The 144,179-nt window shown below is 41.4% G+C and overlaps 2 protein-coding genes and 1 pseudogene across 5 annotated transcripts; 1 reads left to right on the top strand and 2 right to left on the bottom strand.

The window, feature by feature from the left end:
- The first annotated feature begins 17,216 nt into the window (after positions 1–17,216).
- Cers4 (ceramide synthase 4) lies at positions 17,217–52,974 on the top strand. 4 transcript variants are annotated; one of them, XM_048429017.3, is made up of 12 exons: positions 18,159–18,522; positions 28,759–28,824; positions 42,920–43,093; positions 45,443–45,560; positions 47,499–47,617; positions 47,916–47,973; positions 48,811–48,861; positions 49,161–49,253; positions 49,498–49,626; positions 50,141–50,247; positions 52,258–52,414; positions 52,508–52,974. In XM_048429017.3, exons 3-12 carry the CDS (start codon positions 42,921–42,923, stop codon positions 52,682–52,684), a joined length of 1,182 nt encoding a protein of 393 aa, XP_048284974.3. In that variant the 5' UTR covers positions 18,159–18,522; positions 28,759–28,824; position 42,920; the 3' UTR covers positions 52,685–52,974. The 4 variants fall into 4 exon arrangements, with proteins under 4 accessions (XP_048284977.3, XP_048284974.3, XP_048284976.3 ...); XM_048429020.3 differs by lacking the exons at positions 18,159–18,522; positions 28,759–28,824 and adding an exon at positions 17,217–17,241; XM_048429019.3 differs by lacking the exon at positions 28,759–28,824 and having other exon boundaries at positions 18,159–18,420.
- A 14,159-nt stretch (positions 52,975–67,133) lies between these two features.
- On the bottom strand, positions 67,134–139,773 carry LOC125396952 (vomeronasal type-2 receptor 116-like). The gene is made up of 6 exons (XM_087898037.1): positions 139,571–139,773; positions 100,307–100,595; positions 98,823–99,629; positions 87,053–87,280; positions 84,674–84,797; positions 67,134–68,050 (listed from the first exon to the last, which is right to left on the bottom strand). The coding sequence occupies exons 1-6, from the start codon at positions 139,771–139,773 to the stop codon at positions 67,134–67,136; spliced, it is 2,568 nt and encodes an 855-aa protein (XP_087754163.1).
- Positions 124,896–125,302, bottom strand: LOC125396953 (large ribosomal subunit protein eL34 pseudogene; annotated as a pseudogene).
- Positions 139,774–144,179: the final 4,406 nt, after the last annotated feature.

Here is a 144,179-nt window from a genome sequence, read left to right as displayed (position 1 = left end):
CTCTCATTAGATCCGTCCCCTTGTATCAGTGGGTGATCACATCCCTCGCAGTCCTGTTTTCCTTTTTCCTTTTCTTCCTCCTTCTGCTCCTCATTTGGACCTTGGGGGGCTCAGTCCAGTGCTTCAATGTGGGTCTCCAACTGTATCGCCATCCATCGTGGGATGAAGGTTCTCTCTGATCTTGCCGTCTTTGCTCACGTTCTCTTTCCTTCTGCTTCTCGTTTGGACCTAGGGAGTTAAGTCCAGTGTTACGATGTGGGTCTCTGTCTCTATCTCCATCCATCGCCAGATGAAGGTTCTATGGTGATAAGCAAAATATTCATCAGTATGGTTATGGGCCTAGGCCGTTTCAGGCACCCTCTCTTCTGTCCAGAGAACAATCTGGGGATTTCCTTAGACCTATGATCCCATTTATAATCAAGTCTCCTGTAAACCCTAAGATGACTCCCTTAGTTGAAATATATTCTTCCCTGATCTCATATCCATCCTTCCTCCCTCCCCCTATCCCAGTCCACCTAGCTTTCCCCATTCTTCCCCTACTCCCTTCTCTCTAACCCTCTCCCCTTCCAACAACCATCCCACCCCCCCCCCGCCCCCCAGCACCCGAGGTTACCTGGGACTCTTGTCTATTTCCAATCTCCAGGCAGATAGCTGCATGATTTTCATCAGGTTCACCTTCGTATTTAGCTTCTCTAGGATCACGAATAATAGGCTCATAGACCTTTAATTATGGTTAGAATCCACATATGAGTGAATACATACCATATTCCTCTTTTTGGGTCTGGCTTACCTCACTCAGTAAAGCGTTTTCTATTTCCATCCATTTGCATGCAAAATTCAAGATGTCATTGTTTTTTACCGCTGAGTAGAACTCTAATGTGTATATGTTCCACACCTTTATTAACCATTCTTCTATAGAGGGGCACCTAGGTTGTTTCCAGGTTCTGGCTATTACAAATAGTGCTGCTATGAACATAGTTGAACAAATGCTTTTATAGTATGATAGGGCATCTCTTGGGTATATTCCCAAGAGAGGAATTGCTGGGTCCTGAGGGAGGTTGACTCCCAGTTTCCTGAGAAACCGCCACACTGATTTCCACAGTGGCTGCACAAGTTTGCATTCCCAACAACAATGGATGAGTGTTCCCCTCATTCCACATCCTCTCCAGCATAGGCTATCATTGGTGTTTTTGAGTTTGGCTATTCTGACAGGTGTAAGATGATATCTCAAAGTTGTTTTGATTTGCATTTCCCTGATCGCTAAGGAGGTTGAGCATGACCTTAAGTGCCTTTTGGCCATTCGGAGTTCATCTGTTGTGAATTCTCTGTTCAGTTCAGTACCCCATTTTTTAATTGGGTTAATTAGAGTTTTAGTGTCTAGTTTCTTGAGTTCTTTGTATATTTTGGAGATCAGACCTTTATCTGATGAGGGATTTGTGAAGATCTTCTCCCAGTTGGAAGGTAGCCTTTTTGTCTTACTGACAGTGTCCTTTGCTTTACAGAAGCTTCTCAGTTTCAGTAGGTCCCATTTATTCATTGTTTCTCTTATTGTCTGCGCTCCTGGGGTTCTGCTTAGGAACTGGTCTCCTGTGCCTATATCTTGTAGACTACTTCCCACTTTCTCTTCTATCAGGTTCAAAGTGGTCAGATAAATGTTGATGTCTTTAATCCATTTGGACCTGAGTTTTGTGCATGGTGATAGATATGGATCTATTTTCATTCTTCTACAGGTTGACATCCAGTTATGCCATCACAATTTGTTAAAGATGCTTTCCTTCTTCCAGTGTATGCCTTTAGCTCCCTTGTCAAATATCAGGTGTTCATACGTTTGTGGGTTAATACCCGGGTCTTCTATTCGATTCCATAGGTCGACTTCTCTGTTCTTATGCCAATACCAAGCTGTTTTCAATACTGTTGCTCTATAATAGAGTTTGAAGTCAGGGATGGTAATGCCTCCAGAAGTTCCTTTATTGTATAAGATTGTTTTGGCTATCCTGGGTTTTTTGTTTTTCCATATAAACTTGATTATTGTTCTCTCAAGGTCTGTGAAGAAGTTTGATGGAATTTTGATGGGAATTGCGTTGAATCTATAGATTACTTTTGGTAGAATTGCCATTTTTACTATGTTGATTCTCCCTATCCAAGAACAGGGGAGGTCTTTCCATTTTCTGGTATCCTCCTCAATTTCTTTCTTCAAGGACTTAAAGTTCTTGTCAAATAGGTCTTTCACTTCCTTGGTTAGAGTTACCCCAAGATATTTTATGCTATTTGTGGCTATCATGAAAGGTGATGTTTCTCTGATTTCCCTCTCTGCTTCTTTATCCTTTGTGTATAGGAGGGCAACCGATTTTTTGGAGTTGATCTTGTATCCTGCCACATTACTAAAGGTGTTTATCAATTGTAGAAGTTCTTTGGTAGAGTTTTTGGGGTCGCTTATGTACCCTATCATATCGTCAGCAAATAACGAAAGTTTAACTTCATCCTTTCCAATTCGAATCCCCTTGATCCCCTTATGTTGTCGTATTGCTATTGCTAGAACTTCAAGCACTATATTGAAGAGGTATGGGGAGAGTGGACAGCCTTGTCGTGTTCCTGATTTTAGTGAAATGGCTTTGAGTTTCTCTCCGTTCAATTTGATGTTAGCTGTCGGCTTGCTATATATTGCTTTTATTATATTTAGGTATGATCCTCATATACCCAATCTCTCCAACACCTTTATCATAAAGGGGTGTTGAATTTTGTCAAATGCTTTTTCAGCATCCAATGAAATGATCATATGGTTTTTTTCTTTCAGTTTATTTATATGATGGATTACATTGATAGATTTGCGTATGTTGAACCAGCCTCTCATCTCTGGGATGAAGCCCACTTGATCATAATGGATAATTTTTCTAATGTATTCTTGGATTCGGTTTGCCAGTATTTTATTGAGTATTTTAGCGTCAATGTTCATGAGTGATATTGGTCTATAATTCTCTTTCTTGGTTGTGTCTTTGTGTGGTTTTGGTATCAGGGTAACTCTAGCTTCTTAAAAAGAGTTTGGCAATGATTCTTCTGTTTCTATATTGTGGAATACATTAAGGTGTATAGGTATTAGCTCTTCCTGGAAGTTCTGGTAGAATTCTGCATTGAAACCATCTGATCCTGAGCTTTTTTTGGTGGGGAGGTTTTTGATAACAGCTTCTAATTCTTCACGACTAACAGGTCTATTTAGATTGTTCACTTGCTCTTGATTTAACTTTGGTAAATGGTATTTATCTAAAAACCAATCCATTTCTTGTACATTTTCCAACTTTGTGGCATATAAACTCTCGTAGTAACATCTAATGATTCTCTGAATTTCCACTGTGTCTGTTGTTATGTCCCCCTTTTCATTTCTGATCTTATTAATTTGAGAGTTCTCTCTCTGCCGTTTGATTAGTTTGGCTAGGGGTTTGTCAATCTTGTTGATTTTCTCCAAGAACCAACTTTTTGTTTTGTTGATTTTTTGGATTGTTTTCTGTGTTTCTATTTTGTTGATTTCAGCCCTCAGTTTGATTATTTCCAATCTTCTACTTCTCCTGGGAGAGTCTGCTTCTTTTTTTTCCAGAGCTTTTAGGTGTGCTGTTAAGTCTCCAATATATGCTTCCTCCGTTTTCTTTAATTGGGCACTTAGTGCTATGAACTTTCCTCTTAGAACTGCTTTCATTGTGTCCCATAGGTTTGAGTATGTTGTGTCTTTATTTTCATTAAATTCAAGGAAGACTTTAATTTCTTTCTTTATTTCTTCCTTGACCCAAGGATGATTCAGTAGTTGACTGTTCAACTTCCACGCATTTGTAGGCTTTCTGGAATTCCAATTGTTATTGAATTCTAACTTTATTCCGTGGTGATCCGACAAGACACAGGTGATTACTAATTTTTTTGTATCTGTGTAAGTTTGCTTTGTTACCGAGTATGTGGTCAATTTTCAAGAAGGTTCCATGAGCTGCAGAGAAGAAGGTATATTCTTTCCTTTTTGGGTAGAATGTTCTATAGATATCTGTTAAGTCCTTTTGATTCATTACCTCTTGCAATTCTCTTATTTCTCTGTTGAGTTTCTGTTTGATTGATCTGTCCATTGGTGAGAGAGGTGTGTTGAAGTCTCCTACTATTAGTGTATGTTTTTTGATTACTGCCTTGAGTTCTAAAAGTTTTTCTTTTATATAAGTGGGTGCTTTTATATTAGGGGCGTAGATATTCAGGATTGAGACTTCCTCCTGATTAATTGTTCCTGTTATGAGTATGAAATGTCTGTCTCCATCTCTTCTGATTGATTTTAGTTTGAAGTCAATTTTGTTAGATATTAGAATGGCCACACCCGCTTGTTTCTTAGGTCTGTTTGCTTGGAAAACCTTTTCCCAACCCTTTACTCTGAGTAGATATCTATCTCTGTGGTTGAGGTGTGTTTCTTGTAAACAGCAGAATATTGGATCCTGTTTTCTTATCCAGTCTCTAAGTCTGTGCCTTTTTATAGGTGAGTTGAGTCCATTAATATTAAGTGATATTAATGACCAGTGGTTGTTGATTCCGTTTATTATTTGTGTGTGTGTGTGTGTAGTAGAGTTTGTGTGTTTCTCTTCTTTGAGTTGTGGTTGTGAAGGGTCGCTAGATGTCTGGGTTATTGTAGGCAGTGATGGCAATGTTGGATTCCTTGGGTTGCGATTTTCCTTCTATTACTTTCTGTAGGGCTGGATTTGTGGCTAGGAATTGTTTAAATTTATTTTTATCCTGGAATATTTTGTTTTCTCCGTTGATAGTGAACGATAGCTTGGCTGGGTATAGTAGTCTGGGTTTTCATCCATGGTCTCTTAGTTTCTGCAGTACCTCTATCCAGGATCTTCTGGCTTTCATGGTTTCCATAGAGAAGACTGGTGTAAGCCTGATAGGTTTACCTTTATAAGTCACTTGACCTTTTTCCTTTGCAGCTCTTAATATCCTTTCTTTAGTCTGAATGCTTTGTGTTTTGGTTATTATATGGCGAGGGGACTTTTTTTTTTTATCCAGTCTATTCGGCGTTCTGTATACTTCTTGAACCTTCATAGGAATATTGTTCTTTAGATTGGGAAAGTTTTCTTCTATAATTTTGTTGAATATATTTTCTGGGTCTTTGATCTGCAGTTCTTCTCCTTCTTCAATCCCTATTATTCTTAGATTTGGTTTTTTTATTGTGTCCCAGATTTCCTGAATGTTTCGTGAAGAGAATTTGTTGGATTTGCCATTTTCTTTGACCAGAGCATTTATTTTCTCTATGGTATCTTCAGAATCTGAGATTCGTTCTTCTATTCTTGTATTCTATTGGTTATGCTTTATTCTGCAGTCTCCGTTCGTTTACCTAGGTTTTCCATATCCAGCCGGTTCTCGTTTTGTGTTTTCTTCATTGCCTCCATTTCAGTTTTCAATTCTTGGACTGTTTCCTTTACTTATTTGATTGTGTTTTCTTGGTTTCTCAGGGTATCATTCACAGATTTACTTATTTCTTCAAACTTTTTGTTATATTTCTCATTCATTTCTATACTCATTTCTTCAATCTTTTCGTTATACTTCTCGTCCAATTCTTTAAGGGAGTTAATCATATCCTGTTTAAGGGACTCTATTGCTTTCAAAATGGCACTTTTTTTCCACTTCTTCTGGGTTAGAGTGTTCAAGTCCTTCTGTTGTAGGGTCGTTGGGATCTGGTGTTTTCATGTTGTTTTTCAGATTGTTGGAGGAGGTCTTGCCTTGGCGTCTGCCCATCTCTTCGTTCAAATGCTCTCTATTGGAACTTCTGGTATCGGGTCGGGTTCCCTTGTTGGGCAGGGAGTTCACTGATAGAATGCCTACCTTTCCTCAGGCAGGCTATTGAAGCACAGGCACTCCCTCTTTCCGGGATGCTCCTACAGAGCAGGCCCAGTGTGCAAGGCAGCTGAGCTGGGGAAATTTTATGGCCCCAGTGGGAAGGGAGAAATATAGAAATTTGTACCTGGATGGAAGCTGGTGTGGCAGGCGGGAGAGTTTAGCAGGGTGGAACCAGCACTGCAGGTTGACCTGGGAGTCTATGGGGTCAGGGAAAATCCGAGCTCCTCCTCGCCGGCCCCTGCCGCGGGCCTGAAGCAAACTTACCCCTCCGATGGCCCTCTGGCTGGAGGCTGGGATGGCTGGCGGGGGCGCTAGCAGGGTGGAGCCAGCAGTGCAGGCTGACCTGGGAGTCTAAGAGGTCGGGGAAAGTCCTAGCTCCTCCTCACTGGGCCCCTGCCGCAGGCCCGAAGCAAACTCACCCCTCTGATGGCCCTCTGGATGGAAGCTGGGATGAACCTGCAAATTTCAAAAAATACAAGTAGTAACAATGAACTCAATCCCTGTTATAGTTAATGAGATGCAGTTATAATTGAAAGGATAAACTAATTCTCCAAATGAAAGCTATTAGCCAATTCACAGTGTGCGTGCGTGCATACACCGTGCGTGCGTGCATACACCGTGCATGTGGAGACCAGAGTCTTTGGTGGGTATCTTCATCAGTTGCTCTCCACTTAATTTTTAAGATAGGGCCACTCCATGTCTGCCAGACTGGTGTGTTTACAGGGATCCTCCTGCCTCGCCCTCTGGAGTGCTGGGATTAAAGGCTTCCCCTACCATGCCCAGTTTATAAAATGTCACTTGTATGTAAATGTTTTTAGGGTTGACTATTTAATACTGGGTGACCAATTGATGTGCTCTTCACTAAGGAAGACTATTTTTCCTGCTCTCAGCATTCCTTACTTGCTGTAGTTATTTGTGTAGGGTTGAGATCTCATGGGCTTTTTTTTTGTCCACTTTGCGATGATCAATGCCATCCTTGTTCAGCTCTTCTTTATGCAGTCACATGGGTGAGACTTTATGGGTGTAACTTCTGCTGTTACTGGGACATATGATCTCACAGGAAACTCCCTGATGCTCTGGCTTTTATAGTCTTTCTGCACCTTCTCTGCATTCCCTGAGCCTTTAATGTGGGAGTTGTATTGTAGATGTATCCAATACAACTGGGCTCTGCAACTCTGCATTTTGATTGGTTGTGGTTTTCTGTAATGTTCTCTAGCTGTTGCAAAGAGAAATTTCCTCAATAAAGAGTGAGGACTACACTTGTCTGTAAGGATGAAGATCCATCTTTAGAACGCAGTTAAGGATATATTGGCTTAGTAAAGTTGTAATTTCTCCCTGATCCATGACTTCCCTAGCCCTGGGTATTTGGTTAGGTTTCTAGTACCAGACACGGATTCCCTCTTTTTGGGTGGGCCTTAAATCGAATTAGGGAGTTGTTGATTACTGTCAAGGTATTCTTTCCACTACTATACCCTTAGGTTTTAAAAATTAAGTGTATTCTCTGACAGTTTCATAGCTATATACAATGTATTCTTATCACACTCACTTCCACCCCTCATCCCCCCTTCCACCCTAGCTGACCTTCTTTTCCTCCAAGGCCCCTCCCACTTTGATGTTTGTTTTCTCCTTTTGTTTTGTGACCAATTGAATTTATTTAATCAGGGATCCACTTTTACAGTAACACATCCAGGAGAGCAGAGTCCTCTTGGCTCTGGAAGAGTCTCATCTTTAATCTTTATTTGTTCCTGATGGGTGTGTAAACTGGTATGACCACTATGGAACTCAGTATTGGGGATACTACAAAAGCTAGAGAGTGAGCTAGTCATATGATCCAGCTATATGATTCATAGGCATGTACCCCAAGGACATGCAGAGGTATTTCACATCCATGCGCATTGCTCTGTTCACAGTAGCTAGGAAACAGAATCATCCTAGGTGGTCATCAACAGGTGGACAAGCACACAGTGGAATCTTATTCAGAAACTGAGTTACAATAATCCATCCATGAGGGCAGAGTCCTTCTGGCCAAACCACCTCTTAGAATCCCTCCTCTTAACACTACCACAATGACAATTAATAGGGCATGGCGAGTCCTGTGTGGAGTACAACCTGCGGTTCCAACTGTTCTCGGGATCTCGAGACCAGCCCAAGCACTAGAGCAGACCCTATCTGAGAAAGGGGGAAAAAAAGAAGGTGGTGTAGAAGAGGAGGGGAGGGAAGGGAAGGGGAGGGGAGGAAAAGCAAAGTAAGAGTTGAGAAGTGAAGCCATGAGAAGAAGAAAATAAAAAATAAATTTGGCATGAACATGGAAGGAGACTTGTGAGTCATAACAAATCCCTACCTCAAACTTTACCACAACACCAATTCCAGAGGAATCAAAGTTCCACAAATGAAACATAGAACTGGGCAATAAACCACACTTGGATATTTTCCTCACATAATAATTCGAAAGTGAGAAATATGTTTCTAAGGGAATAAAAGCAAAAGTCATAGAAAGTATAACTAAGTTCAACTTCATAAAAGCATAAATAGATCCATAAGCAGAAACATCATAAATTAAGTAAAGACACACAAGTGGGGTGAGGGGCACAAGGAAGATAACTCATAGAATACAAGGTCAATTCTTGGGGCTGCAGAGACAGCTCAGTGGTCAACAGCTTATACTGCTCTTGCAGAAGACTTCGGTTTCATTCTCAGCACCCACATCTGGTGACTCACAACTCACCCATGACTCCAGCTCAAGGGGATCTGATACTGTCTTCTGGCCTTTGTGGCCACTGTACTCCTCGTATAGATGTCCTCTTACCCCCAGAGACAAAAGTAGTTAAACAACAACAACAACACCCCCCTCAACAAACAGGGCTGAAATGATGGTTAAGAGCACTGGCTGCTTGCTTTTCCAGAGGACCTGGTTTCATTTCCCTTCACAGCTACCTGTAACACCCGTTTCAGGGAGTCCTATGGCCTCCTCTAGCTTCGGAGAGCACCAGTCACACACATGGTACACAGACACATACACAGGTAAAACAGACAAACAAAGCAAAGCAAAAACCCATACACATAAATTAAAACAGTAATTAGAAAAGTTAAAATACAACTATCTAATTTTACATTGAAAAAGAATCCCATTCCTTAATATTAAAAAGAGCTTTATTCGAGGAGACACCCCAGTAAACAGCTTTCAATGCAAACATGTGGGCTGAGCGTGCTCCCCAAAATCCACAGAAAAAAAGAGATGTGGTCCTTTAACTCCAGTGTGTGTGTGTGTGTGTGTGTGTGTGTGTGTAAGCAGAAATAGCCAGGTCTTTGGCTTGTGGGGCTGCTCCTTTAACCTGACTGATGAGTCCCAGGCCAGTGATAGTCCTTGTCTCACAAAAGCAAGATTGGGGACCAATGAGATGGCAAAGCAGAGAAAGGGATTTGCTACCAAGCCTGACAACCTGTAGTACTTGATCCCTGGAATCCACAGGGAGGGCAGAGAGAACTGATCCCTGCAAGTTGTCCTCTGGCCTCCACTTGTGCCCCCATGCCATGAACACACACATACGCAGATGAATTAAACAAGTAAATAGCACAATAACATATATATATATATATATATATATATATATATATATATATATATATATATATATATATATATAAACCAAACACACACACACACCCAGATTGGTAGCTCTTAGGGAATGACACCCTCTGCCCCTACCCCATGTGCACACACATGAATACACACATACAACTTGTTCTGAGGATGTAGGTGGGGCAATTAACTAGCACAGCAAAGGCCTTGGGCTCTGAGTCCAGCATGGGGCTGGACAACTCCCGTGTGTGTGTGTGTGTGTGTGTGTGTGTGTGTGTGTGTGTGTGTGTCCCCGTGTTCCTTACATAAATACGAAAAAAAGACAACAACCAAAAAATCACACAAAGTCTTCCAGGAAAAGACTACAGATTGGTTTTTTAAGCACAGAGGTGACAAAAATGAAATTGAAACAAGTTAATAAAGCCTTTGATATTAGGACTGTTTGATAACAGTGGGGACCTCTGTGGGAAATATTTGGCATACTGTTCAGAGTCATGTCTCTTCAGCCTCTCTGGAAAACTTTACTCATAAATATTTAATTCAGGAGACAAGCTCATTGGTTTGGAAACTTCTATAATAGATAATCCATTTGCTGTCGCCTGGGTTAGAAGCAACATGGGGGTCATTAAGTGAAGATCCTTTCAGGTGGGACATTTGTGATATTATGTAGCTATAAGAAAGGCAAGCCTGGTAGGAGCCTAAGGAGATGACTCAATTGGTAAAAGCTTGCCCGAGAAGATTGAGGATCTGAATTTGATACCCAGAACCTTTATCATAAAAACCAAGCACGGAGATGCATGTTTGTTGCCCTAGTTCTATAATACTGGGGACCAGGGTACAGGCAGAGCCCTGAGGCTTGTTGGCTAATTAGCTTGGCTTAATGAGCAATCCTATCTTAAAACAACAAAATGAAACCCAAGTTAGATGGCACGTGGGGAATGACAGCTGAAATTAACCTCTCTTCACAAACATGTACGTACTCATACCCACACACTCATGATCTCCCCCTTCCACGCACATACAAGACGGCCAGGTACAGTGATATCTGCCTGCAATCCCAGAAGTAGGGAGTATGAGGTAGGAAGATAGTGAGTCCAAGGCCATCCTGGGCTCCACAGCAACACTATCTTAGACAAATAAACCAAAGGACAGTAGTAAGAAGTGCCAGCCTGAGTTAGCTTAAAAACCCTGGGAGCTGATCATTTTAAATAGTCACATTAATGACTACAAGAAAGAAAGAGGAAAAGAAAGAAGAAAGGAAGGAAGAAAGAAGGAAGGAAGGAAGGACAAGAATAACAAACCAACTCAAACACTAAGAAACATTTACTTCCAAGGGTCCAAGTGTCACTTGAAATTTGGGAAGTTCTAGTGGAATCACTACACGTTGCTGGGGAAATTGAGATTCTTTCTTCAGCTTCTAGTCTTGTTAATAAAAGAATTTGAAAAGAACTCAGAAGAAAACAAAATGTCAATTTTATTACTGCCCAAAATAAGATGCAGATCTTGTCTTTCCATGTTTGGCTGATAACCCTGGAAGGCCTGCTCTTTTCTGAAAGGAAACGGGGTGGGGGGGAAGTGGAATGATGGTCAAGTCCAGAAAGAGTAAGAGAGAAAGTCATGCCAGCATGGAGGTCAGCCACACTGCAGACAAGTACCTCATGTGAGGGAGGGAGTGTTAGAGAAAGAGTAACACCCAAAGCGTTATGGAAAGCCTTCTTGGAAAAGAGATGCAAAGAAAAAAAGTTAAACTTTTTTTTTTTTTTTTTTTTTTTTTTTTTTTTTTTTTTTAGTAATTCAGAAAAGCAGACCAATTTAGGAGGCTGCAGAACCAGAGATGTGTAGACGACCTCACAGAGTGTAGGGATTCTGGGAAGACAAGCACATTCTCTCACTTAGGGACAATTAGTCCTCCTGTCTCTTTAGTATGGCGTAAGGTCGATGTACCTTTTTGAGGGGTGTCCTTAGCCAGGTGATTGATGCACCCACCTGGAATGTTGGATCTCCACTCAGGCCAGAGATTCTATTCTCTGGTCTAGAAGGAAATAGTTTCCCCATAGCTGGTTTTGAATACTATTTTAAAACTGAAGACCTGTGTAGATGGCTCATTCAGTAAAGTACTTGAGCAAGCGTGAAGACCTGAGTTCAAATCCCACAGTGATGTTCATTTTATAATCCCAGGGTTGGGAGTGGGGTTAAGGGACTCTCTGATCAATAAGCCTAGTCAAAATAGTAGGCTCCAGGTGTAGTCAGAAATTCTAAAAAGTAGAAAGCAATAAAAGAAGATAACTAATGTTTACATCCACGTTGTTGGACAATGCTCTTGTACATTGTAAAGATTTGTCATTCATATTAATTTAATAAGACACTGATTGGCCAGTAGTCAGAGAGAAAGTATAGGTGGGGGCGATCAGACTAAGAGAGTTCTGGTAGAGGAAAGGCAAAGAGTCAGTCACCAGCCAGAGCAGAGGAAGCAAGATGAGAATGCCTTACTGGGAAAAGGTACTAAGTCACATGGATAAACATAGAAAAGAATTATGGGTTAATTTAACTTGTAAGAGCTAGTTAACAGCAAGCCTGGGCTAATTAATAGGTCAAACAGTTTATAATTAATATAAAATTCTGTGTGTTTCTTCAAGACTGAACAGTTGTGAGACCAGGCAGGACAGAAATTTTCATCTATAATACAGCATTCATATGCTGATACACACAGATATACATAAACACACATACAAACATATACACATAAATATACAAGCATATACAGTCATACATATATACTCACACGCATATAAACATATACACATACACATAACACAAACATATATACACACATACAAATATATACACACATATATAAACATATACACACACATATAAACATACACACATACAAACACAAACACATTTACAAACATATATATGCATAGATACACACATATACAAATATACAAACATATATACACACATTCAAACATATATAAACACACACAAACATATATATATGTACACAGACACACACAAACATATATAAGCACACATACATACAAAAATATACATATGCACACACACAAATATATACACATGCAAACACATGTGAACATACACACATATCCATACACACACACACACACACATATATACACTTACACACATATGCAAACATACATTCACATACACTCAAACATGTATAAACACACACATACTAACATAAATACGTACATACAAACATATACACACACACACATACGAAAATAAACACACTGACACACCAACATGAGTTCCTAGAAATATTAAGCTAAAAAAGGTTCAGGGCTCTGAAAAAGTTAAAAATATAATTAATATGTGTTAATAATTTTGATCATAAATGTTCCTCCAAAGCTCATCTGTCTCATGTGGTAAAGGCTTAGGCCCCAGTGCAGCAGGCAATGAGTCATGAGGGCTTTGACTTCAATGGATTCATCCACTGATGGGCTAATAGCTTAATGGATAGGTAAGCATCTTAGAAGCATCGGAACCCCTATAACTCCCCCCCCTTTTCCTCCTCTACTCTCAACCCAGCTATAAAATGGGAATTTTTAAGGACCCTTGTTGTAGGACATGACTTGGCCATGACCCTTCCTATCTTGGGCTATGACCTCATTTAGTCATTGAATCAGTCATGGATCCTGGCCCAGCAGGAGGCCTTGCCATTATGAACTGGTTATCCAACTCTGGTTATCCAACTCTCTGGGGCCACGTGCCAGCTGCCTCTGGGAAAACTGGACAGGTTTTCCCAGAAAAGATGAAGAGAAGTCTAACACTCAGCTTTTGCTCTGGGGAATAAGTAGACTGAGGCACAGTAGGAGAGGGTATGGAGGAGGCAAGAAGGAAGAAATGAAAGCAGGCTGCAAGATCTCTAAGGTGAGTGCCAAGGCAGGATCCCATACCGCTTTCCACAGAGTGGGAGGTCCAAGTCAAATGGCTTTTCTCAGAGGTCCCCAGATGAACAGACAAGCACGTACATACATACATACAGAGATACATACATACATACATACACAGAAATACACACACCGATGGAAACACACATACACAGAAGCATATGCAGACACAAACACAGGTACACATTAATGTACACACACTTATAGAAGCACACAAATACACAGAAACAGAGACAGAAATACATAGAAACAGAAACAAAAATATACAGAAATGCAGCAGATACACAGAAATAGAGATACAGAGAAACACACATACCTATTTGAACACATGGACATACACAGACAGGCATACACACAGGAACATACACACACATGCACAGAGATAGACACACACACACACACACACACAAACAGAGAGAGAGAGAGAGAGAGAGAGAGAGAGAGAGAGAGAGAGAGAAACACTCAGACACAATAGAGCAATCCACAGAGGAAACCAACACACAAAGTTACCTACCCAGTCCTGAAGACAAATGTCCCCAGGGACAGACACACCCTCACAATTACACAAAGTAGCACACAGGATCAGGCAGCAGGCGGACAACCAGGAGGGAGTTTCCCACCATTGTTCTAGCCTGCAGCAGCTCTCTGTGCATAAGGCCCTGGTCTAGGCTGTTTGGGCACTGGGATGGATGAGGTTAGAAGTGGGCACTCTCTCGGGAGGCCAAGGATGTAGGAAAAGAGAGCCAGGAAAGAGAAGACTGTTGGGGGAGGGGACAGGCAAGGTGGGTCATTGACTAAAGTGGGTGAAAGGATCGAGAAAGGGGCAGAAGAACCTTCCAGGCATAGGAAACAGTTCACAGTCCTCCGCACTCCATTCTTCCTGTGCTGACCCCGCACTCAGGCCAAGTAGAAACAGTGGTCCCACCCCTCTAGATATCTGCAGCCCCCTCCTTCAAGAGCAGCATGGGAATCAATGGGTATAGAGAAGCTGTGTAAGCATTCAAAATCACACAACAGAAAGATAACCAGCTTATCTTTAACAGAAATCCCTCTAGGGACAAAGAACCACTCCACACCCACCCCCTGCTAGTTCCGGCAGAGAAGAGGAATCTTGCTTGGCAAAGGTCATGCCAGGGAGAACAGGTGTGGGAAAAGCTGTGTGATCAGCGTGCAGTCCTCCTGGCTGCTCTGCTGGGCGTTAGCCATACCCCTGTGCTCTGCTCCCATCCTTACAGAGGGCCTTCGGGACAGGCAGAAAGAGTGGGTGATGGAGCACGGCAGGAGCCTGGGAAGGACCTGAAGGCAAGGGCCAATCCTGCAAGCAGATCTCTGGCCAGGAGGCTCTAGTTTGTAGGATTTTCACAGTTGTTACCAGAACAAATGCTCGCAAACCTGCCAGAGTGATGGTGTGTGTTTGTAATCTCAACTGTTCCCAGACATGCATGGGGCTGAGTAGTAGAATTGACCGTTGAAGATGAGTTTATTCCTGATTATGTTTACTTACATGTGCTGTGGCACTCATGTGGGAGGTCAGAGGACAACTTGTGTAAGTCCATTTTTTTTTTCCACCGTGTGGGTCCCAGCGTTGAACTCAATTTATTAGCTGGGCAGCAATCACCTTTATCCAATGATATATCTTACTGGCCCAACTATTTTTTTATTTTTCAGATGTGGTCTCATGTGGTTAAGTCTGGTCTTGAACTCACGATGGTGCCTCGAAGATGGTCTTAAACTCCTGATCTTCCTGATTCTACCTCCTGAGTGCTATTATGGCAAGCACATGCCACTGTAACTGGCTTGAAAATGACATTTACAAAGGGTCCAGGGGTCAGGCATATGTAGTGCCTGTTATTCCAGCACTTGGAAGGTGGAGGCAGAAGACTCATGGGTTCGAGGCCAGCTTGGTCTGTATAGAGAAACTCTGTCTTGAGAAGAAGAAGGGAAAAAAAAGGAAGAGAGAAAGAAAAGAAAATGACTAGGAGGGAGCAAGAGCAAGGCTCTAGGTTCTATTCCTAGCATCTCTGGGCTCTATCTCTAGCAACACACACACAAACACAGGCACACACAGACACACACAGACACACAGGCACAAAACACCAGGTATAGTGGTGCATATCTGTAATCCTAACACAGCCTAGACTATATCGCTCCCCTCCATCAACAAAAGAAGAAAACAAAGTGATCAAAAACCTGTTGAGTAAAGTAACACATGGGTTGGGGAGATGGCCCCACGGTTAAAGCACTTGATGTACACAGAATGAGGACCCGAGTTCCAGTCTCCAGAGCCAGTATATGATGCCCACCTGCAACTCCAGTTCTGGAAGGTGGAGACAGGGGATCCTCAGAGCGAGTTAGCTAGCAAGGCTAGCCACGTTGGCCAACTCTGGGTGTTGTTAAGAGACCTTGCCTCAGTGAATAAGGTGGAAGAATGAGCAAAGTTATTCCTGACATCAACTTTGGCCTTCTACATGCACACACTCATGCACAGGCACTCACACGCAGTACAAGCCCACATATGCAAAAAGCATGTGCACACCCACATACGGACAAAAAAAAATAGAAAAATAAAACAACAGCATGCACTCTTACCGTGTTGGAGGGCAGCTTACTCACTACACTCAAGTCCAAGTATGTACAAGAAGATGCCACAGTGGGGGCTCAGAGTCTGCTCTGAGTTCCAATATTCAGCAGGCATCTCTGGAACTCAGGTTCATGTCTGCAAGCAATACCATAAGGACCCTGTGGTGACACCGGGTCCCAGATGGTACTGAGTCATCACCCTTCTCAACGTCCTTTATTTCATGCCACATGTAATCTTGTTTATCACAGGAAGCAATATAATCAGGGGCTGATGAGATGGGCCAGGTAGCAAAGCACTTGCTGCTAAGTCTGATGACCTGTGTTTCAGTCCCTGGAACTCATGTGGTGGAAGGAAGTTCTCAGAACTGACTATTGCAAGCTGTCTTATGACCCCCACATATAGACTGTGTCCCCACAAATAAATAAATATAAAAAGAAATTGTAGTATCATGGTCACAGATTTTAGAGGTCATGATAATGTCCAATTGTCCTGACCAATCTTATACCAAGCTATGGTCATCAGAGAATGGAGCTTCAGTTGAGGAAAGGCCTCTATGAGATCCAGTCCTAAAGTCCTAATTAATTTTTTTAATTAGTGGCCAATGGGGAAGGGCCCAGCCCCTTACAGGTGGAGCAATCCCTGGACTGGTTGTTCTGGGTTCTATAAGAAAGCAGACTGAGCAAGCCATGGAGAGCAAGCCAGTAAGCAGCATCTTTCCATAGACTCTACATCAGCTCCTGCCTGCTGGGTTTGAATTCCTGTCCTGTACTGGCTTCCTTAAATGATGAACTACAATGTAGAAGTATAAGTCAAATAAACCCTTTTCTCCCCACCTTGCATTTGGCCATGGTGTCTCATAGCAGCAATAGAACCCCTAAGACAGTGATCATTTTTGAATTACTACTACTACTGTGTTTTTAGCCCAGGCTTCATGGGTTCAGAGTCCAGTGTCCAATCTACAAGCCTGGCCACAATGAGCCCAAAGTCTGGAGAAGATCGATACAGGTGTCTGCTTCAGTCCCTTAGCTGGAGGCTGTAATGTTCAATCTCAGTTAACAGCTTTGGGAGAGAGACCTGTAGATCTGCCTGGGTGTCCTCATTAGATGCAAATGGGAAGACCTGTCCACTGCGGTGGCACTGCTCCGTGGCTGGGGTGTTAGAGTATTTAAAAAGGGGATGGCGAGCTAAGCACCAGCATTCATCTCTGTTTCTTGACTGCAGATGAAGTGTGATCAGACGCCCCAGGAGTGTGACCTCCTGCCACCGTGACTTCCCCTCAAGGACAGACTGCACATCTTGGAACTGTGAGCCAAAACAAATCCTTCCTTCCTAAATTGGTTTTGTCAGAGTGTTTTATTTATTGCAGTAACAGAAGAGTAATTACATAGAGGAGAAGAGGGGGAGCAGCCCAGAGTTGCTTCCTGTGTTCTGTGCTCATCGGTTCCCTTAATCAGATGAGGCTCATATGGATGGGGAGATCATAAAGGGTGTGAAAGTCTGTGAGGGTTGGGGTGGGGGTGGGGCAGTAATGGGATACAGCTCAGTAGGAGAGCGTTTTTCCAATTGTGTAAGAAGTTCAGGCCTGTGGAAGAATCCAAGCCGTTTTTCGCCGAACCTATCAGTACATCTGAAAAACAGGACGCAGGCGGAAATGCAAAGCTAGGGCATCATAAAGAGATCTAGGTCTGGGAAGCGGGAACTAGAAGTTGACCAGCTGAAGCAGTAGTCTGAGAGAGCGCCCAGCAGGCGGTGCTGGGTTAAAAGGTCAGAGATAAGGTAGTGCAGAAACCAACAGCTTGACTGGAGTAAGGCCAGGTGCCCAGAAGGGCCGGAGCTGGGGCAGGGCCTGACAAAGCCGGTCTGGGGCCAGGCGGGGGACCAGACCTTGGAAGCAAGAGGAAGAGCCTGAAAGCGGGTTAGGAGCGCAGCTAGGCTGTGCAGGGTAGACTGCCAAGGGGAGTTGGGGGCGGGTCCTGCAGGCGCCGGGGAGGGGGCTGAGGGCGGGGTTTGGGAGCTTGGGGCAGCGAGCCATAGACTGGGGCGGAGCCTGGTTTCTCAAGACAGGGCCGGCTGGAGGCGGGGTCTCAGGGTACGGGGCTAGGGGCTGAGGGCGGGGTCTGGCGGCGGCCGAGGATTGTGGGGCGGGCTTTAGGGAGGGACCTTGTGCTGTGGGGGCGAGGCCAAGACGTGGGCTGAGCAGTTTGGGGCACAGGGGTCTTAGACCCGGCGGTTTGCTCACACCAGGGGTGAGCGCTCTGGGGCAGAGCGCCCTGAAGTCACGCCCCTCCCCACCCAGACCACGCCCAAGCCCCCACCAAGCTCCTCCCCGAGGCCCCCTTGGGCTCTATTTCCTCCCCTGTGGGTGGAGGCTCTGTGGCGAGCACAATCCCTCGGTCCTGCGCCGTCAGCCGCGTGTCTACGGCATCTTCGGGTTTGCTGATTTCCACCCCGCCTGGGCCTCCACATATCCGCTTGCACCCCAGGTAAGCGAGTGCCCCTCTCCGGGGGCGCCGGCCCAGAAGCAACCCTCGCAGCGACCTCCAGTCTCGCCTCCCAGGCCAAGACCAGCCAAACTCGGCCCCAAGGTAGGGTCAATGAGCTCCCTATCATTCCGTCCACAAGGTACTTCTCAGGGTTTCCCAGCAGGTCGGGGCTCGGGCTATCTTTTCCAGAGAGTTTTGGGCCCCCGAGGGCGAAGGTGAAGGTGGATGTGACTGGAAAATGAGCGGGAGCGAAGAGGGGCTATCGTGGCCCCGTGTTGCGGGGAATCCGGATGTATGAACGGGCGCTGCGTCACAGGAGTGTCTGTCACCGGAGAATCGGTGCCGAGCGCCTGCTGGGTGCCGCGGACCGGGCGATGGCCGCAGACACAGCAGGGCATTGTCTGGGAGCCGCGTAGACCGGCCCCTGAGAAACGTCTTTAACAGGATTGCAACGTTTCAGCTGGTGCCGGGAGCGTGTAGAGCGCACATCCTAAAACTGGAGCTAGAGGATTAGAGTGTCTTGAGAGAGCCCCTGGGTGTGTGAGGGAAAGGGCCAACCGCAGCACCTGCTATGGAGTGCTCTCTGGACCCAGGCAACAACATCCCGGGGAAAGGCCCAGGTTGATGTGTTTGCAGATCAGAAAGGAGGCTGACGTATCAGAAGTGTATACAGGGAACAAAGAAGGTAGGGAATGGTTGACAAGAGATTGGAAGACAATGAGGAGCCCACAGTTCCATTCTCAGGGCTATGCATAGGAGGGATGCTTCAGCCAGCAAGCAGCAACCATCCGATTGTGTCTTGAGAGGAAGAACCTGCAGCCTATATGTGGGGGAAGGTTGAAAGGACCTGGGCAGAGGCAGCTGGCAGGACCTCTGATGGAAAGTGTGTGAAGAAATGAGAAGTTAGAAATTCTTTATTTCCTCCCAGAAGAACTTGTGTTTCATGCATGCTTGGAAGCTGGCCACGAGGGAAGGCCTGTGTGGAGACAGAGCTGGGCTGCTGAGGGAATGGAAGGGGCCTTATTATTCTTTCTTTAGGACTAGGTTGAATCTAGGGCCTTATGCGAGGGGCGCACTCCTCCACCGAAACACTTTGGTTGCTTCCTTCCTTTATATGTGTGTGTGCTCACATGTGGTGTATGTATGAGCTCAAGTGTGTGGAGGCTGGAGGTTGACTTCTTACGCATCCCTCAGTCACTCTCCCCACCTTATTTTCTGAGACAGGGTCTTTTACTGTTTGTTTTGGCAAAACAAGCCACCTGCCTGCCTCTTCCCTCCTCCCTGCTCCCCCCCCCCCCCCCCCCGAGTTACAGGCACACATCACAGTGCCCATTTTTTTCCGTGGGTGCCGGGAATCTGAACTCAGGTTCTCCTGCTTGCATAGCCAGCACTTTACCTACCGAGCAGTCATCTACCTAGCCCTTATGTTTTATTTTGAGACAAGAGTCTCACCAACTTGTTCATTCTGGCCTTGAACTCATTCTGTTGACCTGGCAGGCCTTGAACTTTAAGTCCTCAGACCTCAGTTTGTCAGATAACTGGGTTGACAGATGAACCATAGACCTGGGCATGGAGGGGCCCTTTATTTCTGGGATGTGGAGGTAAGAGGAGGCTTGTAGGACCCAGCCAGGCTTGCAAAACCCATGAACTGCCTGGGATATGGAGATACAGGGCTCCCCAAGACTGTAGCCTGAGCCCCGCCAAGGCTCTAGGCAGCGGCGTGGCCTCTGCTGGGGTGAGCTGAACCCATTGTCTGGCTGGAGCACTGGAGAAGAGGAATCCTAGACTGGGAAGTTGCCTTGGAAGCTCACTAGCCTGTACAGCTGGTCCCTCCTAGTCATAGCTGCTGTCTGGGTGGAGTTCCCAGAGCATCACTCAGCCTGCCTTGAGTCCAGCCGGGTCACAGGGAATATTGGGAATGTTTTTGGCCTCCCTTCTCACTTCACTCACTCCCAAAGGGAGTGTTTCCAGGAGTCAAGGAGCGAAGGGGCAATGGATATAAGCTGAGAGCTCGTGGCAGTGGGAAAGGGTTCCAACTTTCTGTTTGCCAATCTGGGAAATGGGTCTGCGATATCTTTTCTCTGAGAGTATTGATGAGCCCTCAGCTGCGGATAGTGCTTGACAAATCTTAGTGCCTTTACACTCTTGAGGTCCTGGGAGTGGCCTCCACGCTCCACTCTGAGATAAGAAGAACACTATCCCCTTCATACCCAAGGCCATTGGCATAGTGCCTGGGAGCCAGTGATCATTTGGCGAAGGAGCCTCTGGGCTTACGAAAGATGACAAGGAGAGTGAACAAAGGTCTCTTCCTCCCACTCCTGGGTTGACATAAGAAATCATTGCAGCGGGGATGCTCCCCTGTGATCTGGGTGCCCCAGGATGCCACATTCTACTGCCTGGGCTCGTACCTACCTCCTGTTTGAGTGCTGCAGCCCTCAGGCTAGTAGGTTTACCTCATTTTCCCCAGCTGTAAAATGGGAATGATACCACTTAAACACCCTGTATAGTTAGAGAGCTGAGGACAATGCCTAGCTAGTAATCAGTGACTGATGAAACCAGCCTGTTATAGTGCAGAGTTCATGCCTCAGGGCAGAACCGAGTACAGTAGCATGACTTGTCCCAGGGAGAGTCAGAGAAGGCATCCTGAGTGGGTGACAGTGATTCAGCCAAGGATGGATAGCTGTGTTCACTGGACAGAGAAGCAGCATTGCAAACTAAAGGATCAGGAGGTACAAGGCTCTAAGCACAGAACAGAGGTATGAAAGGGTTTTGAGATCCCTGGGGGCTGGAGAGGTTGATCATTGGTAAGAGCACTTGTTTTTGCTTGCAGAGGACCTGCGTTCAGATCCCAGCACCCCCATCAGGTGACTCACAACCATCGGATGTAACTCTAGCTACAGGGAATTTGATGCTCTCTTCTGTCCTCTTTGGGCATTGCAATCATGCCCCCCCCCCTTTTTCTCAAAACAAACAAAAACCCCTTGAAGTCTGGAGGGTAACAGGATGACTAGACCTCAATGGGCAATTTAGAGACTATTCTGACTCCAGAGAACAGACTGCTGGGTGTGTGTGATGCTTATGAGGGCAGGAGCCAGGAGACCCGAATAGAGGTGACTTATCTGGTTCAAGTGATGGGACTGTATCAAATGGATGTTTGGGTGGGTGGATGGACTAGGTGGGCTGGGGCAGCCATTGATATGTGTGGCTAGCGTGAGGGGAACAGATTACATTCAGCCCAGCAATCTGTTTCTGGTATTTGCCTCCTATCATACCTCCGGATAGCAAACTGGTGGAGGAGTGGCAAAGCACAGGCTGTGGAGGAAGAAGATGGGAGCTGGCTGGAAGGGAGGGCAGGGAGTAGGTGGGAGCCAAGAGCAAAAGGCACTGTGGGTTAAGTAAAGAGGGAGCCTGGCCAGCAGTGTGGTGAGCCGTTGGGTAAAGGCCCCTGCTACTAAGCCTGATGACCTGAGGCTGATCACCAGTATCCGTATGGTGGAAGGAGAGAACCAACTCTTGCAAGTCGTCCTCTGAGACATAGATACGATGGCACTTGTGTAACCACATCCACACACCCACATGAAAAAAATAAAATTGTGAAAAATAATAAGAGAAAGGCTGTGTGGTGCTGGAGACCTGGGTCAAGGCAGAACTCTTGCCTAGCGTGTGTGAAGACCTGGGCCACATCCCCAGCACTACAACAATAAAAACTGTCTCTGAATGCCCTGCTTGGGTAATTCATGGACAGGAATCTTCCTCCCTTATGTACCTGTCCTTTTACAGCATTTTTACTTTATTCATAGTGGGTCCTCCCCACATTATGTGTGTATGTGTAAAACTTGTAGGAGTCAGTTTTTTTTTTCTTACCATGTGCGTCCCAGGGACTGAATTGAGTCATTTGGTGGGAAGTGCCTTTACCTGAGAAGCCGTCCTCCCTCCTCCTTCAGACCTTCTCTAGGTCCTCTTTGGTCCCTTTCTAATAGGCTACCTCATACTCAGAGTAGCTCTTGTCAGAGGAACGTAAAGAAGCCTGTCTCTCCCCTCAGTTTGGACTCTGTATCTTTCTAGTGTGATGATGTTATATGTCCCAGAGTGGCTAGCACTCAGCTCCTTTTGGGCTCCTGAAGCCATATTTTGGTCTAAGGTTCCATGACTGTCTAAAAAGGGATTTTTCTCTCTTAGTCACATCCTGGTGTCCCCATTTGTCCTGATTTTTGGCTTTATCTTCCTCCCATCACTGTTTGTGTTATTTGTATCCAAATCTATATTGGGTGGTTTTGGGAAACCTTTGTTCTTGGGGGAAGGGACAGGGAAAAGGATGAGGAGGCAACCAGATAATTCTGTGGAGGGAGAGCACTCCAGGCAGAGGGATGAGCAGGTGCAAAGGTCCCGAGGCCACCACAAGCTTGGTATGTACTGGAGACTCAGCAAGGAGGCTGGTGTGTGTGTGTGTGTGTGTGTAAGAGAGAGAGAGAGAGAGAGAGAGAGAGAGAGAGAGAGAGAGAGGGAGAGAGAGAGAGAACATGAACTAAGAGGAGCAGGCAAAGATCCTGAAGATTCTCAAGGACCTGAAGACCAACCACAGCAACCCTTGGAAGATCCTTACCCCAGAGAGGATGGGTGGGTAGTTAGAACTTTTTGCTTTGTAATTTTGTTCTATATGTGTGTTGATGAATTCAAAAAAAAGCAGAAGACAGGACTACACCTCTCCCCACCCCCCACTCAACCAGGGCATTACATCTTCCCTTTGCACATGGTGGGATTGCGCAGGGAAACTTCCTAGCGGGGTCCAGATTTCCTTCTTGCCCAAGGGTAGAGAGAAGGAATTAGCCAGGGGAAGAACTCCGTTGGTATGGAGGCAGGGTTGATAAAGGCCAGGTAATACTTAGAGCAGAGTAGCCAGTAAGAGGAGCCTGAAGACACAAAGTTGCGGAGAAACCACAGAGGCCAAGCACATGTGTTCTGAGGATGGGGCAGCTACTGACCAGTGGCTACTTTGTTCCCAGGGAGTGGAGATTAAACTTCTTCCCTCTCCCTGTACTCTCACATGGGCAAGCGCTGGTGCCTGACTCTCGGCACCCTCCCCACTCCTGCCACAGACTAAGGCATTCCATCTGCTCCGACTTCACTGAGCTTATTTCGATCTGAGTTGCTGGGGGTTAAAAAAAAAAAAAACAAACTGAAATCCAAAATTAATTCATTCTGAGGCAGAATCTCACAATGTAGCCCTAGCTGCCCTGGAACTCTTTATGTAGACCAGGCTGGCCTTTAGTTCACAGACATCCCTAGTGGTGGCTTTAAAGGTATGTGTCACCATGAGTCTTTCCTGAGTTTGGATAGTATATTGGGCAGTTGTTCTCTGTCCCTGTCCAAATCGGTGGCAGGTACTCTTTGACCCTGGTTCTGCTCTATAATGTGGCAGGTGTAATGGGCTTACTTCTGGGTTGGAGGCAGAGGGTCTGGACATCTGGGAGATGGCAGGGGACACAGACAATGACGGAGGCAAGAGATGCAGGTCTCAGGCTGAGCGACTGTTGAGAACAGTTCTGTGTGGATGGCTGACCCTTGACTGCTCTCACTTTATTTCCTCTGTTGTGGCCATGTCACTGTCTCTGTTTCTTGAATCCAGGGCCTGGTCCTGCCTCAGGGTCTTTAGACTGGCTGTTGACTCTGGCTCGAATGTCCTGTTTTGCTTCTTTGTCTTCTGCACTTAAAATGTTGCCTTCTCAAGGAGTTTTTATTGACCATTGTTTATCTGTCTGTTTCCTTTCTCTTTTCCCCTCTTTCTTTATTCTTCCCTTTCATCCCTTCCCTCTCTTCTTTGTGTGTGTGTGTGTGTGTGTGTGTGTGTGTGTGTGTGTGTGTCTGCAAGCACAGGGGGAGGACAAACTCAAGTGCCCTTCCTCAGGAGCCATCTTTCTTTTCTGAGACTGGGCCTCTCACTGGGATCTGGTGCTTGCCAATTAGGCTAGGCTGGCTGGCCAGCAAGTCCCAGGAATCTTCCTTTGTTTTTGCTTCGCAAGTTCTGGGATCACAAGTGCACACCCCTTGGCCTGGCTTTCTTTTTAAAAAGTGCTTTCTGGAGATAAAACTCAGGCCATCCTGTTTGTGGCTTACACTTTATTGAGAAGCCATTTCCTCTAACCTAGGTCTTTCAAATGCAGCCTCTGGGCTCCTTTGGATCCCTCTTCACTTTCTCCTCCAGGCCTTATTCTGTCCTCAGGACTAGCTGCTGACTGATACAATGAAACAAACTGATTAACAAAAAATTAGTATGTATCTCTCCCCCATGCTTTTAAACACATGAACTCCTGAGTTAGCTATACTCAGTTCCCTGTGGAGATTCCCACGTGTAGATCAGTATCTCGAGCATGGCAGGTACCAAAAAAAAAAAAAGAAAAAAAAAAGATGACAGGCATCCAGGTACTTGTGGATACAGCCTAAGTAGAGATCAGGCTGAATGTTGACATGAGGCTCAGTTTGAGTAGAGGTTTATAAGACAGATAAGCTCACCTTCTGGGTCTCAGCTTTCTATTTCCTCCTTTATGATCTTGAGTGATCCTGTGCCTCAGTTTCCCCAGCAATCTGCAAGATGATAGAAGCAACCAGTCCTCAATGGACAGCTCAGCTGTGGCTTTCTGGAGACGTAGGTAGAGACCAGAAGGACTTAGGGATGAGTCTTATTTAGTCAGAGATTCCTGGACCTCACATCCAGAAACAGAGCATTTAAGATTTTTCTGTGTATGTGTGTGTGTGTGTGTGTGTGTGTGTGTGTGTGTGTGTGTGTTTCCAGAAGCAGTCTGAGGATGTGGCGATTTCCTTTATTTTGGTTGGTGTAGGCCTCTCTGGGAGGTACATTTTGAGCTGAGGCTGGATTTGGAGCTGGCCATAGACACTGCTAGTCAGGGTTCTCTAGGGTGGTGGTTCTCAACCTTCCTAGCGCTGTGACCCATTAATACAGTTTCTCATGTACTGGTGACCCCGCGCCACCGTAAAATTATTTCACAGCTGCCTCATAACTGTGATTTTGCTTCTGTTATGAATTGTGATGTAAATATCTGATGTATGATCACTGTGGGGGTCAAGACCCACAAGTTGAGGATTACTGCTCTAAAGGAACAGAACTTAGAGAAAGAATGTATCTTACAAAGGGGATTTATTAGGTAGGCTCGCATAACATACACTGGGCAGTCCAGTAGTGGCTACCTGCACACCGGAGTGGGTGACAACTCAGTAGTTGCTCAGTCCTAGAGGTTGGGTGCCTCAGTTGTCCCAGTTTGTCACTGAAGGCCTGAAGGATTCTCGGAGAGTCTTCAGTTTCTAGTGTGGCTAGAAAGTCAAAGGAGATAGGTTGTAGTGTTAGTATAGGTTGGTGGCAGCAGAAACAGCAACAGTAGATGCACCCACCAGCAGCCAGTGAAGACAAGTAGGCAAAAGAAGTCCTGTTTTCTCCCCAGACCTCTTTATATCTAGGCTGCCATCAGAAGATGCTGTCCACACTGCGGGAGGGTCCTTTCCCTTTAGTTAATTCTCTCAGGGGATACCTTCAACTGATCCTTAGAGGCACATCTCTTAGCTGATTCCATAATCTGATCAAGTTGACAACCAAGATTAGCCATCAAGGTGGGAACTGGTGCACTTACTACCTTCTTAGGTAGCCCTATTCTAGGGGACGAGACAGGTGCCTGGGCAAGTAGTTGCAAGGCAGAGTAATCCTAGCCCAGCAGAGGCACTGCAGTCCCTAGAAATGATGAATCCCCTAAGCCAGCGTGGGAATCCTGGAAGGCTTCTTGGAAGCAGTTGCCGGCAGTTTCTCACCTGCAAGGTCAGCTGGGTCTCAGACAGTGGTGACAGGAAGACTCCGCTGGAGGGAGCAGCCCAGCCAAAGACCTGGCATCATAGGTCGGCCCGGTGTGCTGTTTCTAAAGTTTGAATGGATCTTCGGAATCTGTGGACCTAGAGTGAGAACCGCAGAGTCAAGGAGATCAGTGGGGCTGGGTGGAGTGGTAGGAAGAACTAGGTAACTATGGAGACCTTAATTGACAGGCCAGGAGCCATAAGAAGCCCTCAGGTTTGTGGTCAGAAGAGATAGGTTGGGGCTATGAGCTGCTATTGGACTGATGTAGGAGGGCCAGAGTGGATGCCTTCTTTCTTGCTGCTACCATCAGTGAGTATCATACCTCTGAACCTTTAAGGCTATGATATTTTCACTGGGGACCCACTTTTTGAGCTATATCATTGGCAAGGACCCTCAGCCCACCCATTCAAGCTAAAAGAAAGACATGTTCCCTGTGCCCACGGCTGTTCTTGTCTCCACAGGGTATTGCCACAAAGCCTGTGACATCTGGAGGGCCACCTACAGATTGGTGTCCTTCACTGCAGCTCTCCTCTCTGCTTCCTTCTCTCGGTACAGGGTCAGAGGCAGCATAGATGCTGTTATATTTTTAGAACAGACAAGCCTGGGATTGGAGAGATGGCTCACCTGTTAAGAGTGGATGTGGTTCCTATGGCAGATCTGCCTCCCAGCACCTCTCAGTTGGCTCACAACCCCTGTAACTCCAGTTCCAGGGAATCTGATGCCTGCTTCTGATGTTTTCATGCACTTGCATTTATGTGTACATAACCACACATAGACATATATATTACATATAATTAAAAATAAGTCTTTAGTAAAAGTGAAACAAAAAGCAGCAACCACCCCAGGCATGGTAGCACAGGCCTTCTATCACAGGTACTTTGGAGCCAGAGGCAGGAGGATTGTAAACCCAAGGCTAGCCTAGGAAATTCAGTGAAACAGTTTCTCAAAACAAGCAATAAAAGAGGCTGGGAATATAGCTCAGTGACGGAGCACCTGCCTAGCACCTCCCAGTGAGGGCATGGAGGTATGGCTCAGTGCTAGGATGCTTGTCTAGAACCAGTGTGGTTAGGGGTTCTAGTACACACACACACACACACACACACACACACACACACACACACACACATCTAAAACCAAATCAAACAAGATTACAGCAGTAGCCACTTGCCTCAGCAGCTCCAGGATGGAACTTGATTTTGTTTTACTGTGTTTGTTTTTATGGCCACGTTGCTCTCCTTGCACAGATGCTGGTTTGCTAAGGGAGGAAGGGAAAGTCTCTTTGAAAATAAACAACAGTCATGTGACTTTAATGACCTAGAGGCACCCTAGGACATTTGGCAGTAGGTGAGTCCATTTGTAATATGAATACTTGTTCCATGTGGCTTCTGGTTCTAATACAGAGAATTTAACCAAGAATGGTTGAACTGGGGATACAGCTCAGTTGGTAAAGGGCTTGCCTAGCATACATAAAGCCCTGGGTTCAACTTCAAGCAGGGTGGTGCATGCCCCTATCTCAGCATTCAGGATACGAGGGCAGAATGAGAAGTTCAAGATCACATTTGGCTGCATAGGGAGGATAGGATAGTCTGGGATCCAGGAGACCATATCTCAAAACAAATAAACAAAAGCCCAAAGAACCCCTCAAAACTCCGATAATAGCAAAACTTTTAAACAAGCAAACAAACCAACCCAAACTCTTAAAAACTTAGAAACTGGGGGTGTTGGTGCATGCCTTGGGAGGATGAGGCAAGAGGATGGCAAGTTTGAATGCATGCATGCACACGCGCGCGCGCACACACACACACACACACACACATACACAGAGAGACAGGCACACATGCATGCATGGATGCATGCACGCTTGGGAGTGGGGAAGAGTGAGGGAGAGAATATGAGGATGGGGGTCTCTGAGATGGCTCAGTGAGTAAAAGTGCTTGTTGCTCATCCTGAAGACCGGAGTTTGATTCCTGGGGCGCACTCAACACCGTAGAAGGAGAGAACTGACTTCTCAAGGTTGTCCTTTGATCTCCACATACACACGTGGCATGTATCCATGCATAAATGCACAATAAATAAATTATAAATAATTGATCAAATAAATAATTTAAAAACAGAATAGCGTTCTGGGATATAGCTATGTGGTAAAGTGCTTGCTTAGCATACAGCCCTGGTTCCATGCCCACCCCTACCCCAAATGTATACAGTATAGTAATCACATAAACGGGCAGCACAGGCTCCCATTATCATTGTGTTAGTCTGCTTTCTGCTAGGTGTACTTTGCCTGAGACTTCCAGAAGTTCCAGTTTATGACTGGGTGGGTATTTGGTATTCTTGTTTTTGAAGGTGGGGGGTAGATGGTAGAGTCTAGGCCCAGCAGCCATGTGTAGAAAAGAAAAGAAGTGTAGTGGTGGGATGGCTTAGGGGGACATGTCTGCACAAGAAATGACGAGGCAGTGTTGGATATGTGAATTTGGTCTTGACAGGGAAATCTGGAAATTCATGGTGTGGATGGGCTGAACATCACTTCTGAGCGGGTGAGCTTCCTCAAGGTCAGTGACAACAGATCAAAGACTAGCATGATTTGAGGACAGAGGAGAAGAAGACAGCCTGGATTGGAGCTGGAGTCGCTGAGAGGTGGTGAACGAGCAGGTCGAGGTTCTTGGAAGCAGTCATAGATAGATGCCTTGTTAAGGGCCATAAACCCTGGGCAAGGAATCTGGTGAAAGGTGAGGCCCTTAGTGTAGGGAAGAACCGTGAAGAAGTGTACTTACCTTCCAGCTGGCCATGGTGGCACACGTGTTATCACAGCGCTCAAGGGGCTGAGACAGGAGGAAATCAGCCTTGAGGCCACAGAGACCCCCCCTCTCAAAACAAAGAAATGGTCACTGAGATGGCTCAGCAGGTAAAGCAGTTTGCTGCCAAGCCTGACAATCTGAGCTTGGTCCCCAGAGTCCACATGGTGGAAGAAGAGAATGGATTCTTAGAGATTGTCCTCTGACCACCACGTAAGTGTTGTGGCCCAAATGCTGAGTGCCAATAAACCAACAAACAAATAAATTAGTAAAAACCAAGCAAGCAGCCAAACCAACCAACCAACCAAACAAACCTTTGTTTCTTTTCTTATTTCTTTAAAAATTAATTTTGTTTTCTATTATTTGTGTGGCTGCGCGCGCGCGCACACACACACACACACACACACACACAGACTTGTGGAGCCCAGAGGTAAACTCTGGGTATTTTCTGCAGTTGTGCCCCCTACACCCCCCCTTTTTTTTTTTTTTAAAAAAAAACTAGATCTCTCACACTGCCACACCTGGCTGTTATGTGGGTGCTGTTTAGCAGAGGATGACTTTGAACTTCTTAGCCTCCTGCTTCTATCTACTGGTTTCAGAACTATAGTCTGTTTCCTAGGAGAACCTGGGTAACATGGACCTCACAGGCCCACAGTAAGGATTTACATCATATGGACCAGGCACTGGGTCAATGCTTTCTTCAAGAGTTCTTTTCCCCTCTCCCAATCATGCACGTGTAAAGATCAAAGGACAACCATTGCCTTCCGTGACCGAGGCAGGGTGTGGGGTGACTACTAGGTGAGCCATGAGTTTCCCCAGAACGTCCCGTGTTAATGAAGCAGTGCTGAAATTGTAGACACCTACTCACACTCTTGGCTTTATAGGGGTGCGGGGAATCCAAACCCAAGGGCTATGTTATTGCAGTAAGAGCTTTACCCATTGAGCCATCTCCCAACCTTTTAATTTTTTATTTTATTTTATTTAAGATTTCCTTTTTTTGAGACAGGTTTTCATGTGACTGAGGCTGGTTTCTACATTTCTGATTCTTCTGCCTCTACCTCTCCAGCTCTGGATAACAAGTCATCACCTCAGCTGGACTTATTTAGCACTGGGGATGGAACCATTATTTCATGCATGCTAGATGAGAGCTGTACCAACTGAGCCACATCCGCTTGGTCACCCCCCCCCCATCCTCTAGTCTTCTAGTCCTACCTACATGTGTGAGAGAACTTTTCGACATTGTCCTAGAAGCTGTTCAGGCTGTATACATTTTTAGTTTTTTAAAAAATTTTTGTTTTATTGTGTTTGGGTGCAAGTATGCCATAGCCTTCTCTCTAGTAGAATTTTCAGAGTCAGTTTTTCTACTTTCATCATGTGAGTCCTAGGGGTTGAACTCAGGGCTTCAGACTTGACAGCAAGCACCTTTACCTGCAGAGATACTTTGATGGTCCCTATACATTCTTACTTAATGATAAACTATGTAAAGCATAAAATGGACCTCCCCTCCCCTTCCCTGCCCTCTTCCTGTTTCTCCTCTCCTCTTCCTTCCCTTCTCTTCCTTTTTAGGAGTCAGGGTCTTGTTGTGTAGCAAATGCTAACCTGTAACTCATGATTTCCCTGCTTCAGCCTCCTGAGTGCTGGATTACAGGCATATGAATCTTCATTTGGCTCATTTCTGGCTCTGGCCGTTGTCTAGAGCAGTCTTGTCTGGTACCATGTTGTGTGATGATCATCATTGGCAGGCATAGTGACTGCCAGTCATATGTGGCAGTGAATGTGTATATATATATACATATATATATATGTATATATATATAAATATATAGCTGGTAAGACTGAGGAACTAAGTGTGTGTGTATTCTCACAAGTGTGTTGTTGGTGCACATGCATGTAGAGGTCAGAGGTCAGCTTCAAATGAATTCTTTTATTGTTCTGCATTTTTTTTTTAAGACAAGGTCTTTCACTGGAGCTTACCAGTTTGGCTAGATTGACCAGCTGGCTAGCCCTGAGATATGCCTGGTTCTGATCTCCAGGGCTAGGATTATAGATGCATCTGTCATGCCCAAGTATTCTGTGGGTTCTGGGAAGTGTGTGTGTATGTATGTATGTATGTATGTATGTATGTGTTACTGGGGATGGAACTTAGAGCCTGGAGTGTGGCAAGCAAGAAAGAGCTCTACAGCTGAGCTAACCAAGTCCCCAAGACAAACTGGTTTAACTTGAAATAGCCTCGTGCTTTTGGGAGGCTGAGGCAGTAAGATTGAGAGTTTGAAACCACCCTGGCCTCCATAATAAATTTCAGACTAACCAGGGCTAAGTTGCAAGACTCTATCTCTAATTAATTAATTAATTAAATTAAAAAAACTGCACAAGGACTAGAATTTCTAGGTATTATTGTTATTATTATTGTTGTTGTTATTATTATTAGTGATGCTGGCGATTGAGCCCAGGGCTTCCTGAATATTAAGCAAGTGTTCACATTTAGCCTCGCCCCAGCTTATTACTAGTGGATTCTGGGTAGTTTCTTTACCCCTGAACACATTCTTTAGTTTAGTCTCTACTGGAACTTGCCATTCTTCTGCCTCAGCTTCCCTTTTAGCTCTATTTTCTGGCATGCTGCATCTCTCCCAACTCAGGTAGTGTTTTTATATTTTGCCTGAAACATATCATTAGCATCTGTGAGTCTGATGAGGCTGCCTCTGTCATTACCCCAAACTGAACTGTGTTGGTGGTTTTCCATTACATAAATTAGAAATGGGGTCATTAGTATCTCCCTGCATTTTGCTTTGTTTTTTTAATTCTTTGATCTACCCACACCAGACAGCATAACTTACTCTTCTCTCCTGTCATCTCTGACTAACTTTGGGTAATTTTTGTTAATTAGAGCAAATAATTTGGTTGAACTACCTTAGCCACCTTAACCATTTTAAGTGCTCAGTTTGGCATTCCTAATTTATTCACATAGCTGTGCCCCAGTTTACAGAATGTTTTCATCTTGCACAATTCAAGCAGTAATCATTAAACATTAACTTCTCAATTCTCCCTCTTCCTTGCCAAGCTCTGGCAACCTCTAGTCCGTGTGTGTGTGTGTGTGTGTGTGTGTACATGTGCATATACGTGCATGTATAGGTCAGAGGTTGACAACAGACATCAGTTGTCTTCCTCAATTGTTCGTCTAGTTTTTTTAACACAGGGTCTCACACTGAACCTAGAGCTCACTGATTCAGCTAGATTGGCTGACCAGCAGGCCCTGTCTTTCTCTCCACTTCTCCAGGGCTGGGATAGCAGGTGTATGTTGACATGCCTGATTTTATTATTTAGGTACTGGGGATACCCTTCAGGCCCTCATTTTTTAAAAACGATTTATTTATTTCTATTTTGTGTACATTGGTGTTTTGCCTGCATGTATGTCTGAGGTGTCAGATATTGGAGTTACAGACAGTCGTGAGCTCAGGCCCTCATTCTTGCATAGTAAACTCTTTACCCACTGAGCCATGTCCCCAGGCCTCTGTCCTTTTGACTGCTCCAGGGACCTCCTGTCATTGGAATCATGGCAGTGTTTGCCTTGTCTTCTTTTACTCACTTAAAAGCCTCCAAGGTTCATCCAAGGCCGCAACTTTCTCCCCTCCTCAATTTTCCTGTGGCATCTTAGAGTGGGGAACCCTAAGATTTCTGTCCAAGTGCTGCACGTCAAGATTGCTTCTACTAGGAGAGAAGGAGGGGCTCCAAAGGGAGCTTTTCAGGGGAGGAATGAAGATGCTCATTTTCATGACAGAGGCAGTGATGTCATGGGTTTTGATGTATGTCAAAGTACATCAGAGTGTACTGGGAGTGCATGCCTTAATCTCTCAACACTTGGAAGGTGCAGGCAGGAGAAGCAGGAGCTTAGGGGTTGTCACAGTTACATAGTGGGTTTAATGTCATCTGGACTATACTGAGACCTTTCTCACTCCCTCTTCCAAAATAATGTGTGTGTCTGTGTAAATAACCACAAATTTTAAGCACATAGTTATTGTGTTTTCCTTTTCTTTTTGATGTTTCAAGACAGAGTTTCTCTGTGTAGCCCTGGCTGTCCTGGCATTCTCTCTGTAGACCAGGCTGGCCTAGAACTCAGAGATTGCCTGTCTCTGCTCCCTGAGTGCTGGGATTAAAGGCGTACGTCACTACCAGCTTGTGTTTTTCTTTTTTATTTATTTTTTTTCCTACCTTTCTCCCTCCCTTTCCTCTTCCTTCTCTTTTCCTTTCTCCTTTTAACTCCTCCTTTTTGCTCCCTTCCCAGGCCATCACACTGTAGCCTAGGCTTGCCTGAAACTTACCATCCTCTTGACTTAATTGTTTCCAAGTACTGGGATGACAGACCTGCCCGTCATCTTCAGCTGTCCTTGAATGGCTCTGCTCTCACATACCATGATGCTGGGACCCCTGGAGAAATGCTACTGTGTGGGGACCCAGACCCAGCCATGTTCGTTCCAGGTCTCATGGAAGTGGCGGTGGGGTGAGGTGGTGGTGGTGGGTGCTTGGAGGGCTGACTTTTAAGTCGGGGTGTTAGGTTTCCAGATTTGTGATGAACTATCTGAGATAGCTAACTTTGAAGGCAGAAAGGTTTGTTTTGGGATCTCAGTTTCAGAGGTCGTAGTCCCTGGCTTGTAATGAGGCTGAGCAGACTGCTCACCTCATGGGGTCCAGAGAAGATGGATGAAGGGGAGAGAGGAGGACGGAAGTGAAGAGACAGGGAGAGAGAGAGAGATATAGAGGAGAGACGGAGGGAGAAGTGACGCCCAACGTTTGCGGGAGAATTGTCTGTATTCTGTCAATCATATTTTAATAAAATGCTGATTGGCCACCCAGGCAGTATAGGCAGAAAAGCCAGACAGAAAGTAGGGGTGGAGCAATGAAAACAGGAGAATTCTGGGAAGCAGGGAAGTTCCTCTGCCACTCCTGCGCAGACCACCGAAGAGGTAGCATGTAACTTGCCCAGCTGAGAAAGGTACGGAGCCAATGTGGCTAATGTAGATAAAGATAATGGAGTAACATAAGTTATAAGAGTTAACAAGAAGCCTGACCTAATGGGCCAATCAGTTTATAACCTTATGGAGTCCTGTGTGTGATTTTCTTTGTTGCTTGCCGGCTGTTGGGGTACTGAGAGGGACAAAAACCCCAACAAGCCGGCCCCCTCATGTTACAGAGAAGAGGCAGAGAGGAAAGAGAAGGAGGGGGAAAAGAGGAGGAAGGAGGGAGGATACAGAGAAACAGAAAGATAAAGATAGATAGATAGATAGATAGAGAGGGGGAGAGAGAGAGAGAGAGAGAGAGAGAGAGAGAGAGCGTCCCTTCATCAGTGACCTGCTTCTTTGTTGCCACATCTAGGTTTCCATTGCTCTCAGTAGTGCATTAAGCTGCGAATCCATGGGTGACTCAGTTTTCTTATGAGCCTAGAGTGCTCACGATCCAATTACATTCAGCAGCCTTCCTCGCTGAATGCTGACCCGCTAGGGACCTAGCCCTCAACACGTGTACTTCTGGGGAATATTTATAATCCAGATCCCCACAGGAGGAAAGTTCACATGATCCAGCAGTCAAAAGAGACAAAGGGGTCATGTGTGGTGGCACAGGGCCCTCTCTGCACGGAAGGGCCGAAGGAACTAAGCAGGGCTCACACCTGGCTGCGGGGTGGCTACTTTGCCTGTGGTCCAAAACTTGTGGGGTGGCGAGGAGTGAGCCGAGTCGAGAAGGACGAAACGTAGGTTGACTTGCAGATGCCTGAAGGATCTGTTGCACTAAGACACTTAATTTTTTTTTTTAACCTTTACTTTTATTTTGTGTGTATGGGTGTTTTGCTTGCATGCATGTCTGTGCACCGTGTATGTACAGTGCCCACAGTGGCTAAAAGAAGGCACCAGATCCTCTGGAGCTGGAATCACAGATGATTGGGAGCTGCCATGGAGGTGCTGGGAATTGAACCTGGGTCTTCTGAAAGAACAGCCTCTCTCTTAATGAATGAGCCATCTCTTCAGCACCTCACTAAAAAATCTGAAACTCAATATGTGATGCCATTGTGTCTGTGTGGGCACACCGGTGTCACAGTGCCCATGTGGAGGCCTGAGGACAATTGAGGGGTTAGTGCCCCCTTTCCACTCAGCAGTTGAACTCAGGTCATCAACTTCATGGCAAGCCAGAGGGCTTGCTGAACCATCTTGCTATCCTGTTTTTTATTTTTATTGTGTTGAAGCAAAGTCTGGTGCAGCATGAACTGCCCTCAAGCTGTTTAGTCAAGGGTAGTCTTGAACTTCTGATCCTGCTGCCTCTACTTCCCACCAGTAGGGCTGGCAATTGTGTGTCACCATTCTTACGGAGTGGAGTGCTTGCTGGGCATGGAAACCAGGGCTTCTTGCGTTCTGGGGAATTGCTCTACCAACTAAGCCACAGCCTGCGCCTCTTTTTCTTTTTTCTTTTCAAAATACAGTTCAAGCTGCTGACCTGGAACTTGCCTTCTTCCGGTCTCTGCTTTCTAAGGGCTGCGATGACAGATGTGTACCACACCCAGCTCCTAACATTAAACTTTAGAACAGTTTTTGAAAGTGTGTGTGTGTGTGTGTGTGTGTGTGTGTGTGTGTGTGTGTGTGTTCCAGTCCTCCAAGCAAGGGGGTCTGAGACGTTTTGTGCGCCTTCTGAAACAATGTTTCACTGCCCCTTTGCTGGCTTCCGCTGGAGGTTTTCTTCTCTCCCAGCAGGAGATCCCTGGGGGAATTCCAGTTTCTTGGGGCCCATTGTTTCAATAGTCTGATACCCGGAAGTGAGGAACACAAGTTTCTGTTCGGAGTATGCTCATCTCTGTCCATTGGGACTTTCAGAACAGTAAGGCTCAAACTTAAATACACAGGCCCCTGTTAGGCATGGCAGAGTAGGGCTTTTAGCTCCTTCATCCACTCCCCTTGCCTTTCCTTTCTCTCCTCCTCCCTCTCTCCTCAGCTTAGCTGGCCCCTCCGTTGGGCCCTTCAGCACAAAGCCCTGGTTTCTCCCTTCTTGCATACAGGGATATTTTTAGTTAGTAAGAGGGATTATCAGCTGAGTCCCAGGTGGCAGGGGCCTGGCTGGGAGTAGGGCCAGCTAGGCTTCAAAGAGCAAGCAGGCAGGGGAGTGTGGGGGTGGTGGTGGGAGGTGGGGGTGGCCTGGGGTGGGGAGGAACTCAGGGGTAGGAGGGCCTTGAAGATACTAAAAGCTGAGACTGAACATGCTGGCCCAGCCACCTACGCTGACTCTCCCATTGACCTCACTCACATTAACTTGCCTTGTGGGCTGCTCTGGCTCAACCCAGCTTGAGCACAGGAGCCAGACTTTAAGGGAAGGACAATGGAGGTCAGGAGGGTTTCCAGGCAGAGTGAGTCTGCTGGGAACTGCTTAGGAATCATCTTGAAAGCCTGTAGTGATGCGTACCATCTATCCTAGCCCCGGGGAGGCAGAGACCGGGGGATTTTGAATGCCAGCACATCCTGGGTTGCTTAGGGAGACCCTGAATTTAAGAACCAGGAGCTAGGGTAGGGTGACCCAATTATGAGCGCTTGCCTAGCATGTGAGGGGCCGTGGGTCCTGTTCCAGCACTGCAAAAATGATAGTAATATTTTTCATGTCAGGTGTGGTGATATATGCCTATTAGCATTTGAGAGGTGGAATCAAACTGGGCAAGATTATATCTTTTAAAGCAAGGGTTGGGGATATGGCTCAGCAGTAGAGCTGATACTCCTACAGCGAGGAGCTGGAAGTGTATTGCTAAGCCCAAGAGAGTCTTTATCTAGAATTTACCAGGGGACTGGGCCTGCCTATGATCCTCCAATAAGAGGGTGGAGGCTTGGTTTGGCAGTAGAGAACAGGCTTAGAATCCATCATTGTGAGTCTGAGAGTGTGACTTGGTGGTGGAATCCCTTCCGAGAAATCCCCCAATGAGGGACTGGGGTCACGGCTTAGTGGTAGAGTGCTAGTTAGGGCCGGGGATGTGTCTTACTGGGGAGCATTTGCCTAGCCTGGTCAAAGCTCTGGGTTCCACTCTCAGAACTGGGGATGGGGGTGGGGAAGGGGCATGAAGAAAATCATCCAAGGCCTCAGTGCTGACTCAGTGTGCAAAGGGCTTGAGTTCAAGTCCCCAGCTCTCACGGAAATGCCTGTAATGCCAGTGCTGGGGATCAGAGACAGGAAGCTCTTGAGAGCTCACTGGTTAATCAGTCTAGTCAACTGGCAAGCTGTAGGGCCAGTGAGAGACTCTGTCTCAAAAAATAAGCTGGAAAACAAGTTAGGAAGATAGCCACTATATCTGGGCCCCACATGTATGTGTATGGGCCCATGAACTTGTACATGTATGCATATACTAACTTGTTGCACGAATAATAAAAACCCAGAGACAGATATTGGGGTTCAAGATGGAGATCAGAAAATCAAAGCAGTCAAGCCATTGGAGAGATTTTACCTCTCCCAAGGCTCAAACAAAGGGGCAATCTTGCAATGGTCTCCACCAAACTCAGACTCCACACTCCTGTGAGTTCCTGTCTCTTCCCCTTTATATTTCTCTCTCCACCCAGCCATATCGCTCCTGTCTCCACCTCTCTAATACTGGGATTAAGGGCGTGTGACTCCCTAGGATTGGGATTAAAGGTATGAGTCACCACCACCTAGATCTGGATCAATCTTGTATAGCCCAGGGTGGCCTTGAACTCATAGACATTTGTCTGCCTCTATCTCCCAAATCCTGTGATTAAAGGTGTGTGCCACTGCTGCCTGGCCTCTTGTGGCTTAGCTTTGCCCTCTGATCTTCAGGCAAGCTTATTTATTAAAACAGAAATTGTATACCACTATATACACCACACCACAAAGAATCTTCCAGAAGCTGCCGTATACCAGTGACTTCTCAGTCTTTCACAGACCACCAGTTTTCTCTCTGGTGACCATTATTGACACTGCCACTTGTGCTCATACCGCTCTAGGCATCATTCCCAACCTCCCAGTCCGCCCGGAAGGGACCATTGTGGATCCCATTTACAGATGGGGAAGCTGAGGCACAGAGCGATTAAGTCATCTACTACCAAGGTTACATAACTGGAACATGACCGAGCCAGAAATTAAACCAACCAAGATGAAATGCTTATGAATAGTGGCCACCTATGTCCCACCTCCACTCCATTCTAGCCCTCATTATAACCCACTAAAGAAGGGATTTGCTGTACTCAGTTTTCAGATTGGCCATAGCAGATATGAGGAGATGGAGCTGAGTTTCAAAAGAAAATGTGAAAACTGAGGAACCCTGAAGCCCTTCATCTTACTGCTGCTTAGAATCCCCCAGCAAGGAGCTGGGAGTTTTGACTGAGATTTCTGTCTCTTCTGGACAGGTGGTGGCTGGGGGTGTTGACCAAGATTTCTGACCCTTCTGGATAGGTGGTTCAGTCCCAAAGAAACACATAGAGGTCTACATTAATCATAAACTGGTTGGCCTATTAGCTCAGGCTTCTTATTAACTAATTCTTACATCTTATATTAGCCCATAATTCTTGTCTGTGTTAGTCACGTGGCTTAGTACCTTTGTCAATGAGGCATTCTCATCTTGAGTACTTTGCATCTGGGTGGCAAACTGATTCTCTCTTCCCAGAATTCTCCTGTTCTCATTGCCCAGCCTCTATTTCCTGCCTACTTGATCCACCTCTACTTCCTACCTGGTCGCCCCACTTATACTTTCTGCCTGGCTACTAGCCAATCAACATTTTATTAAAATACAAGTGGCAGGGTACAGACCATTGTCCCACAGCATGGGGCATGGCTCAACTGTAGAATTTAGAGTTTTGATACTGGGAAAGACAATATCCAGATTCTCCCAGGAGCCTCCAGGGCAAGCCAGCTGGCCCATTGATTTGAGCCTAGTGAGACCCCATTTGGAACTTTTGATCTACAGAACTGTCAGATAACCAGTTTGCAAGAGTAGCTGTAGGAAGCCAGCCTAAGCATCATAAATTTGGCTAATTTTGAATTTTATATTGATAGCATTTTGTGTAGACAGTGTGTGTGTGTGTGTGTGTGTGTGTGTGTGTGTGTGTAAGTCTTTCTGTGCTTTGAGGAGAGAAGGGGAAGGGTGCCGAGGGACAAACTTGAGTTTAGATAGCATTTTGTGTAGACACACCTGACCTCTGTTGATTTTGTTATTCTTTTCTTGTTTGTCAATGAAAATTTGATTTTTCTTTTTTAGTTAGTCTTACACAGCCTAGGCTGGCCTCAAACTCACCAGGAAACCAAAGGTCTCCTGCCTCTCATGTCTTGAGTGCTGGGATTGCAGGAACATGCTACCTCCTACTTTTGTGAGGTGTTTTGTTTTTATTTGCATGTGTAGTGTACATAACTCTGTATGCATGTTTACTTGTGTGTATGAGTGCACACATAAATGTGGGCATGTGCATATAGGGGCTCTTGGTTGATTTTATGCACCTTTCTAAATTCTTCTCTGTAAATGGAGACTTATTTTTGTTTCCCGGCCACCCAGACCCAAATAATCACACAAAAACTATATTAATTGCAACATTATTTGGCTAACGGCTCAAGCATATTCTTAGCTAACTCTTACATCTTAAGTTAACCCATTTCTATTATTTTATATTTTACCATGAGGTTTGTGGTTTGTTACCTCACATCTTGCTTCTTGGGCAGTTACATGGCATCTACCTGACTCCATCTTGTTTTTTCCTGCATTCAGTTTAGTTTTGCTGCCTGGGTATATTCTGCCTTGTTACAGGCCAAAGCAGCTTCTTTATTAACCAATGGTAATAAGACATATTCATAACATACAGAGGGGAATCTCACATCATCTCCCCATTTCTGTCTAAATAAAAAGGAAGATTTTAACTTTAACATAGTAAAATTATATGTAACAAAACAGTTATCAAGCAAGAATTATAGTTACAATATTTAGTACATTTACATTTGACAAATTAAGGAAAATACTTTATCATCTATCCTATCTTTGTGAGTCTAAAGTTTTATATCTAATTTATCTTTTGTCGTAACTAAAAAACTAATTATAACTATCTAATCTTCAACGCCATCACGACCCCAAGGATATAATATTACCTAAGTAAGCAGGAAGTGCATTGTTAGCAACTTCCAAAACTCTAAAATTGACAGAGACATCTTGCTGCCTGTACAGTCACCCTGGACAGCATACAGAGGGGAATCCACATCAGTTCATTACCTTACTCATCCATGCAAGGTCTTTTTCTGGACCTGAACTTGCTTTTTCAGTCCTTCTGATTAGCCAGCACACTCTCGGAAGCTCCTGCCTTCACCTCCTATGGGGGGGGGGGGTGTTAGCCATGCCCATTCTGGCTTTTATGTGGTTCATTCTATTAAATTTCATCTTGAAAGAAAAGAAAAGCAAAACAACTGCCCCCAACAAAACAAAATAAACAAAACCAAGCCAGTAGACATCAAACCTCAGTTAAGCGGATTCATCACTGTGACAAAGCATATATCAAACAATTTAATGGACAAAAGATTTATTCTGCGTTTCTACTTGGAAGGCATCATTACATCATGTGGAGGGTGTGGTGGAGCAGAGCAGTTTGAGACACTGTGGTCAGGAAGCAGATAAAAAGGATTAGAGGCAGGGCTCAGGCACAATGCAGCCCCAAGAATATGCCCCGCAACCTCCAAGTTTCCTACTTTTTTCTGTATTCTAACATTGGGGATCATCAAAGATGAACCACTGAGTCAGAACTTCCAGGATCTAACCATGGAAATGCTTTCTCAGACAAACCCAAGGTATTGTTTACTGACTTTTAAAAGATTTATTTATTTTTATGTGTGTCTTAGTCACTGTTCTATTGCTGTGAGGAAACACCATGGTCAAGGCAACTTATAAAAGAAAGTTTTTTTTTTCTGAAAAAATAAACATTAATTCAGAGAACAAATAGAACAAAGGGATCAAACAATAATAAAAGGAAAACACTGAAAGTCTACAGAATTAAAGAAAAATCCTTTGGTTTCTTATTAGTCAGATGATGCAATTGTACTGTGATTTTCTTTATGTCCAATTAAATATAAAATAGTAAGAAAAATATTGATCTGTAATGTTGAAATAGAAATATACTCCATACCTATTATTAAATGTGGTAAAAGCCAAATAAATGCATATATTTGTGAAAATTATTATAGGAAGTTACTTTAAACAAACAAACTCGTCCGTGTGCTTAGTGAAATGTCTGGAAGAGTACACACCCAACTCTAAGAAAGTCTTCTTAGAAAGAAGGAAGGAATCAGGGTCGCTGTAACAAAACAGAATGTCAGTGCTTGTTCTAGGTAATTCTTTACTGTTTGACTTTTTTTTTCCACATTTAGGCAGAAGAATTTTTATTTATTTTTTGTATTTAATTTTTATACTTTTTGTTTCACTAACATGTGGAATATACTTAATCCCTTAACTTCTTTAGTTGTTCCTGTTAGGCGATGACTTGCTAACCCGTTCTATATACTCTGCTGACACTCCCAAGTCCATTTCCATGTCCCAGTGAAAACAGGCCTGTTTCTGTGGCACACATGGTGCACTGTGTACTCTACATTAGTTGTTCTTACTCTCATCAAAGTAATTATAATCTCTACATCCAAATATGTCCAGTCATTATAGCCATGAATGACTTTTCTTAATGTTGCTGTAGCATGTCCAGCTCTTCTACCACTGCCTAATCACTCTTCTTTTCTAAAAATTGATTTTATTGAGATATACATTTTTCTTTACCCCCTCCTTTCTCCTCCCCTCCCCTTCAACCCTCTCCCGGGGTCCCCATGCTTTCTATTTACCCAGGAAACCTCGTCTTTTTCTACTTCCCATGTAGATTAAATCCATGTAAGTCTCTCTTAGTGTCCTCATTGTTGTCTAGGTTCTCTGGGATTGTGATTTGTAGTCTGGTTTTTCTTTGCTTTATGTTTAAAAACCACTTATGAGTGAGTACATATGATAATTGTCTTTCTGGGTCTGGGTTACCTCACTCAGACCCAAAAATATGGACCCAGAAAAAATATGATGTTTTCTAGATCCATCCATTTGCCTGCAAATTTCAAGATGTCATGTTTTTCTGCTGTGTAGTACTCCACTGTGTAAATGTACCACATTTTCTTTATTCATTCTTCGGTCAAGGGGCATCCAGGTTTTGGCTGGGACAAACAATGCTGCTATGAACATAATTGAGCACATGTCCTTGAGGTACCATTAAGCATCCTTTGGATATATACCCGAAAGTCCCAAAAGTGGTATTGCTGGGTCTTGAGGAACTAAAAGAAAGTATTTAATTGGGGCTTGCTTACAGCTTCAGAGGGTTAGTTCATTGTCACCATGGCAGGGAGTGTGGCAGCAGGTAGGCAAGCATGGTGCTGACCTGTAGGCAGAGGGACACTGGGCCTAGAGTTGGCATTCCTTCTCCAAAAGCCATAGCTTCTAATTCTTCTTAAAATAAAAGGTCCACCAACTAGGGACCAAACATTCAATATGAGTCTATGGAGGCGTTCCCATTCAGACCACCACAGTGTGTATGGGTGTTTTGCCTGCATGTATGTCTGCACACCACGAGTGCAGTGCCTGTGAGAACCACTAGAGCTGGAGTTGCAGATGGTCATTAGTTGCTGTGTAGTTGCTGTGCAGGAGGCGGGAATTGAACCCTGGTCTTCAGGAAGAGCAGTCAGTGCTCTAAACCACTGTGCCTTCTCTCCAGTATTCCTCTCTTCTGACATTCCTTCAAGTAAAATGCTCTGTGGCTCTGGATGCTCAGCCTCTTCCACTGTATACACACTTCTAGTTGAGTTGATCTGCACTTATCTGATTGTGTCTCCACAGCATGTTGTTCAGCTTCAACGAGTGGCTATGGCAGGAGAAGTACTGGTTACCACCCAACAACACATGGGCACAGCTGGAGGACCGAGATGGCCTGATGTTCGCCCACCCTCACCACATGCTTGCTGCCTTGCCAGTGGCTCTGGTCCTGGTGGCTGTGCGTATTGTCTTTGAGAGGTGAGTGCCATGCTGTGGCTGGTGGAGCCCTGCATTTGCATGCATGCGTGCATGTGTATGTGTACCATGTACATGCAGGTGCCCACGGGTCAGAAAATGGTGTCAGATTCCCTAGAGGTGGTTCTGAGCCACTTGGTTTGGGTGCTGGCATCTAAACTACATTCCTGGAAATGCAGCAAGTGCTCTTAACTGCTGAACCACCTCTCTAGCCCCTTGAACATCTTGTTTTCCTGCCTCTACTTCTTAAGTGTTTTATGATAGGCATCTGCTACCACTCCCAGTTCGTGCTCCGCAAGCATTCTGCCATCTCAGTCACATCTCCAGACTTCTGCAATTCTTCTAAGGTTGTGTTTCAAGGCAGAGCCCTTGGTCTATCTCAGGAGGATCCCATTTTAGGTTCAAGCCCTAACCAGAAGTGTATCTTGGTTACAGGCAGGCATATGGTCACATCCAGGTTTTTGCATGGGTGTTGGGGATTTGAACTCATGTCCTCATGCTTGTGTGGTAAATATCCTTACTGAACTATCTCCCCAGTCCCTTCATATACTTTTGAAGGCTCCTCTGCCATATACAACTCTATCTGCATGTCTTTGCTCAATTCTTGATGCCAATATATGAGATGGAACTACTCTTAGTCCCGCTTTACAAAGGAAGAAATGGAGATACCGAGCGCTTTAGTAACATGTCTAAGTAACATGTTCAGTAACATTTGTAGATCAGCTGGGTGTATAGGAATTGTGGGAAGCTCAGTTTAGATAGGCCTTGAAAGAAGGGGTTGCTTTCCCATAGGAGTTGGGAAAAATTGGGATGGGAGATGTCTTAATTAGGGTTTCTATTGCAGTGACAAGACACCATGACCATGGCAACTCTTATAAAGGAAAAGCTTTTAATTGGGGTGGCTTATATTTTCAGAGGTTTAGTCCATTATCATCATGTGACGTGGTGGCTTGCAGGGAAACGTGGTGCTGGAGAAGTAGCCGAGTGTCCTACGTCTTGCAGGCAGTAAGAAGTGACTGAGACACTGGGTGTGGCTTGAGCTTAGATGAGACTTCCAAGCCCACCCCCACATGACACTCCTCCTCCAACAAGGCCACACCTCCTAATGAACGGTACTGTGCCTGACTTTACCACTGGAGCCCAGATGGGGGTATTTTTCACATTTAAGTGGTGATCTTAGGCTGGGCATGGTGTTACATGACTGTAGTCCCAGCATTGGGAAGGCTGAGGCAGGAGGATTGCCAGTTTGAGCATAACCTGGACTGCATAGGGAGACTGTAGCAAGCAAGCAAGCAAGCAAGCAAGCAAGCAGACATGATAAGAGTGCTAAAGTGAGCCTGATCATAGCTTGGACTTCCCCATGTGGGGTAAGTACTCAACAGAGACTGGTCTCCCTTGCTCCACCACCATGGTATCTAACTGGAGTTCTTCACTAGATGGATCTAGGCCTCAGGTTTCTTTTTTAAAAAATTATTATTTTATTTTATTACTTAAAAAAAATGCCAATCCAAATTTCTACTTCCTCCCTTTTTTCACTTTCCTCCCACTCCCTCCACACACCCTTCCCCCCACCCTCTCCAATCCTAAGAGAGGGCAAGGCACCCTGCCCTGTGGAAAGTCCAAGGCCCTCCCCACTACATCCAGGTTGAGCAAGGTATACATCCAAAGAGAACAGGATCCCAAAAAGCCAGTACATTCAGTAGAGACAAATCCCAGTGCATCATTGGCCCCTCAGTCTGCCCCAACTGTCAACCAAATTCAGAGGGACTAGTTTCTTTCTTTCTTTTCTTTTCTTTTTCTTTTTCTTTTTCTCTTTTTCTCTTTTTTCTTTCGGGACTAGTTTCTTAAATGAGGTTTAGAATGCTAGAACCCTGGAGATGGCGTTCAATCTCCATTTGTGGTCTTGGGGCACCCTCTTGTGGGCAATGTGGGGACTGATTAGCCAGGTACTTTCCCTGCAGTAGGGTTTGCATGGTATCAGACTTAACCCGTGATGCCCCTCCCTTGAGGAGCCTCATGCAGGGAGACTGAGACTCAGAGGACTTTTGTTCTGGTTAAGGATGGATGAAGGAACCTGGGTTCCCTGTGAGTTGGCCTGAACATCCCTATCCTGAAGATGATGCTAGTCTCTTTTCCTAGGTTTGTTCCAGGGACTGTGGCTGAGAGAAGTGGTAGAAAATTTCCTTCCTGCGTGGGCGTTTTGACTGTGTGCTTCCACACCCTCTGTTCTGTAGATTTGAACCATACATGCTGATGAGGCTTGCCTGAGCCTCAGGTTCTCTCCAGTTCCTCTTGCTATGGTCACATCCCATTCATTTGAGTTCTACTGGGTTCTGTCTCCCTTGCACTCAGATTTGTGGCCTTGCCCCTGAGCCGGTGGATGGGTGTGCGGGATCAAATGAGGAGGCAGATGAAGCCCAACCCGGTGCTGGAGAAATACTTCCTCAGGATGGGGCAGAGACCTGTGGAGGTGAGCCCCCATATCCTCTTGACATCCGCATGGTGGTACCCTGGGACCTGGCAATGGAAGTCCTTTGTAGCACTTATTGGAGGTTGCACAGGGACCTTGAACTCACCCATAAGTGCCCCCTTCCTACATTCAATCTGAGTCCACAGATTCCCTGGTACATGAGACTCTACCCCTCATCTCCTGGGATGTGAGGCTCCACCTCTCCCCGCTGTGCTAAGACTAGCAGACCAGTCATATCCTCCTCAGGCTCCCTGTAGCTTGGAACCACATCTCTTCCAGCATGAGACTGCCCTTCCTAGTCTCAGTTCCCTAGGTCTTGAAGCCCCATCCCTCATGTCTTTCTGAGATGTGAGGGCACACCCCTCATCTCCCTGAGCCATGAGGGTCTGCCCCCTTTTAGGCTTCCTGAGTTATGAAGTCCCACCCTTTCTGGTCTCCCTGGGACCTGGGGAAGTGTTTTAAAGATATCAAAACTTGAATCTGCCCCTTCTTAGACTTTTTGAGACATGAGGCCCTGCCCCTTTTGGTCTTCCAGAGACTTGAAGGAATTATCCTTCTCAGGTTCCCCAGGGTTTGAAGCTCTGGTACTCACAGCCTTCCTGGGTCATAAGCCCCTGCACCTTTAGGTTTTTTGGGACTTGAGACCCTGATGATCCCAGACTTCTTGGGACTCAAGGTCATAGCCCTGCTAGGCTTCCTGGGATATGAATCCCCACATCTCTTAGTGTGGGACATCAGCCTTATGATCACTCACCAGACAGATTCTGGGATCACAGAAGAGTAGGTTTCTTCCCTGTTCTGGAGAGGGACAAGGTGTCTGTTCCAGTGGTTGGAATACTAGAAGCTGTCCTGTGACTCTGCTTCTATTCCCATCCTTGGTGGGGCTACCCAATTGGCTTGGTCTGGGCCAGGTTCTCTAGGGTAAGGTGCAAGTGAAGTCTGTGTATCCTGGCTGGGGATAGAGTAGCTTGTTTGTTTGTTTTTGTTTTTTGAGACAGGGTTTCTCTGTGCAACTCTGGCTGTCCTTGAATTTGCTCTGTAGACCAGTCTGACCTTAAGCTCACAGTCTGCTGGGCTCTGCCTCCTCAGTGCTGGGATTAAAGACATGCACCGACAGCCTGGCTGGCAGGTTAGCTTCTATAGAGCAGAGAGCTAAATGCCTGCCTGGGGTAGTAGCCTAGTCTGCTTTCTGTTGCCGTGCTCAACACTGAATGCAAGTTGGAGAAGAAAAGGTTCATTCCGAATCACACTTTCAGGTAACAGGCGATCACTGAGGAATGTGAGGGCAGGAAACTGAGGCAGGAATTGAAGCAGAGGCCATGGAGGAATACTGCTTACTAGTTTGCTACCTCTGGCTTGTACTCAGCCAGATTTCTTAACACAGCTCAGATTCATCTGTCTAGGGGTGATACCTCTCCCATCAGTCAATAATCAAGATAATTCACCAATGACATGGCCATAAGCCAAACTATTCTGGGCAGTATTGAGATGCCCTTTTCCAGTTGATTTTTGGTGGTGACAGTTTGACAATAAAAATTAAGCAGCAGGTAGGGTGAGACTCAACTCCCCAAGAGGCTGCAGGAAAGCCTGCCTCTCATCCTCATATATGTTCTTCTTGTGCTGGGGATGAACCCAGGACTTTGTTCATGCTAGGCAATCACCACAGAGCTGTATCCCCCATTCTCTAGTCTCATTCTTGATGCCAGGCTCCACCAGTGACCTGTGTGCTGTATAAGCAGGACCAGTGTTCTGGAGGTCTCTCTACCCATACAACCTCTCTTCCCTCCCACTATAGTGGATATGGCTCTGTGGGAAGGATCTTGAGCTTTCAGAGGGGAGTGGGGTAGGAATCAAAGTGGGACCCATGCATCTGGGGACAAAGGTAGGAAACCAGCACTAGGCCACTGTAACCCTTCTCCCTCATTATCCTCTGCTCAGACCCAGATGGTCCTCCTGGCTGCCCAGTGTGGTCTCACACTACGGCAGACTCAGCGCTGGTTCAGAAGACGTCGGAACCAGGAACGTCCTTGCCTGTCCAAGAAATTCTGTGAAGCTAGGTAATTATGGGGAGGTAGTCTTTCTGAATGATAAGGCCCCACTCCTAGCCTGCCTCAGTGATGAGATCCCATCCCTTCAAATCTGTCTGGATAATGAAGCCCTGTCACTCCTAGCCTGTGGGTGATGAGGGTTTACCCCTCCCTAGCCTCCTTGTCACTTGAGGTCCTTCCCTTCCCAGACTCCCTGAGATGTAAGGCCCCACCCTTTTACAGTCTCCCTGTCCGATGAAGCTCCACCTCTGGGGCCTGGACACTGCTCTTTTGGCAGCTGCCTCACTAGCTTCCTCCCCCTCTGCAGCTGGAGGTTTGTCTTCTATCTGTGTTCCTTCGTGGGTGGCATCTCTGTCCTCTACCATGTGAGTAAACCTGAGGGTCACCTATCCCACAACCACAAGCTTACTGAAGACCTTCTTGCACCAGGTGCTGGCCATCTGCAGTGAATGAATCTGCTGGGGAGGAGAGGGAGGCAGAACTGGAACAAGCAGGAGAGAGCAGGGCTGAGCTATGGTCGGGGAGAGAGCAGGGCTGAGCTGTGGTGGGGAGAGAGCAGGGCTGAGCTGTGGTGGGGAGAGAACAGGGCTGAGCTGTGGTGGGGAGAGAGCATGCTGTCCTACTTTCTTTTTCTGTTGCTGTGACAGAATTTCCTGAGAAGCAGCTGAAGGGAGAAAGGATTTATTTTAGCTCTTGGTTCGAGGCAGAGGAAGTAGCTTGAGGGAGTTGCTTATATCCCTAGTCAGGAACAGACAGCAAGGAATGCATGTATGTTAGTGTTCAGCTCACCATTTTTCATTCAGCCCAAGACCCACTTCATGAAATAGTGCTGTCCACATTCAGGATGAGTCTTCCCATCTCAGTTAACACAAATAGGAAAAGTGTCTCATGTAGACATATGCACAGACCAACCTTATTAAGATAATCCCTCATTAGACCACCTTCCCGGGTGATTCTCAGTTGTGTCAAGTTGACAGTTAAAACCAACCCTCAGATTTCACACTCAACAGCTGTGGGCAGATAGTGAATTTGAGGACCATGTGAGCTACACAGTGAGACCCTTGCTTGGAAAGCACAAAAGCAGGGCAGAGTGAAATCTGTGCATGGAAGGCTGTGGACGTCCTGGTTGTGGAGGGTTCAGATCCAGGGTAGGAGTCTGGTTTTTGCCTTTGGAGAGCTTGAGATCCTTTGTTCATTCATAGGAGCCATGGTTGTGGACACTGGCATTGTGCTGGGAAAATTACCCACAGCAGGTGAGTGGCAAGTGAACTGTGGAGAAACTCAGTTCTTGTGGTCACAGGCACGAGAGACCCCGCCCCACTCTCTGCCTGTATGACGAGGCTCCGCCCCACTAGCTGCCTGTATGATGAGGCTCCGCCCCACTACCTGCCTGTATGATGAGGCTCCACCCCACTACCCGCCTGTATGATGAGGCCCTGCCCTTTTTGTTGCTTGGATGATGAGGCTCCTCCCCTGGGAGAATCTTTATCCAGGTCCCTTCCAGGCAGGGGCCTCCACACACCACAGTTAATCTTTCCTTACCCTGCTATAGACCCTGAATCTGGCCCTGTACTGGTGGTACCTCCTGGAGCTGGGCTTCTACATTTCACTGCTAATCACTCTGCCCTTTGACATTAAACGCAAGGTGAGTTATGAGTTACACGTCAAACTGGATGCCTGGGCACCATGGTGGAGATGCCTCCTAATCTCTGGGGAGAGGCTGAAGTGGGATGAACTGGCCTCAGTATTGCACTATGAGGTACTCTTGATTCTTGGCAGAAGGTATGGGATCCAGAGGCCTTATAGATCTCCTGAAAAGGCTTGCTTCCAGGCATGGGGCTCTCCAGCCACAGAGGCTTGTCCCAGTGGTGACCCATTGTCTTCTGCAGGACTTCAAGGAGCAGGTGGTTCACCACTTTGTGACCGTGGGGCTGATAGCTTTCTCCTACAGCTCCAACTTGCTGCGCATTGGCTCTGTGGTGCTGCTGCTGCATGATTGCTCCGACTACCTGTTGGAGGTGGGTTCACCTCTACACTTGCCCTGCCAACCCTGCTATTTTCCTGGCCATGGATAGTAGGCCCTGCCACAACTGGGCTATCTGATAGACCCCATCTCTCCTAATCTGCTAGGGTGATGATGCCTTAACCCCTCAACCTCTCTAGGAGGTGAACCCTCAGTTTTCCCTCTTTAGTGTCCCAGCAACGTACGGCCCATTTCCTCTTGGTCTCTCTGGGACAGGAAGCCCTTATCCCTGTCTGACTCATTTGGATGTGAGACCCTGCCTTTTCCAGGCTTTCAGGAACTGAGGCACCATGCTCCAGTCTCCCTGGAGATGAAATACTCTGTGTTTTATTCTTGCCACTCTCTCTGTTTTTTGTCCTTCCTATATAGATCTGGAGATCCAACCTTACCTCAATCACTTGCTCCCCCCATAACTTCTTGTCCCCAAGTAAAGGATTCCCCCTTCTCTGATCTACCACTTTCCATGGATTCTTGGTCCTAAACCTATTTCTCTTTGCTGCTCTCCCCAGGCTTGTAAGATGTTCAACTATTCCCACTTTCGGCGAGTGTGCAACGCTCTCTTCATCATTTTCTCCTTGGTCTTCTTTTACACTCGCCTCATATTCTTCCCTACCAAGTGAGTCCCGAGGGACAGGGAGATGGGAGGGTGTGCTCAGGGTCCAGGAAGGCCTCACCCTTGGTGCTATACCTCAGGGAACTGGAGGTGTTGACTGAAGTTTGTCCAGGAGGCAGGAAATGGTGTGCCTGGCCAAAGCACAGCATATGCAAAGGCCCAGAGGTCAGAGAAACAGAAACTGAGTGCAGTACTGATGCAGTGCACTCCCAGGACAGGAAGAGAGAGGAGGAGGCTGTCTGAGTCCCTGGTCACTAAAATTGTCTAGTAAATATTTTTTGATATTTGTTGAGTCTCTGAACTGTGTTAGAAGTGAAGAAATATCAGAGAGCAATGCAAGTGTCTGCCCTGGAGCCAACTGATAAGGGTGAGAAAAAGGATAGACAGGCAAGCAACAGACCACAAGTCATAAGGGACTGATAGCACTGAAGAGAAAATAAAACTACAAAGTGTACAGGAAGCAGGCCTTGTAGGTAGATGGCCTTAGATTAGTCCCTCTTCAGGGGTATTTCACTGATAGCTGTTGTGTATAGAGAATGAATGGGGCTCAAGAACCGTACTGATCACAGAGGAAGATGGTCCAGGTGGAGAGAGCAGCATGTGCAAAGACTCCGAGACTTGACTGTGTTCCAGTCTTGGAATAACAGAAATGAGTTGATGTGTTTGGAACAGAGAGAAGGATGAGGTGCATGCAGGTGGGTGACCAGGGGAAGTAAGGAAGGATTCTATGAGATGTTATCTGCAGGGAGGTGGGAGCCATGGAGGACTGAGGCAGATGTGGGAAACTGGGGCAGATGAACCAGAGCAGTCGAGAGGAGATGACCAGAAGACACCAGCAGGACTAGAAGAAACTTCAGGAGGCACCAGGAGCCCAGCTGCTCCGTGCTGGTTTTGAGGGCCTTATGCTCCTTGGTAGACATGGAGGCAGATGGCCTGTCAGGTTGGGCTTACTGGAAGGGTGGGCATGTAAATGCAGGAGTTGCCAGCTTGTGGCAGGCATTTGCAGCAGGGTACTGGGCAGTGTCATCTGGGGCTAAGGTCTGGCTACAAGCCAGTTCCTAGAGCTCTCTGATTTTTGTTGGAGAGTGATGGAGAAGTTCTGAGAGCTGAAGACTGGATCAGTAGTGAAGTTCAGTGATAAAGATCTTGTCTAGTGCCTCTTAGTCCAGGGTTGGGCAGAAAGGGAGGAGTCAGAGAGATGAGAGAGAAGTAAGGGGAAAAGAAAGAAAGTAAAGGGAGAAGATGGCTAATAATATGGAGCAAAAAGTGAAAATGAAAGGAGAAGAAGATGAAAATAGATGAAAGGAAAGACTAAAGAAGGGAGTGGAAGTTGGTGAAGAAGATGGAGGAGGAATGTGGAGGAGGGAGATGAGTGTGGAGGAGGGAGAGGTAAGAAGTGTGGAGGAGGGAGGAAGGAGAGAAGAAAGAGGAAGGGAGAGAGTGCAGAGGAAGAGGAGGCAGAAGAGGCAGTAGAGGAGAGGAGGGATAGGCATTTGGGCTCCTAGAAGTCATAGGAGCCTCGGGGAAAGGAAAAGAAATAGCTAGGGACAAAGATTAATCAAGGGGTTGTGGTTGGATTTTTCTTTCTCGCATATGACATAGCAGCAGGGTTAGTTTTGATGGTAGAGGATATGTGTAGGACACGAGAGCTGTGACCTTGCAAAGAGTCGGTATAGTATGTTTGGGAACATTGTCTGACTGGCATCCAGTGGCTCTGTGAGATGAATAGGTAAGTCTCAGGTTGATGTAAAGAGTCACACTGTATCTGAGGACAGATGGGTAATCATAAAGGGTCACCTGGGAGGGCCAGTGGTACACTAGTTACTGCCTTGGAGTATGTGGTAGAGAAAGGCCAGTTGATACTCTTGTATGCTTCACTGACTTAAGTAGGTCAAGAGAGATAGCATCTCAGAAGGTGCACTAGGGAGGCTCAGGAGCACAGATGATCCATGAAAGTTCCTAGAATGGGGAGCTATACAGACTGGTGAAATTCCTTCTTGCTTCCTGCTTTAGGGTCCTCTACTCCACTCTGTTTGACTCCATCAAGAACAGGAGTCCCTTCTTCGGCTACTATTACTTTAATGTGCTCCTGCTGATGCTGCAGATCCTTCATGTGTACTGGTTCTGTCTTATCCTGCGCATGATCTTCAGTTTCCTGTGGAAGGGTCAGGTATGGAGGCCTAACAGGGTCGGCTCCCAATGCCCGTCCTTGGCTCAGTGCTTTTCGCTATATTCTGAGCTTTGGCCTTGTCTGTTTTCACAGATGGCAAAGGACATTCGTAGTGATGCAGAAGAATCAGACTCCAGTGATGACGGGGCAGTTCCTGAAAGTCCTCAGCTGAAGAATGGGGTGACTCGAGGGTCTGTCCCAGCCATTGCGAATGGCCCACGGAGCCGGGCAGCTGGGCGCCTGGCCAATGGGCACACCCAGTCCACATAGACAACCTAGGACTGACATTGAGGGTTGCCTCCAGCATTGTGGATGGATATCCAGATGCTGGGCTGGTGACCCTGGGAGACAGGGAGGTCCTCCTCAAGGTAGGAAGAGGACTGGTGATCTGTTTCCAGCACTTCCCTTTTTATCTCGTCTCCCTTTATCCCTTTGAGCAACTGGACAGAGCCTGGGGGAGCAGTGGACTCTGCATTTGGCCAGAGCCACCCTCAGGCTGTAGCCTGGGGGCTGTGGGGAGCCTTGGCTCCAAGGACCAATAAAACTTCAACAGAGATGAAGTCTCTGCCTGAGAGTTTTGGTTCCCTTCACAGGTCTTCCTCTCCATTCCTCTGTTGAGAGCATTCCTCACTGCCCATTCCCACACACAGTATCATGGCGTGAAGATATTCCCCACCCCCTAGTCAGTGCCTTAACCATGTTCTCCTCCAGAGTAGCTCTTCAAGAACATTGTTATTAGCTGATAGGCACTGGCTACAGGAAAAATGTTATTAAGTTTAGATGCAGCATTCCTGGTCCAAGTCAGAAGGTAGAGCAGAGACCCAAGCATGTCCTTGTAGTCTCTTGCTTAAAGCAACCTGCAGCCTCACCCTGGGGTCTTTATACTCTTGGGACAGTGGAGACCCAGGATAGTGAAGTCATTGTCTTCAGAAGTGCTCTAGGAAAAGTTCTTCCTCCAAGATGGAAGCTTGGTGACCATTGTCACTTAAGTCAGAAATCCAACCACAGGATGTTAGACCATGCTATCTTTAAGAGTATGCAAGAGAAACTGAGTGTCATGGAAGAGAGCAAAGCAGAGACAGTGGGGAGAAGAGGGCCACCTTAGGGGAAATCCAAAAATAAATGCTCTGGGGACAAAAAGCAGAGCCTGTCATGACATCTTATGACTGTCATCTAACACCAGGGAGGAAGAAGCCAACAGACTGGGAAAACACACAAGCCTAATACAAAGCAGGATCCAGTCTCCAAAGAAGCAACGGGAGGGAGTGTCAAGGAACAGGTGCCCAGAAGAGAAAACTGGGCTAAAATCTGAGATCAAAGCAACTAAAAGAAAATGGAAAAATGTGCAAAGAATACGGGCCTGCTCTGGGGGTAGAGCAGGTGGTGAGATGACATGTAGGGTTTGTCTTCTTGGGAGATACTGGAGAAAACAGGAGAAATAGAGCTTCTATTGAGAGAATAACAACTCAAGGGGAATGAAAGTTAAGTAACACAGGCAGAGATTACATAGAGACTTTTGAAAGGACCAGGAAGATAAGACAACAGAAGGAAAGGAAAGGAAAGGGAATAGGGAAAAGAGATGAAAGGGAGAATAAGGGGAAAAGGAAAGGAGAAAGAGAGAAATATTGTAGGTAGTGCATGGATGGAAAGCCTGGAAAGAATAGGAATGGGCATTTGAGATGGAAGAAAGGTGGATACTGAAGATAAAAACAGCTTTGAGAGAATTTGAGGGTTCGAAACCAGAATGGCTACAAGCCTGAAATCACAGTGCTGTGGATGTTAAGGCACAAAGACCATAGGTTTGATGTTGTGAGTCTTTATCTGTACAGCTACTAAGCTTCCAAATCGTGACAAAGAGACTTCTTATTAATTGTGAAAGCTTGAGCAATAGCTTAGGCTTGTTTTAACTAGTTCTTGTAACTTAAATTAACCCATATATTTTAATCTATATTCCTTTATGTGGCTCAGTTACCTTTACTTTGTGAAGCCCATGCTACCTGCTCTGCGTCTGTGGAGTCTCCTCATGACTCTGCCCTTCCTCTCCCCAGCATTCTCACTGTCCTGAAAGTCCTGCCTAGCTATTGGTCATTTTTATCAAATCCATTAGTGACACATATTAACAGTGCATAAAAGACTGTTATATAACATTTCCCCCTTTTTGTCTAAATAAAAAGGAAAAATTTTTACTCTAACACAGTAAAGCTATATACAATAAGAACAATAATCAGATAATTTCTAAATAGAAAAGAAAGGTATTAACTTTAAAAAATGAAACTCTATACAGTAAAAACAGTTATCAAATAAGAATTAAATTTAAATGCCCAGTCCTTTTATATTTGGCAAATTTAGAGAAAATACTCCTTTATCTATCTTCTCTTGATGAGTCCAAAGTTTTGTACTAATTTATCTTCTATTATAACTAAGGAAAACTGAACTATTCTTCAATTCCATCAAAGACCCCAGAAGGACATAATATTGCCTGAGTGAACAGGAAGTGCAGTGCAACCTGCTTTCAGACCTATAGAATTACAGACATCTGGCTGTCTAGACAGTCACTCAAGATCCTCTTCAATGTTGGGACATCTATCTTTACCCTATAGCCCTAGAATATCTGGCAGACTTTTCTATGAAGTAGAAATTTTTAAGGACTGTCCTGCTTTATCTTGCCAAAGTTTGGCAGTCTTTTTCTTTTGTGTTCTGCTTATCCAGTTTTTAAAGCATACTGTCAGCAGTCAAGGCAAGAACAGTTTCTTTGCCCAGTGGCTAACTTTGCCACAGTGAAATGAAACTCCAGAAGGAATTTCTTCAATGCCCATCATCTTTTCTGAAGTAAGTTGGTGCTGCCAGGAGCAGACATGTCTCACTGTCCTGAAAAGCCTCAGGTTATTTAATCTTAAGTGTCATATTCTGTAAGTCTTTGAAGTGTTTGAAGACCATCTATCTAAATGTATAGGCTTAACCTTTCAAGGTTTTCAAACATACCTAATATGACTACAAGTTTGATGATCAAAGATGACTACTAACCTGCATCTTTTAGTTATTCATTACATTTTTAAATGAGCCGCATAATCCCAACAAGAGCAATATCCCAACAAGAGTAGAAAAATAACTCAGTATAACAAAAATAACCTTAAATTTATGTCAATATACAAAAAGTCCATACCAATGTAAAATATTTGAAACAGTGGTTGTTCAAAAATAAACTTAACAATGCACACTTTTATCCCATCATTTAGCCCAAATATACTGTATTTCTTCTTTTGCCTTCAGAAAGAGATCCCTGAATCTAAACTCTTTTATTTAGCTTTTTCCCTGACCGTGACCAGTGACAATTTGTAACCCCCTCCAAGTGATGAGAAACATCTATAGCTCAACAAATGACCAAAAAAAAAAAAAAAAACCCAAAAAACAAAAAACACCAACCCTACCTCTTGGGAATGGGCACATTGTGTTCTCTAATCTGCTTCTTGCTGTCTGGAGATAATGACATCTTTGGGGGACTGTGAGAAAATTATGATAATAGTAAAGTCTTTGTTAGAATAGCCTGTGAGGATGGACCATCTCAACCAGCAGCCTTGAAGCTATTCTGGATGCAGAACGCTGAGGATACTACAACAGAGGCAATCTGAGAGGCTGGATCACCTGGGTCATCCATTTTTATTGGTGCCTTGTCCCCTTGCTCTGAAAACACAAACTTTGAAAGGTAACATACATTAACACAAGTATGGGCTATGTGTTGTATACAAGCCCACCAAAGATGTATTGTTTGTTTGAGCAGGTAAAATATGTTTTTCTGTCTTTTAGTTATTTTAGGTTTATTTCTCTCTGAAAGCAGGCTTTTAGGGGGTCTTTCTGATCAAATCTGGTCTCTTATCAATCTTGAATGGATCCACAGCCTTTTGTTTCCTGTGGAAACAAAAGTATAACTTCTTCCCCAAAGCAAGACTTTTCTTTTTAAATTCTATTTGAAAGTTAAGGCCTTCTTAAAGTTTGTAGACTGGTTTATTCAGGGCATTCTTTTTTTTTTTTTTGAAAGTAATTTTATTAAATTATAAAAAGTTTCCATTTACGCCCCTCTTCCCAACGCCCTCCCACTCCCCCCCTCCCTCTCCTCCTCCCTCTTTGTCCCTAAGGGCAGTCAGGGTTTCCTGCCCTGTGGGAAGTTCAAGTTCCTCCCCCCTCCCTCCAGGTCCAGGAAGGTGAGTATCCAAACAGACTGGATCCCAAAATTCCAGCATATGCAGAGGAAACTAGTCCCAGTGTCATTGTCAATGGCTTCTCAGAAAGACTCCAGGCCAGCCACATTCAGAGAATCCGGCCACATTCAGAGAATCTGGTTGGATCACGTGCTCGTTCAGTCGCAGTCCAACTGACCTTGGTAAACTCTCATTAGATCCGACCCCTTGTATCAGTGGGTGATAGCATCCCTCGCAGTCCTTCGTCATTTTCTTCCTCCTTCTGCTCCTCATTTGGATCTTGGGGGGCTCAGTCCGGTGCTCCAATGTGGGTCTCCGTCTGTATCGCCATCCAACGCCAGATGAAGGATCTATGGTGATAAGCAAAATATTCATCAGTATGGTTATGGGCCAAGGCCGGTTCAGGCACCCTCTCCTCTGTCCAGAGAACAATCTGGGGATCTCTCCTTGGACCTGGGATCCCATATATAATCAAGTTTCCTATAAACTCTAAAATGACTCCCTTAGTTGAAATATATTCTTCCCTGATCCCATATTCATCCTTCCTCCCTTCCCCCCATCCCGGTCAACCGAGCTTTCTCCATTCCTCCCCTACTCCCTTCTCTCTAACCCTCTCCCCTTCCAACAACCATCCCACCCCCACCCCCCATGCACCCAAGGTTACCTGGGACTCTTGACTATTTCCTACCTCCTGGCGGATAGCTACATAATCTTCATCAGGTTCGTCTTCTTATTTAGCTTCTCCAGGATCTCGAATAATATAGGCTCAAAGACCTTTAATTATGGTTAGAATCCACTTATGAGTGAATACATACCGTGTTCCTCTTTTTGGGTCTGGCTTACCTCACTCAGTAAAGCGTTTTCTATGTCCATCCATTTGCATGCAAAATTCAAGATGTCATTATTTTTTACCGCTGAGTAAAACTCTAATGTGTATATGTTCCACACCTTTTTTAACCATTCTTCTATTGAGGGGCACCTAGGCTGTTTCCAGGTTCTGGCTATTACAAATAGTGCTGCTATGAACATAGTTGAACAAATGCTTTTGTAGTATGTTCGGGAATCTCTAGGGTATATTCCCAAGAGAGGAATTGCTGGGTCCTGAGGGAGGTTGACTCCCAGTTTCCTGAGAAACCGCCACACTGATTTCCACAGTGGCTGCACAAGTTTGCATTCCCATCAACAATGGATGAGTGTTCCCCTCATTCCACATCCTCTCCAGCATAGGCTATCATTGGTGTTTTTAACTTTAGCAATTCTGACAGGTGTGAGATGGTATCTCAAAGTGGTTTTGATTTGCATTTCCCTGATCGCTAAGGAGGTTGAGCATGACCTTAAGTGCCTTCTGGCCATTCGAAGGCATTCTTAAAGTTTCTAGGCTGGTTTATTTCAGCAGTCCCTTTCACAATCCTGTCTACCAGCAGCTGTCATTTGCTTCTCAGCATTCAATTCACAGGCATGTCGATTCACAGACATCACAATAAAAATAATAATGATACAGGATCAGACTTTCTGTGTATTTCCCATCTCTGTGTGACTTATTCTTTTTATATTTTTATGACTATCTATACCCTTTTTATTTTTTTTCTTATGCCTACATACATTGGTAAACACACTCTGTCTTGTTTAGAGGTTATTTTCCCTCTGAACCTGTTTTACTATATATCTGTAACATTTTCTGTCTGCATGAACAAAATCTTAAATGCAGCTTAGCTCATGGTGTGCTGGTAGCTGGCTCTACCCCGTCAGTTTTCTGAGAGCCTCGCCTCATGGCAGATGTACTGCCCAGAGCCATGTTTACTACCCCAACTCTGGGAAGTTTCTGGGTCCATGATGCTGTAGGCATTTCTACCTAGTCTCATGCCACCAAGTAGCGCACTGCCCACTGCTCATAAACCCCATTCAAGTTCTTAGTAGCAGGGCCTCTTAAAAGAGGCATGCCTCTATATATCACTAGCCTCTAGCCTATCTGAGACACTATGGCGCCCAGGAAACCATGTTTGACTCTGTGTTGCAAATTCTCTCTCAGGCCTTATGTTGCCCCACATTGGGTGCCATATGCTGCAAGTCTTTCTTTATCCCACCAGCCAGCTCCCATATCATGACACAGAGACTTCTTATTAATTATGAAATGTTGGCTGATAGCTTAGATTTGTTTCTTTCTAATTAGTTCTTTTATCCTAAATTAACCCTTATCTTTCAATCTATGTTCTTTTATGTGGCTTGGTACCTTTACTTTGTGAAACTCATGCTGCTTGCTCTGCATCTCTAGAGTCTCCTCTCAACTCTGCTCTTCTTCCTATCATTGTCTTTGTCATGAAAATTCTTCCTAGTTATTGGCCATTCAACTTTTTGTTAAACCAATCATAGTGACACATTTTAAGTATACAAAAAGATTATTTTACAGTGTTTTGAGGCCAGCCTGGGAAGGAGAACCAACCTAGAAAAGCAACAAAAAAAAACACAGAGCAGACATACATAGAGGTTCATGGACACAATGAGATTTCATGCAGCTGTAAAGAATAAATCATGTAGTTTCAAGAAAGTCGATGCAACTGGAAACCATGTTTTGTGAAATAAACCATACTCTGAAGGACAAATACTGAATGTTTTCTTTAATGTAAAACTTCGATTTTAAATTATGAATATTTGTGCATATGTATATGTTTGCATTTATATGTTTATAGGTCATGAAAATATAAGGGATCATAAGAGAGGAGGAAACAATCTTAAGAGAAATGAAGAATGTAATACATGTGACATGGAAACAGAAGGGAAAGAGAACCAAGCAGGAGGTGACAACTTGGGGAATGTGGACAGGAAGAGTAATGAGTAATTGAATAAGAACAAAGTATAACTACTCATGTATATGAAGATTCTGCAATAAAATTGATTACTTTTTATGTAAATGTAAGAAACAAAAATAGGACCAATAAATGGCCTTACTAATAACTTTAGTGCAGAGTAATGCTGGATTCTAAATATGGGATTAGTTGTGAAGGTTAACCTCCATTGTCAGCTTATTGAGCTATAGAATCAACTGGGAGATGGGCCTCTAGGCATACCTGTAAGGGAGTATTTTGATTAGGTTAATTGAAGTGAGAAGACCTGCCTACTCTGGGTGGTATCATTCCCTGCTAAGAAGAATTTTATAGCCAAATATGATGGTTAATATTGATTGGGTGAAATATTCTGTAGGAATATGCTAAGTCCATCTGATCTATGGTATAGTTTAACTCTGGTGCATTTTTGTTGACTTTTAGTAAGGATGACCTATCTATATGAGATTTTGTTATTGGATTCACCTACTAGTATCATATAAGGACCTATTTTTCCATTTAATATTTGATTTATGAAGTTGGAGTCCCAACATTTGGTGTGGTTGGTTTTAATGCTCTTGATGCAATAATGTTTTCTATCTTTTGATTTTATCAATGAGGTGTGTTTCTTGGAGACAATATATAGTTGAATCTAGTTTTTTCTTAAATATATGAATAGATTTTATTTTTATTTCATAAGAATTCTTTAGAGCTTTAAGTTTACTAGAACATTGAGAGGAAGGTACAGAGGTTTTATTGTTCCCTTTCCCTATCAAGTGTAAGCCTCTTCCACTGTCAACATCCTCTATCACAGTGATGTATTTGTTATAATCCACAATGACACATCCTCACCCAAAGTCTACACTTCACATTAGTGTTCATATTTTCCTTCTCATTCTTTTTTAATTCAGGATTTTATCTGTAGCCCAGTTTACCCTTAAACTTGTCCTACAAACAGTCTCCCAAATGCCACAAATACATGTGTGCACCGTCACACCAAACTAGAGTTCCTATTTTGTATCCTACATTCAGTGAGTTTTGGCCAACGTGTAACGACCTGTGTTCACCACTGAAATACCATGTAGAGTCATTTCACAGCCCCCAGTTCTCCATGCATTTCTAGATACTCTTCCTCCTTCCTCACCCCTGTCAAGCAGCGACATTCCACCATTCTCCATGATGTTCCTTTTCCATTTTTAATCCAGCCAACTGATCTGTATCGTTATTGGTGAGTTGAGTAAATTACATGGAAATTATTATTGAGAAATAGCTATGAATTTCTGTTATTTCTGTCAGTTGGATCATTGTCTGTTCTTTATGCTGTCCCACATTCATATCTGGCTTATTTTGTTGCATATAATGGACTCCTTTCAGCTCACCTTTATTCAGCTAGTCTGTCCATGAAATCTATTTTTTCCTCTGCCTTAGTGACTGAAATTTCTTCTATTGCTTATAGTATTCCTTTAGTGTCTTCTGCAGTACTGGCATGGTGGTCAGTAACTCCTTCAGTTGTGTTTTCCTTGGAATGTCCTTATTTCTTTTCAAATTTAGAAAATCACTCGGCTGGTATAGTAGGCTTGACTGGCAATATATCTGCTTTGGGGACTTGAAATGTATCATTTCATGACTTTCTGCATATGAGGTTGCTAATTTTACTCTGTTATTTGCTTTTGTAGGTGATTTGATGCTTTTTCCTTTACATCATTAAATATTGTTTCTTTGCTTTGTATTTTTGACATCTTGACTATAATATGCCATGGGAAGGTTCTTCTCTGGTCATGTATATTTGGGGCTCTGAGTGTTCATCCACTAAAATAGCTTTTAGACCTAATGGGGTTGTGGAAATTGAATGCTAGGCATCCCTGGAGCAAGCAAAGTCTACCTTAGCTAGGCCCAATCTTGCTGCTCTGGCCACTGCTGAGATCAAACTCTTGGCACAAGCTCGCGGCTTCAGTAAGAATCTGATAATCGACAAAAGTAAGTATGAATGGGTCCCCCCAAAGCCCTATAGCATAGACAAGAAAAAGGGACTCACCAAGATGTAGCCATTGTAGCCCAGGAGCTGGCTTTAGCATGGCATGGAGAGCTCAGATTGTGGACTGGGGGCCTTTGACACATGGCCTAGGGCCACACAGAAAGGCTGCCCATCCTACCTGGTGGCACCTCCAAGTGATTTGGTGCTTTTTCCTTTACAGCATTAAATACTGTTTCTTTGCTTTGTATTTTTGACATCTTGTCTATAATATGCCATGGGAAGGTTCTTCTCTGGTGATGTCTGTTTGTGGTTCTGAATGTGTTTTGTGTTTGAATATCTGAATGTTTTCTAAGCGTGGGGATTTTTCTGCTGTAATTTTGTTGAATGAATATCCTGCACCTTTGGTTTTTATGTTATTCCTAGTCCTGTGGGTTCCTGGGTTTGGTCTTTAATGGGCATTGTGATCATGCTCATTTATTTTTTGCTTCTTGGTGTCTGTCTGTATTATTCTTTTCACCCTTCTCCATCTGGCAGTCTTTCTTTTGCTTCTTTGAGTCCATTGTTCATGCTTGCCACTGTGCTTTTTTATTTGATTCGTTTTTTCATTTTCAACACTTTTTTTCTATCCTCATCAGAGTCGCATTGCTGAAGTGTTCTCTCATGGTGCTGATTGTTTTCCTCTGTATTAATGACTTTGTTTACAGGTATTGATGGTATGTATGAAATTAATCTGCCTGTGGATATCCTCCTTCAGGTCTTTGATCATTTTTTGCAAGAAAACTTCTGGAATATTGTTAGAGGAGTGCTTGTTCTTCCTGGTCACCCAGAACCAAAGTAACCACACAAAAACTATTAATTAAATCACTGCTTGGCCCATTAGCTTTATATTCTTATTGACTAACTCTTACATCTTAATTTAACCCATTTCTATTAATCTGTATATCATCATGAGGTCGTGGCCTACCAGCAAAATTTCAGCATGTCTGTCTCCAATGGTGGCAGCTTCATGGAGTCTCTGTGACTCTGCCCTTTTTCCCTCTCAGAATTTCGTTTAGTTTTCTCCACCTCGCTCTGTTCCCCTACAGCTCTGGTATAGGCCCAAAGCAGTTCTTTTATTAACCAATGAACACAACACGTAGACAGAAGGACCTCCTACATCATTTCCCCTTTTCTGTTTAAGCAAAAAGGAAGGCTTTAACTTTAACATAGCAAAACTACATATAACAAAACAGGTATAAAGCAAGAACTACAGTTACAATATTTGTATTTATTTTTTATCACAACTAAGGAAAACTATAACTATAAATTCTTCAACCCCATCAAAGACTCTGGGAGGATATAATGTTACCTAAATAAACAGGAAGTGCATTGCAAGCAACTTCCAAAATTCTAGAACTGACAGACATCTCACTGCCTGGACAGGCACCCAAAGTTCCTCTAATGTTGGGGCATACATCTTCAGCCTGCTGGTGCATAGTATTCAGCAGATTCTTTCATGAAGCAGGAAATTTCAAAGACAGTTCAGCCTATATTGGCAGTTTGTCAGTAACTTCTGTGTTCTGCAGAATGTCTGGCAGACTCTTTCATGAAGCAGGAACCCCAAAGGACCATCTCACCTTTAGGCAAGTTGAGCAGTCATTCTCCATTGCTCCTGCATCCAGTTCATCTAACAAACTCCATATGGAGCCTCTTCAATGCCCATCTTCCTTTTGAAGTACATTGGTGCTGCCAAGAGCAAATGTGTCTCACTGTCATGAATCTGTAACTAGCTGATAAATATATCTAGAAAATCTAACATTTTAAAAGCTTCGCTATTATAGATGATTATTTATTAACCTATATTTTTTAATTATACGTTACATTTTTAAAATTTTTTCTTCTTTTTCTTTTTTTTCTTTTTTTATTAAAAATTTCCATTTCCTCCCCTCTTCCTACTTCCTTTCCCTCCCCTCCCCCTCCCCTTGCTCCCCCTCCTTCTCCAGGCCAAATAGCAGTCAGGGTTCCCTACCCTATGGGAAGTCCAAGGTCATTCCCACTCCCCCCAGGTCCAGAAAGGTAAGCATCCAAACAGACAAGGCTCTCACAAAGCCCGTCCATGGAGTAGAATCAAAGCCCAGTGCCATTGTCCTTGGCTTCTCAGTCAGCCTCCACCATCAGCCACATTCAGAGAGTCCGTTTTGATCACATGCTCCATCAGTCCCATTCCAACTGGCCTTGGTGATCTCCCATTAGATCTGTCCCACCGTCTCAGTGGGTGAACACACCCCTTGTGGTCCTGACTTCCTTGCTCATGTTCTCCCTCCTTCTGCTCCTCATTAAGACCTTAGGAGCTCAGTCCAGTGCTCCAATGTGGGTCTCTGTCTCTATCTCCATCCCTCACCAGGTGAAGGTTCTATGGTAATATGTAAGATATTCATCAGCGTGGCTATAGGACAAGGCCAGTTCAGGCACCCTTTCCTCTGCTGCTCAAGGAACAAGCTGGGGACCTCTCCTTGGACATCTGGGAACCCCTCTAGAATCAAGTCTCTTGCCAACCCTAAAATGACTCCCTTAATTAAGATATATACTTCCCTGCACCCACATCTACCCTTCCTTAATCCCAACCATCCCATTCCCTCAAGCTCTCCCCATCCTCCTCTTCTTCCTTCTCTCCCCCATCTCCCCTTATCCCTACCTCATCCCCACCCCCGTGCTCCCAACCCTTGCCCAACAATTTTGTCAATTTCCAATATCCAGGAGGATAACTATGTTTTCCTTTAGGTTCACCTTCTTATTTAGCTTCTCTAGGACCACGAATTATAGGCTCAATGTCCTTTATTTATGACTAGAATCCACTTATGAGTGAGTACATACCATATTCCTCTTTTTGGGTCTGTGTTACCTCACTCAGTAAAGTGTTTTCTGTTTCCATCCATTTGCTTGCAAAATTCAAGATGTCATTGTTTCTTACTGCTAAGTAGAACTCTAAAGTGTATATGTGCCACACTTTCTTTATCCATTCTTCTATAGAGCGGCTCCTAAGTTGTTTCCAGGTTCTGGCTATTACAAATAGTGCTGCTCTGAACATAGTTGAACAAATACTTTTGTAGTATAATTGGGCATCTCTTGGGTATATTCCCAAGAGTGGAATTGCTGGGTCTTGAGGTAGGTTGACTCCCAGTTTCCTGAGATATGCATTATATTTTTAATGAACTACAAAATCACAATACCTTATCAAGAGCAGAAATACATATGCATATAACAAAATTGACCTTAAATTTGTATCAATAAAGCAAGAACCATATCAATGCAAAGTATCCATCTCTATAACATATCCCCCTTTAAATATAAACAAACATATATAGACAATATTTGGGAATATGGGTGTAGTTATTTCTCTCCAAACTGCTTCCTGCTGTTTATTGGGTGAAGTATTTTCTTTTGGGGGTGTTTTTAGCAACCTTTCGGGGGGTCTTATTCCATCAAACCATATTGGTCTGGAGGCAATCCACAGGTTTTCATCTGTGAAAACAAAAGAACCTCTTTTCCAAAGCAACATAGCCTTAGACCCATATTCTGAAATCAAGATACCTTTAAAATATATATGCTGGTTTAGCTTAGCAGCCCATATAATAAAATGTCTCTCTGTACTTAGCTTGTCATAGTCAAAAAATTCAAAGATAACACAATAATACATATCATCCAGACTTTCTGTGAATTTTCCATCTTTACATGGCTTATTTTTACTCTATTGCTTTTTAATATTTATTTTATTATCTTTACTCCTTTAATTTATGACTGTCTTTTTCAACTCTCTATACTCTTTCTTCTTTCTTCCAAGCCTATGTACATTTATCCAATATTATGACTCATCTGGATTTGTCTTTATTGCATATCTGTAATTCTTTACTGTCCAAGAGAGCCTTTTAAAATGCCAAACGCTTCTTAAAACTTAAGCTGTGCCATTAGTATGGCATATATGGTATTGCCTGCTTTCCAGTCCAGTCTAAAATTTAAGCTGCACCATTACTATAATATATATGGTACTTCCTGTTTGCTTCATACAGTCCAACATAGCAGAGCTGATTGTACCTCTGAGCTGGCACACACCACCCCAGTTCCAGGCACAAAGCTGGTCCATGTTGCTATCAAGCAAGTTGCGGCATGCTGCTCACAAACCCCTTCCAAATACTTGGTGTCCTGAAAGAGCTAGAGATCTTGTTGGCAGCATGGCCCAGAAAGACAACATTTTAAAACAGCTGTGGCTTTTTTCCTGCTAAGGCTGAATCAGGAAAATCTCTCTTAAAGGAGTTGCAGCAAGCTGCCAGCAAACAGCAAGAAGCTTTGTTAAACTCTATATTTTTTGTCTTGAATTCCTTTTCAAGCGCTCTCAGGTTGTATGTGGATTTACTTGGCCACGTGGGTGCTAATTTGTTGGAGGAGGATCTTGTTCATCCTGGCCACCCAGAACCAAAATAACCACACAGAAACTGTATTAATTAAATCACTGCTTGGCCCATTAGCTTTAACTTCTTATTGGCTAACTCTTACATCTTAATTTAAGCCATTTCTATTAATCTGTATATCACCACAAGGTCGTGGCCTACCAGAAAAGTTTCAGCATGTTTGTCTCTCGTGATGGTGGCTTCATGGCCTCTCCATGACTTTGCCCTTCTTTCTCCCAGAATTCCATTTAGTTTTCCCCATTTTGCTTTGTTCCCCTACAGCTCTGCTATAGGCCCAAAGCAGTTTCCTTATTAACCAATGAAAGCAACACATAGATAGAAGGACTTTCTACACCAGAATGTTCATCTGATGTTTACCTATTTCAGAATGTTGATTTCACCAGTTGAACTCTTTCAGGGAAATTATGTTGATTTCCTATTTTATGTTTCTTGTATTTTGTGGTTGTAGTCACACATCTGCTTTTTACCCATAGTTTGTATGTCTTTCCTGGATTTTGGAGAGGTGGTGTTGGTGAATTCCAGCAGTGGCTTCGATAACAGGGAAAGTCAGCACCACAAGTTCACTGATCTTAGAAAGCTGACCCCACACCCTATGTTTTCCTTAATGAATTTTGTTACATCTTTAATAGGATGTTTGTGCCACTGTAGAAAACAATGAAGTTTCTAACAAAATTAAAAGAAGAAGTACCATTCAATCCATCATACCACTCCTAGGTATATAGACCCAGAAGACATCTACAGAGATAATTGCACATCCATGGTTATTGCTGTACTTTTGTGGTGGTAAGAAAAGGAAGCACACAGGCATCCATCATCAGGTGAAGAGGTAAAGTAAATATGGAGCATAGTCACAATGGCATTTCTTCAGTCTTAAAGTAGAATAAAGTCATGACATTTAAAAGGAAAATTTTAGAACCAGAAATTATTAAATTTGGTGACTTAAGCCATAGTCATAAGTATAAATACCACAGGGAGCTGGCATATTCTCTCTCTCTCTCTCTCTCTCTCTCTCTCTCTCTCTCTCTCTCTCCTCTGCCTGAAAGTAGAAAGTATCCAAGAGAGGAGTGAAAGTATGTGAGGTGAGGTGGGAAAGGCAGGGGGTAGAGAAACAGACATGAGTGCAGAAATGAGGATTGCTTTTAGATAAGGAAGAAATAGGAAGAGGTTGATAGAGATGATGAGGTATCAGTTTGTGAGGGAGATGATTAGGAACAAAATATATGTATGAAAATATAATAATGAAATCTCCTTCGTGTGCTAACTTTAAAGTTAATACTAAATTTATTAAGCCTTATACCTATAATGTATTTTGTTCCTGAGACCCTGAATAGAGTTCATTTGTGGTCTGAACAAAATGATGTAGCACTTGGGAGCAAAGATACAACCTAGGAGCCCTGCACTGGATGCCAAGATGGAGAAGACCTCCACAGCCACCATGACCTTCCCTTTGGTGCTGTGGTAGACAGGGAGGAAGGTGACCCAGACGCTGCAGAACACTAGCATGCTGAATGTCAGAAACTTGGCTTCATTGAAGGTGTCAGGCAGGTTCCTAGCCAGGAAAGCTACAGTGAAGCTTCCCAAAGCCAGAGCCCCCAGATATCCCAGCACACAGTAGAAAGCAGTGACTGAGCCCTTATTGCATAGGATGATAATGTGTTCACGTTCAGAGTGTACATCTGTGTCAATAAATGGGGGAAATTTTCCCAGCCAGATCCCACACAAGATAATCTGGATCAAGGTGCAGATGGGAACAATGAAGTTAGGTGCCCGTGTTACCAACAACCACCTGATTCTTCTTCCTGGAGCAGTGACCTTGTAGGCCAGAACCACAGTAATAGTTTTGGCCAAGACAGTGGAAACAGCCACAGTGAACAATACTCCAAATGTGGTCTGCTGCAGGATGCAAGTGGTTGTGTTGGGGTGGCCAATGAAGAGAAACGAGCAAAGAAAACAGCAGTTAAGGGTGATGAGCAGGATGTAGCTGAGAGTCTGGTTATTTGCCTTCACGATGGGAGTGTCTTGCTGCTTCAGAAAGATCCCAAGAATGAGAGCTGACAGTGCAGAGAAGTACAAGGCCAAGCATGACAGACCTATCCCCAGGGGATCGTCGTAATCCAGGAAGGTCATAGATTTCTGGAGGCATTGGTTTCGGTCTGTGTTGGCGTATTGATGATCTAGACACTTCACACACTGATCTGCATCTGTGAAAGCATGTATATTTGTTATTTCAGGTTAGTTTTCTTTTGTTCACTTTATTCACTCGAGAAGTTTAGCCTAATAGATATCCCTTGTTACTTCAGACATCAAATAAAAGAATGCTTTATGGGGAATAATGTGACTACCTTGTATTTCCTTCAATGTGACATGAACAAAGCTACAGTTTTTCCTCCTGATTCAGCTGTGTGTTGTTTTGAAGAATTCTGATATCATTATTTTCCCCTGTCCAGAAACTTACACACTTATTTACAATATACATATTCAATTTGTTCACAATATTGAATTCACATGAAATATTTATTGGGCTGGGGAGAGCTGATTCACTGGGTAAATGAATTGCTGCCCAAGCCTGATGATTTGAGTTTGGATTCCCAGCAACCACATAAAAGCTTGATGCAGTAGCACAAGCATCTATAACCCCAGGGCACCCCTCTTATAAGATGAGAGACAGATAATATTTTCCAGGAGGTCATGGGCATCTGGCCTGGCTAATGCATCTGTGAAGAAATGTGATCTCAAGCAAAGTGAGGGTGATGACTGACTTTCCAGTTCCATCTGTGCACCATGACACATGCACACCACACTCTTGGATTCGCTCTCTCTCTCTCTTAATATAAGTTTAGTGGGTTAAGAAGGTGTTTCTCAGGTTCTTTTCTTGTAATGGTGTTTTCAGATATGGGGTTCAAATGGAGCTACCCAATGAACTGACTTCTCTGGTTGATTTTCTTCTGTCTGAAGGCATTTTAATAAGTACGTATTGCATTACAACATTTTGCCACATGGTGGTACATATCTGTAGTTCTCGCACTTGGGATGTGGAATCAGGAGAAATAGGAGTACAGAGCCAGGCTCAGCTACTTGGCAAGTTAGGGCACAGCCTGGCCTTCATGAGATCTTTTCTGGAAAACAACAACAAACATCAAAAAGGGAACTGTTTAAAGGTGTTAACACAACAATTGTGGGAAGGAATTCACTTCATATATAGACATTGGATTCTTTTTTAAAGATTAATTTTTATTAAAGAACATTTAAAAATTTTAGTTATGTGTATGTGGGCATGTTTGTGGGCTTGTGCACATGATGCAGGTGGCCTAAGATCACCTGGAGATTTTGGAGTTACAGATGATCTCCCAAAGTTGCCTTTTATTTCCATATGCATGCCATGCATATTGAGGTCATTTGAATAAAAATTTCCCTCAAAGGTCACAAACATTTGGATACTTAGATTTCAGGAAGTGGCACTACTTTGGAAGGATTAGGATGTATGACCTTGTAGGAGGAAGTGAAGTGTGTCACTGGGGGCAGGTGTTGAAGTTTCAAAAACCCAAGCCAGGCCAAGGGGCTTTCCTCCTTCTGCCTGCAGACCCAGATGTAAAACTTTCAGCTATTCTTGCAGCACCATGTTTGACTGCATTCTGCCCTGCTTCCACCCATGATGGTAGTGGACTAGACCTCTGAGCCTGGAAGCAAGCCTCAATTAAAGGCTTCCTTTTATAAGAGCTGCTGTGGTTATGGTGTTGGTACACAGCATTAGAACAATGACTAAGACAGAAGATGATACCAGGCGTGGGGTATTGCTGTGTCTGGACTGACTATGATGGGAAGACTTTGGAACTTTGGACTTGCAAAGTAATTGGGTGATTTAAGTGGGGCTTAATGAGCCATTCTAATAGAAGGCAGTGGTGATGCAAACAGTGTAGATTTTATGGCCTGTCTCAAGAGGTTTCAGAGAAGAATATTAATAAATGGCTTAGAGATTTTTCTTGTATTTTGTAGAAGAATGTGACCATCTTCTGCTTTTCCCCAAAAATCTGACTGATACTAAATTGAAGAGTTTTAGATTAATGACCCTTAAAGAGGAGATTTCAAGACAGCTTAAAATTGAGTATGTTTCATGGTTAATAGTGATCACTCTTATGCATGTCTATATATAAAAAGGAGCAAGCTGAGCATGAAAAAGTATAATATGTACAGTTTGAGGGAAAAAAGGGCACCATGAAGTGTAAAGAAGCTAAATCCAGAGCTCAAGGGGACTGTGGTGGTTTAAATAAAAATGTCCCTCCCATAGTCCATAGAGAGTGGTACTATTAGGAGGTGTGGCCTTGTTGGAATAGTTATGGCTTGATTGGAAGAAGTGTGTAACTAGGGGTTGAGCTTTGAGGTCTCAGCATGTCTCACTCAGTTCTTTTCTTGCTGCCTGCAGATCAAAATGTATAACTCTTAGCTACCGCTGTAGTACAATGTGTGCCTGTGTGCCACCATGCTTTCCACCATGACGACAGTAGACTAAACCTCTAAACTGTGAGCCAGTCCCAAATAAATATTTTTTTTATAAAGGCTGCCATGGTCATGGTGTCTCTTCACAGCAGTAGAGACTCTAGCCAACAAAGAAACAAACATTTAAATAAAAGCCCCATGCTAATTTAATAAAGGGTGTGGTTACTCCAGGAAGACCCCACCCAGAATATCTTCCAACTTATGGAAAGAAATGAAAGAAAAGTTTCTGCAGTGAATGAAGCCATGATAACAGAAAGCTAGTACAAATGTAATAGAAGTAGGGGTCATCTTCCAGCTCTATCAAGAGTAAAATTTGGCAGCTTTGGCTACATCGTTCTGCATTTTAGAGTCAAGAATATATGAAAGAGGTTATGGGATCTTCCTCCACAGTTAAGGTAAGCTGGTGAGATTGGGGGTGTGTCGGGATGTGCATGGCAACCCAGAAAGGCCATTGTATGAGGTTGTGAAGGTGATGCCTCGATTTGTTGGAGACCCAAATGAGATATGTGCTGAGGAAAGCTGCAGACTGGCTCTGGAACCAGTCCAAGAGAGATGTGTGTTGCAGTTAACAAAGCTGGAAAGAGTTGGAGTACTGGAAAGTGCTTTGGCATCAGATATAGAGATGCAGACTTTAGAGGTTTTTTTCTGTTGACTTTTGGTGTTGCTTTGGTCTAGTATTTTCTCTGTATGCTGCATTTCCTTCTTTCTGGAATGGTGATATATATTCTTTGTCATTGTATGTTGCAAGTATGTGACCCACTTTTTTATTTTGATTTTATAAGGGTAACAGTTAAAGAGATTGCATGAGTCTCAGAAGAAACTGAACTTTGAACTTGTAAACTGCATGAAGACTGTCATGGATTATGGAGACTTTTGAAATTAGACTATATGAGGCAGCAAACTCCACTAGAGCAGATATAAGGGAGCCACTGCTGAGGGAGCTGGCTGGAGCCTGAGACCTCTACCGATATAGACATGAGTCTGGGATTTTTGAGGGAGTAGAACTAAACCAGAGACCTCTGTGGGACTGGGCCCAAGCCTGGGGCTTTTGAGGGAGTGGGCCCAAGCCAAGGAATTCCATGGGAGTGGGACCAGGCCAGGGAAGTCTATTGAAACAGGCCCAAACAAACAAACTTCTCTGGAGCAGGCCTGAGGCAGTGAACTCCACTGGAGCATGTACAAGGGAGTGACCATAACAGGATCAGGCCAAGTCAGAGACTTCTCAGGTCCAGGTACACGGGAGCTACTACTAAGGGAGCAGGTCCAAATCAGAGACCTCTGTGGAAATGGGTGTGAATCAGTGACTTCTGAGATAGCAGGCCTGAGCCAGCAACCTCCACCAGAGTCGGCCTGAATCAGTGACCTCTACCAGAGCAGGCCTGAGCCAGCAACCTCTGCCAGAACAGGTCCAAGGCAACAACCACAGCAGAAACAGCTCTAAGCATGCAATCTGTGGGAGCAGGCACCAAATGACCCTTGGTATTGCACAGCAATCCCTAGAAACACCAAGCAACCTTCAGGAACATGGAGTGACCAAAGGGGTAATGGAAACTGTGACCCTCACTGCACCATGAGGAGCAACCATCTGAACCTTGGATTCAGTAGCACCTAGAAGATTGATCACTATACGCACAGATAGTCCCAACTACTCTAATCAGAGGAAAAGATGAGTAGACAAGGCCAGAACACATGCAACACCACAAAGAACAACATGACACCAATAAAAGATAGTGGCTCTACAACAGCAATACTTGAGCAACCAAATATAGATAAAGCAGAAGAAAATGACCTAGAAAATAACTTTAGGAGAATGTTTGAGGCCTTTAAAGGGGAAATGAATAATTCAAAGAAATGGAGGAAAAGACTAATGAAAATTTGGAAGAAATCAACAAATTCCTTAAAGAAAACCAAGAAAAAGCAATCAAACATGTGAAAAAAACTATTCAAGACTTTAAAACTGAAATAGAGACAATAAAGAAAGCATAAACTGAGGGAATTATAGAAATGGAAATTATGAGAAAATGATCAAAAACCACAAATGCAAGCATAAATAGCAGACTACAAGAGATCAAAGAGAGAATCTCAAGGGCTGATGAGATTAAATAGAGGAAATAGAAGGGAATAGAAGGAGATTGAATAGAGGAAATAGACCCACTGTTCAAAGAAAACATTAAATCTAACAAAAGCTTAACACAGAATATCCAGGAAATATGGGGCACCATGAAGAGATCAAACTTAAGAATAATAGGTATAGAGGAAGGAGAAGTCCAACTCAAAAACACAGAAAATATAATTTAAAAAAACATAGAAGAAAACTTTCCCAAACTAAAAAGAGACATGTCTATAAAGATACAAGAAACTTACAGAACACCAAATAATCTGGATCAAAAAATGTCTCCTTGACCCACATTGGAGCACCGGACTGAGCCCCCCAAGGTCCAAATGAGGAGCAGAAGGACGAAGAAAATGAAAAAGGAAATAAGGACTGCAAGGATGCTATCAACCACTGATACAAGGGGACGGATCTAATGAGAGCTTACCAAGGCCATTTGGACTGGGACTGAACGAGGACGTGATCCAACCAGATTCTCTGAATGTGGCTGGACAGGAGTCTTTCTGAAAAGCCATTGACAATGACACTGGGACTTGTTTCCTCTGCATATACTGGATTTTTGGGATCCAGTCTGTTTGGATACTCACCTTCCTGGACCTGGAGAGAGGGGGGAGGAACTTGAACTTCCCACAGGGCAGGAAACCCTGACTGCCCTTAGGGACGAAGAGGGAGGAGGAGAGGGAGTGGGGGGAGTGGTAGGGTAATGGGAGGAGGGGCGGAAGTGGAAACTTTTATAAATTAATAAAAAAAGAAAATTCTATAACAAAAAGAAGCAAATTCACCCAAGAGAATTAGATGGCAGGAAATAATCAAATTGAGAGCTGAAATCAACAAAATAGAGACAAAGAAAACAGTACAAATAATCAATGAGACAAAGAGTTGGTTCTTTGAGAAAATCAAGAAAATACATAAACCTTTATCCAAATTGACCAAAAGGCAGAGAGAGAATATGCAAATTATCAAACCCAGAAATGAAACAGGAGACATAAAACAGACATGACGAAATCCCAAGAATCATTAGGTCATATTTTGAAAACCTGTACTCCCCAAAATTGGAAAACTTAAAGGAAATAGACAACTTTCTGGATAAATATCACTTATCAAAATTAAATCAAGACCAGATAATAAAATTAAATAGATGTATAACTGCTAAAAATGTAGAAACAGTCATTAAAAATCTCCCAATCAACCAACCAACCAAAAAAAAAAACCAAAACCAAAAAACAAAAAATAAAACAAAAATATCCAAATACCCCAGAACCTAATGGTTTCAGCTCAGAATTCTACAAGATTTTCAAAGAAGAACTAATACCAGTACACAATAGTAAAAGAAGAAACATTGTAAAACTCTTTTTTATGATGCTATAATTACTATGATACCCAAACCACACAAAGACGAAGAAAGAGAATTACAGACCAACCTCCCTCATGGACATTGATGAAAAATACTCAATTAAATACTGGCAAATTGAATCAAATACACATCAGAAAAATCATTCACCATGATAAAGTAGGCATCATCCCAAATATGCAGAGATTGTTCAATATATGAAAATCTATCAACATAATCTACCATATAAACAACGTAAAAGTAAAGTAAAAGCCACCTGATCATCTCATTTGATACTGAGAAAGCCTTTGGCAAAATACAACATCCTTTCATATAAAAGTCTTGGAGAAAGCAGGGGTAAAAGGAACTTATCTAAGCATAATAAAGGCAATACACAGGTAACCAACAGCCAACATCAAACTAAATGGGGAGAAACTCACAGTTATCCCACAGAAATCAGGAACAAGACAAGGTAGTCCACTCTCTTCATATCTATTCAAGATAGATCTTGAGGCCCTAGCTAGAGCAATAAGAAAGCAAAAGGAGATCAAGAGGATACAAATCAGAAAAAAAGAAATCGAACTCTTACCATTTGCAAATGGTATGATAGTTTACATAAGCAACCAAAAATTCTACCAAGGAACTTCTACAACTTATGAACACTTTCAGTAATGTAGCAGGATACAAAGTTAACTCAAAAAGAAATCAGTATCCCCCCTTTAAACAGATAATAAATGGTCTGAGAAAAAAATCAGAGAAACATCACACTTTACAATAGCTACAAATAGCATAAAGTATCTTGGAGTAACTCTAACCAAATGAGTAGAATATCTGTATGACAAGAACTTTAAATCTTTGAAGAGAGAAATTGAAGAAGACAGCAGAAAATGGAAGGATCTCCTATGCTCTTGTATAGGTAGAATTAATGTAGTAAAAATGCCAATCTTACCAAAAATAATCTTCAAATTTAATGCAATGCCCATCAAAATTCCAGCAAATTTCCTCACAGACCTTGAAAGAACAGTACTCAATTTTATATGGAAGGGCAACAAACCCAGGATAGCCAAAACAATCCTGTACAGTAATAGAACTTCTGGAGGCATCACAATCCCTGACTTCAAGTTCTACTACAAAGCTACAGTACTGAGAACAGCCTGGAATCTGCATAAAAATAGACAGGGGGTCAATGGAACCAAACAAAGACCCTGATATTAATCCACATGTTGTCTGAGGTTTCTGTCCTGCCTGATTCCTGCAGTCATTAAGTCCCAAAGAAATTACACAGAGTTCTACATTATTTATAAACTGATTGGCCCATTAGCTCAGACTTCTTATTATCTCTCATAACTTATATTAGCCCATTATTCTTGTCTATGTTAGCCACTTTGCTTGGCTCCTTATTCAGCAAGGCAGTCACATCTTGCTTCGTCTGTGGCTGTGTTATGACTGCAAACTAGAACTTTCTCATTGCCCTGCCTCTACTTCCTGTCTGGTTGTCCTGCATTTACTTCATGCCTGGCCAATCAGCGTTTAACAGGGTACAAACCATTGTACATAACACCCCCCCCCCTTTTAAGAAAAAGCAAGAACTCTGAATCTAATATCCTTTGTTTAGCTTTTTTCCTGACCATTATCCATAACATCTTGCAACCAACATTCTAAACAAAGGAAAATATCCATAGTCCATTTTTTTGGAATGTTGGCATAGTTTTCCAGGCTACTTTCTGCTGGTTGGGGGCTCTGATAATCTTATGGGGACCTAAAGAAAATTTATAATTATCATCAAGTCATGACTGCACTATCCTGTGAGGCTTTATCATCTCAGGCAGCAGTCTTGAATCTGTTCTGGACGTAGAACTCAGACATCTGGGCCATCCATTCCTATCAGAGATTTCTCAGGTGGTCTTCTTTGATAAAACCTGATTTTTCTTAACTCAGAATGAATTCATGTCCTCTCATTTTCTGTGAAAACAAAAACAGAACCTCTTCTCCAAAGTAACATATCTTTTGACTTCAATTTTGAAGTCAAGGTATTTTTAAAATATTTATCTTGGATTAATTCAGCAACATTTATAAACAAATATCTTTTAGCAGTTGTTGCTCCTTCCTCAGCATTCAAACAATTCAAAGAGAACATAATAGCACACAGTATCAAGATTCTCTGTGTATTTTCTATCTTTATGTGGCTTTATTTTAAACTCTATTTTGTTTATTTTTATTTTTAAGTTTTTGGCTTTTTGAGACAGGTTCTCTGTGTATCTTTTCTGTCCTGGAACTCCCTCTGTAGACCAGGCTGTCTTGGAATTCACAGATATCTGCCTGGCTCTGTCTCCCAAGTGCTCGGATTTAAGGTGTGTGCTACCACACCTTGAACTCACAGAGATTTGTCTGTCTCTGTCTCCCACGTGTTGGGATTAAAGGTGTGTACCACCACACTGAACTACTCTCTTTCTTTCTTTTTTATTTTAAGGACTTTAACCTTTTTCTTTTCTCTCCCAAGTCTGCATACATTTTCAACACACTGTAAACCATTTAGTGGTTTTCTTTGTTTTTGAATCTCTCTTTACTGTATATCTCTCTTTTTCTGACCACATGAGTCTTTAATTTGCTAGGCAATATGGATAGGATTAGAGCTGTGACTTTGATGGCTGGATCCAGCCCATTCCTTAGCTTTCTGAGATTCCAGCCTCATGGCAGAGGTACCAGCTGTAGCTATATATATTGATACAATTCTATGGCATTTCAAGGTCCCTGCCACCAAGCAAGCTGCAGCACTCTGCTCAAAAACTACATTCAAATGTTCTGTAGCTGGACCTTCTGCCTGAAAGAGTCAGATTTTGCACTGGCAGGACTGCCCAGAAAGCCTGCATTTTAAAACAGTGTGGCTTTTTTTTCTGCTATGGCTGAAAACCAAAAAGTGCGCAGTCAGTTTTTCACCAACACCATTCAAGTGTTTGGTGTAGGAGGTCCTTCTGTATTTGTGTTGCTTTCATTGGTTAATCAATAAAGACACTGCCTGGCCTGATAGGGCAAAACTTAGATAGTGGTGGAAAAGACAGAGCTGTATTCTATGAGGAAGAAAGCAGCAGATAGAGCCAAGTCACCTTGAAGCTGCCAGGTCAGAAATGCTGAATCTTTCCTGGTAAGCCACGACCTTGTGGTGATATACAGATTATTAGAAATGGGTTGAATCAAGATGTGAGAGTTAGCCAATAAGAGGCTAGAGCTTATGGGCCAAGCAGTAATTTAATTAATACAATTACTGTGGTTATTTCAGGGGTTAAGCTAGCTGGGTGGGATGCAGCTCACTTCTACAACAGAGATATAAAGAAAAATAAGCCAGGGGGACCAGGCAGGACAGAAACCCCAACAAGCAGGCCCTCATGCTACAAGTGTTTTGTGGCAGGACCTCTTAAAAGAGCTGCAAGGTTTTACAGCCAAAGTTGAGTTAGGAAGCCTCTCTTAAATGAGAGTGCTTGCCTCTAGCAAGCAGAGCCATCAGAGAAAGTACTGCTATCAATAAGTCATGCTTAACTCTACTCTTTTCTGTCTAGAATTACTTCCCAAGCTCTCTCAGGCTTTGTGGATGCAGTTGTCCACATGGGCACCAATTGTTATCTGATGTTTGTGTCCCATCTGATTTCCACAGTCATTAAGTCACAAAGAAATCACACAGAGTTCTATATTAGTTATAAACTGATTGACCCATTAGCTCAGACTTCTTATTAACTCTTATAACATTATTCTTGTCCATGTTAGCCACATGGTTCGGTACGTTATTCGGCAAGGGAGTCACATCTGGCTTCTTCTGTGGCTGGGTCACAAGGGCAGACTAGGACTTCCTTCTTCCCAGAATTCACATTGCCGTGCTTCTACTTCCTGCCTGGCTTCTGGCCAATCAGCATTTTATTAAAATGCAATTGACAGGTACAGACCATTGTGCCATAGCACTTCAACCCAACATCCCCTATCCCAAAAAATTTGTCCATAGGGTTGGGGACACTGTTTAGGGGTTGTTGATTATTACTTGTACTAGAATAGAGGGTTGGGGTGAAAACTATGTTTGTTCAAAAAAAGGGGGTGGAAAGTAATAGTTGGTAATAGAGTGAATACTCGTGAGCTATTATTTATGGATAATTCACATCGGTATAGCTTTTGTATATTTGTATAAGTTCAAATTATGTTCGTTACTTCTGTTTATATTTGTACACCTATGCAAAGTTATTTTGTCAGATTGTATATATGCATGTTTCTACCTTGGTTTAGGGCATTTTGTATATTGATACAACTTTTAGAATATATTTTCATTTTGTATTATATATTACTCCTATCTCTGACCAAGATACTTATATATTGTTTACATTTTGAAGTCATTGTCCTCATTCGCTGCATATTTGTTTACAGATTATTTAATATTCTAACATGAAGTTTTACTCTTTAAATTATAAGGTATTACTTATTATAGGTCAATAGTTGTTCATGTTTGTTGTGCATACAGTCAGATCAATTATGTTCTTTAGATACATAGAGATTGTATTCTGTCTAGGTAGTAATCTTCAACCGCTTCAAGAATGTGTGGAACATGGTATTTAAATAATTTAGGGTTCTGTTGGCATGAGCATGATTGCTTCTGACAGCACCAGTCTATTCCCAAGAGAACGTTGAACATCGAAGAACTCCATTTGGAGTTTGTTTTCTTCTTGGCAAAACTGACCTTTGGGCAGTAACTAATAATGCCTCAACCACTGACAAGTTACATTGTATCCAGAAATGGATAAGCAGGACTGTCAAATCTTGTCAAGACAGGGTAAGACAGTTTTCAAAAATTTCCTGCCTTGGAAAATAGTCTGTCAGTCACTCTAGGCCTTAGCCAAAGTTGGTTGATTCAATGTTGCAAAATGAGACTTTGGGTGATTGCTCAGGTAGCTAATTGTCTCTGTCATATATTGCTCACTTTTGAAGCTACTTGATTGTACTTCCTGTCTGCTCAAGTAATATTATCTCCCTTCTCAGGCCTTCTATGGGGTTGAAGATTAGATAGTCATAGTTATTGTACTCTTATGATCTAGCCAAGCCATTTCCTATACAAGACTTAGACTCCATAGGATAGAATATTTATTAAAACATTTAGCATATATTCCTTGCTTAATATTGTTTATGCTAGTTGTAATTCTAATTATACTTGATATCTGTTCCTAGTGTATATAGTTTTGTATTGGGTTTGGAACTCTCTTATTTAAACAAAAGGGGTAAGTGCTGTGGGAGCACATTCTGCCTTTAAGATACCAGCCCACTTGGGTGTGTTCTCTTATACTATAAAAAGCAGCTTTATTATCCATAATTCTAAACTGGTGTGGGATTGTTTTGTGACTTAGGACATCATACACACACCTACGAAAAGCTGAATTTTGACAAAGAAGTAAAAAACATCAAATGGAAAAAGAAAGTGTATTCAACATATGGTGCTGGAATACCTGTAAATCAACAAATAGAACAATAAAAATAGACCCATATTTATCACCAGGCACAAAACTCAAGTTCAAATGGATCAAAACCCTCAAAATAAAACTAACCACACTGAACCTCATAGAAAAGAAAGTGGGAAGTACACTTGAATGCATTGACATGGGAGACCACTTCCTAAGTATAACCCAGTAACGCAGATGCTGAGAGGAACAATTAATAAATAGGACCTCCTGAAAATGAAAAGCTTCTGTAAAGCAAAGAACATGGTCAACAAGATAAAACAACAGCCTACAGAATGGGAAAAGAACTTCATAAACCCACAACAGACAGAGGTTTGATCTCCAAAATATACAAAGAGCTCAAGAAACTGGTCATCAAAAGACAAAATAATACAGTAAAAAAGTTAGGTACAGACCTAAACAGAAAACTCTCAACAGAGGAATCTAAAATGGCTGAAAGACACTTAAGGAAATGCTCAACATCCTTAGCCTTCAGGAAATGCAAATCAAAACAAGTCTGAGATTCCATCTTACACCAGTAAGAATGGCCAAGATCAAAATCACTGATGACACCTTATACTGGAAGGGATGTGGGATAAAGGGAACACTCCTACATTGCTTGTGGAAGTGCAAACTGGTACAGCCCCTTTGTATATCAGTATGGTAATTTCCCAGAAGATTAGGAAACAACCTTCCTCAAGACCTAACAATACCATTTTTGGATATATACCCAAAGGATGTTCAATAGTACCACAAGGACATGTGCTCAACTATGTTCATAGCAGAATTGTTTGTCATAGCCAGAACCTGGAAACAACCTAAATGCCCATTGACAGAAGAATTGATAAGGAAGATGTGGTACATTTATACAATGGAGTACTACACAGTGAAAAAAATAATGACATCTGAAGATTTGCAGCAAATGGATGGATCTAGAAAATGCCATATTGAGTCAGGGAACACAGACCCAGAAAGACAAATATCCTTACTCATTAATGGCTTTTAGACATAAAGCAAAGAAAACCAGCCTATGCTCTATAATCCCAGAGAATCTAGACAATAATGAGGACCCTAAGTGAGACATACATGGATCTAATCTACATGGGAAGTTGAAAAAGACAAGATCTCCTGAGTAAATTGGAAGCATGGAGACCATGGGAGAGGGTACAAGGGGAGGAGAGAGAAAGGGAGGGGAGCAGAGAAAAATGTATAGCTCAATAAAATCAATAAAAAAATTAAAAAAGAAATTAGACTAAACACATTTTATATTATAATATGGCTACATGTCAATGAGAAGGCAGGTAGTAGAGTGTGGTGGTTTGAAAAAGAATGGTCCCAAAGACTTGAATGGTTAGTCATCAGAGAGGAGTACTACTTGAGAAAGATTAGGAGAACTACTGTTTTTGGAGTAGGTATGGCTTTGTTGGAGGAAGTATGTCACTGGGGATGGACTTTGAGCTTTCAAAAACCAAAGCCAGTCTCAGTGGCTCTCTTCCTGCTTTCTACAGATTCAGATGTAGAGCCCTCAGCTACTCTGCCTGCACCATGTCTGCTGGTGTGCTACCATGTTTACTGCCATGATGATGGAGTAAACCTCTGAAAATGTAAGCAGGCCCCAGCTTTCTTTATAAGAGTTGTTGTGATCACAGTGTCCCCTCAGATCAGTAGAACAGGGAACAAAACTTGCATGCCTTTATAACACAATTATAAGACAATACATTTTATTATTTATTATTTGTTTGTTTTTTCTTGTAGATTCATCTATTTTATGTGCATGGGTGTTTTGCCTGTACCATGTATATAGCTGCTGTCTTCAAAAGTCATAAGATTCCTCAGAACTAGTTATATATGGTTGTAGAAACTATCTTATTAAATAAAATTAATCAGGTTTCCAAAGGCAATATTTGTATGCTTTCTTTCATTATTGTAATCTAGGTTTTACACACACACACACACACACACACACACACACACACACACACACACCCCAGGTGCATGCATACATACTCACACACATGCACACACACACACACACAGATTAGACTACTTGGACAGAAGTAGAACTTCTAGAAGGAAGGAGGGGGACAAGGGAGGATGTGGATGTAAATATGGTCAAATTGTATGTTATATGTGAACAAATATTCATAACACCCATTTTATTATACACCAAATATACGCTAATGAAATACTTTATTTTGAGATAGTCTCTTGTATTTACTGTGTTGCTGAGGATAAACTTGGACTTCTGATCCTCTTCCCTTCTTCTCCCAAGTGCTGGAACTATGTGTGAATCACCAAATACAGCACATACAGTTTTGGAACTGAAACCTAGGCAAGCACTCTATCAATGGAGCTAGATGGCCAATTCCACTCATCAAAGACTTAAAAAAATACATTAGAGAGCCTTCAAGATGGCTCACTGGGCACAGGTGCTTGCCACCAAGTCCACAACCTTAGTTCAATTCCATGGAAGATAATTACCCCCCCCCCTTTTTTTTTAAAAAAAAAGTAAATTAAAAAAGTTTAATGGAGACAGTAGAAGGGAGGGAAGCAGAGAAACATGTGTAGCTCAATAAAATGAATAAAAATTGTAAAAATATATGTAAAGAATGTATGTGTGCATATGGGCAATATGTACATGAGTGCCCATGAGGGCCAGTGACATTTGACCATAAATCTAGACTTTTATAGGCAGTTGTGAACTGCCTGATGTGAGTGTTAGGAAATAAATTTGGGTCCTCTGAAAAAGCAAGCAAGCATTTTAAACTATGACCAAACTCTTAAACCCTCATTCAAAAATACTTATTTAATGTTTTTGCATTTTAACTTACAGTATAATTGTATTGCTTACCCTCTTCCCTTTCCTCCCTCCAGTCACTCCCATGTTCCTGCTCCCAACTCCCCCCATATCCCCAGACTCTCACATTGATAGCCTCTTTCCCCCATCAACCACACACACACACACACATACACATATGTGTGCACACACACATATACACATATGTGCGCACACACACAATGCATACATTTACATATTTACACATTCATGGACACATGTACAAATACAATCTGCCAAGTCATTTTTCTTGTCTGTGTACATGGTTTCAGGGCTGACCATTTTCTATTAGACAGGTAATTAGCTTCATCCTCAGGAGGAGACTAATTCTCCCTTTCAGCAGTCACCAGTTGCCTTGTCACCAGTTCTTTGGGTTGGGACCCCATGATAACTCACCCTTCTGAGTTAGTGTGTCTATTGATATTGCCATTTTCCAATGGCTTGTTTATGAAACCATTTTAAAACTGTTTCAAATACATGTCTCACCATGCTGTCCATGCTAGTTTTAAAATTTATGCTGAAACTATCCTTTTACCTTTGTCTCCTAGTTCCCTGAGTCTATATCATGCTCCACCACTTTGAATTTCAATACTAAAAGAGTTGGGAGCATGCCATTTCTACTTATATTCACGATACTAGATTCCATGAATCGTTAATATGGTAATTTCTATAATGTTTATCAACTACAGGTATGCAGTAATTGATGTGTATCTTTTATTTCATTCTTAAAGGTGTAAAGAACTTCATGAAAGAGGAACTGTAGTAGAAAAGAAGCAGAGAGTACTCTCCTGTTTTCCCACAAGATGGAACTGAAATGACATTGGCTGGTTGTATGTTAACAGGGATACGACATATAAGCTCTGGGATTCAACAAGAAAACTCCAACCTGGCGCAACCCAGAACTTTTACACAGTTAAATGGTCATAAAAGTGCACCTAGACCCATATTATGACAATAGTAATTCAGGAGTGGGTTATGGGAGAGAGGAGAAAAAAAAGAGGGGGAGAGAGAGAGAGAGAGAGAGAGAGAGAGAGAGAGAGAGAGAGTTGGAGTAGAATCTAACTTCCCTTCAGACTATAACCTCAAAAGACAAGACACTTAACCTGCTAATCAGGGTCATTTAGAGGAAGAGACCTCTGTGTTACTCTTCAGATTCTCAATGTGCAGTACCATGAGCTGGCTGAGAGAGGTTCTATTGTCTGAGCTTCTCTGGGATCACAAACATCTGCCTTTCTTACTTCTAGAATGGTCAGTGGGTGTCACTCATGTGACAATCTTGGTTCTGGGGTGCACCTCTGACATAAACTTGCTATGAGATCTATACTGTGGGGGATTCAGACTTGCAGAATGAGGTGGAAAGTGCTTCCCTTGAAAATGGATGAAACCTCTCTGAGTGTGGGGAAGTAGAGGGCTGCCTGTGTGTTAAGCTAGGAGTTTAGTGTGAGGGCTCCTGGAATGAGTTTGGCAGATCATGTTTGTTGTTCTCTCTCCCAGCACAGATCTTTGAAGATCTGTCACCCCTTGCCCATTTTCAGAGGTATCTGGAGACACACCCAGTAGGGAAACATTTCCCCTGACTCCAAGGTGGTGAAGAATTTGTAAACAATCTTTGTCTAGCTCATTTCAAATCCCCCGCCAACTCTTTCAAGTGTGTAAAGAAGCAGAGAGGAATTTCACCTACTTTTTGGTTCAAATCACTTTGGTTAATCACCTTTTGTGTACCCAAACCAAAAGGAGACAGTGTGTGAATATGAGTGTTAAACAGTCTAGTCATTCCGTGTGTGTTGCATACCACCTCAGAAGACACAGAGAAGATCACAGATACTCGTAGGCTTCAGTCCCCTTAGCCCTGTGATTGGCTTCAAAAACATCAATGTGAAGGAAATTTATTTGGTATTAAAATGACTTTTGAAGCAGTTTTCTAATGTCTTAGGTTTCTGTCCTGCCCAGTTCCTTCAGTTGTTAAGTCACAAAGAAATCACACAGAGGTCTACATTAGTTATAAACTAATTGACCCATTAGCTCAGGCTTCTTGTTAACTAATTCTTATAACTTACATTGACCCTTACTTTTTGTCTATATTAGTCACGTGGTTCGATATCTTTTGCGGTGAGGCAGTCACATCTTGCTTGCTCCGTGTCTGGATCACGACTACAGAATGCACTTCCCTCTTCCCAGAATTCTCATTGCCCCACCTCTACTTCCTGCCTGATCACATTGCCTATGCTTCCTGTCTGGTTACTTGCCAATCAGTGTTTTAATAAAATACAATTGACAGGGTGCAAACAATTGTCCCACAGTAGTTTTCATTATGTAGCCCTGGCTGTCCCGGAACTTGTTATGTAGAACAGGTTGGTTGTAACCTCACAGAGATCGGCCTGCCTCTGTCTCCTGAGTACAGAAGGTGTGCATCACTACACTTTGCTTAATATTCCTTTTCTTATTAATAAGCATCTAGGGCTAGGGAAATGGCTCGGTGTGTAAAGTTTTTGAAGTACAAATGTGGGAATCAGTGTTCAGATGTCTAGAATCTTCATAAAACAGACTTAATTAGAAGTAGAGAATTTCTCCATAAAACACACTTACCTGTCGTGTTTGAAATCTGATTCTCTGGACACAGAATGCAGTCAAAACAACAAGCCACATTTCCTTCTGGGAAAGATTTTCTGAATCCAGGACTACAACTTTTGCTGCAGACAGACTGGGGAGTCTGAAGAAAATCAGATGTGAGCAAGTTATAATTCAAAATCTGAATTATACCTACTACTATAGTGAGCACATTATTCGTAGAACTGGATAATTAGTGAACATAGTTTTTTTGTATCCATAAATAATCAACTGATTGGATGTTGCTGTAGCTTGGACACCAAATACCTTTTTTACGGTGATGACCTTCAACCTATGGTGCTGCTGAGACATGGTGAAGTCTTTAAGTGGAGAGGTCTTGGGGTTGGAGAAATGGTTCAGTATTAACAGCATGGGATGTTCTCGCAGAGGTAATTTGGTTCCCAGACCCACATTACATGGCTCAAAGCTGCCTATAACTCCAGCTCCATGGGATCCAACAGCCTCTTTTGGCCTCCATAGGCACCTACACTCATCATGCAGAAATAATAGTTCCTTCCTTCACATGCATATAAACAGTGAAACGCAAAAACAAAATAATTTTTAAAAGGTGAGAAAGTTAATGATTGGAGGTTTGCCAATCATTTGAAAGGTGTACTGGGACAACGGACTCAGCCTACCTCTAGTTTTGCTGGCATGAAGTGAGTGTCTTCTACTGCCACAAACAACACCATAGTGCCTTATCCCACCAAAGTAACAGCTATGAGTCCCAGAATTATCCAAATTCAACCTAAAGCTATGTCAGTAATGAAAACCCCCAACAACAGATGGTGTGCATATTTTCATATGAAATGTATGAGCATTTAGATGCATATTGGTAAATGAGCATGCTCTAGTTCCATAGAGTATATAAGAAAATTCTCTTCCTTAAATTGAAAGTATAAAATTTAAACAGCACATTCTTGGTTCAAGGAATTGCTGGGTATGATAATGGATTAAAAGCTGCTTTTGAAAGATTCAGTAAAACACAAAAGTCACAAGAGTCACAATAAAAATCAAATAGACTCTACTTTTGGCAGAGAAAGAATTGAAGGAAAAAAGTAATCCTATATGGCACTTTTGTTTCCAAAGGAACAGTCAAGCTAGCGCTATTTCACCATCTTGCTCGCACCAGGTCAAGGACAAAAGTAGCCGTCAATGAGGGCAGTTGGGCATGGACACTAGAAAACAGCAGCTGGAACATGTCAGCCCAGTTTGTTAGCTGTGAGTGGATTGATGGTGGGAGCAAAACTGGGTGGGCAGATGGGAACTGAAATGAGGCAGAGGAGCTTGGAGCTGAGATTCCTGCTGGGCATCCTGGAAACCACTGCCTGAGCAGACTGCACCTCTACCGCTGCCTTGGTGAACTGCTATGAAATATTTCCTCCACTATCATTCAAGGCCTAAACCATGCACTGTGCTGCTTATTCCTACTTTACTCTCTCTTTTCCATTTCTCCAATTCCTTCCTCGATTTACTGTTGAAGGAATTATGGACACCCTTAGGTCTAACTACCAGTGAAGGATATCTTCTCCAATCAGTACTCTAGTGATGCTGTCTTTGGACCATGTTAGGAAAAAAATACACAACTGTCCTCTACTGCAAGTTAACATGAATATTTCTGTTAAAATACTGTATCTGTTGTTGTAATTGAACCCCATAAAGACGTTAGGACATCTCATGTTCAAGAATTCATAGAATTAATATTGTGGAAATGACCATTCTACCAAAAACTATTTATAGATTCAAAGCATACCAATTTAAAATTCCCATTTTGTTCTGCACAGAAATAGAATTATCCTAAATTCTATATGGGTCCACAAACAAAAACATATATTTTATATATTTACATTTTTAAAATTTATATAGAAAACTTAAAAATATCTGTATATCATAAAATCATAAAACTGACAGGCAAAAGAAAAATAAAGAAAAATATGTATTGTAGTATTTAAAAGACATTAAAAGACTTTTTCACACAAAATATTTTGATCATGCTTCTTCCTTCAGTTCCTCTCAGATTTCCCCCTCCATTCAACTCCTTTCCCTTTCTTTCTCTCTGTTTACAAAACAAGCAAACAAAGCTGAAAACAAATAAAACTCCCATGAAACACACACATATAAAGCAAAAGACCAATAAGATAAAAAGTTTCCAAACAAAGAAATATGATATAAAAGTTCTACAAAAAAGAAACTGAGATTCTTGGAAATGGAGTCTTCCATGAAGAGAGACTCTATTGGAAGAAATTACATTCCTTTACAAGAAAGTATTCATTGTAGATAGCTTTTTGGTTAGATTATACTGATCAAGATTTGTTTTAATATGTGTAGTTCATAGCATTACAGTTATACCCAACTCACCTCTGTAATTCCTGTGGCCCATTCTATCATGTCCTCAGATAAAGATAATTGTTGACCAAGTGGACCATATGGTGAAAACTGTCCAACCTTTACCTTAAGTTCTAGACCTTCTGGAAAGTTCCAATAGTTGAGTATATCATACTCTGCATTCAGTTTCATTTTCTCATCCAAATTCACTTGTTCTCCAGCATTATTAGTAAATTCCATGTCTTTTAGAAAAGGGTGCAGCTAAAAAGGATATATTATTTTATGAAGATGGTACCAGAGTGAAGACAAAGAACTGAAGTGTTTGGGAAAGTTTTATATTGTTTAAATCCTTAATGAATAAAGCAAATTTGATATAGGTATCAAGAATGTAGGGCAAATGGCAGCCTATGGCTAGCTAAAATATTACAATATTTTTGAAAATAACAATCTTAGCAATAGATAGTAATTATCAATTACAAGCACAAAAATAATCAGTAAATGAAAGAAAATCTGGAAGTTGTCAGTTTGTCTACAGTTAGCCATATCTATTTATTTTTAGAATTAACCTTTCCTGTTTTGCTTTCTATTGCTGTGATAAAAGCTTGAATGTTACAATCCATCACTGAAGGAAGCCAAATCAAGAACTCAAGGCAGGAACCTGGAGGTAGGAAATGAAGTGGAGACCATAGAGGAATGTACTTACTGACTTATCTTCCATGGCTTGCTGCACTTTCATTCTTACACAATCCAGAACAATCTGACCAGGGATGGCATTGTCCACAGTGGGATGGACTCTCCCACATCAATTATTTATCAAGAAAATGCCTCATAGACTTGCCCATAAGTCAACCTGTTGTCGGGTTATAATTTCTCAACTGAGGCTTCTCCTTCCCCCGGTGACTGTCATTTGTGTCAAATTGATAAAAATTGACCAGTATATTGCTTAGAGAGTGCTTATAAAACGAGGCTCTGACTACCTTTTGGTGTTAGATGAGATTCTTGAGTAAAAAGAGACTTAAAAGACAACCTGTACAGTTACACACTTCCTCCAACAAGGCCATATCTACTCCAACAAAGTCACACCTCCTAATAGTGCCATTCTCTTTGGGGGCCATTTTCTTGCAAACCACCACATTCTACTCCCTGGCTCCCAATGATATGCAGCTATACCACAATGCAAAAATGCATTCAGTCTAACTTTAAAAGCACCTATATTGTATAATAGTCCCGAGCTTGTTTTAATGTCCAAAGTCTCTTCTGAGACTCATGCATAAAATTCATAAAATCAAAATAAAAAACAGATTAAATACTTCCAACATATAATGGCATAGGATATACATTTCCATTCCAAAATATAGGAAAGGGAACACAGTGAGGAAATAATGGACCAAAGTAAGCCAGGCAAACTCCAAACTCTGAATTTCTATGTCTGATGCTGAAATGTTCTTCACATCTTTAATTTCTTTTATCTTTGTTGACTGCAATACACCTCTTTCTCCTGGGTTGTTTATTCCCTTAGCAGCTTTCCTTCACAGGTATCCCATGACTGTGGCATTTCTAATGTCTTGGGGTCTCCAAGGCAATCCAGGCTTCAGCTTCACAGCTTCATGCAGTGGCCTTTCTAGGCCTCCATTTAGGAACACTCCTGATATCTTGATTTCAAAATTTGGGTCTAAGTGTCGGAGGAGACCACTTGTTTGTTCCTGGCTGCTCGGCCCCAAAATAATCACACATATACTGTATTAATGAAATACACTGCTTGGCCCATTAAAAAAAACACTCCTAATACATGCCTGGCCTCAGTGGCTTTCCTTAGGTGTGAAAGCAAATTTCATAACCTGTTTCTTTTATCCTTAAATCTAAAGTCAGAATAATGTGCCTGAAGCTGTCAAGTTCTGCTGCTTTCTGGGCCTGGAACATGCCCCCACAACATCAAATTTCAGCTTTACCATTTTTCTGTTTTGGGTTGTTACCTTTATTGCCTAAACTTGGCTGTCTTTGAACTTTGGTCTGTAGACCAGGCTGTCCTCAAACTCAGAGATCCACCATCCTCTGCCTTCCAAGTGCTGGGATTAAAGGTGTACACCACCACATGAATCTCTAAGCTTTTCTTTAATTCCTTTTTCACAAGTTGGAAATTTAGCTGGGTGGGGTGTTGCCCTGAGGAGGTCAACACCTACTTTGTTCTATTTCCTAATCTGTTTAGCTCCTTGATCACAGGATTTAGTTCTATTTTACTTTGTGGTGACCTTTTCTCAATCAATATATTTTATACTTTTATTTTCTCAGCTAGCCCCTTTTCACTATAAATCTTCATTAGAGTTTCAAATAATTACCAAACAACAGAGTCTACACTAGACTGTTTTGAGATTTCCTCTGCCAATATAATTAATCCAAAACTTTCCCCCTTTAGCCTCAGGCAGACTCTTCTGACAAGGGCAAAATTCAGCCACATTTTTCACCAAAATATTACAAATACAATCTCTATGCCACATACTAAAATTCTTCTCCACTGAAACATCTTGAGCAAGTCATCTACAGTTCAAATAGCTCTTAGCATCACTGTTTTTCCATGCTCCTACTAGTATGGCCCATTAAGCAGTGTTCAAAACAACTGCTATCCTAACCCAATGTACCAAAGCCCAAATTCCTCCAAACAAACATGTGGTCAGGCCTATCACAGCAATAACCCAGTCCCTGGCACCAACTTCTATTTTAGTTAAGGTTTCAAATACTTTAAAGAGAGTTCATGACCATGACAACTCCTATAAAGGAAAACATTTATTTGAGGTGGAGGCTTACAGTTTCATAGGTTTAGCCCATTGTCATCATGGCAGGGAGTATTTATGCAGGCAGATGTGGTACTGGCTATATCATGATCACGAGGCAACAGGAAGTGGACTGTGTGTTACAGGAGTGAAGTTTGAGCAAAGAAAACATCAAAGACAACCATACAGTTACACACTTCCTCCAACAAGGTCATACCTATTTCAACAAAGTCACACCCCCTAATAATACCATTCTCTTTAGGGGCCATTATAATTGCAACCACTTTAACAACTGATATGAATGTTTCTGTCATATTTTGTTAAGAATGCCTTTGTACAAATATTTTTGTTTTCTTTCCTCAATTTCTGTATCATGTAATATAGTATCAATTAAAAGAATATCAATGGTTATCATATATAAGTTTGAGATACTAAAGAATGTCCCTAAAGGAACATTTCCACCTATTCTAAGTTTATAATGCATTTGTGATTATATGAGGGATAGTTATAGTATCTTAGGCATATTTATGACCTTTTAAAATATATAATGCATTTGCAATTTTACATGGAATAGTTATATCATGCTTATATTTTTATCATGATCTGGTTATTGTTTTTATTTGGAAAATAAACATGACATAAACAATATAATTTTGTGTCTAGTTGATGAGGGGTGAACTTGTGATGATTATTCTTGGTTGTCAATTTGACTACATCTATAATCAACTACATAAAATTACAGAGCACACCTGTGAGGAATTTTTTGCTTAATTGGAAGTAGGAAGATCCACTTCTAATCTAGATCTTTGCAGTAGGAACACATGCTTTTTATCCAGATATCTAGTTCAGACATAATCTGAGCTGTGTCTTCTGCCGAAGGCTATAAAACATGTGGATGAAGGCAGCTTTTGTTCTTTGCCTGCACTTTTGGCTAGCAAATCCATTCCTTCAGTGGGCTTAGTGTCTACTTCTCTGAAATTCCAGTGTCTACTGAAGGACAGCTGAGACATCCAGCATCATGAACTGCAACTGCTAGATTACTGGATTTTCTGCTCACAGTCAACCAGTGTTGGATTAGCTGGACCACAGCCTACTTTTTCTCCCTAACAGCCTTCATAACACCTTCTGGTACTATGAAATGTAGCCATCAGGAAAGATGTGTCTGGCTCAGTTCCAGTTTGTTATCTCTATATCATGCATCCAAGTTGTGTAGTATCTGATGCAATAGGTTATTGTACTCTATTTCTGGTTTATAAGCAAAAACTGTGGCAGGAATCTATCTTTATTTATTTTTGATTGTGGAATCTGTGATCTCCCTGACCAAGATGTCATATGGAGGTGTCTCATACCTGTTACTAGGATTTTTGTTTAGTAACTCCTAACTTCTACAAACATGCAAATTTTCCAGTTATGCAGCTATCTACCCTATCACTTTAAGAAAATATTACTTTAATTTGAGTTAAACATAGTAGCTTTGCATATGATTTTGTGATTAACTCTCTCTTCTGTTCTGTCTTTTCTACTCCCCTGCTTGTTTCAATTTTTCTACCACTAGGAATCCTCTTTTTCACCTTTTCTACAATCAAGAACCCTCTTCTATTTCTATTTTATCCATATTTTCTATCCTTTGTTTTCAAATACCCATGAATAGCTTATTTATATTTTTCTATCTTTAATTCTACAGGCACTGCAGGATAAGTACACATAGCGAAAGAATTGTAGCCATCTACATTTTGTCTCTCTGGACCTGAATCACTTAACACAGAATGATTTTTTTCAAGTTTTATCCATTTACGTGAAAATCTGATGATTTCATTTCTGTTTATGGATGAATAACATTCCCTTGTTTCTAGGCACCTCATGGTACATTCATTAACTTATGAAATTTTGGCTGATTTTCATTACCTGGTCACTGTGAGGACAACAGTGAATATGGATGCACAAGCATCTCTGTTGTTGTGGGAGTATCTTCCACTGCCTTAGCCAATAGTCGCTGAAGCACAAGCCCACAGTGCGGTGGGGAGCGCCTTCCGCTCCGTCAGCCAATAGCCGCTGAAATACCAGCCCACTGGGGCATGGTATATTTCTCTTTTAAAAAGAGCCACAGATCCCGGATCAGGCTCTCTTGGTTCCGGCGTTTGGTCCCGGTTCCTGCTCCCGGCTCCTGCTCCAGTGACTAGGCTCCCTTCCTGACGGTTTATGGTGTATGTAAGTTTTACCCCCCAAAATAAATAACCCCTTAAAACATAACTGGTGTGGGATTGATTCGCCGATACTTGGCGCCCAACATGGGGCTCGAACCCACGACCCTGAGATTAAGAGTCTCATGTCTACCGACTGAGCTAGCCGGCCTGCTTTTCATCCCACCCGGTTCCTACACAACTAGCTTAGCCCCAAAAATAACAACACACAAATTGTATTCATTTAACCACTGCCTGGCCCATTATCTCTAGAGAGTTAGTTACTGGCTAACTCTCACATCTTGATTAACCCATTTCTAATAATCTGTACAGCACCACGAGGTGTGGCTTACCAGAAAAGATTCAGCATGTCTGACCTGGTGGCTGGCTCCATGGCGTCTGCCTCATTTCCCTTCTTCCCAGCATTTTGTTCTGTTTACTCCGCCTACCTAATTTTCTGTCCTATCAAAGGGCCAAGGCAGTCTCTTTATTGACCAATAAAAATAACACAATAGACAGATAACCCTCCTCCATCACTCTGTGGTTAGGTATCGAGTCCTTTGAGTGTGTGACCAGGAATGGTATAGGAAGGTTATATGCTGACTCTTTTTGAGCTCTTTAAGAAGCCCCCAGACTGATTTCCAGAGTGACTGCACTAGTTTCCACTACGCCCAACAGTGCGTAAGGTTTCCCTGCTCTCCACATCTATAATATCATCTGTTGTCATTGACGGTTATGGTTTTTTTTTTTTGGTGGCCATTCTAGCTGGGGTTAGATGGACTCTTACTGTAGTTTTAACCTGCATGTCCTTGCTGGCGAAGGACGTGGAAAGTGTGTACTTGCCACATTTATTTCATATTTTGAGAACTTTCTGTTCAGGTCCGTAGCCCATCATTTGGATTTTCTGAGTTCTATGTCTATCTTTACAGGAATACTTAGTTTGCTATACAGCTGGAAAATATTTTCTCCCTTTCTGTGGCCTGCCTCTTTACTTGACAGTTTGTTTTGTTGTACAGAAAATTTTAGTTTCAAAAGATCCCATTTGTTTTGTTTGGTGTCTTATTTCCTGTGCTGACAGAGTCCTTTCCTATGCTCACACGTGTTCATAAACTGAAGCGTTTTCCTCTTGCCGTTACAGGGTGTCACAACTTATGTTGAACACCTTGATAAATTTAAATTTAGTTTTGTTCAGGGTCAGTGATAAGGAGGTAGTTTCATTCTGTACATATTAAAATCCAGTTTTCACACAGAACCATTTGTTGAAGATAGTCTTTTCTTCAATGTATATATTTGGCAGGTTTATTTAAAAAATAAGCTAGCTGTAATTGTGTGGATTTGTATTTAACTTCTTTATTATTCTATTTGATTCTGTTGCTCATCTATCTGTTTTTGTTTCAGTACCATGTTATTTATTTAATATTAACCAATAGCTCTGTAGTATAAGTTATGAGTCGTGACTCTGTAGTATATAAGTTTAGTATAGAAATCATGATACCTCTAGTAGTATTCATTTTGTTTAGGATTGCTTTGAGTACACTTGTTTTTTTGTGCTTTCATATTAATTTTAAGAATTTTTATGTCTATGAAGAATATACTGTTTTAAAGATTATTTTCTAGAGAATTTCATACGTGACTAAACTAAACTAAATTAAGCTGCATTTCTATAATTTCTACTTTGCCCTTCCCATCTCAATTCTTTCTATAGCCCCCACATCCCTTTTAACTTCATGACCTATGCAAACACAAGTATACATACAAATGCATGTGCACACACACATGTTACTGAGTCTTTTATTGATATTTGTATGTACATATGTTTAGTGCTGATAACTTTGGACTGGAAAACCTGTCAGGGTGCACATCTCTGGATTATTCTCCCTCTCCCAGCAGGCATTGATTGTCTGAAGGTCTTCAGCTAGGGGTGGGACTTGATAAATTTCTACTTGACAGACTGACAGATCAACTGGTACATTAAGATTTCATGATGGAATTCTGCTTCTTTATGTAGGCATTTAATGCTATGAACTTGCCTCTTAACACTGTTTTCACTGTGTCCCATAAATTTGGGTCTGTTGTGTGGTTATTTTCATTGAATTTTAGGAAGTCTTCAATTTCTCCCTTTATTTCTTTCTTGACCCATTGATGATTCAGGTGAATATTGTTTAATTTCCATGTGTTTGTGGGCTTTCTGAAATTAGTATTGCTGTTGACTTCTAGTTTTAAACCATGATGATCTGATAAGGTACATTCGGTTATTACATTTCTTTTTGTATTTGTTGAGGTTAGTTTTGTTACTGAGCATGTGGTCAATTTTTGAGAAGGTTCCATGAGGTGCTGAGAAGAAGGTATATTTGTTTCTGTTTGGATGGAATAGTCTATAGAGGTCTGTTAAGTCCATTTGAGTCATAACATCTGCTAGTTCTCTTATTTCTCTGCTCATTTTTTGTCTGACTGACCTGTCCAGTGGTGAGAGGGGAGTATTGAAACTGTTAGTATGTGGGGTTTAATGTATGATTTATGCTTTAGAAGTGTTTCTTTTACATATGAGGGTGCCCTTGTATCTGGGGCATAGATGTTCAGTATTGAGATTTCCTCTTGATATATTTGTCTTGTGACTAATATGAAATGACCTTCTTTGTCTCTTTTGACTGATTATAGCTTGAAGTCTATTTTGTTAGATATTAGGATAGCTATACCTGCTTGTTTCTTAGATCTATTTGATTGGTATATTTTTTCCCAACCCTTTTCTCTGAGACAATGTCTGTCTTTGAGGTTGAGATGTGTTTCTTGTATACAGAAGAAGGATAGATTCTGTTTTCATATCCAATCTGTTAGCTTGTGTCTTTTTATACGTGAGTTGAGTCCATTTACATTAAGGGATGCTAATTACCAGTGATTTCTATCTCTTGTTAATTTAGTTTTTATTGTTGATGATGTTAATTTGTTCATTTTCCCCCTTATTTGGGTTTGATGCTATTAGACCATCAATTGTCTGTGCTTTTGTTGGTGTACCAACTTCCTTGGGTTGGAGTTTTCCTTCTTGTATTTTGTGTAGGCCTGGGTTTGTGGTTAGTTATTGGTGAAATCTATTTTTTTCATGGAATATCTTGTTTTGGCCTTCTATGGTGATTGAAAGTTTTGCTGGGTATAGTAGGGCTGACATCCCTGGTCTCTTAATGTCTGCATAATGCTTAACCATGGCCTTATGACTTTTATTGTCTCCAATGAGAAGTCAGGTGTAATTCTGATAGGTCTACCTTTATATATTACTTGGCCTTTTTTCTTTGTAGCTCTTAATATTCTTTCTTTATTCTGTATGTTTTGTATTTTGATTATTATGTGGCGAGAGGACTTTTTCTTTGGATACAGTATATTTGCTGTTCTGTAAGTTTCTTGTATGTTCATAGGCATATCTTTCTTTAGGTTGGGAAATTTTTTTTCTATGATTTTGTTAAATATATTTTCTGTGCTTTTGAGTTGATCTTCTTCTCCTTCTCCTATACCTATTATTCTTAGATTTGGCCTTTTATGGTGTCCTATATTTCCTGAATATTTTGGGTTAAGCTTTTGTTATATTTAATGTTTTCTCTAACTGATGAGTCTATTTTCTCTATTGCATATTCAGTGCTTGAGATCTCTCTTCCATCTATTGTAGTCTGCTATTCATGCTTGCACTTGTGGTTCCTCATCTTTTTCTCATGATTTCTGTTTCTATAGTTCCCTCAGCTTGTGTTTTCTTTATTGTTTCTATTTCAGTTTTCAAGTCTTGAATAGTTTCTTTCATATGTTTGATTTCTTTTTCTTGGTTTCTTTGAGGGATTTGCTGGTGTCTTCCAATTTTTTGTTTGTCTTTTCCTCCATTTCTTTACGGGAATTTCTCATTTCCTCTTTAAGAGTTTCAAACATTCTCTTGATTTGTTTAGGTCATTTTCTTCTGCTTCATCTATATTTGTTTTTTCAGGTCTTGCTGTTGTAGGGTCTTTAGGTTTTACTAGTATTGTGTTGCTCTTTGTAGTGTTGCATGTGTTCTTACCTTTTCTACTCATCTTTTCCTCTAATAGATGTGTTTGGGACTGTCTAAGATTCTGTTGAATAATCTTCTAGGTACCAAAGAATCCAAAGCTCAGATGGTTGTTTCTCATTGTACAGTCAGTGCTACTGTTCTAGTTACCCCGTTGATTACTCCGTGTTCCTGGAGAGAGCTCACTGCTTCTGTGCTTTGCTCTGCTTTCTTGGAGTTTGCTGTCTCAGGCCTACTTTGGCCTAGGTTACAGGCTTTGCCCTACTTCTGTACATCCTGGTCTTGACGCCCTCCTGCAGAAGTCTCTGCCTTGGAGTTGGTCCTGCAAAGGTTTCTGGCTCCAGTCTATTGCCTTGGAGTTTTCAGGCTCAGGTGCACCCAGAATCACAGAGGACCTGGATCAGGGTTCCTCCCTCAGAGGTCACAGACTCATGCTCAGACCTGCTGAGGTTCTGAGTTCCTGCCTATTCCCTTTGATGTCCCAGACCAATGCCTGGACCCACAGAGGTCCTGGCTTGGGCATCCTTATTCTGAGGTCCCAGACTCACACATGGCCCTGCAGAGATCTCTGATTCCTGCCTGCTCCCTCAGAGGTCCCAGATTTATGCCCAGACTGGCAGAAGTCTTGGCTCAGGCCTAGTTCCTGGGATGTCCTAGACTCATGCCCCACAGGGGTTCTGGCTTAGGTCTATTCCCTTGAAGAGCCCAGATTCATGTCCGGATCCTCAGTGGACTCTGGTTCTGGCTCACTTGCTCAGCAATTCCACCATGTCAGGTCTGAGAATTTTTGACAGAGTCTTTAGGGTCTCTCATGTATAGAATATTATCATCTACAGGGGAGGATGTTTTAACTTCTTCTTCTTTTGTATCCTTTTTATTCCCAGTTCTTAACTTATTATTTCTGTGGAAATCACATCAGTTGTCTGTGTCTATGCAGTGCTGTTGAATAACCCTTCTGTATGCTATGGATATGTTTTATCCCCATTGGTTAATAAAGAATATTCTTTTGCTTATAACAAGGCAGAATACAGGTGTACAGGAATGTTAAAGAGAGACACAGAGAGGAGGAGAGCAGTTGCCCAAGAAATAACACCAATAGATCAGTAAATGCCACGGCCACTTGACAATATATAGATTAATAGAAATGTGCTAATTTCAAATAATTCAGTAAAAATGGGGTACAGATCTAAACAGACCACTATCAACAGACAGATATAAAATGGTTGAAAGATGCTCAAGGAAATGGTTAACTTCCTTAGCAATCAGAGAAATGAAAATTATAACAACTCTGAGATTCCATCTTACACTTGTCATAGTGGCCAAGATGAAAAACACTGATGACAGCTTTTGCTGGAGAGAATGTGGGACAAAGGGAACATTCCTCAATTTCTGGTGGGGGTGCGACTGATACCACCAGTTTGGATATCACTATGGTGATTTCTCAGAAAATTAGGAAACAACCTACCTCAAGACCCAGTAATACCACTTTTGGGTATATACCCAAAGGATGTTCAATCACACCAAAAGGACATGTACTTGACTATGTTCATAGCCCCATTATTTGGTATAGCCAGAAATTGGAAACAACCTAAATGCCTTTCGACCAAAGAATGGATAAAGAAAATGTGGTACAATTACACAATTGAGTACTACGTAGTGGGAAAAAAATGACATCTTGAAATTTGCAGGCAAATGGATGGATCTAGAAAACATCATATTGAATGAGGCAATCCAGACCCAGAAAGACAAATATAATATGTACTCATTCATAAGTGGTTTTTGGACATAAAGCAAAGAAAAACCAACCTACAGTTCACGATCCCAGAGAACCTAGCCAGCAAAGAGAACCTTAAAAAACATGCAGGGATCTAATCTACATGGGAAGTTAAAAAAGATAAGATCTCCTGAGTAAATTTAGAGTGTGGGGATCATGAGAGAAAGGAGAATGGGGAGAGGAAGGGAGGTGAATAGAGAAAAATATATAGCTCAATAAATATAGTAAAAATAGGTTAATTTAAATATAAGAGCTAGTTATTCATAAGCTTGAACTATAGGCCAAACAGTTTATATATAATGTAATCCCCTGAGTGAGTATTTGAAGCAGGTGCAGGCTGGGGTGGGACAGAAAAACCTCCATCTGCAGAGCAACTTACCCTGTGACAGCTCCAACCCTCCCTTCTTCTGTGGTCTTTACTGCATGTTGTGGAGTTATACAAGCCTGGGCACTCTACCCTCATTCATCTCCACTGCCCAGTCTGTCTGCACAGGCTTTGCTGCATGTTGTGGTAGTCCTGTGAAGTATCACTTTTTTTTTAGCCAATTCAGTTCTTTCATTTTCTTTTGAAGCCTCTTCTCCATGGATGGGACTCTACATACTTAAGTGTAATTAACTCTCAGTTGGTTCCTTCCTCCAGCTTTTCTCTGAAGATTCCGTTCTCCATTTTGTATGATTCCTTCCATGTGCCTAGACACACTACTCTCCACAATTAGCTCTGGCCTCTCAGCTGAAGTCCACGGCCTTCACTGAATCTCATGGGACTCACAAGATTGGATATGTTCTATATTTTTTATACAAAAATCATATTATGACCAATTTTATACAGAAATCAAATTATGATCTGTCAATATAAAATACTGATGTGGATTTAGAACACATTTTCTTCCTTCCTTTTAACCTTTTCTGTATAGACCTTGACTTACCCCTTTGTAAGTGTGTCTAGTAGTTTATTTTGTACTCTTAGAGAATCTAAGATAAGTAGTATGACCTCCTAAAGCATAAATTTATAAAAATTACATTGCTTATGTTATGAGCAATCCATTGGGACACACATTACCTGCCAGGCTGAAAACATCAACTCGTCTGCCTTTCTTAATGGTTTTACTTCTGCTTGATGGAGAAGCATCTCATGAAGGCTGTGGGCCACAGCATACACAGCATTGTATGTATTGTAAGCATAGTCAGTCATGACCTTATCAAAATGGTTGTTAGGTGAGTCATGCAAGGAAACATTAGGCACACAGTTCTCAACTGTAGTACAGTCATCGTCAGCAAATGAGCAGTTAAAAAAGTAGAACCAGAACCTTTTAAGGTAAAAATCTTCTGGGTATTTGGAAGGGTGAAGTGTTTGGGTAAAATTTTTGAAACCAGAGATTTCTTTGTGGTGATGTGAGAAAATGAGGCTCCCATGGAATGACTGCAAAATGAAATGTTTTGAATGGATGATATCATTCCATTCTGAGTTCATGATCCAAACTTTCCCTGTAACTAATGTTTGTCTTAAACAAGACAGGAAGCCTCTCAGAAAGTCACTGTCACCATAGGTGATGATCACATTTGCTGATGATTTCAGAATCCGTGTAGGATTCAATTGTTTCTTTGCCAAAAAGGATACTTCACTGACTGGGATCATTTCCACAAAATCTATACACATTCTGTTTCTGTCCATTTCTGTCCTCAGGTCTGAGATTATCTGAACACCTTTTTGTCCTTCAGATACAATCAACCCCACCCAATTCCAGTGGAAATAATTCAACAATAAGACAATGCCACTGGCCAGAGATGTGTCCTTGGAGGCCATTTGATAGAGATCAGGAAACTGATCATGATTATTCAGGTTCTGATCAAAAGCCCCAATGGTCAGCTAAAATGAAAAGAAATAGAAGCAGAATTAAGAGGAGGAATCATAAAGCATGGGTCAAATCATGACAGACCTTTAGAATCAGCTAGAGTGATGAAGAGAATTTGATCATCACATCTGTATACATGTGCACATGAGGTCAAGGCTGATAATGGTATTACCTTGTTATTTTTCCCTTTAATTTTTTCTTTTTATTTTGAGCATAGGTCTCTAAGTGAACCTGCAGCTCACTGTTTTGGCTAGCCTGACTTTCCAATGAGGAACTCTCCACTTTACCAGAACTGAGGTTAAAGATATGTCCTGTCATGGCCAGATTTCATGTGAATGCTAGAGATTCACACTCAAGTTCTCCTGGTTATGAATCAAATACTTTACTCCCAAAGCCACCTCTCTAGACCATAATACCATTAAAATATTGGTATTCTACTTTCTGAAGGATTTCTTTCTTTTTTAATTCCTGATCAGTCACAGTTCCAGGTAATCACTGTCTACTCCAGACTATTCCTTTTCTCTGTCCTAGACCAAGGAAATATGGATATGTCACCAAGTCACTGAGCACTTACTATTTGGCATTATAACCTTTGTCAGATGTATAATCATAATTTTCTTTCACGTTCATTTTTCACCTTGAGATGACCCTGTACTTGTGTTTTTCATCTCTCTACTCTACTCACTCTCACCTGTGGATATTTGTAGAGTCCCAGCAGTGTTCCTATCTGGGCAGATAATATCCATGATACTCCTGAGAGTACAGCAATAGACTTCATTTCTTTCTTGCAGTTGTAATTACTTATATATTTCTTCCCTGATAGCCACGTGATGCATCTATCCAATGTCGACCATTCATTATACAGGATATTATAGATATCATATCCCAGAGACACATTCGGCAAAAGATGAGGGTTCATGTTGATCTCCTCAATGGCAAAAACCATTGCCAGAACAATCTGGTAGTTCTTTATGTTTAACCTGAACAGAAGACACAAGAATATTTAAGGGTGCTGTTTCTTGAATGTCAAATGTCTCCCATATATTCACATCTGAAAACTCTGTCAGATGTGATGACATTGATGAAGTCTCTGGAACTTTCAAAAGTTTGAGCATAACTGAAGTTTGTCAGTGGAGACAAATCTTTGGATTTTATATCTTGTCTTCAGTTCAGGCTCAATCTCTTATTTCTTGAGTGAAAATACAGTGTGACCAGCCAAATTTATGCACCTGTCATGGTGATTTCTCTTCTTGCTGCCATGTCTAACCTAACATGATAGATAGTACCTCTCTAAAATTATAAGCCAAAATAGATCCTTTCCTTAGCTTGCTTTTGTTATGCTATTTTATCACATTAATAGAAAAAAATATTATGAAGAGGAAATATTTAAACTATGATTATTATTTCTGCATGCAATATAATCACTTTTAAGGATTAAATGTTTGCATCTTTATAACATTAGCATTTTAAAATTTATATCCACTTGGGGTGAAATAATAATGATGTATTTTTCAGTAGGTAATCGTATCTTGTCGTGAAAATGGAGTCTTATGAATAATATTAGCATCTTTCTGTGGGCCCAGAGAAAATATTAAGTCATTGGCTATGTCAGAGAAGCAGGTGGAAGCATGGCCTGAGGAAAAATTTCAGAATAAATTTCAGATTTCAGTGCAGAGGAGCTAGGCTTCTGCAAATTGCAGTCCCTGTGTTTGGATTCTGAGAGGCACATTCTCATGGCTCCCATATATATCAACATTTGATTTTGGCAAAATGAAAACAATGAGCCTGAGTATAGGGTGTGTGTACAAAAAGTCTTAAGCAGAGAATACTGTGGGAGTATGATAAAAAGAAGGGGGAATGAAAGGGAGAAGTAACCCAAAGGAAGAGGACATGAAAGCATAGGAAGCCTTACAGTACAGCTTTGAAAAGAAAGAAGGACGAAGAAAATGACGAAGGACTGCGAGGGATGCTATCACCCACTGATACAAGGGGTCGGATCTAATGAGAGTTTACCAAGGGCAGTTGGACTGTGACTGAACGAGCACGTGATCCAACCAGATTCTCTGAATGTGGCCGGATTCTCTGAATGTGGCTGGCCCGGAGTCTTTCTGAGAAGCCATTGACAATGACACCGGGACTAGTTTCCTCTGCATATACTGGATTTTTGGGATCCAGTCTGTTTGGATACTCACCTTCCTGGACCTGGAGGGAGGAGGGAGGAACTTGAACTTCCCACAGGGCAGGAAACCCTGACTGCCCTTAGGGTCGAAGAGGGAGGAGGAGAGGGAGGGGGGAGTGGGAGGGTGTTGGGGAGAGGGGTGTAATTGGAAACTTTTATAATTTAATAAAATTACTTAAAAAAAAAGAAAAGTAAGTGGAGGTACGTGGAGGCCTGGTAGGACACAAGTAGCCATAGCCTTCTTCCTTCTTTAATTTCTTCCTTCCTTTCTACCTCCCACCATTGTCTTCTTTCTTTCTTTCTTTCTTTCTTTCTTTCTTTCTTTCTTTCTTTCTTCCTTCCTTCCTTCCTTCCTTCCTTCCTTCCTTCCTTCTTTCCTTCCTTCCTTCTTCCCTCCTTCCCTCCCTCGCTCCCTCCTTCCCCTCTTTCTATTTAGTTTAATCTACACTGAAAAACTGGGACTAAATATGAACATATACACCTACAAAAATTTTCTCTCCAATACTTTGATATTGGATAAAGTCTGAAGCACATTGGCAGCTTTCATCATTTGTGTTTTTTCAGTCTCATCTGGTGTAGATATGATGATTTTCCAATTTGAATTAGCATAATTTTTCATCTGATATTCTGACTATGACAGATGAACTCCCACTGAAAGTTTTTGTCACATTTATCATAGTAAAATAAATTCTCTTGAGTATTTATTGATATTGAAGGAATATTTGATACAGCTGAATAATTTCCTGGGACTATTTAAGTCATTTCAGAGCAGATTCAATAATCTCCCCCTTTATCCTTTCATATCTGTATCTACTTTTTAGTCCCCCAAACAAGAACCCTGAAACAAATCTACTTTGTTTAGCTTTTTTCCTGACTATTACCAATAATAACTTGTAACCAATCTGCCTAAACAATGACAAATATCCATAACTCAATGGAAGACCAAAACCAACCTCCACACATCTTGGCAATGTGGGTGCTGTGTTCTTAAATTTACTTCCTACTGTCTGGGGGTGACAGCATCTTTAGGGAATCCTGAAAGGAAAAATCTGAGTTAATTGTCAAGTCCTGGGAGTGGAAGTTGTATCATTTTTATTCAATCTTTTTGTAATGGGAAAGTGCAGGGCTTTTCTCAAGTCCTGGCTACAGTAGTCTGTGATACTAGATCGTCTCTGCTAACCACCCTGAAATTGAATTGTTCTGACCAGTTTGTAGTACAAAGTCAATCTTTAGGTGGTGTTTTTCAGCTTAGTCATGCTATAATAGTACTGGTGGAATTGTTGCTGTGGGACCCCATGTCTTTTTGGAGACTTAAGAAATTGCATTAAGTCAGATTATTCCCTTCCTTGGTAATTTTTTCCTGATAGTTCCTTCTACTTTGGATTTTTTTTTGTCCAAAGGTCTTTATATTCCTCAAGATTATTGTTTTTATTTTCCTGAGAAGACAAAAGAAAACCCTATCTAAACCCTAACTTTGGAGAGGCTACCTTTTGGCAAGTTACATCTGACTAAATGAAAAACATATGTTAGTTTTGTAGGTTAGTTTAGATTAAATGGCCATGCTGTTTGATTAACTATCATCTTCTAATTAAGAGGTCTATTGTTCAAATCAAATCTTTATCAATTTTGATAGTATTCATAAATTTTCTTTCCCTATAGAAACAAAAACAAAATCCCCATGTCCCGGTTTTCATTCTGAGGTCAATGCATCTTTAAAATATCCTGGAGGGTAACATGACCATAATGCAGTTAAGCTTTAGATCTATGTGATCCATATGTGCATTTTTAAAATCTTTTTCACGCCAAAGCCAATTCTCTATGAGCTTCCACTGATAATTTCCTGGGACTATTTGAGTCCTTAAATCCTCTAAAGTTTTGAACAAATTACTAAATTCATCAGGATTTACCCCAATAGTGGGCCATAGATAGGAAATATCTCCTATCAATCATTGGAGGTCATTAAGAGTCTGCACTTGACCTCTCCTAATTTGTACCTTTTGGTGTCTAACTTTTTGTAAACCTATTTTATAGACTAAATAAATACTTAAAAGGATCTCCTCTTAATATTTTTTTCAGTAGAAATTATAATTCCCAACAAGGTAAAGTTTTCTTCAGTTCTACAAACATTTTTTAAAAAGTATTTACATTTGAATAAGTTAATAAAATGCATCTATGTAATGGTAAACTATAGATTGAGGAAATTGTTGTGTACCATTTCAGAGTTGTTGTACAAAATATAGGCACAGGGAAGCCTATTTAACATTCCTTGTGGGAGACTCTTCCATTAAAATCTCCTAATACACTGAGAATTATAAGTTGGCACCATGAAGCAATTTTTTTCTGTTTTCTTCTTGTAAAGGTATAGTGGTGTAGGAGATCCTTCTGTCTTTGTATTACCAATTTCATTGGTTAATAAAGAAACTGCTTTGAGCCTGTTGATAGGGCAGAATTTAGGTAGGCAGAGAAGACAGAACTGAATGTTGGGAGACAGAAAGCAGAGTAGATGAGACACCATAGATATGCTGGAGACAGATGGTGAGAATTTTATCCAGTAAGCCATTGCCATGTGGCAATACAAAGATTAATAGAAATGGATTAAAGTAATATAAGAATTAGCCAATAAGAAGTTAGAGCTAATGGGCCAAGCACTGTTTTAATGAATACAATTTCTGTGTAGTTATTTCGGGGCTAAGCTAGCCAGGTGGCCGGGACAAACAAATGACCTGGCTCTCTCCTTGCAACAGTATAGTGAAGATATAATCTTTTAAATCAATAACTATAAGAGGCCATCGTTTAGACAGTAGAGAAGGCAAAGGAATTCCAGATTATAGACACCTCTTTGACTGAATCACCTTATTAACAGCACCTAGATTTCTCACCATTCTCCTTTATCCAGATTTCTTTTTAACAACAAATACAGGAGAATTCCAAGGATTGGTCAATTCTTCAATATGTTGAGCATTTAGCCAACCCTGTTTCAACTGTTCTAAGACCTGCAGTTTCTCTGTTGTTAAAGGACATTGCACAATCCATACAGGTTTGTGTGTCAACAATTTTAAAGGTAGGGCTATTGATGACTTTAAAAGATCAGCAGTTGTTGTGCCCTGTTCTTTGATAACCTGAATTGTAGGTGACTGCTCTTTGCAATGCCTTCTAATATTTTCCCCAGAATCATATGTTAATATATTGTTTGTTTCTAAGATTGTGGGAATGTTAGTCTGAGTAGTTCATTGCTGTAACAAATCACATCCTAGAAATTCATTGTTATGCTCGCCACATATGGCTTTGATTTTCCTTTCTGTCTTTGTGGCCTTATACATTTGACCCATCTCATGCTCTATTTTACCTGAGATAAAGCTCCAATCCTCAAAAGGATTTACCTCCTGAAGAAGCCAATTTGGATGTTAAAATTATTGTTACATCCACACCTGTGTCTTCTGGACGTTCAATGGCAATGTCATTTATTTGTAATTTATTTTGGTCTTTGTTCATATAAAGTTTAGAAGTTTGCAGAAATTCTTCCTTTATGGTTTTTCCTGACTTATTTTTGTCTCCCATAACTAATCTATTATCCAGAGCAGTATAGTTCATTACAGTAGGCATCAAATTCTTTAATAGCTCTGGAAAGGAGTGTCCTCTCTGATGACTGGAAACAACTGAACTGAATTCTCAGCATGGGGCAACACAAGAGATCCTTCAAGGAGTTTTCTGACAGCAAAGGGTGACCTTGAATGTCATTGGTCCAATGTCTGCCTTTGCCACACCTTCTGCATAATCTGTGAACTGTTGAGCATTTGAAGGACACAAACCTACAGCTCCAAAATAGCAGGGTCTCCATGATACAAGACAATAGAATATCCAAAAGGAGTCCCAGTGAGAGCCCATTTCAGTGGTATAGAAGGAACCAGTGACCTTAAATCAGACCAATGGACACTTTCAAGTAAAGATAAATGGACTAAAGTGTAAACTTTGTGGCTTAACTGGCCATACTCTGCTTACTCCTGTCTTCTTCTTCTTCTTCTTCTTCTTCTTCTTCTTCTTCTTCTTCTTCTTCTTCTTCTTCTTCTTCTTCTTCTTCTTCTTCTTCTTCTCCTTGTCTTCCTCCTCCTCCTTCACCTCCTCCTTCTGCTTCTTATCCTCTTCTTCCTCCTCCTCTTCCTCCTTCTTTTCTTCTTTCTTTTCTTTCCTTTTGTTCCTGATTTTTCTTTTGAACTTGGTTTTGATGGGGTAGGAGGTTCAAGGGCAGAGGGCAGATGTGAGGAGAAGAGAAGATAAGTAGGACCAAAATGCAAGATGTAAAATCCACAAAGAATTAATAAAAGTTCAAAGAAAGAAATTGTATGAATCTCAGAAGACACTTTGAACTTTAGACTTTTAAATAAGTTTGAGACTACTACAGGCTCTGGGAAGATTTGAAATAGAATTGAATGCATTTTTGCATTATGATATGGTTACAAGCCTAAGGGGGTCATGGAGTGGAATGTGGTGGTTTGAAAAAATGGCCCTCACAAGTAGTGACACTATTAGGAGTTATGGCTTTGTTGTGACATGTATGACTTTGTTGGGGGAAGTGTGACACTGTGGGAGCGGGTTTTGAGGTCTCTGATGCTCAAGCTATGCCCAGTGAAAGTACAAACTCATTCTCCTGCCTACAGATCAAGAGGTAGAATTCTCAGCTTCTTCTGCAGCACCCCTGTCTACTTGCACACTGCCATGTCTTGCTATGATGATAATGAACTATATCAATGAAATTGTAAGCTAGTCCCAATTAAATGTTTTCCTTTGTCAGAGTTACCAAGGTCATGGTGTCTCTTCCCAAAAAGAGAGACCCTAAATAAGACAGATGCCCAGTGAAACTTTACTTCCATAATTCTCTAGCATCATTCCTTTGTAGAGAGCTCTGAACAGAGTCAAGACTTCTCCACTTCTTTCTTATAAGGTATGTAATTACAGCCTTGAATATAACAATCTTTTGAAATAACATTCTCACCAGTAAATCCCTGTTTCATCTGTTTCCCGTAGAAACTAAAGATCTGGGGGAAACACAGGGCAGGGTTCCCTGTTCTCTCTCAAGCAGGGAGGGAGAGGAAGGAGGGAGTGTGGGGGAGCAGGGGGAGATTGGGAGGAGGGAAGGAAGTGTAAATATTTGAATAGAAAAATAAAAAATAAAATAAAAAGATCTATGGGAAATATTCACATGGGTTCTCCCAAGGCTAAATGGACTCATGGTGACCCTACTGCTTTCTAGGATCATATTTTCTCCATCCCTGCTCAGAAGGATAATGACCAGATGGAGAGGAAGGACTAGAGACTGATCTAAAACAGATACTGTCATTCACAGAGCCATATTAGCCTTTATGGGGACTGCACTAGGGGATCTAAATGCTGTAAGAAATGCATTCCTTCCAGTGGCGGGAGCCTGGATTGTTTTCTTTACATGTATATATAATTAAAAATGTTAAATGAGAAGTAGAAGTAAGCCATCCACCCATGGACTGTCCCTACTATCTCAGTTTCCCTCAGCAATCACCCCCAGAGTCCCAGGACATGCGTGCCAGAGGACCAGACATCTCCTGACCAATGGCAGGCCACACCTGATGGTAGACCAGTGATCCACCTTCCTGCAGATCTAATCCCACTCTCTTACATCTTTCAGGCAAATACCCACTTCCCAACCACAGGACACATCAGGTAGAATAGCTGCCCATGGGCTCCCTACTCTTTCCACTCCCTCAGACAGACTCTATCATCCCATTCACAAGTCACATCCGCCAGAAGACCATGTAGGATAGCTGCCCAAAGACCCCTTCCACTCTCTGTTCCCACAAGCAGAAATTCCCTACCCAACCACAGGCCACACCTTTCAGAAGACCAGGTAGACAGTCTACACTATACTGATACTCTTTTCCTTCCTTTTTGCTCACTTAGGTTGATACTCACTGGTAGACCAGAGGCCACACTGGCCACCAAAATTCCAGATAGGTCACCTGCCCACAGATGTTCCTTCACCTAATCAGCAACTCCAAACACTATCCCCAAACCTTTTCCCTTACTCTTTGTCATGTATCCACTTCTAACTTGGATGGAGAGTTCCACTGGATCAAATGCCATTCATGCTGCCAGAAATCCTGCACCAACTGCATCTGAGACAAGTGCTCAGCAAGAGATCACAATGGCCACAAGAAGTACAGCCTTCAACTTGGATGGAGATGCCTTCTGCTCACAGAGGCCAGAAGACCAGAGAGGAAACAGAAACCAATGGACAAACACCCACCTAACAAAGACAAACCCAAATATCAGCACCTAGACCTATAATCACCTCAAACCTAGATGTCTAAATACCAGCATAGGAATACAATCAAGAACTGCCAGGGTAAGATGTCACAACCAGAACCCAGATATCCTACTATAGCAGGTCCTGAATATCTAACACAACTGAAGCACAAGAAAATGATGCTAAAACCAACTTAATGAAGACAATAAAGATTCATAAAGAAGAAGTGAATAAATTTCTTAAAGAAATCAAGGAAAGATAAGCAAAAATTGGAGAAATGAGAAAATCCTTCAAAGAAAATCAAGAATGCCAAGAAAAAACAAACAGTTGAAGGAAATGAATAAAAATGTTCAAGATCTGAAAATGGAAAAAGAAGCAACCCTCTCCAAAACCAAAACAAAAATCGAACCAAACCAAACCAAACAAACAAAAAAAAAAAACAACCCACAAGCTTAGGTATTTCTGGAAATGCAAAATCTATGTTGGTGAACAAGGACTAGAGGCATAGGTATCAACAACAGAGTACAGGAGATGGAAAAGAGAATAACAGATACTGAAGATATGACTGAAGACATAGATACATCAGTCAAAGACAATCTTAAATTTAAAAAGTTCTTGACAGGGGCTGGAGAGATGGCTCAGAGGTTAAGAGTACTGACTGCTCTTCCAGAGGTCCTGAGTTCAATTCCCAGCAACCACATGGTGGCTCCCAGCCATCTGTAATGAGATCTGGTGCCCTCTTCTGGCCTGCAGGCATGGAGGTTGAACACTGTGTACATAATAAATAAATAAATCTTTAAAAAAAAAAAGTTCTTGACACAAAACATTCAGGAAATCTGGTACACTATGAAAAGATCAAATCTAAGATTAATAAGAATAGAAGAAGAATCCACTTTCAAAAGGCCAGAATATATATATAGGTTTTTTTTGAGGCAGGATGTCTCTGTGTAAGAGCCCTAATTATCCTGCTCTGTAGACCAGGCTAGTCTCAAACTGAAAGACACCCACCTGCCTTTATCTCATGAGTGCTGGGATTTAAGGTATGTACTACAACTGCCTGGCCAGAAAATATTTTCAACAAAATCATAGAAGAAAATTTCCTAGCCTGAAGAAGAAAATGCCTATAAAAATGCAAAAAGCATGCATAGCATCAAATAGATTGGACCAGAAAAGACAGACTCATAATCACATAATAATCAAAGCACTAAACATATAGAATGAAGAATATTAAAAGATGCAAGAGAAAAGGAGCAATTAATATATAAATGTAGCTTTCCTGAGAGGTGAGTGGGTGCTCGTCTTGGCTCTCTGTCCCAGAAGAGAGCACAGCCTGTCCCCCCTCAGCTTCTGCGGCAGGGTCTTCGGTGTCCCATGGGACCCCTCCGTGCCCCCACTGCTGCTGCCTTTTTGTCTCCTGTGTCCTGTAATCACCAGCTAGCCCTGCTGCAGTGCTGAGAAGTTCTATCCAGAGAGGTGAGTGGGTGCTCGCCTGGGCTCTCTGTCCCAGAAGAGAGCACAGCCCCTCCCCCCTCAGCTTCTGCAGCAGGGTCTTCGGTGTTCCACGGGACCCCTCCCTGACCCCACTGCTGCCGTCCTTTTGTCTCTTGGGTCCTGGAAATACCAGCTATCCCTGCTGCAGTGCTGAGGAGTTCTATCCAGAGTGTGCTGAGGAGTTCTATCCAGAGAGGAGGAGATGGGCAGGCGCCAATGCAAGAATTCCTCCAACAACCTGAAAGGCAACATGACATCTCCAGAATCCAGGGATCACGAAACTAGAAAAATTGAACACCCTACTCCAGAAGAAGTAGAAGAAATTGACTCTAAGTGGATCTTTATGAAAATAATAGAGGAACTTAAACAGGAGGTGAAAATCTGCCGTAAAAAAGTGGAAGATAAGTATAACAAAAAGATTGAGGAAATGAGAAAAGAAATGGAAGAGAAATATACCAAAAGGCTTGAAAAAATGAGTAAATCTGTAAATAAAATTCTGGGAAACCAAGAAAAACAATCAAACAGGTAATGGAAACAGTTCAAGATTTGAAAACTGAAATGGAGTCAATGAAGAAATCACAAGCCAAGGGCCGGCTGGCTATGAAAAATCTAGGTAAACGAACAGAGACTTCAGAAACAAGCATAACCAACAGAATACAAGAGATAGAAGAAAGAATCTCAGACTCTGAGGACACCATAGAGAAATTAAATGCTCTGACCGAAGAAAACAGCAAATCCAACAAATTCTCATCACAAAACATTCAGGAAATGTGGGACACAATAAAAAAACCAAATCTAAGAATAATAGGGGTAGAAGAAGGAGAAGAATTGCAGGTCAAAGGTTCAGAAAATATATTCAACAAAATTATAGAAGAAAACTTTCCCAACCTAAAGAATGATATCCCCATGAAGGTTCAAGAAGCATACAGAACACCAAATAGGCTGGATCAAAAAAAAAATCCCCTCGCCATATAATAATCAAAACACAAAGCATTCAGATTAAAGAGAGAATATTAAGAGCTACAAAGGAAAAAGATCAAGTAACTTATAAAGGTAAACCTATCAGACTTACACCAGACTTCTCTATGGAAACCATGAAAGCCAGAAGGTCCTGGATAGAGGTACTGCAGAAACTAAGAGACCATGGATGCAAGCCCAGACTACTTTACCCAGCCAAGCTATCGTTCACTATCAATGGAGAAAACAAAATATTCCAGGATAAAAATAAATTTAAACAATACGTCGCTACAAATCCAGCCTTACAGAAAGTATTAGAAGGCAAATCACAACCCAAGGAATCCAACATTCCTAACACCGCCTACAATAACTCAGGCATCTAGCGACGCTTCACAAGCAGAACTCAAAGAAGGGAAAAACATACACTCCACTACCCACCCTTCCCCAAATTAACCGGAGTAAACAACCACTGGTCATTAATATCACTTAATATCAATGGACTCAATTCACCTATAAAAAGGCACAGACTTAGAGATTGGATACGAAAACAGGATCCAACATTCTGCTGTTTACAAGAAACACACCTCAACCACAAAGACAGACATCTACTCAGAGTAAAGGGCTGGGAAAAGGCTTTCCAAGCAAACAGACCTAAGAAACAAGCAGGAGTGGCCATTCTAACATCTAACAAAATTGACTTCAAACTAAAATCTATTAGAAGAGATAGAGATGGACATTTCATACTCATAACAGGAACAATTCATCAGGAGGAAGTCTCAATCCTGAATATCTATGCCCCTAATATAAAGGTACCTACTTATGTAAAAGAAACACTTCTAGAACTCAAGGCAGTCATCAAACCACACACATTAATAGTAGGAGACTTCAATACACCTCTCCAACCAATGGACAGATCAATCAGACAGAAACCCAACAAAGAAATAAGAGAATTATTGGAGGTATTGAATCAAATGGACTTAACAGATATCTATAGAACATTCCACCCAAATAGGAAAGAATATACCTTCTTCTCTGCTGCCCATGGAACCTTCTCAAAAATTGACCACATACTTGGTAACAAAGCAAACTTCCACAGATACAAAAAAATATTAGTAACCACTTGTGTCTTGTCAGATCACTATGGATTAAAGTTAGAATTCAACAACAATGCTACACCCAGGAAGCCAACAAACTCATGGAAGTTGAACTGTCAACTATTAAATCACTCCTGGGTCAAGGAAGTTATAAAGAAAGAAATTAAAGTCTTCCTTGAATTTAATGAAAATAAAGACACAACATACTCAAACCTATGGGACACTATGAAAGCAGTGCTAAGAGGAAAGTTCATAGCAATAGGAGCCCAACTAAAGAAAACGGAGAAAGCACATATTGGAGACTTAACAGCACACTTGAAAGCACTAGAAAAAAAAGAAGCTGATTCACCCAGGAGGAGTAGAAGACTGGAAATAATCAAACTGAGGGCTGAAATCAACAAAATAGAAACACAGAAAACAATCCAAAGAATCAATGAAACAAAAAGCTGGTTCTTGGAGAAAATCAACAAGATCGACAAACCCCTATCCAAACTAATCATACGGCAGAGAGAGAACATGCAAATTAATAAGATCAGAAATGAAAAGGGGGACATAACCACAGACACAGAGGAAATTTAGAGAATCATCAGATCTTACTACAAAAGTTTATATGCCACAAAGTTGGAAAATGTAAAAGAAATGGACATTTTTTTAGATAAGTACCATATACCAAAGTTGAACCAAGAACAGGTGAACAATCTAAATAGACCTGTTAGTCGTGAAGAATTAGAAGCTGTTATCAAAAATCTCCCTACCAAAAAAAGCCCAGGACCAGATGGTTTCAATGCAGAATTCTACCAGAACTTCCAGGAAGAGCTAATACCTATACTCCTTAATGTATTCCACAATATAGAAACAGAAGAATCATTGCCAAACTCCTTTTATGAAGCTACAGTTACCCTGATACCAAAACCACACAAAGACACAACCAAGAAAGAGAATTACAGGCCAATCTCACTCATGAACATCGACGCAAAAATTCTCAATAAAGTACTGGCAAACCGAATCCAAGAACACATTAGAAAAGTTATCCATTATGATCAAGTAGGCTTCATCCCAGAGATGCAGGGCTGGTTCAACATACGCAAATCTATCAATGTAATCCATCATATAAATAAACTGAAAGAAAAAAGCCATATGATCATTTCATTGGATGCTGAAAAAGCATTTGACAAAATTCAACACCCATTTATGATAAAGGTGTTGGAGAGACTGGGGATAGAAGGATCATACCTAAATATAATAAAAGCAATATACAACAAGCCGACAGCTAACATCAAATTGAATGGAGAGAAACTCGAAGCCTTTCAACTAAAATCAGGAACACGACAAGGCTGTCCACTCTCTCCATACCTCTTCAATATAGTGCTAGAAGTTCTAGAAATAGCAATATGACAAAATAAGGGGATCAAGGGTATTCGAATTGGAAAGGAAGAAGTTAAACTCTCGTTATTTGCAGACGATATGATAGTATACATGAGCGACCCCGAAAACTCTACCAAAGAACTCCTACAGCTGATAAACACCTTTAGTAATGTGGCAGGATACAAGATCAACTTCAAAAAATCAGTTGCCCTCCTATACACAAAGGATAAAGAAGCAGAGAGAGAAATCAGAGAAACATCACCTTTCACGATAGCCACAAATAGCGTAAAATATCTTGGAGTTACTCTAACCAAGGAAGTGAAAGATCTATTTGACAAGAACTTTAAGTCTTTGAAGAAAGAAATTGAGGAGGATACCAGAAAATGGAAAGACCTCCCCTGCTTTTGGATTGGGAGAATCAACATAGTAAAAATGGCAATTCTACCAAAAGCAATCTATAGATTCAATGCAATCCCCATCAAAATCCCATCAAACTTCTTCACAGACCTTGAGAGAACAATAATCAAGTTTATATGGCAAAACAAAAAACCCAGGATAGCCAAAACAATCTTATACAATAAAGGAACTTCTGGAGGCATTACCATCCCTGACTTCAAACTCTATTACAGAGCTACAGTATTGAAAACACCTTGGTATTGGCATAACAACAGAGAAGTCGACCTATGAAATCGAATAGAAGACCCGGATATTAACCCACAAACCCATGAACACCTAATTTTCGACAAGGGAACTAAAGGTATACAATGAAAGAAGAAAAGCATCTTCAACAAATGGTGCTGGCATAACTGGATGTCAGCCTGTAGAAGAATGAAAGTAGATCCATATCTATCACCATGCACAAAACTCAAGTCCAAATGGATTAAAGACATTGACATTAATCTGTCCACTTTGAACCTGATAGAAGAGAAAGTGGGAAGTAGTCTACAAGATATAGGCACAGGAGGCCACTTCCTAAGCAGGACCCCAGTAGCACAGACAATAAGAGAAACAATGAATAAATGGGACCTACTGAAACTGAGAAGCTTCTGTAAAGCAAAGGACACTGTCAGTAAGACAAAAAGGCTACCTTCTGACTAGGAGAAGATCTTCACCAACCCCTCATCAGACAAAGGTCTGATCTCCAAAATATACAAAGAACTCAAGAAATTAGACACTAAAACTCTAATTAACCCAATTAAAAAATGGGGTACTGAACTGAACAGAGAATTCTCAACAGATGAACTTCGAATGGCCAGAAGACACTTAAGGTCATGCTCAACCTCCTTAGCGATCAGGGAAATGCAAATCAAAACCACTTTGAGATACCATCTTACACCTGTCAGAATAGCTAAAGTCAAAAACACCAATGAGAGCCTATGCTGGAGAGGATGTGGAGTGAGGGGAACACTCATCCATTGTTGGTGGGAATGCAAACTCGTGCAGCCACTGTGGAAATCAGTGTGGCGGTTTCTCAGGAAACTGGGAGTCAACCTCCCTCAGGACCCAGCATTTCCACTCTTGGGAATATACCCAAGAGATGCCCTATCATACCACAAAAGCATTTATTCAACTATGCTCATAGCAGCACTATTTGTAATAACCTGAACCCGGAAACAACCTAGGTGCCCCTCAATAGAAGAATGGTTAAAGAAGGTGTGGAACATATATACATTAGAGTTTTACTCAGCGGTAAAAAACAATGACATCTTGAATTTTGCATGCAAATGGATGGAAATAGAAAATGCTTTACTGAGTGAGGTAACTCAGACCCAAAAAGAGGAATATGGTATGTACTCACTCATAATTGGATTCTAGCCATAGTTAAAGGTCTTTGAGTCTATAATTTGTGATCCTAGAAAGCTAAATAAGAAGGTGAACCTGAAGAAAATCATATAGTTATCCTCCTGGATAGTGGAACTAGGCAAGATTGCCAGGCAAACTCGGGTGCATGGGGGGTGGGAGGGTGGAAGTAAGGGAAAATGGTCAGGGAGAGGGTAGAGGCGGAGGATTGGGGAAGGCTTGGGGGAATGGGAAGGGGGGAGGGAGGAAGGATGGTTGGGGGAGCAGGGAGGTTTATATCTCAGCTAAGGAAGTGATTTTAGGGTTTGCAAGAGACTTGATTCTGGAGGGGTTCCCAGTAAAAATTAAATAAAAAATAAAAAAACTGGACCTAGCTCCCTAGGTCCAAATGAGAGGCAGAGGGAAGGAGATCGTGAGCAAAGAAGGCAAGGGCACAGGAAGCCTTCATCCGACGTTGTATGCCAATACGGATGGAGACCCATATTGGAACACCGAACTGAGCACTCCACAGTCCAAATGGGGAACAGAATGATGAAGAAAATAAAAAAAGTAATCAGGACTGCGAGGGATGCGAGCACCCACTGATACAGGGGGACTGATATAATGGGAGTTCACCAAGGCCTGTTGGACTGGGACTGAGCGAGGACGTGATCCAGCCAGATTCTCTAAATATGGCTGGCCCGGAGCCTTTTTGAAGGGCCGTTGACAATGACACTGGGACTTGCTTCCTCTGCATATACTGGATTTTGGCGCTCCAGTCTGTTTGGACTCTCACCTTCCCTGGACCTGGAGGGAGGGGGGAGGAGCTTGGGCTTCCCACAGGGTAGGAAACCCTGACTGCTCTGGGGGATGGAGAGGGAGGAGGAGAGGGAGTGGGGGTGGGGTGGGGAGGTGGTAGGAGGAGGGGCTGAAATGGAAACTTTTATAATTTAATAAAAAAAAAAGAAAAAAAAATTTTAAAAAATTTAAAAAAAAATAATAAAAGAAAAAAGAGAAGAAAACGCTTTACTGAGTCAGGTAAGCCAGACCCAAAAAGAGGAATATGGTATGTATTCACTCATAAATGGATTCTAGCCATAATTAAAGGTCTTTGAGCCTATTATTCGTGATTCTAGAGAAGCTGGATAGGAGGGTGAACCTGAAGAAAATTCAGGTAGTTTTCCTCCTGGAGATTGGAAATAGACAAGAGTCCTAGGTAACCTCAGGTGCATGGGGGGGGGGTAGGAGGGATGTTGGAAGGGGAGAGGGTTAGAGAGAAGGGAGCAAGGGAGGAAGGGGGAATGCTCGGGGGACTGGGAGAGGGGAGGGAGGAAGGATAGATATGGGATCAGGGAAGAATATTTCTCAACTAAGGGAGTCAGTTTTTGGTTTTCTAGAGACTTGATTATAAATGGGATCCCAGGTCCAAGAAAAGATCCCCAGATTGTTCTCTGGACAGAGGAGAGGGTGCCTGAACTGGCCTTGGCCCATAACCATACTGATGAATATTTTGCTTATCCCCATAGAGCCTTCATCTGGCGATGGATGGAGATGGAGACGGAGACCCATATTGGAACAATGGACTTAACACCCTAGGTCCAAACGAGAAGCAGAAAGAAAGAGAACGTGAGCAAGGAAGGCAAGATCAGAGGGAACCATCACTCGAGGATGGATGGCGATACAGACGGAGACCCACATTGGAGCACCGGACGGAGTCCTCCAAGGTCCAAATGAGGAGCAGAAGGAGGAAGAACATGAAAAAGGAAATCAGGACCGCGAGGGGTGCGAGCACCCACTGATACAAGGGGACTGATCTAATGAAAGTTCACCAAGGCCAGTTGATTGGGACTGAGCGAGCATGTGATCCAGCCAGATTCTCTGAATGAGGCCGGATTCTCTGAACGTGGCTGGCCCTGAGTCTTTCTGAAAATCCATTGACAATGACACTGGGACTTGTTTCTTCTGCATATACTGGATTTCTGAGATCCAGTCTGTTTGGATTCTCACCTTCCTGGACCTGGAGGGAGGGGGGAGGAGCTTGAACTACCCACAGGGTGGGAGACCCTGACTGCTCTTGGGGATGGAGAGGGAGGAGGGGAGGGAATGGGGGGAGTGGGAGGGAGTTGGGAGGAGGGGCGGAAATGGAGACTTTTGTATTTTAATAAACTTTGAGAAAAAAATATATATAAATATAGACTTATTAGAATTAAACCCACCTTCCCAACAGAGACTCTAAAATACAGAAGGGAAAGATATCCTGGAGACTCTAAGAGACCACAGATGCCAGTCCAGACTAATATATTCAGAATTTTTTTAATTTTTATTTTTTAATTTAAAATTTTTTTCATTTTAAATACCAACCAGAGTTCTGCTTCCCTCCCATCCTCCTGCTCCTCTTATCCTCCCCAACCCCTCCCTCATCCACTTCTCCGAGAGGGTAAGGCCTACCATGGGGAGTCAGTAAAATCTGTCACATCACCTTGAAGCAGTACCAAGGCACCCCCGCCCCTGTGTCTAGGTTGAGCAAGGTATTCCTCTGTAAGAAATAGGCTCCAAAAATCCAGTTCATACACTAAGGATGAGTCCTGGTCCCACTGTCAGTGGCCCCCCAAACTGTCCAAGCCACACAATTGTCACCCACATTCAGAGGGTCTAGTTCAGTCCTGTGCAGGCTCCCCAGCTATCAGTCCAGAGTCAGGGAGCTTCCACTAGCTCAGGTCAGCTGTCTCTGTGGGTTTCCCCATCATGATATTAACCTCCTTGCTCATGTAATCCCTCTTCCCTCTCCTGAACTGGACTCTGGGAGTTTGGTCTTGTGGTATCTGTGGATCTCTGTATCTGCTTCCATTAGTTACTGGATGAAGGCTCTACGATGACAATTAAAGTAGTCATCAATCTGATCACAGGGGAAGGGCATTTTAGGTACTCTCTCCACTATTGCTTGGGGGTCTTAGCTGAAAACACCCTTGTGGATTCTTGGGAATTTTCTTAGAACAAGGTTTCTCCATAACCCCATAATGGCTCCCTCTGTCAAGATATCTTTTTTCTTGCTCTTCTTATTTGTCCTTCTCACAAACCAATCATCCTGTTTCTTAATGTTCTCCTCCCCCCTCCACTCTTCCTCTGCTGTGTTCCCAATTTAGTCAGGAGATCTTATCTGCTTCTCCTTCCTAGGGTCTTCCATGTATGTCCCTCTTAGGGTCCTCCTTGTTTCCTAGTTTCTCTGGGTTTGTGAATTATAGCCTGGTTATCCTTTGCTTTATGTTAATATCCACTTATGAATGAGTGCATACCATCTTTATTTTCTGGGTTTGGGTTACCTCATTAAAGATACTTTTTCTAGTACTATCCACTGACCTCTAGCAAAATTTTCAATCATTGTAGTCAAAGAAAACAAAATATTCCAGGATTAAAGAAAAATTTAAACAATATCTATCTACAAGTGCAGGCCAACAGAAGATAATAGAACAAAAACTGCAACCTGAGAAGTTTAAGTATGCCCATTAAAACACAGAACACAAATAATCTCACAGCAGCAAAACCAAAAGAAGGGATGCACAAACACATACACACACACACACACACACACACACACAGTGTGGGAAGTCCTTCTGTATATGTGTTTCTTTTTATTGGTTAATGAATAAAGAAGTTGTTTTTGGCCAATGGCTTAAACAAAATATACCCAGGCCAGAAGATCTCTCTCTCTCTCTCTCTCTCTCTCTCTCTCTCTCTCTCTCTCTCTCAGAGGAAGAGTGGAGAGGGGAGGAGAACATGAAGAAACAGGGTGGTTGACTTGTAAGAGGGACAAATGAGAGCAAGGAAAGAGATATCAAGAGAGAGAGAAAGAGAGAAAGAGAGAGAAAGAGAGAGAGAGACAGAGAGACAGAGAGACAGAGACAGAGAGAGAGAGAGAGAGAGAGAGAGAGAGAGAGAGAGAGAGAGTCAGGGATAAGCCATGTAACCACTGTCAGAGACAGACATGACGGAACCTTCCAGTAAGCCACAGCCATGTGGCAAAACACAGATTAATGGAGATGGGTTATTTTAGGATGAAAGAGATAGCCAATAAGAATGTAGTGCTAATAGGCCAAATAGTGATTTAATTAATACAATTTCTGTGTGATTTTTTTGTGTCTGAGTCGCAGGGAAAGAATGAACAGCCTACACACACACACACACACACACACACACACACACACACCCTACCACTACCACCACTACTGACACCACCACCACCAAAATATCAAGAATTACCAATCATTTGCCATTGATATCTCTCAATATCAATGGTCTGGATTACCCAAAACGGTTGCAGACTAACAGAATATAGACAAAAACATGATCCATCCTTCTGCTGCATACAAGAAACATACTGCAATATTATAGACATTACCTTAATATCACTGTAACAACATAGATGTTGCCTTAGAGTAAAGGGTTGGACAAGATTTTATAAATATACTGACCTAAGCAGCAAGTTGGTATAGTTATTCTAATATCTAACAAAACTGACTTCAAACCAAAATTAATTCAAAGAGGAAACCTCATACTCATTAAATGAAAAATCCACCAAAATGATAGTCCTTAACATCTATTCATTTAATGCCAGGGCACCCACATTTATAAGAGAAACATTAATAAAGCTTAAGCCACACATTGACCCTCACATGATAATAGTAGGAGACTTCAATGCCCAACTCTCACCAATGGACAAGTCATCCAGACAAAACCTAAACAGAGAAATGGAGTTAACAGACATTATAAAGCAATGAACTTAACAAGTACTTACAGAACATTTCATCAAACCCCCAAAGAATACACCTTTCTCTCCCCACCTCATAGAACTTTCTCCAAAATTTACTACATACTTGGTCACAAAGCAAGAAAGTCTCAGCAGATACAAGGAAGTTGAAACAACCCCCTGTATCCTGTCAGACCATCATAGACCAAAGCTGGATTTCAACACAGAAACAACAAAAAACCTACAAAGTCTTGGAAGTTGAAAAACTCTACTGAATGACTACTAGGTTAAAAACATAAATAAAGAAAGAAATTAAAGCCTTCCTAGAATTCAGTGGAAATGATAGCACAACATACCCCAGCTCATGGGCCACAATAAAAGTAGTGCCAAGAGGAAAATTCATAGTACTAAGTGCCTACGTAAAAAAAATGGCAGAGATTTTATTCTAGCAACTTAACAGAATGCTTAGACGCTCTAAAACAAAAGGAAGTAAACACACCTGTCTCAGGATCTTCTAGTGCTGTAAAAGACACCATGACCACTGCAACTCTTTTCAAAAAACATTTAGTTGAGGAGACTCATTTAGAGTTGCAGAGGCTCAGCCCATTATCATCAGGATGGGGCAACCAGGAGACTGGAGAGATAGCTGAGATTTCTACATCTATCAGGCAACAGGAATCAATGAACTCACTGAATGGTATCCTGAACATAGAAAACCTTAAAACTTGCCCCTCCAGTGACACACTTTCTCCAACAAGGCCATACCCACTCCAATAAGGCCATACTACATAAGTGTCACTCCTTATGAGATTATGTGAGTCATTTACATTTAAACTACCACATTCCACTCCCTGGTCCCAATAAGCTTGTAACAATATCATAATGAAAAATGAATTTACTACAACTTCAAAAGTTCCCAAAGTCTATCACAGTTTTAACGATGTTCCAAAGTCCAAACTTCAAAGTCTCTTCTGAGATTCATGAAATCTCTTATCATTAATCACCTATAAAAGCAAAATTAAAAAAATATCACATACTTCCAACATATAATGGCACAAGATATATTTTACCATTTTAAAATGTAGGGAAGAGAGCATAGTGAGGAAATACTCTCCCAAACAAGACCATAAAGCAGCAGAACAAGCTTCAAACACTGCAACTCTCTATATGATGTCAAAACGCTCTTCAGCTTTTCAAATATGTTTGCCATAGAAACTGGACCATGGTGCATGCCTTTAATTCCAGCCATAGAAAGAAATATAAGATTGAAGGAGAAAACTAATAGACTCAGTGCTGTTGAAAGCACCTTCAACAAATCGTGCTGGTCAAACTGGTTGTCTGCAAGTGGAAGGAGGCAGATACATATTTGTGCGTATTTATCACCCTGCACAAATCTCAATTTCAAGCAGATCAAAGACTTCAACATAAAATCAGATACTCTGAACCTAATATAAGACAAAGTAGGGAATAGCCTTGAATGCATTGGCAAAGGTGACAACTTCCTGAACTGAACACCAATAGTGTAATAAATCAAGAGCTAATAAATGTAACCTCATGAAACTGAAAGCGTCTGTATGGTAAAGGAAACCATCAATAGCTCCAAATATCTGCCTACACAATGGGAAAAGATTTTCACCAACTCCACATCCAGTAGAGGGCTCATGTCCAAAATGTAGAAAAAACTCATGAAACTAGAAATCAACAAACCAAATAATCTAAGTTAAAAATGGAACAAGATCTAAACAGAGAATTCTCAATGCAGGGATTTCAAATGGTTAAGAAAAACTTAAAGAAATGTTCAACATTCTTAGTTATCAGGAAAATGCAAATCAAAACTACTTTTAGATTTCACCTTATACCTGTCAGAATGGCTAAGATCAATAATAACACACGTGAAAGCTTATGCAGGTAAGGATGTGGTGCAAGGGGAACACATTTTCATTGCTGTTGGAAATACAGACTCCCACAGCCCCTATGGAAATCAATATGACTGTTTTTCAGAAACAGAAAATTGGAAATTTATCTATTTCAATACGCCGTCATACCACTCTTGGACATAAACCCAAAAGATGCTCAATCATACAACAAGGACCTTGTTCAACTTTGTTCATAGCAATTTTATTCATAATAGTCAGAAACTGGAAACACCCTAGGTGTCCCTCAATCGAAGAATTTGTAATAGCCAGGAACTGGAAACAACCTAGATGTCCCTCAATCAAAGAATGGATAAAGATATTAAGGAACATTTACACAGTAAAATATTGCTCAGCTGCTAAAAATTTGCAGACAAATGTGTGGAACTAGAAAAAGCATCCTGAGTGTGTAATCCAGACCCAGAAAGACAAATAGGGTATGTACTCACTTATAAGTGGATATTAGCTGTAAAATGAAGGATAATAATACTATAATCTGTAGACCCACAGAGGCTAAGTAACAAGGAAGTCTCAATTAGTACACATTGATCTCCTGGGAAGGGGAAGTAGACTAGAGTTCCTGGGTGGTCTGGGAGTGGGTGGGAATGTGGACAGGAGGGATCAGTCTGGGGAGTTGGAGGGAGAGAGTACTGGGAGAGGTGACTGGAACTGGGGCCATTTGGGAGTCATGTGGAAACCTAGTGCAGAAGAAACTTCCTGGAACATAGGGTGACTCTATGAGGTCTCCTAGTATTGGAGAATATGGAGCCTTAATCAACCATCTTCTGTAACCAGACTAAACACCTAGTAGTAGGACTGGTATACCAACCCAGTCACAAAATCTTTGACCCACAACCTATCCAGTCAGTAAGATGTGTTGGGAAAAGGTTGGCTCAGAGTTTGTGTATATGTGGCCAACCAATGACTGGTCTAACTTCAGGGCCAAGCCAGGAGAGAGAACCCATGTCCAATATTGCCCCTGGATGGCCAGGATCCAGAAGCTGGATGGTTCATACACCTAGGGTAGAACCAAACATGACTGACAAAGCAAGCCAACAAGCAAGCAACCATGCAACCAACCAAGCAAGCAAGCAAGCAAGCAAACAAACAAACAAAAGAAAAGTTGATGATTCCTAATGATAGTTTGCTGTACTGATAGATCAGTGGCAACATAGTCATCATCAGTTAGGTTTCCTCCAGTAGTTGTTGGGAGCATATGCAAAAACCTACAGCCAAACATTAAGTGGAGCATGGGAACCCTGCAGAAGAGGGCGAGGAAGAGTTATAGGAGTCAGAGGGATCAAGGACACTAGGAGAACTTGGCCCACAGTATCAACTAAGCAGGTCTCATAGGGGCTCAGAGAAACCAAAGGGCAATCACAGAGCCTACATGGTTCTGCAGTAGAACGTCTGTATACATACGGGTGTTGTTTAATTTGTTTTTTTTTGTGGGATCCTTTTCCTGCTACTGCATTGCCTCATCCAGTCTAGGTATGAGGGTTTGTGCCTCGTCTTATTGCATCTTATTATGCCATGTCTGCTTGTCATCTCTGGGAGGCCTGGTATGTTTAAGGGAAAATGGAGGCAAAGTGTGTGGCGGGAAACTAAGAAGAGGGCAAGAAGGGGAGACTATGGTCAGGATGTATCAGATAAAAAAGAATAAAGAAAAAAGAAAATTGATAAATATTATTCTTCGTAAACATTATACATGTGTACAATGTATACAGATCATATTGTATACAGATCATATCCATCTTCACTTTCCTTCTCTGACTTACCCTGGGATTCCTCCATTAAATTACCTTCCCAACTTCATGTAGTTATTTTATATTTATTGATTTACTTGATTTCTATTTTTTTGAAGTTTAAAACTATCATTTGAAAAATTTACATATGCCTATTTTGATCACGTTCTTTCCCTTTGCCAACTTTCAGATCCTCCCCATCTCCCTACACATAACTCATGCTCTTCCTCTTTCTCTCAACATAAGACAAAAAACTTGTCAAAATAAACAAACAAACTCAATTTAAAAATACCAAAAATAACCCAAAAATTTCAGTAAAAACTTGGAGTCTGTTTTGTGTTGCTGTGGGACCTGCTCTGGAATGTGGTTATGTATACCCAGTGACATTCTCTTAGAGAAAACAAATTTTACCTTTCCCAGAAGGTAACAAGCTATGGAATCCAATTACTGCTACCCATATTTGCAAGGGTGTAGGGTCATTCACTGAGGCGTGGGAAATCTACCAGTGTCCACACTCCTAAAGAAAAATGATTCTACCCACCTCAGTGCCATAATTGCCAGTATCTCCTCAGCTGGGGTGGTTCCTTGGAAGCACAATTTTGCCCCAATTTTATTTCTTTATAGTCAGTTTGTGTTTTCAAAAGCCATGCCATATCCAGAGGATATTTCTCAGCACTCCTCTCCACTCTTACATTATTTTTGAACTCTTCTTTGAACTTTTGTTTGGGAGGTACTTACTACAGTTGTCCCATCTTAGGAGAGAACATTCAAGTTTGCTCACTTTTAATACTATGAACAGTGATCCCTCTTTGCTTTAATCTTTATCTACCACAATAAAAAGTTTCTTTGACCATGGTTGTTATTAGCAGGAATCTATGGATATAAACATTTAGGAGGAAATTTGATGACTTGACAATTTAAAAAATAGATTGTCCCCCTAGGGTTCTGTGACTTTTCTAGTCATGGCTTTTGACCATACTTAAAAGTACCAAGGACAAATTCTCTCCCATAGAACAGGACTCAAAATCTAATCAAGAAGTGGTTGAGTACTCCTATAAATAGTGTTGCTCCTATTGTATCATTGGATACAACTTGCCTAGCAGGTTGGTATTGTGGCATGTAGGGTCTAGTCCTAGAGAAGACCATTGGCGTCTTTTCTTCCTCAGCAACCTGTATAGCACCTTCTGTTCATCAGGGAGCTATTCATCAGGGAGCATTTTCTGGTCACTTTGAGCTTGATTTCTCTGTGATTTGTAACCAAAATCTGTGGTGTCTTAACCATCTAGATGTTTTAGGCAGCTAAGAGCAATAGCAATCAACTTATTGTTTAGATGACTCTGGGTCTTTTCTGACAAGTAAATAGGAGAGGAAGGTAGTCTGAGTTTGGCACTGAGATTTTTATTTAATAACCCATGTTTCCCAGGATCATCATAGTTAACTTATGCAGGGTACTTCTGTTCAAATTACTTTAAAATATTTTTAAGTAGCTTACAAACTAGTCGAACACCATCAGACTTCTTAAACCTTAGAAAGTACACTCCTACCAATCTTTGGTTCCACACTCTTTTCTTCATCTCCATTTAAACTTGTAGCTACCTGTATTTCCCCCTCTTTTACCAATCAAATATTCTACTATTACCTTTTAACATATATCTCATATATATATGAGCTTCTTACTGTATAGCTCAGTATAGGTTGGAATTTTTTTGTTGTTGTTTTTTTTTTCCACGGACAAAGCCTTGACCTTTATTAAAAAGCTGCACATTTATTTTGCTTTCTGGCTCTGTGCTTGTGCCTTCAACACTTTCACAACAATTTTCTGCTCCTCAATAAGGAAAGCCCGCTTGATCCTGTCACGGACACACTTGGCAGACATGGAGCCACCGTAGGCCTGGCTGACATGCTTCTTTGTCTTAGACAATCTCATGAGGACTTTTGGTCTCACAGCACGAACCCCTCGGAGTCGGCCTGGGCACACACCTCATGCTGATTTAGGTGCTTTCCCAACCTTCTTGGTGTAAAGGTAAACAATCCTGTTGCCGGGGGTTCGAGACAGCTTAGTTTTGTTGGAGGCTGTGTTGTAGGAAAGCCTACAACGGTTTGTCAAATGCTGAACCATTCTGAGTGCCTCTAAGCACCGTCCCCAGAAGAGCTAGGTTGGAAATTTTTATGTAGGCCATATTGGCCTTAAATTCACAGAGATTTGCCTACCTCTGTCTCCTCAGTAATGGGATGAAAGGTGTGCACTACCACACATGGGTCATTTTTTAAAGCATGGATTGCAAAATCATAGGTTTCCAAGTATATTCTTCATGTGTATTTTGAATAAGTCCTTTTTTGGTCTCCCATTCCACGTGCTTGGGTTCTTCTTCTAGTATTCTTCTTTACTTACATTTTATCCATATTCTACCATCTTCCACCCCAGCTCTGCCACCAGCAGTTCATTTCTAGTTCCCACATATACTTCATGTCAAATACACAGATAAATAACGACAGCTACGACTTTCATATCTGAAAGAACATATGGCATTTGTCTTTCTGGGCCTGGGTGATGTCACTCAGTATAATTTTTCTGATTTAGTTCATTTACATTTTAAAATTTCATGATTTAAGTTTTCTTTACAATTGAGTAACATTCATTGTGTATATTTACCACATTTTCATTACTCATCCATCAGTTTTTGGACATGTAGGTTGATTCCATTTCTTGGATATTGTGAACAGAGCAGCAATGAACATGGATGTCCAAGTATCTCTGCAGCAGGATACAAAATTCTGTAGGTATGCATGTGATGATGTGTATATAGAGGTTAGAAGACAATATTGAAAGCCTCTCCTCACTGTTCACTTTATTTGAGGAGTAATATTTTTATTTTCTTCTTTTGCATGCACCAGTCTAGCAGTCCCTTCTAGGGATTACCTTATCTCAGCTTCTTATTTTATCATAACAGTGGTGGGATTATAGACAAGTGTTATTGCACTCAGCTCGCTATGGGGGTTTGGGTAATTTGAATTCTGGTCTTCAGATTTCTAAGGCAAACTCTTTACTTACTTAGCCATCTTCATACTCCATTTTATTATTCTTTTGGAGTGTATCCGTGGCTGTACTGGAACTTGCTCTGTAGACCAGGCTACCCTATAATCCACAGAGAATATTATACATGTATGTAATGTGTTTTAATTACATGCACCACCATTTCCTCCCTTCTAATTCCTTCCCTGTCCACCCCCACACCACCACTCCTTCTGTGGGTTTTGAGTCTACTTAGTGCTGTCACTATGTTTCACAACCTTTTTAAAAACTCACAAATATAATAGACTTTCAACTTACTCAGCCAGTATTTGAAAAAAGACAGTTTAGATGTTATTATCCTAAACAATCCAAATACAGCCGTCCCCATTAAACAGTTGACTGCTATAATATGCACAGGCTTCTTCAAGTAACATTTTACACAAACATAATATAATAGTATTAAAATTTGGCAAACTAGAAGCTGGGGCAATAATAGTACAACGCTTGTTTTAAAAGCATTAGAACCTGAGTTCTATTCCAGAACCCATGTAAAAAGCAAAAAGATGTAAGTTGTGGTATATACACTGATACTCTGAGGAGGAAGAAACTGAAGACAACGCATCTTACTTGACAAGTGCTAGGCAAATAGGAGACACTGTTCCGGAAAACAAGGCAAATCACACTTTATTAGTGATAGTCATTGTCACCTTCTGACCTCCACATACAAGTCTATAGAGCTGCATATATGTCATCCCCCCACACACACAATTTTTAGAACTGTACACCTTCAAACTTAGAATGCTTCATATGTAAGTTTTGAGACAGTCCTTTGAAATATTTTAACTAGACCTTTATTTAGAAAAACCTATACTTGCACTATTTTTTTAAAAGAAAAAAAGACACAAGATAATAGACTTTAAGTAGATAACATATAGAATATACTTTCCCACCTTAAAGTAGTAGGTCAAGTCTAAACAAAAATTTGGAAAAACTTAAAAGCCTATTTATTTCTGAATACTGGAGGCGAGATGGAGGGATGTAAAATTCAAAAAGTTTTTAGACAAATATGCATATTTAAATTAGAATTGCTCTTAAAGCATTATAAATATTATTTTCTAAAAAAATAACGTGAGAACTAGGGGTATCGTGGTGCATGCCTTTAATCCCTGAATCTAGGAAGCAGGGGCAGATCTCTTTAAGTTCATAGCCAACCTGATATACATAAGTTCCAGGCCAGCCAGAGCTACATAAAGAGAAGTTGTCTAAAGATACAAAGAGAGACAGACAGAAATACAGAGAGAGAAAAAATTGAAATGCAATTTAGAAGTTCCCATACTCAGAAAAGAAGGCAACTTTACAGAACAGATCTAAAGATGAGTGACCATCTCCAGCTGGATAGCCCAGTCTCTAGGCCCATGGCCCCGGGGCAAAACACCAAGCCTATCCTCCAATCGCCTCAGCTTTACTAGCTGGCCAGCAGGAAGGCTGCTCTAACACCCTCCTATCAATCAGACCCAGTAAGCTACAAGTCCCACTTTGCCCCCAAACATACCCATTCCCCACAACCTCAGAGAATCTCCGATGCACAGACTGTGATTGCTCAGAACAGACCAAGAGGTGAGTGACAAACTCCTCAGCTGGACAGCATAATTTCTAAACCCTAAGCCCCAGGTCAAAACCATGGACCTCTTCCAGACCTGCTTCAGTATCACCAGCCTGTCAGCAGGCAAGCATCCTTCAGGTAGGTTGCTTCAACCACTGCAACAATTTGAACCAGTAATCTCCAAGTCCCACTCCACTTTCACATCCTCCCATCCCCAGGAGCTCAGAAGGCCTCTGATGTACAAACCATGAGTGCACAAAGAAGACCAAGAGGTAAGTGGTTACCAGCTCAACAGCTGGACAGCTCAGTCTCTAGGCTCTATACCCCAGGGCAAAACGCTACGTCCCTCCTCCACTTTTCTCAGCTTCACTAGCTGGCCAACAGGTAAGTATTCTGTAAGCAGGCTGCTCTACCCTCCATCAATCAGACACTGTAATCAACAATACCCACTTCATCCCAAACCCACCCATTGCCCTATACGTCAGCAGTTCCCTGAAACAAGGACACTGACTGTAAGGATTGGACCAAGAAGTAAAGATATTGCCTGAAGCAATTGGAGGAAGAAATGGGTAGGCATCAATGAAAGAATACATTTAACAACCTAAAAATCAACATGACTACACCAGAAACCAGTGGTCATAGAATAGGAAGACCTGAATATCCTAACCAGAAGAAACAGAAGAAAATGATCTTAAATATAACTTAGTGAAGATGATAGAGACCCTTAAGAGGAAATTAAAAATTGCCTTAAAAATAGAGGAAAAGACAAAAATTGGAAGAAATCAACAAATCTCCTAAAGAAAGCCAAGAAAACCAAGAAAAAAGAAGGTGAAACAAACAATTCAAACAGTTCAAGACTTGAAAACTGAAATAGAGGCAATAAAGAACACATAAATGAAACAAATTCTGAAAATGGAAAATCTGGGTAAATGAACAGGAACTATAGAGGCAAGCATAACCAAAAGAATGCAAGATATGGAAAAGAGAATCTCAGGTTTTGAAGATAAGGTAGAAGAAATAGATTCATTTGTCAAAGAATATGTTAAATACAACAAATTCTGAACACAAAACATCAAGGAAATCTGGGACACCATGAAAAGATCAAACTTAAGAATATTAGGGATAGAAGAAGGAGAAGAATTCTGGCTCACAAACATAGAAAATATATTCAACAAAACCATAGAAGTAAACGTTCCCAACCTAAAGAAGGATATGCCTATGAAGATACAAGAGGCTTTCAGAACACCAAATAGACTGGGCCAAAAAGTCCCCTCACCAAATAATAACCAATACTAAATAAATATGATAAAAAAAGAATATTAAAAACTGAAAATGAAAAAAGCCAGGTAGCATATTCAGGCAAATCTATCAAATTACACCCAGCTTTTTTTTTTTAAAACTTCATTGTCTTTATTGAATTATCACGCTATAGGCCATATATATTTACAAATATCATTTCAGCTAATCTGTTTTTTTCCATTCAAAAATTTACACTTTCTCCCCTCCTCCCATTCCCCTCCCACTATCCCACTCCCCCTCCTCCCTCCCCCTCCCTCCTTAAGAGAGGACAGGGAACCCTGTCCTGTGGGAAGTCCAAGGCCCCCACTACATCCAGGCCTAAGAAGCTTTGCATCCAAATAGACTAGGTACACCCAGCTTTTCAATGGAAACCCCCAAAGCAAGAACATCCTGGATAGATGTGTTGCACAAAGTTCAAGTTGAAATGGAACAAAGACCTCAATATAAATCCAGCCACATTGAGCTTCACAGAAGAGAAAGTGCACAGCATTCCTGAATTTTTGGATACAGGAGACCAGTTCCTAAACATAAACAGCAGTAGCACAGACACTGAGAACAACAATAAATAAATGGTATCTCTTAAGATTGAGAAGAGGAAAGGGTGCCTGAACTGGCCTTCTCCTATAACCACACTGATGAATATCTTATATATTATCATAGAACCTTTATCTGGTGATGGATGGAGATAGAGACAGAGACCCACAGTGGAGCACTGGACTGAGCTCCCAAGGTCCTAATAAGAAGCAGAAGGAGGGAGAACATGAGCAAGAAAGTCAGGACTGCAAGGGTTGTGTTCACCCACTGAGACAGTAGGACAGATCTAATGGGAGATCACCAAGACCAGTTGGAATGGGACTGATGGAGCATGTGATCAAACTGAACTTTTTGAATATGACTGTCAATAAGAGCTGACTGAGAAGCCAAGGACAATGATGCTGGGCTTTGATTTTACTGCATGGATGGGCTTTGTGGGAGCCTTGTCTGTTTGGATGCTCACCTTCCTGGACCTGGGGGGAGCGGGGAGGACCTTGGACTTCCCATAGGGTAGGGAACCCTGACTGCTCTTTGATCTGGAGAAGGAGGGGAGAAGGTGTGGGGGAGGGGAGGGAAGGGAAGTGGGAGGAGGGGAGGAGGTGGAAAATTTTTAATAAAAAAAATTGAGAAGCTTCTGTAATGCAAAGGACATTTTCAATAAGGCAAAATGGCAACCTACAAAATGGCAAAAGATCTTCACCAACCCCACATCAGACAGAGGACTGATCTCCAAAATATATATAGAACTCAAGAAACTAGACATCAAAATACCAAATAGTCAAGTTAAAAATAGGGTACAGATCTAAATAGAGAATTCTCAGCAGAAGAATTGCATATGGCAAAAAGACACTTAAGGAACTGCTCAACTTCCTTAACCATTAGGGAAATGCAAATCAAAATGACACTGAGATACCACCTCATCTTACACCTTTCAGAAAGGATATGATCAAAAACACCAATGGTAGCTTATGCTGGATAGGATGCAGAGTAAGGGGAGCACTACACTGTTGGTGGAATGGCATATTGGAAATAAGTATAGTGGTTTCTCAGAAAATTGGGAATCAACTAAGCAACACCACTCTTGGGGCATATGCCCAAATAATTTAGACTTATACCACAAGGATATTTGTTCACCTATGTTTGTAGCAGCATTATTCATAATATCCAAAACCTGGAAACAACCTCAATGCCCCTCAACAGAAGAATGGATAAAGATAATGTGGTACTTTTACACAATGGAGTACTACTCAGTGGTAAAAAAAAATAACATTTTGAAATTTGCATGCAAATAGATAGAACTATAAAAAAAATCTTGTGTGAGGTAACCCAGACCCAGAAAGACAGACATGGTAAATACTCACTAATAAGTGGATATTATATGTAAAGCAAAGGATATATCCATCCTATATTCTATGACCACAAAAATTAGACAGCAAGAAGAACCCTAAGAGAAACATATGGAATGGGAAATAGACAAGATCTCTTAAGAAATTGGGAGAGTGAGAGTTGAGGAAGAAGGGAATGACAAAGGAAATGAAAAGGGGATAAGGGGAGGGGGAGGAGTACATAAGATATAGGAAGGAAAAAGAGGGAGAGCAAGGAAAGAGCTATCTTGATTGAGGGAGCCATTATGGGGCTAGCAAGAAACCTGGCATTAAGAAACATCCCAGTAATCCACAAAGATGATCCCAGCTAAGATCCTAAGCAACAGTGGAGAGAGTTCCTGACTTGGCCTTCTCATGTAATCAGATTGATTAATACTTTGGTTGTCATAATAGAACCTTCTTCCAGCAACTGATGGAAGCAGATGTAGAGATCTATAGTGAAGCACTGTGCTGAGTTCCAAAAGTCCAGTGGAAGAGAGAGAGGAGCAATAACATGAGCAACAGGAGCAAGATCATGATAGGGATAATCACTAAAACAGCTTATCTAAGCTAATGGGAGCTCACTGACTCTGGATTGTCAGTAGGGAAACCAGCATAGGACCAAATTAGGGCCTCTGAATGTGGTTGACAGTTGTACGGCTAGGGAAGTCTATGGGGCTACTGGTAATGGGATCAGATATATCCCTACTGCTTGAACTGGGTTTTTTGAGCTCATTTACTTTTAAGGGATACCTTGCTGAGTCTAGATATAGTGGAGTGACCTTAGTTATGCCTCAGAACCATGTGCTAGACTTTGTTGACTCACCATGGGAAGCCTTACCTTCTCTGAGGAGTGGATGTGGGAACTGAAAGAAGGTAAAGGGAGTGGGAGGAGGAAAGGGAATGGGAACTGGGATTGGTATGTAAAAGGAGAATAGATTGTTTTATAAAAATAAATTAATTAAGAATAGTTCCCATATTCATCTCAATCAAACAAAGACATTTAAAAACACAGCAGAACTTATTTCTGAGGAGAAAGGTCTAAGGTCTTCAAAGGTTCACAATAAGGTGAAAGGATGGCTGAAAACAGCAAAACAGGGCAGTGAAAGACAAAGCAACCACAATCTCAGGAATTTAGTTCTTTGGCAACAAGAGTAAAAGCTGAAGCACTAGAGAGAAATATAAGACAGAATAGGACAGAATCTCACTATCTTTTCAGTATGAAGATTTTGTAGACGAGCTCTCTAGTGGTTGGTTGCTTTGCTTTTGCTTTTCAGTTTGAAGTCAAACATCTGTCTCTGGGTTTTTATTATTCATGATGCATCTGGCACCCAATTTTTGGAGTACAAATTCACAATAAAAGTTGTTTGCCTCTCACTTTGCAGTCCCTGGTATAGGCTGGAGCCCCACACAGCCAGAGTTACCACCCTACTGGCTATGTTTTTCTTCCTTCTTTTCTGGTGGATTTTCCCTTGAACCCCTTTTTGGGGTGTTGACAAACTATTTAGATGCCTTGAAATTCAGTCAGGCTTTTACTGATATATGCCACAGCAATAAGCCTCATATCTCCATCAATATTTGTGGTCTACTTGGTGAGAAAATTGGGAATTCTTAAGGGAGGAATTAGTTAAAGTGAAGTTTCTTTCCCCATGCTAAACATGGGAAAACACAACTACAACAGTGAAAGTTAGGTAGGTCTCTTCTGACTATGTAATGCATGATTTAAAAATAGAACAATGAAAAGAAAGAATTAAAAACCAAGATTGGTATACTGTTATTTATCATTTTAATAACCCTTGTCCTCATTTTGTTAATTCTTGGCTTGTCTCTTGAAATGTTGTTTGGCTTGACTGCCAAGATATATGCCTTAGAAAAATTTAATAAAATATTCCACAGAGATAGCCAAATCCAGATAGAAGAATTTGATAAAGAACCAATTTTGGCATTGCATTATAAGGAGAGGAACAACCTAAGGTCTCCAAACAACCAACCTCAATATTATAGAGTAACCTTGCAGGAATTATCAAATGGTAGAGGATCTGTTACAGCTAATTGGACTTCTGTGTCAATGTTAAATTTAAGGACAAATCAAGGAAGCAATAGTCTCATCTGGTATGCATTCACCTTTTGTGAAGCAAATATTTAACTTGTGGTCAATTTGTAATACAGTTATCCTTAAAGATTGGGTGGACACAATTAAAGCTGTTTTAGAGCCTGGCTCACAATTACAGTGGAGGACCTGTTTCTGATGGAGTGTTTCTAGAGGTATGGAAATCTCCCAAGATCAACTTCTTGGAGAAGGAGTTTATGCTACTATAAAAAAACAATTCCTACATGATGACCACATCCTGGCTTTATGCCATGCAACATCTTTGACTGCTTGGTACAGAATTGAAGTGGGAAAGGTTGAATCATTTACTAAAGTCTTACTAGGCCTGGAAAAAAATCTTCTTGGATTTCTTACAAAGATTTGCATCAGCAGTAAATAGAATGATACCAAATTTAGAAACTAGACAAATAATAATTAAATTTTAGGCTTTTGAGAATGCTAATTCTCAATGTAAAAAGAATTAGGTCATTAAAGGCAATGTCAGCACCTTTGGAGGAATGGATCTGAGTGTTGGAGGAGAGCCACTTGTTTGTCCTGGTCGCCAGAACCAAAATGATCACACAGGAACCGTATTGATTAAATCACTGCTTGGCCCATTAGCTCTAGCTTCTTATTGCCTAACTCTTACATCTTAATTTAACCCATCACCATTAATCTGTGTATTGTTACATGGCAGTGGCTTGCTGGCAAAGATTCAGCACGTCTGACTCTGGTGGCTCCATGGTAACTCTATCCAACCTCCTTTCTCCCAGCATTCAGTTCTGTCTTCCCTTCCCTCTCAACAGGCCAAGGTAATTTCTTTATTCATTAATGATAATCACAGCACACAGAGGGGACTCCCACATCACCTCCCCTTTGTTGTTTCAATAGTAAGGAAGGCTTTAACTTTAACATAGTAAAATTACATATAACAAAACGATTATCAAACAAGAATTACAGTTATAATATTTATATCTACTCTGTCTTTTATCATAACTAAGGAAAACTATATTTATTTTTCAACTCTTAAGACTCCAGAAGGATATTTTGAAGGTCTCTGAAAGATTTGAAGAATACCTATTTATCTGAAATACATTTCTGTAAATCTAGAAAATCTAATGAACATGACTACAAGCTTGACTATTATAGATGATTATCTATTAACCTATATTTCTTAATTATACAGTACATTATGAAATAAATTACACAATCACAATACCTTAATCAAGGGCGTAAATATACATATAACAAGATTGATCTTAAATTTGTATCAATAAACCAAGATCCATACCAATGCAAATCTCTATATCACATCCCCCTTTAAATGTAAACAAATAATTATAATCAATATTTGGGAATATGGGCATAGTTATTTCTCTCCAAACTTCTTCCTGCTGTTTATTGGGTGAAGTAATTTTTTGAGGGTATTTTTGGGGTGTTCATGGAGACTTTTCTGGGGCTCTTGTTCCATCAAACCACACCAACCTGAAAGTAATCCATAGGTTCTCATTCTCTGTGGAGACAATAGGAGAACCAATTTTCCAAAGCAACATATCCTGAGACCCAAATTCTGAAGTCAAGGTACCTTTATAATATAACTGCTGGTTTAGCTTAGCAGCCCATACAATGAAATGTCTCTCTGTACTTAGCTCCTTTACAGTAAAAAAAATTAAAGAATACACAATAATATGCATAATCCAGACTCTCTGTGAATTTTCCATTTTTATGTGGCTTATTTTTACTCTTTTGTTTTAAAATATTTATTTTGTTATCTTTACTCCTTTAATCTATGACTGTCTGTCTTCTTATCCAACACTATGACCCATTTATAACTTTTTTATCTGGATTTGTCTTTATTGCATTTCTGTAATTATTTTTGACCAGAATTGCTTCTTAAAATGCTATGCACTTAAGAATCTAAGCTGTGACATTACTAGATCAAATACGGTACCACCTGCTTGCCCTACCCAATCCAGCATGGTGGACCTGCTTGTGCCTCTGAGCCACACACACAGCCCCATTTCCAGGCAAACACACAGTACAAGTTGTCATCAAGTACGCTGCAGCACTCTGCTCACATTACCATATAAAAACTCGGTCTCACAAAAAAGCCAGAGGTCACATCTGCAGCATGTTCCAAAATGCCTATATTTCAAAAGGGCACAGCTTTTTTTTTCTGCTGCTGCTGCTGAGTCAGGAAAACCTCTTTTAAAGGAGCTGAGGCATGCTGCCAGCAAACAGCAAGAAGCAATGTTGAACTCTCTATATTTTTTTGTGTGTCTAGACTTTCTTTTTAAACTCTCTCAGACTTTTAAGTGGATTTAGTTGGTCCCATGTTGGGTGCCAATTTTTTGGAAGAGAGCTGCTTGTTTGTCCTGGTCACTTAGAACCAAAATAATCACAGGGACTGTATTAATTAAATCACTGCTTGGTCCACTAGCTCTAGCTTCTTATTGGCTAACTCTTTCATCTTAATTTAACCCATCTCCATTAATCTGTGTATTGGCATGTGGCAGTGGCTTACAGGCAAAGACTTGACATAGTTGACTCTGGTGGCTTCATACTGTTTCTCTCTGCCCTCCTTTCTCCCAGCATTCAGTTCTGTCTTCCCCACCTACCTAAGTTCTGCCTTCTCAACAGGCTAAGGCAGTTTCTTTTTTTATTAATGGTAAATACAGCACACAGAAGGGACTCCCACATCAACTGAGATACAATAAATCTCATGACCATGATGATATATGGATAGAAGAGGTGACATCCAGAGGTTTAAGGCAAAATTAAAATATAAAGTGTTTCAATTTTGGTAAACAAGTTATCTTAAATGGGATTGTAAACATGGCATTCCTAGAAACAATGGTTTTTTCTAAGCATAATCCAATCAGAAAGCCTCTCCTTTCTGGATTATGCACAAGATATGGCGAAGTCTGGCACTGGACTAATAAATGTAGATAGATAAGAGACATTCAATACAATCCTTTGTATTGGGAAAGTCATTGAGGGACCTCTCAGAGACCCCTATGTCAAATCCAATTCAGTTATTTCATGTAACCATAAAGATACTTCTCCCTAGAGCAATTAATGAATCTAATGACTATTGTCAGAAACCATACTGATTTGAATACTATAACAACTAAAAAGAAAGAACAAAAAATCAGGAGAAACCAGAAAGTGAGTATTTTAGTAAACTTCTATAAATTAATGAAGACCAAAATTAAAAAACAAATAGATAACTTTGTCACTGAAGATTTGGCTGACACAGATGAGAATATGACAATAATTGCACCAGAAAGTTGTCATCCAAATTGGTGTCTTCAGGAACTTAATGTTCATGTCTAAGGGATTCAGACTTTATCTCAGGTAAAACAGAACATGTGATGGATCAAATACATAGGCCCAGAAGGACAGAGAGGAAAATTAAAATCATAAGTAGCTAACATAAAATATGCAGAGAAAGAGAGTCCTTTGACATTCAGTCATAAATGAAATGTCTCCCTCAAATACACCTCCAGAGGACTCAGGAAATTCTATGGAAGGGGAGGCAGCAAGATTGTAAAAGCTAGAAGGGATGGAGGAAACATTACTTCTAGACACATCAGGACTGACACACATATGAATTCACACAGACTGGCAGCATTCACAGGGCCTGCACATGTCTAAGCCAGATGAGGTTTCAGCACTGAAAGGCAAAGTAGACACAATCCCCATTTCCTAATCCAAAAGCAATCTCCAGTTGATTATCACCAACTAAAGAAGAATCAGGTGCTTTCCAATGGAGTCTCACTGGACATACAGACCCCACTTAAGGGCATGTCTCATGTCCAGTAGTAGATGGTCAACACAAAATGAATCAAATATCTTTGGAGAATTTTTTGTTTGTTTTTAAATGCTTTTTCTGGGAATTTCTTCCTTAAAGTTATTTCTTTTTCCCTATCTACTGTTTGTCTGTCTCTCTGTCTATCTTCACAATGATACATACATACACATATACATATATATATATACACACATATATATATACATATATAATAATTTCAAATTTTATGGGTTTTCTTTGTTGTGAAACTGTGTCTCTATGTCTGTGAATGTTTCCTATGCTTTGTATTTAGATCTTTTTCTTGTTTGTTTTATCCTATTCTGTTTTTAAAGATCTTACACTATTATATTATAATAATATCATATTTTGTTTTGTTTTCCAATTTAAAAGAGAAAGATAGGGAAAGAGTGAAACCAAGTTAGCAGAATCTGCAATAAACAGGGAAAGATTATAACATGCACCCAAGAAATTGATACTATTATGAGGGAAAATTTTACAATCTGCATTTCATTAATTTGGAAAAGTTAAAAAGTAAATGACTTTCCAGATTATGCCAAATAATCTGGCATTTTAATTTAATTAATCTGGCATTAATTTAATCCCCGAAATTAAACCAGGAAGAAATAAAACATTTAGATAGAACCACAAAAAATTATGAGATTAAAATAATAATGGGAAGTCTTCAGCCAAAAAGTTCAGGGCCAGATGGATTCACAATACAATTCTACCAGACTTTTACTCTTTTGGATCCTTTTTAAATTATTAAAAGAGAAAAGAAACAGAATGAGCACTCCCAAACTTCTACAAAACCAGTATCACTCTACAAAAAAAACCAGATAGCAACAGCATAGGCCAATATTTCTGAGGAACACAGACTAAAAATAGTCAACAAAATATTACAAACAGAATACAATAAAAAGATGATCAACTACGACCAAATTGACTTTCCACTTGAAATGTAGGGATGGTTCAACCTATGTCTCAAGTAAATAAATATAATAAATCACATAATGGATATATACCCAATAGTAATCAAAAGATTATTTCCATAGATGCTTAAAATCTTTGGTAAAGTTTATCATGTACTAAAGATCAAGGTCATTAATTGTAGGGCTAGAGAAAACATACCTCAACACAATAAGATTATATCTATATTTAAATCTACTCTGTAGATAACATCATCAACATAAATGGAGACAAACTTGAGCAATCCCTCTCAGAATTCAGTCAGGAATGTCTACCACCTCTACTACTTTTAAATACTGTTCTTGAAGTATTAGCTAGAGAAGGAAGTTAGGGAAATACAAGTAAGCAATGAATAAGTTATACTATTATTAATGAAAGATAACATGATATTATACAATAGAGATCCTAAGAATTCTACCAGAAAAGAAATGATAATCAAATTCAGTAACATAGCAGGATACGGAGTCAGCTTGCATAATCAATAGCTTTTTTGATACATCAACAACAAACATACAAAAAAGAAAATCATGAACACATGCATATATGCAATGGCCTCAAGGAAAATAAACTCTAAGAAATAAAGGATTTTTTTAAAAAATGAAAACTTTAAACTTCTGAAGAAGAAACGACACTAGGAAATGAAGTTCAATGCAATTCCAGCAAAATCCCACTTTATTTTTCTTAATAATAAAAAATCTATTCTATAATTTATATAAAACCACAATACAATCCTGAGATAAAAGAATGATGCTGGAGGGATTCCCATCCCAGATCTTAGGATATATTAGACAGCCATAGTAATAAAATGACATGGTACTGACACAAAGCATACATGTAGACCAATGGGACAAAATCAAATCCCAAACAGGAGTACATGTAGCTTCAGCAACTTAGTACTTGACTAAGACGCCAAAAAAAAAAAACTATGCCAAAAAAAGAAAGTATCTTCAATAAATGGTTCTGAGAAGACTGGATGTCCATATGCAGAAGAATGAAAATAACCTGTATCTATCAGCTTGCACAAAAACTAAATTCAAATGGGTCTAAGACCTAAAGGTGAAGTCTGAAACACTGAAACTGCTAGAAGGAAACATAGGCAGTGACACCATGACAGAATTGTAGGGAAGGATTCTGTCCAAGTATTAAGTCCAATACTTGACAGCTGGTTCTTCATAAAACTAAAAATCTTCTGCACAGTAATCAACAGGTGAAGAAAAAACTCAGAGTAAGAAAATCATTGTCAAGTATACATTTGACAGAGTTTTTATACCAATATAAGTACAAGTAACTCACATTAATACAAATAACTCAAAAAGCTGATATAAACAGTTAAAAAAACAATTCTTTACTACCCAGAAAGAGAATGTTCCTTATACGCATTGGAAATATTCGATGCCAGAGGCTTGTATTGTGACTGTAAATAGTACTATTGGATATTATTCAGTGACAACACAGTCTGGAAGAGGGTTAGGAATGTTTGAATGATCAGGAAAGAATTGAGTCTCAGAAAGGGGAAGGTAGAATGAAGGAGACTAAAAAAAATTTGTTCTTTTTGAAGTAAAAAAATAATAAAACTAATGAAGAGAAATAAATTAGAAACAGTTCTTGGGATATGGAGTAGAAAGAGCAGTATGAAGGATGTAGACAGCACTGATGTATGCACACATAATATTTCTGGGTATTATCTATTTAAAAATAAGACAGAAAACAAAGAAATGAAAAATGAACTTACTGATAATAGAGGCTCTCAGTGCTTGGATCTTCAGTGACGGAATCATATACAATAGTATGAAGTGGGAAAAATGCAGCAATCACCATATCCCCATCCTTGTACACACTGACTCCTGTCTTTTTAGCACAGAAAGACCGATCAAAGGAATAAACATAGCTGGAATACAGCAGAACCAGAAAGATAAAAAGCAGAGGGAGCATCATGAAAGTATCTACAAAGTCAAACTGTGTGGAGTTTGAATTTTCAGAGCAGGCAGGTGTATACATATCCCATGTACTTGTACCTGTTCATGTAAATTCCAATGTTTTTGTTGGCTATGATGGCCACTCTCATTCCCAAAGATCCTTCAATTCAGATTACTAATATTTCCCTGATGGATTCTGAAAAACATTCATCCTGGGGCATCACATCTGGGTCCTACTTCCAGGTAAAAAGTATATAAAGTGAAAAATATGCTTGAGGCTCAACTTCTCCAGTCCCTAATGTCATGATTTCATCTAGTTCCACTGACAACAGGGCTCCCTCCTGAAATGAAGTACTCCTGGAAAGACTTGACCAAACTGGTGCTATGAAACTTTTACCTTCAGTTAGGGATAAAAATATTGTCATGAGGGATGGGGAATGGGTAGTAAAGGATAGTCAGTGGATAGCGAAATTATTTTTTATCAGGCATAAGGCCTTGGGTTTAATCCCTGGCACCATATAAACTGAGCATTGTTTTTAGCATCTCTAATCCCAGCACTGAAAGATCTAGAGACAGCAAAATCAGGGGGTCAAGATTATCTTTATATACTTAGGATGGTTAAGGTCTACCTGAACTAGAGATTATGCTTAAAAAGTGTTCTTATAATTCATCTATATGTCACAGCATTTATTTTGCTCATGTCTGTGGTTTTCTTATAGTATGTGGTGTATCTGTCCCTCATCTCCTCTGAAACAGAAGAAAATCAGAAAATATTAATAAATTTTTCTATCACTAAAAACATTGAAAGCAAAATATATGGACATATATCTGTTGCCAAGGAGCAAAGGAAAATATCAGGGAAGTGAACTATTTCAGTGTCATTTTGTAGTGGTGTTTAATTTTATCCTATCTTTACTAAATAATGATATATCCTTTTTGGTATATAAATTGTGCCATGTTCTATTCTACATAAATCATTAATAATGTGAGAAACCACATGGCTAGGATAAAACATGGACCCATTTGCCTTTAATTTTCTGCCAACGTAATAATGTTTTGAAACTAGAGACTACTAAGTTTTTATGTATATATGTAAACTGTGTTTATGTGTGGACATCATGTGGAAGCCAGAGGTTGAAGTTAGGTTTCTTCCTTAACTCCTCTCCATCTTAGTTTTTTAGAATATGGTTTCTTAGTGAAACCAGAACTGTCTAATTTAGGTAGATAAAAAGGGCAAATGCCTTCACAAGTGAAAACTGGGGAACTAAACTCAGGTTCTTAATATTTTGTGGTCAACTGTGCCATCTTCCTATCCCCTAGAGTCTTCATTTTTTTTTTTTTGGATAAAAGTACTTTAAGTGGCCTTCAATAGATGTTTTTGTGAAAATGTTTATTTGTAACACTCTCTAATTCTTTGCAACATTGAGTATGAAATACAGTGTCTTCTGCATTCTAGGCAAGTGCTTTTTCTAAGGTATATTACCAGTCCATAAACCCATATTTGGTTTCATGCTTTGATGTTGAATATTTGGGCTCACAGGTTTAAATTACTGCTGTGCAATAGTGCTCTTGTATACTGTAAATACTTGTCAATTGCATTGTTTTAATAAAACACTGATTAGCCAATAGCCATGCATGAAGTATAGGCCAGACAACCGGACAGAGAAAATTCTGGGGAGAGGAAAGAAAGAAACACAGTCACCAACCAGATGGAGAGGAAGCAAGATGAGAATGATTCACTGAGAAAAAGTTCCAAGTCATGTGCCTAACCGTAGATAAGAATTATGGGTTAATCTAAGTTGTAAGAGCTAGTTAATCATAAGCCTGAGATAATAGGCCAAGCAGTTTAAAATTAATATAAACCTCTGTTTCTTTGGAATTGAATGGCTGTGGGACCAGATAACACAGATGCTTTTATGTAGAAGTGGTACCCAAATGTTTGGCAAAAAATTTCCAGATAAATACTGAGAAAGCTTTATTATTTTTTTTAGAGTAAATTTTATTAAATTATAAAAGTTTCCATTTCCGCCCCTCTTCCCAACACCCTCCCACTCTCCCCCCCTCTCCTCCTCCCTCTTCATCCCTTAGGGCAGTCAGGGTTTCCTGCCCTGTGGGAAGTTCAAGTTCCTCCCCCCTCCCTCCAGGTCAGGCAGGTGAGTACCCAAACAGACTGGATCCCCAAAATCCAGTATATGCAGAGGAAACAAGTCCCAGTATCATAGTCAATGGCTTTTCAGAAAGACTTCCGGCCAGCCACATTCAGAGAATCCGGCCAAATTCAGAGAATCTGGTTGGATCACGTGCTCGTTCAGTCGCAGTCCAACTGCCCTTGGTAAACTCTCATTAGATCCGACCCCTTGTATCAGTGGGTGATAGCATCCCTCGCAGTACTGATTTCCTTTTTCATGTTCTTCCTCCTTCTGCTCCTCATTTGGACCTTGGGGGGTTCAGTCCAGTGCTCCAATGTGGGTCTCCGTCTGTATCGCCGTCCTTTGCCAGATGAAGGATCTATGGTGAAAAGCACAATATACATCAGTATGGTTATGGGCCACGGCCGGTTCAGGCACCCTCTCCTCTGTCCAGAGAACAATCTGGGGAATCTCTCCTTGGACCTGGGATCCCATATATAAACAAGTCTCCTGTAAACCATAAAATGACTGACTTAGTTGAAATATATTCTTCCCTGATCCCATATTCATCCTCCCCCCCCATCCCAGGCCACTGAGCTTTCCCCATTCCTCCCCTACTCCCTTCTCTCTAACCCTCTCCCCTTCTATCAACCCTCCCATTCCCCCCCATGCACCCGAGGTTACCTGGGACTCTTGTCTATTTCCTACCTCCTGGCGGATAGCTAAATAATCTTCATCAGGTTCATCTTCTTATTTAGTTTCTCTAGGATCACGAATAATAGGCTCAAAGACCTTTAATTATGGTTAGAATCCACTTATGAGTGAATACATACCGTGTTCCTCTTTTTGGGTCTGGCTTACCTCACTCAGTAAAGCGTTTTCTATTTCCATCCATTTGCATGCAAAATTCAAGATGTCATTGTTTTTTACCGCTGAGTAAAACTCTAATGTGTATATGTTCCACACCTTTTTTAACCATTCTTCTATTGAAGGGCACCTAGGCTGTTTCCAGGTTCTGGCTATTACAAATAGTGCTGCTATGAACATAGTAGAACAAATGCTTTTGTAGTATGTTAGGGAATCTCTAGGGTATATTCCCAAGAGTGGAATTGCTGGGTCCTGAGGGAGGTTGACTCCCAGTTTCCTGAGAAACCGCCACACTGATTTCCACAGTGACTGCACGAGTTTGCATTCCCACCAAAAATGGATGAGTGTTCCCCTCATTCCACATTCTCTCCAGCATAGGCTCTCATTGGTGTTTTTGACTTTAGCTATTCTGACAGGTGTAAGATGGTATCTCAAAGTGGTTTTGATTTGCATTTCCTTGATCGCTAAGGAGGTTGAGCATGACCTTAAGTGTCTTCTGGCCATTCGAAGTTCATCTGTTGTGAATTCTCTGTTCAGTTCAGTACCCCATTTTTTAATTGGGTTAATTAGAGTTTTAGTGTCTAGTTTCTTGAGTTCTTTGTATATTTTGGAGATCAGACCTTTGTCTGATGAGGGGTTGGTGAAGATCTTCTCCCAGTCAGAAGGCAGCCTTTTTGTCTTACTGACAGTGTCCTTTGCTTTACAGAAGCTTCTCAGTTTCAGTAGATCCCATTTTTCATTGTTTCTCTTATTGTCTGTGCTACTGGGGTCCTACTTAGGAAGAGGCCTCCTGTGCCTATATCTTGTAGACTACTTCCCACTTTCTCTTCTATCAGGTTCAAAGTGGACGGATTAATGTTGATGTCTTTAATCCATTTGGACTTGATTTTTGTGCATGGTGATAGATATGGATCTACTTTCATTTTTTTACAGGTTGACATCCAGTTATGCCAGCACCATTTGTTAAAGATGCTTTCCTTCTTCCATTGTATACCTTTAGCTCCCTTGTCGAAAATTAGGTGTTCATAAGTTTGTGGGTTAATATCTGGGTCTTCTATTCGATTCCATAGGTCGACTTCTCTGTTCTTATGCCAATACCAAGCTGTTTTCAATACTGTAGCTCTATAATAGAGTTTGAAGTCAGGGATGGTAATGCCTTCAGAAGTTCTTTTATTGTATAAGATTGTTTTGGCTATCCTGGGTTTTTTGTTTTGCCATATAAACTTGATTATTGTTCTCTCAAGGTCTATGAAGAAGTTTGATGGGATTTTGATGGGGATTGCATTGAATCTATAGATTGCTTTTAGTAGAATTGCCATTTTTACTATGTTGATTCTCCCAATCCAAGAGCAGGGGAGGTCTTTCCATTTTCTGGTACCCTCCTCAATTTCTTTCTTCAAAGACTTAAAGTTCTTGTCAAATAGGTCTT

The sequence above is a fragment of the Myodes glareolus genome, chromosome 2, assembly GCF_982192425.1.
Source record: "Myodes glareolus chromosome 2, mMyoGla1.1, whole genome shotgun sequence".
NCBI lineage: Eukaryota > Metazoa > Chordata > Mammalia > Rodentia > Cricetidae > Myodes > Myodes glareolus.
This window is presented reverse-complemented; position numbering and strand designations above follow the sequence as displayed.

Excerpts from the sequence above, each read along its gene's own strand:
- Cers4 (XM_048429020.3), top strand. The coding sequence starts at position 42,921 with ATGTTGTTCAGCTTCAACGAGTGGCTATGGCAGGAGAAGTACTGGTTA. Across the intron at positions 47,618-47,915 it reads AAGAAATTCTGTGAAGCTAG|CTGGAGGTTTGTCTTCTATC; the intron begins GTAATTATGGGG and ends CCCCCTCTGCAG. Across the intron at positions 49,627-50,140 it reads GCTCCGACTACCTGTTGGAG|GCTTGTAAGATGTTCAACTA; the intron begins GTGGGTTCACCT and ends TGCTCTCCCCAG.
- LOC125396952 (XM_087898037.1), bottom strand. The coding sequence starts at position 139,773 with ATGATGCTCCCTCTGCTTTTTATCTTTCTGGTTCTGCTGTATTCCAGC. Across the intron at positions 87,281-98,822 it reads TGATGTTTTCAGCCTGGCAG|CTGCACCCTTTTCTAAAAGA; the intron begins GTAATGTGTGTC and ends TATCCTTTTTAG. Across the intron at positions 68,051-84,673 it reads TCAGATTTCAAACACGACAG|ATGCAGATCAGTGTGTGAAG; the intron begins GTAAGTGTGTTT and ends ATGCTTTCACAG.